General features: G+C 41.0%; 1 protein-coding gene and 1 long non-coding RNA gene across 4 annotated transcripts; one reads left to right on the forward strand and one right to left on the reverse strand.

Moving 5' to 3' along the window:
* Nucleotides 1-40,066: 40,066 nt before the first annotated feature.
* On the reverse strand, nt 40,067-79,692 carry ADTRP (androgen dependent TFPI regulating protein). The gene is made up of 6 exons (XM_067568339.1): nt 79,525-79,692; nt 71,192-71,326; nt 69,613-69,714; nt 57,293-57,408; nt 52,120-52,271; nt 40,067-40,839 (listed from the first exon to the last, which is right to left on the reverse strand). Exons 1-6 carry the CDS (start codon nt 79,675-79,677, stop codon nt 40,796-40,798), a joined length of 702 nt encoding a protein of 233 aa, XP_067424440.1. The 5' UTR covers nt 79,678-79,692; the 3' UTR covers nt 40,067-40,795.
* LOC137166567 (uncharacterized) lies at nt 46,862-121,484 on the forward strand. Of its 3 annotated transcripts, XR_010923730.1 has the most exons (6): nt 46,862-46,896; nt 63,871-63,909; nt 97,537-97,614; nt 98,187-98,255; nt 102,925-103,058; nt 121,309-121,484. It is a non-coding gene; the product is annotated as an uncharacterized lncRNA (long non-coding RNA). The 3 variants fall into 3 exon arrangements; XR_010923729.1 differs by lacking the exons at nt 102,925-103,058; nt 121,309-121,484 and adding an exon at nt 98,955-100,343; XR_010923731.1 differs by lacking the exons at nt 97,537-97,614; nt 102,925-103,058; nt 121,309-121,484 and adding an exon at nt 98,955-100,343 and having other exon boundaries at nt 46,877-46,896.
* The last annotated feature ends 412 nt before the right edge of the window (nt 121,485-121,896 follow it).

Consider the following 121,896-nt stretch of genomic DNA (forward strand, 5'->3'; position numbering starts at 1 on the left):
TCTTGGTTGAAAGACCCATCATCCTCACCTTGCAAGAGCTCTGGTCCCTTGTGTCTGTCCAGTGAATGATGCCAAGATGGCTTATTCTCTCTCCTCATATCTTCCCAAACTCACTGGTTTGTCCCCAGACTCAGGATGACCTCATGCTGTTATTCCCTTACTGTTGATGTCCCATCTCCCTGCTGATTTGTATGTAAATAGGACTTACCTTGTTTTTAGTCAGACCTTGCTTAATTTTGTTGGTAACAGGTAGATAGCTGCCTTTTCCTCCTGTCTGTGAGAGAACCTGTTTCTCATTTTTTTGGTCACATATTTTAAAGCATAATATCAGTGAGTATTCACAATTCCCCACATAGTGTTAATATATCCATTTTACAATGATATTAATCACCAGTGTGTCATTAGTGTTCCTCAAAGACCTAACTTTTACTTATACACTTTTATAATACCGTAATATTGCATACAATCAGTTGATTCAACTACTTATCATTTGAGGTTCAAATCCCTGCAAGTGGTTATCTCCCCCATGCACTAGGTTGATGACTTTGTTTACCTTTTTTGTAACTGTGCCTTCCTTGTCTCTGCCTGGTGACAAGCAAATACACATTTCTTTGTCTAGGGCAGTCTGGGCTTATGCATTGCTTGCCAAACACATTTTAAGTACATAATTCTTGCACATCTCCATAGTTCTTTGTACACACCCTCTACATACAGCACACAAGAATATTAATGATCAATGGGTTATTAGTTTTCCAGTGATATATTACATGCCACCTTCAGGGTATATATCATGAAAACACTGTATTAGGTGTAGTGAGTCTGTCGGGCCTGACAAGAGTTGCTGTCACAGAGTAGTGAACCACAAATGGGCCTCTGTGTCACAGCCTCCCAGCCTTGGCAGCTGCAGTGGGCTCCTCCTCAGCCCCTGGGGTCTGTTCCTCACCTCCTGTTGCCTCTACAGTATATTAGTTCTTCACCGCAATGGACAGGGTGAAGGGCTGGAGCACAGTCTACTGCCCAAGGTGGCCAGCAGCCAGTTTCCTCCCTATAGAAAAGCCAGTTCTCCTTCCTCCTCTGGTGCCATTTAAAGCACAGTTGCTATTCCTAACCAACTCCATGTGTGGACACTCTTATTCCAGAATAAGAGTGCCTTTTTCTCGTTTAGTTGATTTCGCTTCCCAAGTGGATTAAGCTAGTTCAGAAAAGGCAGTCTTATTCTGGAATAAAAGCATCTGTACATTGAATAACTTGTGTAGACAAGTCCTTAGATATCAAGGTGATTGATATCTTAGAAATAAGTAAGATAGATAAATATATGTTGGAATTCATTGATGGGGCTAATATGATGATGATTGATATGATCTAAAGGCCTACAGACCATACAAAGAAATGTACAATTACATGCATTGCTATTGATGAGAAACTTAAATAAAAAGCCCTATGATTCATTATTGAATTTGTTCATTATTGGGGTGCTCTCCCACAGTCTAGTCCTTCTCCTTAAAACTAAATCCTCCTATACAGAAACTGTTGTCCATTCAACTTTCTATTTATTTACTTCTTGCTGCAGGTTGTACACTATGAGAGTCTGTAGCACAGAGATTTCCATGCCCCAAGCCACACAGAACAAAACATCCTACAGCACTGCAGTCAGCAGTGGCACAGGGCTCATATGTTTGCAGCAAGGTATCCATTGGGATATTCTTTGTTACAGGCAAATAAACAATGGGTAAGGGGAAATGTCCTTTGAATAAGGTTGCTGAATGATGTATGACTGTGAAAGGAAGAAAAGATAAGGCTGGTGATTTAAATGGAGAGATATTACAGGTCAGCTCTGGCAGTGAGAAATTAGCTATTTCAAACTAATTGTCTCTGAACTGTTTGGTCTGTATTTGCTTCCTGGAAAATTGGAATCAATACAAATGTTTTCTGCTTTATGCTTGGAAAACATTTTTGAAGGCACATCACTTTAGTAACAGAATTAAGTATCTGCACTAAAGAAAGGGGAAGTTTAATAATCAGTTAATTAAAACTAGGCAATAGAACTAGACCTCATAGATAAAATCACTATCTGTCATCCTTTGATTATAAACACAGATGTCATGGCATGAAAATCAAAGAAGTTGAGAAAAAAAATTTAGGACTAAAGTATTTTTAGTTCTACATGCCAGCAGTTTGTTTCCTGGCTATTGATTTTGCGTGTTGGAGAGTGGAGTGTGAAACTTCGACAATTTGTAGTATTAGTTACACACCCCTGGGGGAGGCTGATCCTCAGCTGTTGTCAATGGTCATAGTTCCCTTGTCTTCAATCAATGGAGCTGTGACAATTTACACAAGATGATAATCTGCCAAATGGATCCTAGCAACATGGTCGAACCACTAAAGCTGGGGTTCTCAAACTTCTCCATAAATGTCTTAATAGAAAGAATACTTAGGGGCCAGCTTCATTCCCATTCATAGTGGACTGGACCATCACTCTTTGTTTTCCACCACATATCCCCTGCTGCCAACTACTGCAATTGCTGCCATAGGAAAATAATAATAGGATAGTGTATATCCGTAGCTATCTTTACTGCGACAAGTGTGCAGCATTTACATGCCTTCAGGCTTTTTACAGTGAAGACGCTGGAAGAAGGATGAGCCAGGCAGCTCTCTGTGTAGCACCAGAGGTCCACATGCCACAGTTTGGTAACTTCTGGTGCATTCTCTTTTTAATGAAGCATTTTATGCTGAACGTTGTCAAATCACTATCATGCTGTGGTATTTTGAGTTCCTGGTTTAGCTGTTTTTTTCCCATGGGTTCTTGAAACAATTGACACACATCTAGTAGAAGGTACGGGGAGAAGTGTTGTATAGGAAATAATTGTTTGTGTGGTAGGTTTTAGAATGTAGCGGAGGAGCGGTAACTGAGAATCAGGGTTACATTAGGCCTGAGATGAACATATACACTAAACGGTAAATGATATCTGACATAGGTTGATTCTTGTTTGCTTGACTTTTATCACTACTTTAATGTGAAATTCTTGTTTTTCACATCAATATTAATAATCAGGGATGGGTCTGACCTGGAACACCGCAGATCTGAACCATTCCACACATTGGGGAAATTGAGATTCAGATCCAAATCTCAGTTTGAGCTCAGGCTCTTCTCCAACATATGTGAAACTACAGGAGCGAGGGTCATTTGGAGCTTTGAGCATCTGTAGGAAATAAAAAGCAAATCTCTAATCTCATCTGTTTCAGAATTGTAGAATTACTATGAGATGGAAGAAGGAACAGGGAGATGTACTGCTAGCATGCCTGCTTTGTTGTTTCAGTATCATTCAGGCACTTGTAAGGACCATTTGTTCTCAAACAATGGAAAAAATAAAATGTCCTAGGTTCCCGGCATGTCCCAGTGCTATTAGCTAATAATTGGCTAGATATTTTTCTTAGGGAGTGTGCTAGAAAGAGCAAAATTGTTTTATTCAGGATGGAGAGAGAAGGGAACATTTTCTACCGATGTAAACAACACAAATGTTATAATTTTCTTTTACTTCTATGGATCTGCATTCCTGCAGAGATAAATAGAAAGACAGTTTAAACAGAGGAAGGATGCTTTGTCAGCATGTGGATTATAAGTGGAAGAAATCATAAATACATGCTGAAAATAGGAAAAAAAAACAAACAAACCAACGTTAATGGCAACATTCTGCCTTTCTTCAAGAGACACTAGTGCAGGAAAACAGTATCTTTTGAATATCATGTCAGATCATTTCTGGAGAAATGTCACAGTAAGAAATTAATTGCTTGCATTATTCTTGATTTTCAATGTGTGTTTACTTTTACTTTAAAAGATACAGCCCTATCTGTGGTATAAGTTCCAGTATGTACAGGTACTGCCATTAAGCTCTGTGTTAATGCTTCATTTGCAGAGGAAACAATTCCTCGGTATAATTAATTTTAATGGAAATTTAGGACTCAAAAACCCCCAGATTAAATGACAGGCTTCCAGAGTGGAATTCTTTATTTATTCAGAGGAGGTGAAACGTGGGCAATGACAGAGCAAATTTCCTCACACTACCACAGCCTAGCTCCAGAAAGGTGGAGTCTCGTAACCCATTTGGTTCTTGGTGTCTCTGCTGACACTTATAACAGAGAATTGAAGCCCTTCATTTTTGGTTTTTATTTCGTACATAATTTCCCAGAAATCCATCAGTGTTTATTGCAAAAAAAAATTGGTGCAAAAATGAACGTAACCGTTTTTTGGGTAAATATCTGTGTTAAAGTTGGCGGATGGGAGGACAGGAAAAAAGCAACCTCTGTCCTGCCCTAGAGGTGGGACACAGGCTGAGAGCCAGGAGAGACTGGGGAAAGCAGGTTGGAGGGAGAGGAAGAGCAAGAGGGTGGGCGCTGTCAAGGGGAGGGCGATGAAGGAACAGGAAATCATCGTGCCATTGCTACCCGATGCCACTCCTGCAGATCCCAGTCACTGAGGCACAGACCTGCCAGCAGCAGGAGGGCCCACAACTGGCACCCTCCCCATCTTGTGCACTTCTCAGCTCCCCTCCTCCCAAGGCTGCAAGGGGATTAGAGCAACCTCTTCCTGGCCCAGAGGCAGGGATCAGGAGGGGGCTCTGTGCCCTAGAGTTCCTCTTTGAGTGGGCATCATTTCATTCCCCAGAGCCACGCTGCAAGGACAGTACTGGTGGGGTGCAGCAGGCCATGTGGTGTGGAAGGTGTCCAGTGTGGGGGTGCTCGTGGAGTGGAGTAAGCACTTCCCAGTGTGGGCTCGGTACTCTCAGGGGAAGGAGGGGGAGGGGTGCCTGGCATTTGTGGGGGGCAGGGGTCGCTGTACTCCTTAGCGATGGCCTTGATGTCACTGCTCTGCACCACCGCAATGTAGCAGCTGACGAAGTTAGTCTAGATGATCCAGCTGGTCCCTTCGAACCCTATGATTCTATGAAGCCCAAGTTGATGCAGAACAGAGACATGGCTGTGCCTGCTGCATTCTGTTCCCTGCGGACCAGTCACTGCAGCAGTTGCAGGTAGGGGGTCTCGGCTGCCCGGTCCTGGATCCCTACTCACCCCGCTGTGAAGTAGCAGCCTCCAACAGGCAGTTACACCTCTCTCTGTTCAGGTGTGCTGTGCAAATCAATGGGGACTCTGTGAGGTGGGACCCCCAGAGTGCCATTAACAGCCATCTCTCTCTGCCCAGAGCAAGAAGCCAGGTCTGGGGAGTTCCGGCACTTCCAAAACTTGGGTGAAAATCAGTAAAAACTTTTCCAACTTCAGGATTCTGGGGTTGGGAGCGGGGCGGGGGGAATTGTTAAAAATAAAAAACAAAGGGCCTTCCAGAGAACTAATCATTGTGGTCATTTTTGTGATACAGCCACTTGTCCACTGAGCAGAATAGTCGGATGAAAACTTTCAATCCCAATTGCTGTAAATATCAGGAAACACCTGAACACTTGTAACAAACTGATCTTCATTCTATTTCCTGACCCAATCACATGATACTGTTCAGGGTTAGAAAACATTATACCCTCTGACATAGACTCCAATGGCTACTATTGCATCTAACTTGTTTAGACAGGAAAATAAAACATAATACAAATGTAAGAACAATACCCACAAACATTACAACCAAATAATAAAATGCACATGAAGAGAGGTCAAAGATGGAGGTCAGTGTGTTGGACATTTGTCAGTATCTAGAATCTCTGAATCTCAAAAGTTTATTCATCCCATCGGAGCTTTATTCTTAACCTTTTCACAACAGTTCCTTCTCTGGTGGCCTGCTGAGTGGATTCACCAACTGGAGTCTGTATTTGCGTGTGTGCGCGTGTGTGTGCGTGTGTGTGTGTGTGTGTGTGTTCTGTCAGTGCATGAATACTGTCAGTGGCATTTCTGGATGTCCTCAAGAAACAGAGAGCCAGTGTCTTCCTTGGCTTTGTTTAAATGTCATCTGGTCATCCTGTGGAACTAACTCTCAGGGTGGCTGAAACATATAACCTTGATACAGATGGTACCGTCACTTTCTGGAATGAGGGTAACTGTTCAGCATTCTTTTTGTAGTATTTCTTCTGTTCTAGTTTCCTGATAGATATTTATTTTACAACCACTTAAGAGTTAATTGGTTTTGACTTTAGATCTGACACTGACATTTTTAACCTTCTGCCCATCAATTTCTGAACTGGTGATGCTTATAAAATATAATGTGGTGCATTGAGATATTCTAATCATATGAAGTAGAGATCTTTAAGTATGCCAGAGCCTTTTAAAAATCTAGATCTTTGCTATTTACACTGATGTGTCCACTAATCCATTTGTCAATGCCTGATAAGAATTGACATGGTGTGCTTGACCCGACGTATCAAACAGAAGGGCTGAAATGAGTCGCTTGTGACGTTAAGGCTACTATCTTTAATCTTACCTTTCCCATTCCCCAGGTCGGCCCTGTGGGTTTTACTTAGCATTTCAGACCTCATGCTGTATGACATTGTTAGACAACGTCCTTTATGTAGGATCCCACTGTTAGCAGCAATTGCACCTCTAGCATCCTAGTGAGTTTTTGTGCTTGAAAGTGACTGACAATCACATGGCACAAATACTAAACACTGAAGAGCAAATACTCATTTCAACCATTTCATGAAAAATCCTAAAACTAACATTTGCTTGCAAACTATTCATTAAACAATTGCACATAATGAACAAATAGTAAATCGATGATCCATCACTGGCAATTTTGAAATCAAGATTGGATGTTTTTCTAAAAGATCTGATCTAATTCAAACCAAAATTAATTCAGGGAAGTTCTCTGGCCTGTATTATATAGGAGAGCAGATTAGATGATTACAGTGGTCCTTTCTGGCTTTATAATCTGTGACTCTGCCACAGCCTGTTCACAGTTAATTCACAAATAGCAAAGAAAATGCTATCTAGTGGTGAACTACATTGCAGTGGGTGACCGAACAGAGCATGCAATAAGACTTGATAAGTTCATTATATGTCTTCTAGAAGATGGAAGTTATTGCACTAAGAAATGTACTTATTGGTAATGTATTGTAGAACAATGTGTTTAGCATCTGTTTATTTTAGCATATTTACATCATTATTTATGTTAGAGTACATATTTACATTATGCTTGCTGTGGTGTTGTAGCAACGTTGATCCCAGGATATTAGCAAGACAAGGTGTGTGAAATATTATCTTTTAAATTTTCAGTTGGTTCAATAAAAGATACTACTTCACCGACTTTGTCTCTCTAATACTTACATTATGTTATTTTCATTGCATTATTTTCAGGCTGCTGGGTTGCCTCTTCTGGGAAGTGATGCCATTTGCGTGCTAGAACTCGAAGCTGAGTAAGTACTGCAAATATTTTCTGCCATTATTAGCTTAAATTTGTACATGAATTAACTCTGGCTGCATTTGAACCCCTTTTGGTTTGTTTTCAGCAAACGTTCAGAAATTATGAACCTTGCAAAAGCTTTTATTTTCCTTGAAAGGACAGATGTCTAAAGAAGCACTAAGTTGCAAATGCTTTTGCTGTCTTTGTTTTCGGCTGTTCTGGAATGTGACACATTGTTATTGCAGTTGCTTAAGGAAGGCTTTGGTTGCAGGTTTATCATATATTCCAGGCTCAGGAATAATTTCCCCAGAGACTATGCCGCATTCTTGATTTGCATGGCGTCTCTAGTGCTGCTGGCTGGCCAATTCAGTTCTTGTCCTCTTGGCATCCTATCTTAGAGAATGACCTTCTATTCTTCCTTATTAGCTCCAAGTCTCTATTGAAAAATGCCTGCTGCTCAGGAAGGCTCTCTGTGGCGCCTGGCAAAAGAAAACAGCACTAGTTGCTAGGAAGTTTCAGTCATATATATACACACACACACACATACGTATATACATACACACAAACACACACAAAATCATCTAAGGAAAAGTAGCGATGTTTGTGTTCCTGTCTTTGAAATGATTAAGAATGCAACAAAAATTCCAGATATGTACAGTGTGAAACAGGTGTAAAAGAGCACAGCTGTACATAATAGGCACCACACAACCTCAGCTTTCAAAACACCAGCTGCAGTCACTGTAAAGTGTAAACTTCAGGCTTTGTTTCCTCTAAGTTTTGGGCAGAAGTCACGTTTGTATATTGGGGGAAGGAAAAATAACCCAAACAAACTCCAGTTTTGAGAGGAAAAATAAAAACCCGATAAGACTATATGGTCCAAAGCCATTAGGATCTTTTAGCATTCCTGAATACTAGAGCTGTAGAAATTGACTTGACATTTGTAAAATTGACAGATTTCCTATATATAAATATTTTTATTCCAGTGTGCTCTTAAAACCTTAATTGAAGAACATAAAGTTGTCTGTTACTTTCCTGGAACTCATGCCCACCTACATGATGTATGTGGCAGAATTACCCCTTGAAAGTCACACATTGCAGTCTGTGCTTAGGGAAAGTTCTTGATTCCTTAGTCATTTCATACAATACACACCAATTCTCTTCTTTTGTCCCTTGTCCTAATCCTTAATAATGTGAATAAAACTACATTTCTTTTTGATTATCCCTCCAACCTTTCCCCTCCCACACAGACACATTTTGAAGGACAGGGAACTGATTAAATACAATACTACTTCCTGTTATCTTCTGCACCTGGGACTTGCAAATCTTATCATCCCTGATTCAGCAAGATACTTCAGCACATGCCTAGTTTTAAGTTTGTGAGTCACATTGACTTCACTGGGTTGAAGTTAAAGTTAGGTGAATGCTTAAGTACCTAATTTAAGTGGGGCCTTATTGTGCAAATCTTACCTTTGGTGTGATTTTTGTCAAAATTACATCCTAGATGTATGATACGTCATATATAAGAAATGCACGTTCAATATGTGTGAAAGGTGGGGAGGGGGGACATCTCTGGGAAGCAGGTACAATTAGAGTGTATGGTGGCTTTCAACGGATGTAAATTAACATATACTGCAGACCAAATAATAGCCAGGTAGCTAGCAGAGTGTTCTTTCTGGGGAAAGAGGGCCCAGGAGCTCTTTCCTTCCTCTACTGCATCCAGACAGGGGACACCCGTCATTTGGCTGCAGACCTGAGGGAATGGATAAAGAGAGGCTGGCTAACACTGCCAAGGATGCTAGTGGTCCTCAACAAACAACATTGCTAAGTGGAGTGCTAGCAGTGCATTCTTACCCCTCTGGCCACGTCTTTTCTAAGGTGTAGTAGGGGGAGGCTGTCACTGTGCTCTCCATCCAGTGCTTCCCAAGGTATAATGCAGTACACCACTGCCCCTTCTTATCACGGTTCAGCCTCCGAAGAGGCCGCACTAGGGACCGCAAGGCCTGAAACTCCTCAGATGGATCTTGGTTCTCGTGGGGTTTGGAGGAGGGCCACAGATGCTCTGTTGCTTTTTCCATGGCAACCTGTGAGGGTGAGGGGCAGTGGGTCTGCCAGGTATGCAGGGCCACTGACCAAACTGCCAGTGTGGGATGAGCGTAGTCCATATAACCAGCACCCAGAAAAGGACTGGAGTAGCTGCCAAGGTGCCCTGTGACTTGGGAGATTATTCCACCCCCACCGTGTAGGTCGCTGTACGAAGCTCATTTCAGGTATGTCTACATGGCGCACCGCTGGCAATAGCATGTAGGGTACACGTAGCTACACATGACAGTGAGAGGCTCTGGCAGGGGGAGGCAGCAGGACATTACTCTGCTAAAAATAACAGTGTAGATGGGGGAGATGCCACTTGGGCATGTAAAGAGTTGTGTAGGGTAAATACCCAGAGGGTTCAAGAGTGTCTTCATTTGCCTAAGCAGTGCTTCACCACCTCTACTGCTATTTATACCTGTGCTAGGGGGACATGTAAAGCAGGGGTTCTCAACCTTTTTTTCCCTGGGACCCCCTTTGAAAATATTTCAGGCTCTGATGACCCACCTTGAAAAGTGATCCTCCCTCCCCCCATGACATGCCACCATTACTTCTGTGCTGCTGCTGGGGGCAGAGGTGCCTTCAGAGCTGGGCATCGAGCCAGCAGCTGGTGCTATCCAGCCACCCAGCTCTGAAGGGCTCTGGCTTTCAACTCCATGCAACTCCAGTATGCGTGGGGGGCTGACAGCTCATGACCCCCCCCCATTATAACCTCACGACTCCTTGAGGGGTCCTGACCCCAAGTTTGAGAACCCCTGCTGTAAGGAGTGTGCGGCATAGATGTACCCATTCTGGGACTTGGCATGACATGGGTGACAAAGATTTCACCCTATATGTTTAATGTTAACTTGCATATGTAGTTGTGGTTTTGATTGTAACTCAGACTGTATTTAGTTTACACCTGCAATATGTGTATATGTAAGGATGTTACGATAGATCTGTTTGTTAGCACACTATACTTATGTACAATTATTGAGCTCTATATTAATATGTAAACACATCTTATCTGAGTGTAGCTTTGAAATACTGAGACAATCAGACCACTTTTTTAGTTTGCTCCCTTATCAGAGGTGATAGTTAGTGTTTAAAGTCAACAGTCATAACCATGGTACTATTAATGTTGGCCTTTTTGTAATAAAAAATTCTACTGTGTTTTCTAGAATTCTTCAGGCTTCTGCTAGGGAAAAGTTCCCTAGGAAATTCTGGCTCACGACCCAAACATTTTTCCTGCATGTTTCAATTTCAAAAATAGCTCTTGCTGTTAAAATTAATCTAAAGAGAAAAACAAAATGAAAAATAAGAACACCAAGACTGGGTAGAAGTTCATATCCTGATTCTTTCAAAATTGTTAACCTTTCCCCATCAGAGTTTTTACTGTAACGTGAAACATAACAAGTGACACAAAAATGCCCATGTCATTGTTATCACAGCAGGAAATTTTCTTGATTTATCATTTCACAGTAAAAAAACAGTGGAACTGAACTTTTTTTTCTTTAGATATTTGAGTTATTTGTCAGTGTTAATGTAACAGGGAAACTGATGCCAGTGGCCACAGTGTGAGATTGCCAGCCACATTTTTGTCAGTGCATCTCAATCTTAAATTGCAACATCACAGCCATTTTATTCCTGGGACTCCCTTGAGAAGTGACTGCCAGTGACCACTGTGCCTACAGACGGGTGCTGCTATGTGCTCATGGACTGACTTTTGTTTATCGTTTATTTTAACAGGATGGGCTATTGCTTTAGTTGTTTAGATGGTGAGTTTTTCAAGGGCATGACCATGTCTGCAGTGCTAAGCACATTATCACCGCTTTACTATTGAATAATATTTGCCTTTACATGACATATACAATTTTATCCTTTAAGCAAAACATTTGTTGCTTAAAAGTAGAACTGATAAAAAATGTCACTCATTTTTCACAGGAAATGTTTTAAATATTTTTCTTAAAATTTCTTGTGAAATATTTCAGTTTTTGAAAGCAAAACTAAAAAGTTTTTGTTTTGGAAAATTATTTCTGGTGTTCATTAAAAGCTTTCCATTTTCAAAACCAAAAGGTGAATTTTTTTTTTACAAAAACCAAACCGAAAACTGAAATATTTTTTTCTGAAACATTTCTGGTTTCTATTTTTAAATCAAAGAACTGGAAAATATTGATGAAACTGAATATTTTATGTGAAAATTTTCATTTAGTTTGAAACACCATTTTTCATCAAAAAATATAATGGTAAGAAAATTTCAGCCACCTCTAATTCTTAGTATAATCATCATTATTAAGGACCCACATGTTCAGTAAAAGATTAATATTATTTGAAACACACTGATTGCTTTCACAAATTAACTTTCAGACTCAGTGGCTTTTAGCTAGCAGTATTCTAAATTTTACTTTAAAATATTGTCAACTAAGATATCTGAGCTTTAAAGAAATTTTTGAAGTTTGTGAGTTTTGTGAGATTCTTGGTTAAATATGACAGAAACTCTGATTGAAATTCAGTTGCTTGGATAAAACTCGGAGGTTGAAGAAGCTGTTTTTTTGACAAGTTGGGTAAAAGAAAATTGCTTAACACAGCTAATTTTGGTACAATACTCTTTCTTGATCAGTTACAGAGGTTTCATTCAGTTCTCCATTGACCATGTCCTCATGTAAATGTTAACATTCATTCTCTCTAAAATGTTTTGGGCAAGCCTAGCTGAGGTCATAGTAATTAAAGATGGAAAAGATCTTTTAGATCATCCTGATTATTCCCCTGCCAGTGCAGGTTTGCTCTTTGTTTGTTTTTCAGGGTAGGGATGAGTATTTTCCAGAGCTTTCATCAATTTTGAAGTGACTCAAGTGAGATGAGGTGAACACTTCCTCCCTGGAGAGACCATTCCTCAGTCTAACAGACTTTATCGTTAGGAAATGTTTCCAGATATTCTACCTACATTTTCCTTTGCTCGCTTTAATTTTTACTTCAGGATACATCCCTGGAGATCACCATTAATAATCCAATCTTGAGGTTGAGTCTCATCAGCAACTTCCTACTTGTGGATTAGTTCATTCCCTGGGCAATTGTCAAGCAAAGGATGGCTCTCTTGATTCATTTCAGAACTCAGAATGTCATGTTGCCACTTTAGATTTTGTATCTTGTGGTTGTGCAACTCTTTTCCCTGACGACTATCTGGGTTTAAAGTCAGGTGTGTGGGATGGAGAAAGCATGTTGTTTCCTCCCCTTCGTAGTTATACTCTGGTTTTTGCTGAAATCACATATTTGGCCACACACCTAGTGCTCTGACTTTTTACTGGTTGAGCTTAAAATGCAAGGATTTGATTCTGTTCCCACTTATGCTGGTTCTACACCATTCCACTGGGTGAAATCTTGGCCCCAATGATTTCAATGGGAGTTAGATACCTAACATGCTTAGGCACTTTTGAAAATCTCACTAGATACCTATCTTCATCTTTAGGTACCTAAATACTTGCCCTGAGTCACTTTGCCTCTGTGTCACTTCAGAAATGGGACTTAGGTTTCTAAGTCACCCAGCTACTATTTAACCCCATAGCTTTCAAGCAGCCATGTGCATAGCTGACTAGAAAGTTACTGAAACTCCATCAGTCCTACACTCTACCAACCCAACATCAAAATCTTTGGTTCACTCCTTAAAGTCTTTCAGATGATGATTCTTTTATGTCCTACTCACTCACTTCCGAGTGCCTCCAAAAATGTGAAGTGAGTGACAAAATGGTGGATTGTAGAGATACAATACATTGTTTGTGACCCATTCTAAAAGCCCCAAAGATCAGTAGTGGAAGCTATTTAAAGAGGTGGAACTGGCTTTCCTTACTCTCTTTTGAATCACTAAGTGCCTGATCTGACTCCCAATAAAGTCAGTGGGAGAAAAACAATCCCAATACGGGACCAGATTTTCTCATCCAGCCAAGCTGTCCTCAGCAGAAAACCAGGAAAGTATGGGGGGACAAAAGTGATTTTAGGCCACCTAAATGCCACCCTGCCCCTCAATTCTGGGTGATTCTTGGTACAAGTCAGAGTATTCTGCTCTATCTTCCACTCCGCTGCCTTCTAAGGAAACAGTGTAGCCAGATTGCAGAGCCTTGTTGTAGTCAAAGGTATCATTTTAAGAACATGATGAATTATAATTTAGATGTATTACTGGTAAATAAACTTGTATAGTAAAGTACTTCAACTGTTACTCACTGGGGACAAAAGAAGCTTGAAACATACATTCCCCATCTTCAAGTATTCTGACCTTCTTGCAGTGTAGAGCTCTCTGTCAAACTAAACTATTGAGGGATAATTTCCTATGCCATTCAGAGTTAACCACAAGCAATGTGCAGCAATGGAACACTGAGTGACAGTTCTCTAGCACAAAATCTGATCTCCATCACTAATTTGTCATTTCAATATGAACTTGAGGCAGCAAAAGAGCCATTGCATGAGGGTTTATCTACACTGGAACATCTAGGAAAATTAATCTAATCTGGATTAACTATATGTGTGAATTTGAAGTGGATTAGTTAAACACCATGTGAACACCCTCATTCAGAATTAAAGGGGCCTTGATTCAGTTTATCTTAATTCACTTCTAGAGTTTTTGTTTGATCCATTACACTAAGAAGATCCAAGTACAAAATCTGGACGTGGAATCATATTCTGAATCCCCTGAAATTCTGAGAAACGGATAGATCTGAAATTTTAGTTAAAACCTGTCCCTGCAGATTCCAGTGAGCTTTTCCACTGAGAAGCTATATCAGAGGATGCTCAACAAAGGAAAGAAGTTGGCCATTCTGTTAGTCATGATACATACTGCTAACAATGGGCCAAAGTGTGGCCTCTGAACAAAGCTTGAGTAAACAGGCTTTGTAAAAGGGATCTCTGCATGGACTGAGGAGGGATGGAATCCTCTTTGAAGGACCCAACCATTATTGCGTCAACTTTTGGTGGTGGAAAGTAAAAGCTTTTGAGCTATACCTGAAGAAGAGTTCTGTATAGCTTGAAAGCTTACACCTTCCACTAACAGAAGTTGGTCCAACAAAAGGTGTTACCTCATCCATCTTGTCTCTCTCATAACCTGGGCCCAACACTACAAACATTTCATTTTGAGATTTTTCAGACTGAAATGTTTCAGTTTTTTAGTTTGAAACAACTTTTTATTCCTTTAATTTTATTTTTTTTAAGTTTAAAAATACTCAAAATCTACATGAAATATTTCAATTTTGTCAATACATTTAGTTTGACTGGAAATTTTTTTTTTTTTTTTACTTTTTAATTTGCTAAAAATTTTGTTTTCAATATTTCTGTGAACAAAAAAAAAGTTTATTCCCCCATCTTAAGTAATAATATCCTTAGTTAAACAAATACCATCTACTTAGATTTTAAGAGCTTGTCTACATGAGAAATTGTGCCAGTTTATAGTGTGATTTTTAAAGTGGTGCCAACTCCTGTGTGAACACACTTATTTGAGTTCGAACCAGGCTTATTTCAGGTTAGTTTAAGTTGGCTAGGAATTGGTATTTGCTAAACTGAAATAAAGTCATTCAACCTGACATAAGAGTAGCCACATGAGGGTTTGCATAAATTTAACTAAATCAGTTTAAAATATTTTTAGTTAAACCATTGCAATTTCATAGGTAAGCCCAAAGTAAAAAAGTAGACAGGCTTTTTTTAATGAAACAATCCCCCTAAACCCAAACACAACAGTCCCATGCTAGTCCATGAGATCCAGAAAATGATACTGATTAGAAACAAAGTAAAACTGACTAGTTTAGTTTCAGTGCCTAAACTCTTTGAAATGCAAAGTGTAAACAAACAACCACATGGCGTGACAAGTAACCTAAGCTAGAAGCACTTTCTCTGCTTTAATATACATATGGGTTAGTAGTAACAGAGGTAACAATTTTTAAAAAATGCATGGTTCCAAAGTTTGCTTTATGTTATATGCAAATATTGCTGAGGCCAAAGACATAACTAAGCAGAAATCTGGCCCACAATTTGTCCTTTCGTTTCAAATATCAAAATTTTTGTGTCTGTATTAAAACAAACAAACAAACAAACAAAAACCCTCCGGAATGCATTATATTTGAAACCTTGCCCAGGATGAAAGGGGAAAGAAGGTCCCAGTCCTTTCTATCTCTGATTATTATTCTGGCACAGCATGAATTCTCAATCCACTTTGGTATTTGAGTTTGCTGGCCAAAGAGCAGTTTTTGGATTGAACACAATGCAGGGTAGCCACAAACAAAGTACTTTGTCAGTGTCTGTGTCGTCCGTTGTGTGACATCATTTATTGCTGACAAGGGCACACCCATACCGCATTTGTGAAAATGTCAGATTAGATTGTCACAGAACTAGCACTTTATTCAACTGGGCACGGAGCACAGATTTGCTGCTCCAAGCAAAGCAAAAATAAATGGACCACACTGACAAGCTGGCAGCGGGCTTGAGTGTGGGCGTGTGCCTGTGTGTGTATATATGTGAGTCAAATAAAAACAGAGACTTAATAGCTACCAGTTTGTTTAGCTTGACCTGGTGAACCTCATGGTCAAATTTTAATAAAACAAGGGATTTAGCTGTGCAGTCTTTGCTAATTAAAAAAACAAAACACATGACGGTATGGGTCTGCACAGCTGAGTCTATGGCCAAAGTTAAAGCATAGTACAGAGGAAACTTTCTCTGAACTTTGAGCTTGAGCCAAAGCCTAGTGAAGACAATGGGATTCAAATGATGATCTTGTGCTTCAGATAAAACGTTAGGAGCCAGGAGATCTGGATTTCAGTCCTGGTTCTGTCACGAGATTCCAGTGTGATGCTGGGCAAATAATTTAGGTTAATGTTCTCAAAAGTGGATACTGATTTTGCACGTACCCATTTTGAGACGCTTAGAGTCTGATTATCAGAAGTATGGAGCACCTGCAGCTCCCGCTGACTTGAGTTGTGCTTAGCTCCAGTGAAAATCAAGCCTTACTCCTCTCAAGACGGGCATCCAAAATTATGGGATACTTCTATACGTTTGGGTCTCTGTAACTCAGTTTAACCACCTATAAAATTGGTATCATGATCCTTCTCCACATTGCAGGCTTAATTAATGCTTGTAAACCACTTGGAGTTCCTTGGATGAAAGGAGCTGCGTTATAAAGCACTATGTACTGCAGATCAGATTTCCAGTGGTATGGCATGACTCCATACTGATTTACACCAGTTGAAGCTCTGGCCTGCAGTACTTGGAGATCTCCTCACCCTTAGTATTGTTCAATACACATTTAGGTATGTTAATTTTTTTGCATACTGTTTATTAACATTATTTCGGATTTAAATTATGGTAGCACCTAAAGGCCACAAGCTGATCAGGGCAGCTTTGAGATAGTAATTCAGCAAACATATACTAAATCACAGTCCTTCCCCCAAATAGCTCGCAAGCTACTTTTATACACAATTCTTTATAAAAGTAAACTAGGGACCTCAAATCAATAGGTTAGGAATGGGATAGAACTGCAGCATAGTGAGATTCTGCGTGGGTAGGTTGACAAGAGAGTATGAGGTAAGAGAACATTGGACAGTAAGTGGCTGATAACTGCTTTGATATAGGGAGCAATGCTTTGAATGCAGAAGGAGAGAAGATGAGGCAACAGGAAAGAAGACTGAGGGCTTTTTACTGGTTGTAAAGAAGATGAATAAGCGGGACACGTAGAAGTATTGGATGGAAGGAAAAAGTAGAGCCAGTCCTAAGCTTTCTAACTTCCTCAGAGTTTGGGTTGGCCAATCAGAGAGACTGATGTCAACCACCAAGTCAGAATTTGGATCCAGATTTGAGTGTGTGGTTTTAGTTTGGGACAAATCATGGATTCATAGAAGATGAGGGTTGGAAGGGATCTCAGGAGATCATCTAGTCCAACCCCCTGCTCAAAGCAGGATCAACCCCAACTAGACTATCCCAGCCAGGGATTTGTCAAGCCGCATCTTTAAAACCTCTAAGGATGGAAATTCCACCACCTCCCTAGATAACCCATTCCAGTGCTTCACCATTCTCCTAGTGAAAAAGATTTTCCTAATATCCAACCTAGACACCCCTCACCCACTGCAACTTGAATCTGCTGCTCCTAGTTCTGTCACCGAACTACTACGGAGAACAGCCTAGCTCCATCCTCTCTGGAACCCCCTTTCAGGTAGTTAAAGGCTGCTATCAAATCCCCCCTATATCTCTTGTTTAAAAGAAAGAGGAGCTACTCATAGGGGCAGGTGATGAGATTGGCACAGATGACATTTCTTTAGATTTAAGCCATCTTTTCACGGAAGAAATGGCCATTTCTCCCATGTGGAAGTGGTGGGTGAGATACAGCAAGTGGAAAAAATAGGTGCATCAAGGAGCTTGTTGCAATATTAAGGGTAGCCATTCACTGTCACAGGAAGTGATGGTCAGTATTGGGGCCTATTTAAGAGCAGAAGGGCGGAGAGAATTGTAGGGGAACATACTCTGGGACAAGGATGAGGGAAAAGAGAAGGGAGCTGATTGAGAAAGCAGATATTTGGGCAGGATCAAGATTATGGAGAGTATGAGCAGCAGAAGGCTATTATGGAAGGAGGAGGCAAAGCCAGCAGTAAGTGCAGCCAGGAGCGGGATGGCTGCCCAACCAAATCACAAGACAATGCAGAATACTTGGATGAATTATCCAGGTGGGGGAGAAACGGACCGTCTCCCATACAGGAACAACTTCTGGCAGCCTTAGCTGTGCAGAGGCCTTACAGCAGTGAAAGAGAAATTAACCTAAAGGTAGGTCTACAGTGCAATGTAAGCCCAGGATTAGCGGCACGCTAATCAGCTGAACCATGTTAGGGAACCCTGTGGTTGAGTGTCTTCATTGTATTTTAACCCTATGTGAAGTCTTCTAACCTGTGGTCAAAACTAGGGCTCTGGGTCCAAACTGCAGTGCACATACCCAAGTCAAAGTAACCATATCCCAGGGTCCCTAGCGCCTCCCCACCAAAAATGTGGCCGCTCGAGACATAGGACGATGGTGCAATGTGGGAAAATTTTACTGCCCACCCTGCACGTTACCAGGAAGCAGTTCATTTTGCAAAAGGCGTGATCAATTCGCTATCCATTGCACACCCAGGAGGCTCTTCCAGAGTGTGCTTGGAAATCAGTGCTCAGAAAAGAATGGGTTAAGGCTGACTTGAGCTGCTGCTGTTTGCAAAGGTGGGTGGAGGGTGGCTTCCATTTTCAGCAGCGGATTGCAGATTGTTGGGATAGAGAGGAGGACTAAGGAAGTCGTCCCATACAATTGTGGGATGCTTTCAGCTGACTCCCAGGATCTGAGTCAAGTGGAGCTGCGTCTACACTGCAAAGCAATAGGGTTCAGACCCTGGGTCCTGTCTTAACTCAAGATCAGACCCTCCAGCCCTGCAGGATCCTGGGACCCTGGGTCCCAACCCTGGGTTAGCACAATTGTAGTGTAGATGCAAAGGGGTCAGGCTTGAGCTCAGGCCAGGGCTTATGTTGCAGAGTAGACATACCCTCAGAGACATCCAGAGTCAGAAAAATGCCTGGAAAAAAGATCTCTTGCAAAAGGGCTACCTGAATTTCAAGGAAAGGGATTCTCACAGACAGAGAGGAACATTGGGCCAGATCCTCAGCTAGTGTAAATCATTGCAGCTCCATTGGTGCTAATAGTTCAGAATCAGGCCCATTATTTCCTTTGTGTAACAAAATGTAGTAATGGTCTTCTGCACTTACTGTTGCTGAAATACAGTTCACAGTCACTTCTAGACCAGATGGCTGAGCTGTTTCTCTTCGGAGAAAGAGAGAACCCATAATTGGCTGGACAAAGAATCCAACACATAGTTGCATACTATTATCACTTTGGCAGGAATGCAGTGAGGTGGTTTCCCTCCCTCCACCCGACCTTGTCCCCTCCATACACAGGAATATACTAATCAGGGAAATATGCACTAGCTGCTTAGTAAAGGGGTCAAATCCATTTGGATGGAATTCCACCCTTGCTGTGATAACAATGGCAGGAAATGGGGTCCTTGAGTTGGCTGTTGCCTGCAAGTCTTTAGCAATAGATTGTTGAAAGATCTGGCCTGCCGTCTGCTGCTTTATATTTCTTTGTGTTTGGAATGCTGTGATTGTTCCAAACACAATGGAGGATCTGCAGCTCAAGACAAACAGAGCTAAATTACAGGAACCCCTCAGTTTCTTATGAAATTATTGTATCACTGTGTACTATTTGTTCAGGCCACTAATTTTCACTTCAGTCATAAGGGAGCAGGTAGATTAACTCACCTCATGGACTGTGAAAAGGGCATGTGATAAAATCCCCTCACCCACTTGAAACAAATGCCCAGTAATTAAATAGGTATCCCAGTAAATGGTAGATAAATAGAGGTATTATAACCTGGGTCTGAAATGTTTTAAATCACCTTGGTCTTCTCCTCCTCCAAGTATTGGTATGATCTATACTGCAGTGATTTGCCTCTTAAAATATAGAGGAGACACAAGAAAGAGACTACACAAGTCTGGTGAACTTGTTACTGTATTTTGATGTTAGGATTTACTTTCACTTTTTTTACTTCAGTATTGTATGCTCCATTGAAATCTGTTATCAGGTGTAGAAAAAGACCATACTTACCTCAACAAATACTAGTAACAGCTACTCTAATGAATGCAACTGTGAAAGCACTGCAGTTTGGCAAAGATTTTCCTATCTCCTTCTGACCCTGAGATGATGAGGAGGAGGACTTCAAAGGTTTATCCAAATTAAAAATAGTTTAAACACATATTTCTCAGTTAACATGTAATGCAACACTAGGTAGGATCTGTGCTTTCTTGCCTGGTAGCAAGTGTTTGGGGGAAATTCCATGTTATCAAATTATTGTCAGTCCTTTCTGAAATGTGAGTAATTGGCAGAATCCACTTGTGCAGATAAATTAAAGAATGTGGCAGTACTCTGTAAATACTCTGACAATAAACAAAAATACAAACACCACCACCAAAAAAGGCTTTAGGGAAATGTGCCATTTCCCTACTCATGGAAGGAACCCAGCGGCAATCTCATTTCAATCACAGTTCGTTTTCACAGCTGATGGCTGTGCATTCGAGGAATGACGTACAGTACATTTCCTCAAGGTCACTTGTTTTCCTTTAGGTCTGGAAGGAGCTTGTACTGTATGAATTCAGGTGGTTTGGAACTGAATCTGTGTGTGTGTTCCTTCCCACTGACTGCTCCAAACAGGAAGCAGTTGTATTTGCATATTCTGTGTGACATGTTTTTGTGATGAACATACACATTCCAGTGGAAACAGAGCTTTGGAGTTAAATTTGAATGACTCAGGGTTTTTGCTTCCCTTTAAACATTACAATATTGCCTTCCTTGTAAGGTATGATCCGATTTAAAGAGAAAACATCACCCAGTCTAGCTTTTGGGGTTTGCTTGCCTCCTGTGTTTCTCATTCTTTCATCACTATGTTGCTGATCTCCCACTCCAGCACTCGTGTGGTTATGTACTGTCAAAATCAATAAGACTTTTCTGAGGTACCTGGTGCCGTCTAGCCAACGGTACTGGTAGTGTGTTCTGTGGAACATTCCTGGTGTTTTTGACAGTAGTAAACCTGTTGCTATTAGGGATAAATAAACTGGTTTTCATTAAATGAGAACCACCTTGAGCCTTTGCCAAAACCTCAGATTGAATCTAACTAACCATTCCCCCACCCTCAACCTAAAATAGCTCCAGTTACATCTTTTCTCCTGCCCTGTTGTTTTTCATTTTTATGTACTTCTGGGGCCAGCACTGGAAATTCCAAAATGCTATACGAAAGTTTGTTATATTGCAAGATTTGCAGTTCAAAAATCTAGATAAGATTATGTGCAAATAAGACTCAGGGACATTGGAGCTTTGCCTATGACTATTTTTGTCATTTCAAGTATATAGTATTTTCCTATTTCAAGATGCCAGTAAAATCCTGATTGTATACAAAGCTAACGCTGTTTCTTTGTGAGAGAGTAAAGTTGTGGTGAAATGGGGAATTATGAAAATGTGAGCAGTATACATGAGTCTAGATGTGAACAACTTGTGAAAGTAGGTACATCTGCTTCTTTACAGATCCATAGTTAAATAGGTGGAAGGAAGAACAATGGCTCTGAGCCAGACCCTGTGTCCAAACCCTTCCCACTCCTGAATTTTGGGGAAGTTTGGATCAAGATCCTTGGGTAAAATGTTCAAGAGCACTTAAATGACTTAGGAAAGTCAATGGTATTTAGGCTCCTAAGGGTCAGGTTTAAAAAAAAACAAAAACCTATTTAGGTACCTAAAAACACAGATAGGTGCCTGCTGGGATGTTCAAATGAAGCTGAGCAGGTTAGGTGCCTAATTCCCACCAATGGGAAACCTTAAAAAAATTGGCAAAGCACCTGAATCACTTTTGAAAAAGGGTTTGGGGCGCCTGTGCTTTTGAAAATAATTACCTCCTGTCCTGAGCAAAATTCCCTGCTCAGGCTTCTCTCTACATTAGCCAGAGCTAAAACCCCAAATATGAACATGCCTGTGCTCTAGGACAATTTAGATTAAAATCTAGCTCTGAATCTGGGTTTCTCCCTCGAAGAGTGAAACAGGCAGACTGATGACAAGAAGTAGAAGTGATGGGAAGAGGAGAACTTAGAACTCAGAGTTTAAACCCCATTCCCATTACAGCATACATGTGTCACCGTTCCCAGCGACTTCCCTCTGTGTGTACAAATGTATTCCTGCTGGCAGATGCAGAATTGAGACACCTGCTCTTGAGCTCTCTCTTTCATAACAAGCCAGGCCTAATACAGACAACTGCAGTACAAGTTTCCTTCACACTGCCAAGGTGCTTCAACCCTCATCTGGAAGTACCACCAACAGCAGCAAGTTCATGCTCATGCATCACTGGAAATTACTGAGAAATAGATGTGCAATGAGTTCTGTTACTGATTAAGCATCTTAAAGCACTGCTTTCCCTCTTGTAGTTCAGTCTTCATGATGTAGCACTGTGACGTTTGAGCTGGAGCTGGCTTCTCTGGTGAGACACAGGCCATCCTAGTGGGGATTTCTCAAAGTGTACTTTGTGGTGTCTCGACTAACTGCTATGCCTCTGTTTTCTATGCACTGCTCCTTTAAACAGGACAGGGACAGACAGGCCATTTTATAAGTGTACATGATCAGAGGGAATACAATGTGCTCTCTCCCTGGCTGTTGTCTTCACCAGGAAAATAGGGACCTGCTAACATGTGAAAGCTACAAACTATCTTGTCTTCTCTCGAGTTTTACCTTGAGTTAGTCATCTTGAGTTAGCTACCTTGAGTTAAGACTACACCTTTTTTTCCCCAGTGAAGATGAGGTAATAGAGATTCTGATTTTGTTCTGTAAATATCTCAGGAGTCATTCAAATTGCATTTTATGTCTCAAAAAGAAACACATTAAAAATCATAATTAAGGTGGAAAAGGAAAATAAATACACAACTAAAAATACAAACTACCTTGTCTCTCCACGGGTTTCCCTTAGCAGCTCCTTTTTTCCCAGAAAATGACAATGGACGCGTTAAAGCAGACATGCTGTTGTTTTCATTTTAAAGTGAGCAACAGGTATATTTAGTATGTATATTAGTATGTGTGAATGCATTGCTGGGGGGTGGCTTCAATCCTTGGAGAAATGGGTTCAGTTGTCTTCTCCTTTAAACAAAACAGGATTGATTATATTATTTGTTTGGTTTGCTCTTGGTTAATATAATTTTTTTCATTTACTATAGATTTTATCCCTTTATTGGGGATTTTATCTCTATCATCTTTCATGCTTTACCTCCCTTCTCCCACCCCACCTCAATCATCCCCCACTCACCTTCAACATTTCTAACTTCAGTTTAAAATTACCTTGTCTCCTTTTGGGTTTATTTGCACAACTGGTAAATTAGCACCCTCAAGAAATAGCACAGAGCTCTGGAAACTGTTGCAGACCCAGCAGTGGGAGCACAGTAGCACAAAACACTGTTGTTGGCTAGATACCACATGAACAATGGCTATTGCTTGCTTGCTAGAACAAAGACGTTGTTTTAGATATGTAGCTGTCTAAAATCTGGAGGATGTTCTTCAAAAGGCTATGAGGCTTAAGGTAGGTCTGATTTGGAGACTGAGCTATTTGGCAACATCTCTTTAAAAAGTCTCAGAACAAGGACAAAAATAACATGTGCTGTTAACTTTGTGTCTTTTACCCTGCACATTATTTTGTTACATGTACTGATAAAACAACAAATGTGGCAGAGTTTTAATCTATTCTTTATATGACTTGGGTATAATAGTGCAACATCACTGATCTCCGAGCTGGCACAATGGGACTGATTTTGTTCCCTTTGGGCCCTGCCTTTGTTAGAATTGCAGCCAACAGAGTTAAATGCAAGTTGCTGAGTGCCCCTTCCTGTGAAGCGATAGGTGTCCTCAGTGAGCTTCTATGCCGTCTCCACCCTAAGGCACTTCAAGGGGGATTGAAGATGCTCAGAATCTCATACACAGACTTTCAGCACTTCATATGATTGGCTCCTAATGCTGTATTTAATTCTGAAACTACCAACACCAAAAATGAAAGCTTCCATGATTTCTAAACTATTCGTTTTTTACACTTAAAGGTGTATATCATCAAAAAAATATTCACGAGTCAAACCAGGACGTAACTCTAATTGTTCAGCGGCTGTGACTATGCTATTGTGTATGCCTCATGAGTCCTATGTCTGCTTCATGAAAGCTGTAGAGATGAACAATCTGTGGAGAGGCAATGTGTGAGTTTCACCAGAAGATGGCACTGAAAGGTTTCTTTTGGGCCTTTTGATTCATCTGTGTTCTACATTACCTATATGGCTGTAAAACTGAACATGCTTAAAATGTCTTTTTGGTTCATTGAACCTTTGGAGTCAATGTTCCTCTTTCAAACAGTAGCATGCTGGTATCAAATGACTCCCTTCAAATTGCAGTTTGGTTCTTTCAAAACAAAAAAAAAAGTCAATGTTTTCACCTTAACAAAAATTGTTTGAAAATAAATAGTGTGGGTTTGAATAGAAACAGGGGTTATTGGGGTTTGTTTTTGTTTTTTTTCAATCCCCTGTTTTTCATTTAGGAATTCCCCTCGTGGAAAAGAATTAAACACAAACAGTTGAGCATAACAAAGTTAAGCCTGATCCTCTAGAGATCATGTGAGACCTAGCCATAACTTTATATTAAAACTGCTCTCAGTAGGGAAGAATCCTCCCCAGCACCACGCAGTTTTCTCATTTTGCTCTTTATTTCCCAGTTAAAGCCCCTCCAGTGATTGTCCCTGCAGCTGAAAGGAGGTCCAGACACAAATGCTGTTCTGTCTTTCTGAAGAAGAGAAGGTGAGAGGGGGTTGCTGCAAAGTAACATTAGATATGTCCTTTCAGCCCCTTCCTCGCAGGGTTTGAAATTGGATCTCCTGCATGGTAACATGTTATATTACTGCCAAGCTGCTTGGGCAGCCCCTCTCCCCCAAATTTTCACCTGTTTCTGCATCCAGATTTCATGATGTAAAAGGCTCTTACATGATGAACAGTGACCTGATGCCATGGTTTACAAATAATAATAATTAATCATCAATGGTGAAAAAGAAACAAAAAATTAGCTGTATGATATAAATCAGTGGTTCCTAACCTTTTTGGCTCAAGAGCCACAGATACCATCCTTACAACCCTGAAAGGCCACCAGTCTCCGCTGCCTCCCTCCTCGCTGATCTCCCATCCCCCTGGCTGCAGCAAGGAAACCATATGCGTCCTGTAGCCCCATGCACTCCAGCTGGGTCCCTAGGCAGTGGCTCCCTTCTGCAGCTGGGGAGACAGGAGATCAGTGCTCCACTCCCTCTGGCTCCAGCAGGGACCCCAGCGCCTATGGACCCAGGCAGAGCACTTTGCCATGCTCCCTGCTACAGCCGGGTGAAGGGGAGCGCTGATCTCCGTCCCCTTGGTGGCAGTAAAGAGCCTGCACCAGTCTTGTAGCCCCACAGCAACATGCTTCGCCTGGGTTCTTAGGCAGTGGCTCTCTTCTGCAGCCAGGGGGAGGGGAGCCACAGGTCATTTTCAAATACCCCATAGGCCACGGGTTAGAAACCACTGATATAAATGATATCAACAAGAAAATTCATAGCTAAGGGTGACATACAACACTTGTCTTGTGATGGATAGCCCATACACCTACATCCTGAACTCCTTATGATCATGAAGCTGTAACTGCTGTCTTAGAAGTGTGTGCTAGGCCTGGCCTACACTACTTTGCTCAGGGGTGCGAAAAACCCAGATCCCTAGCCAACATAGCTATACCGACCTAAACTCCAGTGTAGCTACAGCTAGGTCAATGGAATAATCCTTCCATTGACCTATGTACCATCACTGCAGTGGTGCTCCCTCATCAACAGAAAAAAATGCTTCAGTCGCTATAGATAGTGTCTGTGTTATGGGATCATGCCAATTTACCTATGGCATAGTCACTAAGCTAGTATAGTCCCCATAATGTAGATGTGGTCTTAGTTCCTGTTTACAAGGGGAAGAAAGGGAAGGTTGAGAGTAATGAATACAAATCAGAAGCTAGGAATTGTTTTTAAAAAATGGATAAGGAAAGCAAAGGGACACAAGGAGAAATCTGTGCTCAGAAGAGTTAATGAAAATAAGGAGAAGTTGTATATTAAGGACAAAAAGAATCCTGACAATAATATTGGTCCATTACTAGATTGAAATAGTAGACTTATCAATAACAATTCAGGAAAGACAGATGTGTTCAATAAATATTTCTGATCTGTATTTGGGGAAAAAAAGATGGTGTAGTCATATTATATAACACTGTTTCCATTCCTCTAGTATCTCAGGAGGATGTTAAACAGCAGCTATTAGAGTTAGACATTTTTAAATCAGCAGTTCTAGATAACTTGCATCCAAGACTTTCACAAGAGTTGGCTGAGAAACTCACTGGTCTGTTAATGCTGATTTTCCATCAGCCTTGGAACACCAGGGACATTCCAGAAGAGTGGAAGAAAGTGAATAGCTGTGCTAATATTTTAAAAGAATAAACAGGATAACCTAAGTTAAGTATCAGCCTGTCAGTCTGACATTGATCTCGGGCAAGATAATAGAGCAGCTGATATGAGACTTGATTAATAAACAATTAAAGCAGGGTAATATAATGCAACTTTAGCGCCGTTGTGGCCAAGATGGAGTCTGCTCTGCAGGCAGGAAAAGGCACGCGCAGAAACTCAGCAGGAAAAATCTCTTCCACCCCAGGGGCACCTGTTTCAACCCCACCTGGAGTGAACACACACACACCGGGACAGTGCAGTGACTATAGGAAAGGGAAATATTTATATACAGAGGGATGAATGGAGTAAAACAACAGGGGGAAAGATGGGGAGCAGTAAAACGGGACTACATTTAACACAAGGCCCCACAGGCCCAGTGGCACCACAGACTGAAAGGGCAGACCCCGAGCAATGCATCTGCACTCAGAGTTCAGGAGTCCCGGGCAAAGTTCTGATTCAGTGGTGAGTCTTGGGTGCTCCTGGTTATCTTCAGCACCAGTGAACTTTCCCCAGCAAACCCCTCCAGTGCCCTCTTCTGCCGTTCTCTGCAAACCCACACAGAGCAACACCCTCCCCATTTAACTAACTACAGCCTCCCTCCTTATTCCCAGTGCAAAGTCAGGGGCCCCAGTAGTCACGGCCCCATGCAGCTCTGGGCAGCTGTGATACTGAGTCCAGCTCCGGTTTGTCCTTCTTGGGCAATTCCTCCCCGGCACGGTACTCCTCCTGGCTCCCATCCTGGGCCTCCCCGGTCAGCCGCTCTGTCTCTCCCAGGCTTCAGGCAGGTTCTAGGCTGCTCCACTTTTGTGAGGGCCTGCTTGGCTTACTGCAGCCCTTCTGTCTGGAGCTCCAGACGCACCCTGTCGCTCTCCCCTTCCCCAAACAGCACTTCCTCCTAGAACAATCAGCATTTCCCTCGCAGGGCAAAGATTTAAAGCGACCATGCACTCTAAAACCCCAAAGAGGTTACACTAATTAATTCCAATCAATCTGGGTTTATGGAAAATAGATCCTGTCAAACTAACTCAGTATTTTTTACTGATGATAAAGTTTGGTTGATAGTGTTGACATAATATACTTAGACTGCTATAAGGCATTTGACTTTGTATTGCATGCCATTTTCATTAAAAAAAACTGGAACAATATAAAATTAACATGACACATATTAAATGGATTAAAAACTGGTTAATTGATAGTTCTCAATATAATTGTAAACAGGAAATCATCATCTAATGAGTGTGTTTATAGTGGGGTCCTGCATGATCCGTTCTTGGCCCTAATCTATTTGACATTTTTATTAATGACCTGGAAGAAAACAAAAAAATATCATCACTGATAAAGTTAGTAGATGACACACTAATTGGGGGAGTGGTAAATAATGAAGAGGACAGGTCACTAATACAGAGTGATCTCGATCACTTGATAAACTGGGCACAAGCAAATAATGTGCATTTTAATATGGCTAAATGTAAAATGTATACATCTAGGGACAAAGAATGTAAGTCATGCTACCAGATGGGGGACTCTGTCCTGGAAAGCAATGACTCTGGAAAAGGTTTGCATAGTGTGGTGGATAATCAGCTGAACACGAGCTCCCAGCATGATGCTGTGGCCAAAAGGATAATGCAGTCCTTGGATGTATAAAGAGAGGAACCATACATCATGAGACTTGCAAGAGTTGGTAACTCTGCGCATGTAACACAGGGCTGTAGTACTCAGGGCCTGCAGAGACCTTGGTCAAGGCCTCTCTCCCTGCTCAGCTGAGCTCCTATTTGGCCGCACTGAGCTGGGTCTCCTCTTCTTCCCTCCCTTTCTGCCTGCAAGACCAATTACTGCCCATCCACCCTGCTAGCTGCCTCATGTACTCAGCATCTGCAGCTGGCCAGCTAGCATCCCCACCCTACTTTTCACAAGGTGAAAGGACAAAATCATACACATACACCAGGGGCAAAATTCAACTTCCCCCTCCCGCATCAACATCTGGGGATAAAATTCAACAGCTGCCTTGCCAGGAGGACTACAATTCAGCTTTTCCCCACCCTGCATCTTGGGGGTAAATCTCTGACTATGTGGCTATTTATAATATGGCCCCCTGAGCACCTGCCACCCTTCCAGGGGAAGAAAAGGAGAGGAGAGAGGAAGAGAATTAAAGCAACAACAACTTTGCCTTGGGGGATTGGAAATCGTAAGTTCTGATTTCCTAGGCAGTGAGGAGAGGGAAAATGAAATGGTCCCCACTTTCCAAGAGAATGTGTGTGGAAAGTATGGCTGTGTATCTGTAGGGAATGCCTGAGCCAGGCCCAGGGACTACTCAAGGAGTAAGATACTAGTCCACATGAGTAAGGGGAGCAGAATCTGCCCTGAAAGCAACCCCTGATGGCCGCAAACATGTTTGTTCACTTGTTTATTATTTTTTTATATAGATGTAGAAGTAAGACAAAAGAGACCTATCCAAGGCTCTAGGCACCTTGTCATTAATGACAAAATAAATACAGTGAAATCCCAGAAGCATTAGAGAAATCATTTCAACATGAACTCAGCCATACAGACACCTATGGATACTCCTTTCCACCCCTTCATCAGTATGGGAAACACAGCTTTAACCCTCTCCAAAAACCCTGTCACACAGCCGGTCCATAAGGTCACAAAATCTGGGCTATTTCAGACCAGGGAGGGCAGAAAGTTCCAGAATGTCACAGGGAACACCCTGACTCTCTCATGAAGAAGGTGGACGCAGCTCAAGCATCCCTGCCAACTGCAGCTGTGATAGTGTGGTAGGGGGGAGAGGTGTGGAGAAGGGCATCACTTATTTTTAAGCATATGTAAAGTTTTTGTTGTTTTGTTTCCAACAGGCTTTTGCTATTTCTTGGTCACATTCCAACACCTATTTTAGTGATTCACCTTGATGCAGGCTTTGTGGGTGAACAGGAGTAAGGCTCTCCATGCTGTCAATAAGCAGAAGTGTGTGGGGAAAGCTAGAGGTGAACAAACTAAATGAAAGCCTGAGGTCTGGGTAGGTGGCTTGCCCAGCTTCTCAGCTGCTGCTGCCGTCACCTTTTGCAGACAAGTGTGGGTCTCAAAATGACAAGCCACTGGAACCAAATGAGAGATGACTAATAACTTTACTGACTCAGTGGTTAATTTGCTGTTAGGCATTTTCTCCTCTTAAGCACAAGCATCTTTCTTTATCATCTATATTTATCTCAGTTTATATATCATTTTGTAAGGCAGGTATCTTAATATGGTTAACCCCCTAAGAGCCACACACAGTAGATTTTGCATATGAGAGCAAATGATTTGGGGGGTAAAATCTAGATTCCAAATAGAAGAGACAAAGGTCTGCATAAAGTTGTTGGAAGATGAGCTGCACTGAAGTGTTTCTACGAAATAGTTAGGTCAATAACAGGTGTGGTAAAGAAAGCAAGTGGAAGTATTTAACGGTTGTGCTCTCGCCCAGGGATAAATTCTGCAGTCGGTTAGACCAGTGTCAATAAGATTAGAATTTGGTCTCTAAGATTCTCTTTAGTCCATGTAAGCACTACTGTTATCTGCTGGCGAAAAAGGAGAATTAGAATGTTATTTGCATAAGAACTGACTTGAACCAAAGTGAGACTGAGCTGTTTAAAAAAAAAAAAACACTAAAAAACCAAAAAGATTTTAATCAAAGCAAAGTTACAGTAAACACCACATCGCACATTACTTATTCAGGTTAATATTCAAAGAACCTGCCTAAAGGGGACCCCTTCACCTCAGAGTAGGCTAAACAGAGTGACCAATTTTCTAAATATTTATCCTCTTTTGGTGCTCCTCTTGTGTGTGTATTTTGTGTGAAAGCTTTTCCATTACAAGGACAGTCCATATTTTATTATACACAGTTCCATAGGAGGAGGAGTCATGTTTTCCAATAATGGGCAATGCAAAGTCTGTCTGCTAATAGAAAAGAAATTAGTTTGTCATTCTGTTTAAAATGTAGATCCTTTACTGGAGCATTAAGTAAGCAGGTCAGGGAATCACTAGGATGCCGGCATTTTGTCATAAGTTGAATCTTGCTAATAATTTCCTCCCAAAGCTGTCCAATTCCTGTTTACATGTGCAAGTATGTTCTCCTTTACCTGCAACTCCTCCGATAGAGCACCTTCTTAATAGCAAAAATATGATGGATCTTGACAGAAGTCAAATATCATCTATACAGTAATTTATAGAAATTTTCATTATGAACTACACAAATTGAAGATGTCTATCCCCTTTCCCATATAGAGATTCACTCATCCAGATACATTTTTGTTCAAATTCCTCTCCTATCTTTTCATCCGGGTTCTTTTCTTATTGTTAACAGTTCTTGGGGTACCTAGGACTGTGAGTCACTTCATTTCCTCCCTCTCCCAGCAAGAGGAAGTCTTTCTTGTGGTAGCTGGGTGTCAACTCCCTGACACCATCAGCCCTTCAGCCACTCAAGCATTCTCTTCTGGGCTATGCCAGCCCTGTCTTTGCCTTGCAGGCTGACAATTGGTTCACCTCAATACCTGCGTCCCTTTGAATTATGTCCTTGTAATAGCCAGCCCCAGACACTGGCTACTTACAGAAATTCCAGATTCTCTGCATTGTACCCCAATTTATGAGTTTTCCTTAAACCACCACTCCTGTAAAGCACACATCACTTGTGAGCACTTATAATAAAACAGAAGTATTTATTTATGGTTTTGTAGGAAAGAATAAAGGTTTATGTAAGAAAGAATAAAGATATAACTAGAAGGGAGAGAAAGGGATGCAAACAACTGGTTATGGCACAAAACAAAATGTGAACTACACTTACCAGTATCTTTTCTACATAATAAAGTAGGCTCCATAAAGTTCAGCCCATTGCAGAGCTGTCTCGTTTCACAAGAACCGGGATCCAGACCTTCATGAAAGCCCCTTGTTCTTTAAGTTGTTTCCTCAGGGAATGAGTCCAGAGTGGTTTTCCCTACACTCTGTTATACTGAAACAAACTTTTGTCTTTATTCATAGGCAGGATGACCACCTATCTCCACGTGATTTAAGTCATTCTCCATTGACTGTTCTGGGACATGGTAAGAGTAGACAAATGACTCCCTCTTGCTTGACTGGACCATCACTGAGCCACATTAGCTCCTGGGGACTCATTTCTACTCCAAGTTCATAAAGCATACTTTCAATATAAATACAATATTCCTTAAATATTACCTGTACATATATCTCACATTTCATTAGGAATCTTGAAAAGTTATGAGCCATCTGTAGATATTTTACATATTGCTCTTTATGGATATATATCCTATAAGATGTGTTTGATGTAGTGAGTTTGTCAGGTCTGAGGTGAGAATTGTTTGTAAAGAATGGGGGATCCTTTGCTAAGGAGCTTGAGTCACACTTATCAACATCTGTTCAGTCAATTGTATATATTTTAGATATTAAACCTTTTGTTCTAGCATCTCTCTGAGTGAGCTTCCCAAATGAGGGTAAAGAGCTAGATAGAACCACCTTTTACCCAGATTTCACAATAAAATGTTTGACTTCTAAAAACTGAAAATACAGGCTCTTTGTATTATTTAAATTATTACAGATCTCTTGGTTTGGTTTCAGATCAGGACCTGGGAACAGCTGTCTGAATTGAGTAAGCCCAGCTCTTGTCCCTAATGAATAGGCATGTTGATATCTCCTAGGGATAAATTCCTGATTATTAATGAAAATAGCTAAGGGAGAGGGTCGTAGCAATAGAACTTGTAAAAAAAAAAAATTGTTCAAAGCTACTAAGGTAGATAAATGTGTGTTCTTTTATTTCTGGTGACCTACATTTCTTTTTATGCAACAATTACTATGAATAGCTGCAGTTGGGCTCCAGTCTGGTTTGAGTTTTACTCAGTGGCTGGATGGTCTATTTTTAATGCAGTTGATCACATCTTTTAATTGTGATGCATAATAATAAGAAGAAGAAGAAGCCAGATTATGGAAAGATAGTCCACTCCACTTTGTAGGCTTATATAGAACTTTAGAACTCACTCTGTGTCTTTTATGTTTCCATATGAATTTTAATAGCATGTCCTGCCACGTTTGTAATGTCGTATCAGGATATCTACACAGATATCCTGATCAATACTGAGGTTACCCTACCTAACCAGGAAATTTCATGGTTTTTCCATTACTCCAAGTCTTTTATTATTTTACTCTACATTTGCCTTAATTTTTTTTTCTTCACAATATTTAGTCCTAAATATTTTAAAGATTATTTTACCCATTTACTGACAACAGTTTGCTTTGATCCTTTTGAGATTATTAATTCCTCAAATTTCAGACTGAGCCTTTTTTTGAAGGTTAAAGATGTTTGGTTAGCTTTTGGTGCTGTCTCTGCACTTCCTGATTTTGGTCAGAAGCAGACATGTCAAAAGCCTAATCATCTCATCAGGAAATAGCATGCCAACATGCAACTGACGGGATAATTGTGCCCCAGGAGAAACAATTTTTGGGACAATATTTCTGGCGTAGAGTCCAGTGGAACAGAATTTCTTAAGCCAACTGCCCCTTGTCCCTGCTCCTGCAAGGGAGAAATGTCATCAACAGCTGTGTGGAGGAACAGAGCTACTTTGCTGACTCATCTAGATAATCAGACCAGGTAGGTCTCATTAACTCCCACTCAGAGATAAAGGTGGAAGTGGAAGATAGAATGAGGGAGAGAAAGACTTATCAGGGGAAGGCCTGGAATATCTTGGAGATGGGGTTAAATTTATTTTAAAGTGTTTCCTGCTTCATTCATTTGTTTGAATTTAATCATGGGAAAACTGAATAAAGGCAACCACTAGAAAAACAGTGAGTTGTATAAGAGCCTACATTTTGTTGTGGGATATAAAAATTGCCTGCTTACAGGACCATTCTTGAATTCCCATTTGAATGCTCCCAAGCAATTCTCATGAGAGTTTGGTGCAGCAGGAAGGAATTTTTGCACCACAACTCAAAATGATGGAGGTACTAGAAGATCAGTGAAGACTGACATTGTATGAAAATATCTCAATGAATTTTTGTGTCCTTGAACCTGATTTAGCCTTGCCCCTGAACTCTATCCTCACCTCAAGCTTGAAATAAATCTGAGCATGGCATGGTGCCTTTGGTCCTTCCCTTGACAGTTTAACCCTGACATTTCACGCTCTTTAAAAGGAATTCTACCCATTTTGTTCAGGCAGCAGGAGCAATATTAAAAAATAACCATTCCTGGAATAACTGAACTTGGGTTTCATCTAAACACAACCGTTTCACTCCCCTAACTAAATCACTTTTTAAAGGCATTTAGTTAAACTGGTTCAAACCCTTCCTGTGGATCCATTTAATTCTGGTTTACATCCATTTATCTTAAGCCTGTTCTGATGGGAATTTTTACCTGTAGTCTCTTCAGCGGTTACTAATCCCATCTTTTTTCCTTCAGTAAAGTGATCATATGTCCCTGTATCAGAAGAATTTCAGGGCACCTGAAATGTCCCATTTTTTCATGTCATCAATCAAACCATTTGAAGTTTTAAAAAAATAATTATAAAATGATTGTTCAAAAGGTGTTGCTGTCCTGAGTAGGATTTACTGTGTGTTTACTAAGAATAAACAGTCCAGGGGGAATGATTGTTCAGTGTGACAAGCAACATATGGAGTGGAATGTCAAATGACTGTGGATGCTATCAAAACTGTTCTTTTGCTCAAAATGACTGTTAATATCATATTGTTAATACCATAAATTCTTGTAGAGCACTAAGTCCCTGATTCAGCAAAACACTTAAGCACATGCTTAAATTCCATAGACATCAATGAAACTTAAGTACATGCTTAAAACTAAACACATGCTTAAATGCTTTGCTCAATACGGGCCTAAGTTACTAGGAAAACTCCTCCACTCTGGGAAATATGCATATAATGCTGTTGAGGTAGAAGTAACACCAGCTCATTTTTTAAAAAGTGTATTTTTGTCTTTTGTTAGAAAATTTTTAGGGTGAAAAATAATCTTCATAAAAGTTTGAAGTTTTCATGTGTGTGTGTGTGAGCACGCGCATGGATTGAGATCATGTTGAGACATGTAAACACACTACTACGGGTGACTAGCCCTCATAACTGTAGTATCTGAACAACTCAAAGACATAATGGATTGATCCTCACAATGGGCCTGGTGAGGTGGGGTGCTTCTGGTAGTAGTTTTTTATGACAGCAGAGCAGAAATTATGGGTTCAAAATTTGAGAGTAGGGAGCTGTGGCATTTTGTGGCGTATGAACTGCAAAATCAGTGAAGTGACAGGCATATCACACACCTGCTTTTTGGCTATTTCATATTCTCTGGGTGATGCCAGACCACAAACTGTCATCTAACACTGCTTAACTGAATTAGCATGTCACAGCAAAAAGCAGGTGGCTTACTTCACTAATGTGCAAACAAATTGCCCTCAGAATGCTGTAGTCCCTTTTTCCTTTTGGAACCTAGCCTTTAGTTGACAGTAAAAACAGATTGCCTTATATGTCCAGAGTAGCTAATTCTGTTTGTTTAGGTGCATAAAGGTACATTATTTTTCTTATATGAGAGATTACTTTGCCCTTTAAATGTCAGGGTATGTGGAGCAAAATGTCACTTCCCCAAAAAAGTGAATCTTAATGTTTGTAAAATGCATTGAAATCCTTGGACAGAAGCTGCTATAGAAGCGCCAAGTATTATTTATCATTGTTGTTACTGATTATTATTGGGGTCACATCCTGAAGTTTTTTACTTGCACCAATAGCGTCAAAACTGAGCCCTGGTCTACACTTACCCGGAGATTCGGCAGCAGTCGACGGGAGTTAGGCAAACTATACAGAGTAGTTTGCGTAATTCACGTCGACTGCTGTGCTTCCCTTCTGCGTGGTGTCTACACTGCGCTGCGCCGACGGGAACAGCGTTCCCATCGACGCAGTGCTACGCTACTTGAGGGGGTGGTTTGTCAACTTCCTGATCAATTGAGCGGGTCTAAACTGACCGCTCAATTGATCCAGAAAGATGGATCTGGCGGCGGCGAATTTGCTGCCGTCAGTATAGACATGGCCTGAGTGTCAAGGATTGAGGCACCTAAATGTGTGACAGGATTTTCAGAATTGTTCATTTCATTGGATGGCAAAAGCCTGGTTCTAATGAAGTCAGTGTAGACAGGATTTCGTCCTGGGAGTTTTGACAAAGATTTGAATACAGATTGTTGGATTTGGCCTATTATTATTTTAATTAACTGCTTGAATGCAAGAAACAAACACACAGAAGAGGAATGATTCCTTGCAGAAAGCAGTGGTTTCAGTTCAAGAACTGAACTTATTATGGAGGAAGATTATTAATATGAATGCCAATATGCACAGACAGTAATGTCGTTCTGTGAAGCCACTGTAAGTAGTAGATCTGGATGAATACTAATAAAAAAAGGATATGAATAAATTATTCAATGAATTTTACCATAATTCATTGAATAATTTATCTGACAAATGGTATTTGCTCAGCTCTCATCATTAATTTCAGGCATCCTCCTGAGAATATCTGGCTTCCTTGTGTTTTAAAGTATATACTTCAATACCTGTTGCTGCTTCATGAGAACATGTTAGTGACATCATATTCCACTTCCTGGATGCATGGCCACTTGAGACTGATAGCATGGTAATTAGTAGGCTTGGCAGGATTTGATTTTTTTATATATATATATAATTTTAACAGATATTGATTGATATTTTTAAGGAACTTTAAAAATTTTCTCTATTTAAATTTTCATAGTTGCTGGAAATTATTTGAGAGGTCAGAAAATAGGGAGGGTCAGACAATAATTAATTAATGGCAGTAAATGTTGAGATTCAAAAAAATAAAAGCTTTATTATAACTGTTAACTCAAATAGTCAACATCACGTCAAAATATACAAAGTAAATATTCTTAAATCAAACTCTAATAAATTCTCAAGTTGCATTTTTCCTGTTTTGACTGTATGTAAATGTCAGTTATTGATGGAAATATTTTTTCATTGGTTTGTGTGTACAGTGAAATAGATGTTTACCGACATTTACAGATAAAAATCTAATCTTTCCAAGATTGTTAAGAAATGTTCTTTTTCAAATGTTTCTGTCCTTACTTGTCTTTGTTTGTTTGTTTTTTATTTCCCCTCCTAGTTTCTTCAGTATTTATTCCATCTCAGACTTTACAAAACAGTGGTTATAAAAGATTTGGTGCAAATGAAAATAGGTGGAGAGACACCTGCCCTTGTCGATGATGGATGCTGTAGTCACACTTGTCAAGCCATTTGTGGGCAGACGCCAAGGTAGCAAGATTCAGTGGGACTGGATGCAATCCAGAGAGGAACAGGGTGCAATAGAAGGACAACCTAAAGACTGCAGGGTCCCCTACAGCAGTTTAATTTTTAAAAAATTTTCTTCTGCACGTGCCAGTCCATAATACCCCATGTACCTTATTTTATATATAATGTTACAGTGATCAGATCTGTGCAGAAACAAATAATGCAAACTTTCAAAGCCACCTCTGTTCAGTCTCTGCTTTTTGCATGCAGTTCTGCATGCCCAGTCATTTGCACTGGCTATTATGTATGCACAGTGCTTCTGGATATGCAGATGATAGAGTAAGCATTCACTCGTGGCATTTGTTTTACCTGGGCATGCAAATTTGTACAAATATGATCATTTGTGAATGTGCATTGTGATGAATGAAGAACTTCCCATGCGTAATACAAATCAATGTTTTGAATCACTAGGTCCCCTACTAATTAAGGTCTTATTCTACAAGTTGTTCCACATGATTGGACCCCAGCGCCAACATGGAAATCTATTGACTTCAATCAGGTACTGCACAGGTGCAGGTGTCAACCCACACAGAACAATTTACAGGATCAGCTCCTAAGTATCAGTGTTTCATATTATCCGTGCAACACTCAATGTCCCAACAAATTTAGTCTTGCACAGAGAGTAACAGTCGTCCTTGTCTTCTAATTCAATTAAACTGTGACATTCCAGTCGATGGAAAAAAAGTGTTGAGTGATAATGAAACCCAAAGGGGCAAGCGTTGCAAGCAAGTTCATGATCTCAAATTGAACGTTAGCCTCCAAGGACTATCTTTGTAGAGGCTTTGGTTGGTGGAATTCTTGCTTATACAGTTGCTCTGTGGGCCACATTCTGGTCTCTTATACACCAGTGTAAATCTGGAATAACTTCACAAAAGGCAGTGGAGTTATCCTGGACTTACGTTGGCGTAATTTAGTCCAGTCTCAGAGTCTGTAACTCTGTAGAAGAGCTAACTCTGATGATGCAGCTAAATTAAGAGGTTCACATGGAAAAGCACTTGCTTTCAAGTCCTGGGATTTTTCTGGCTAAACTATTGGAAAGCTGTGAGATAAGACCAACAATTTGCAGGACAGCACCTACCAATTTCTAATACTTGTTTTTAGCTATTTATTCTGGTGTGGTGGTGGCTTTTGTGGGTCTTCTTCCCTTCCTGTTTTACTTTACAAAACACAGCTTAATCTTTGGGAAAAGAATTTTCCCCTTTAATGCACTTATGCCTGTATTATGTCTCTGTACCACACATACTGGCAAAGCGAAACAATATTAGATAATTGTACCTGTCCTACGCTGCACATTGTGCTCTTGGGGGGATAATTAATTGCTGGGGTTTTTTGCCTGCAGGTTAAGCAGCGATCCCATCATTTGACTGGGAGCATGTCATTTTTCCTCCATTGCCGTACTGTGGACAGTCGAGCAGTGTGAAAGGATTCATGTACAGCTGTGCTGTGTGAGTGGGCGGGCTTCTCATTCAGTAATAACTTCTAATGTACACAGCCATGAATATGTACAGCTATAAATAACCAGTTCTGACTGGCTGTGCAAGCCTACTCAAAGTAGAGAGAAAAACATCAGCTTGGCTGTGCTCTTTTAAAATTTTCTGTAAAAGAAATTTAAGGCCAGCGCCTATTCTGGTGTAAATCAGCACAGCTCTACTGAAATCAAGGGAGCAATGTCAGTTGATATCAGTTGAGTCTGAGGCATCATGTAATTTTTCCTCCTCTTACTTGATTAAATTCGTGTTTGCATCAGAGAGAGACCCAAACCCAAGCCTAAGGGCTGAACACCCTGAACTATGGGGACAAACTTTTATTGTCCTGAACTTAACCTTACTGTGCAGGTTCCATATCTCCCTCATATAGAATTGAATAGAGAACTGGAACGTGAACAGAGAATGCTATCCTTTCTATAGGATTTTTAAAGCAACCTACAGAATTCTCCTCCACCTTCTGCAGTTTTGTACCAAGGTCATGGAAATAATAATCTGACGACAAGATGATTGCACAGGTGTAGGTGAGGGTTTGATCTGCCATGAAGAACCTCTGACTGGTGATGATGCATGAAATTGAAAGAACCAGGCTCAAATCTCAGAGCCCAGAGGGAATTTGAAGGACTGGCAGTTTGGAAGATACACCTTCTTGAATAGAGTCCTTGTGACATGGAAATCATTAAGACACAATGAATATACAACCCTATGGTGCCATTTTTACAGAGTCACTTTTCAAGGGAGAATCTCACTTTAAGAAGAGAAAATTTTGAGAGAGAAAAACGATTTAGTATTAACCGTAATGGGTCCTAATAAACATCAACAAGTGTGCACCGAAATCAGCAAAACCAGTGGGCCTCACCATATGAAACCAGATAATGTTATCTTTTCTTTAAGGATACTTTGTAGAACCAAGCCCCTGACATTTCTATCACACATTACTATAGAGTTCATTGCACTGGACTTTCAATACATTTTTTTTTTTTTTACTTTCTCCAGTAAGTCTCCTCAATTTTCTCCTCTTCTTTCTCCCTCAATTCACTGCATTTTTTTCTATCAGCCTGCCTCTCCCTTCAGGTTGTCCAATGATCATCTTTTACCCTTCTATCTAAATCTCCCTCTTGTTCTCCTCCATTCTCTCCCTCTAATTCAAGCAGAGAAGGAGGAACTACAGTCCCCTCACTAGACTTTGAAGTGAATTGTGCAGGTAACCTGATAATAGCTATGGATGCATGGATCTCCTTTCGGCTTATAGAGATAATATAAATAGAATTTAGTACTGATATGTTAAATTCCCAATCCAAAGTTTTAGCAGGTGCTTAACACGTGAGAAGAATAAAGCTTGTATGTACACTTTGTTTTTATTACTCCCAGACATCTTATCCATATATGTTTCTCTTTTATGCTTTGGTAAGCTGTAGCAGCGCTAAAATGATGCAAACAACACACTAGTGGATTGAAGGTGCTACAATGCTGAGCTATTGGCATGGCAATGAAGTAGGAGTTACTCCCTGAAGTACTGCCAACTAATTTAAAATTGTCATCTAAGTGCATCACTAACAATACAGAGATATTCTTTTATGCTGACCATTGAAGTACACTTTCACTCCAGGACATGTTTATGTTTGTTTATTTGGATTTGCAAAACACCTCTCCGGTGCTCTAGGTATTAACAACATGTTGAGGTTAATAATAGAAATCAAATACATCAAGCAAGGTTAGTAAACGTGAATGTAATATAATTTTATGGCAGGCAGTTTTATGTTAAACAGTGCTTTCAATTAATATACTGTCTGTAAAAGCAATCATGCAGTCAGTATAATTACTTAGGTTCCTTTTGCTTCAAAATTATCTGAAACCAAAAAAGAAAAAGTGCTGAGTTCTTGTTAAAAATGAAGAAGAAAAAGTTATGCATATTAATATTTCAGAATGTTTCCCATTGCAGAACTGTTGGCTTCATGGTGAACTTTCTGAGCAGACATTCCTGATAAGTCTTCAGTAGCCCAATTTATTATCTTTCTAGTTTTGGAAGTCGTGGCAGTGTTAAAAATATTACTCTCTTATTTTTCCATCTGGACTTTTAGAAAAACATTGGGCGATCCAAACAAGTACTGAGGAAAGAGTGCTTGCTTTCACAGTGCATTTAAAGATGTGAAGTGAGTCCCATTGCAAGATCATGAGGTAATTTATTTGCCAGTTACAAGTTTACCCCAGACATATACTCATGTATATTGTGCAACGGATGAGAAATCTTGTGCACAGATGCATGCATGTCCTTATTTGTAGCAGTTACTGTTATTCATAGCCATCCCGTAAAATACTGTCATTTAATATTTTCCACCAGTTTCCATGGTTGTGATGACCGAATGAACTCACCAGAAGACACAGTATATTGGAGAAGGAGTTTATCACAGTGGCATTTCTTTTCCTCTACTTCATGGCTTCAGAATTCATGAAGGGAGCACTCCGTTGAAAAGAAAGATTCATTTGCCCTTCCTCTTGTATTCCAGTATTACTATTGTATCTCCTGTTCAGAGACAGAGGAGAACAAATTGCTAATCAAAGGCACAAATGGAAAAGTTCATTCATACGTGAAGCATGTTAGGATAGTGATAGACCTGAGCCAACCTCTGGGGTCTCCACACCCCTGACGTTGAGTGGGGTTGGAATAGGGGTGACATCTGAACTGTGCAGTTTGGACCAATCTTTATTCTCAAGTTAGGAGGGAAGACAAATTTGCCTGGCTTGTGCCTGGCTCATGTTAGATTATTAGACACTGGAAGAGGAATTTGAAATGCATCATGGGCCAAGTCCTAGTGCCATTGAAAATAATGAGTGTTATAAAAACAACAAAAAGAAAGTAAAAAAAAAGAAAAGAAAAGAAAAGAATGAGTGTTTTACCATGGACTCCAATGAGGAAAGGATCTGTCTCTGTATTAACTTGATAAAAAAGAATATTTAAAATTATTTAAAATAAAATACAGCTGCGAGGACATGGAGTCCAGACATTATCTCCTGTCCCCTCCATTCTCTATGTCCCAGCCTGACATTTGCTGTTAGCCAGTTGGCAAATCACTTCTGTTTGCCTTCTAGTTGCACTGTACGTCCAGTACCCGGTAATGATTAATGTTGGTCTTGGCAAGCTTTTTCAGCCTACTTATAGTATGGCAAAAGGCCCTGAAACTTTGCAGATGGAGAAGAAGTGAATGCATCACATTATGGTGAGAAAGGAAGAGAAACTGTATACACCTCATTCTGGCTATTTCACCCGGCATGTCATTAAATCAAACTATCTGATGCCATGTAGAAAATTAATGACCGATTTATACTTATTTATCGCTGAAAAAATTAGCTTTGTTCCACTAAACATGTTCTGCCAAATGGACAGAAACAAAGAACAATACAATATAACTCTCATGGTAAAACAGTGACTGTGGAAGAGGTTTTTTTCCTTTAGTGAAGTGAGAGACATGAGAATGATGGGTAAACCACGAAAGGCATTTGACACTTAAGCTGGTTGTCTGAACTGACCAAATCTTTAGAGACCTCACCCATCTTCCCACTGTCCCTGCCTCCTACCTTTTGCTGTTAGCAATCTTCCTCCTGCTTACTGAGACCATCTTTTAGAGGAGACTTAGTGGCCCACTGTCTTCACCTCCCAGAGTTTGCTTTGGGAGAGGTTCTGAAGCTCTTCCTCCAGCAATAGAACTGGGTTTCACTGCTGCCCTTTTTGAGTTTCCCTGGTAGAATTATTCCGGATTGTACAGCGTGCAGGAATCAGCCTGATATGCAGCAAAATTTCTTGCACAAATATTAAATCGCTTACCAGAAGAACCATTTTATACTGCCCAGTGCAAATGGGTATCTCATGCATAGGAAAATACAGGAGATACTTTTACTACAGTGGTAATGTACACTTCCCATGGGCAGTCACTTGTCAGGGATGGTATGGGTTTATTTGGACCTGCCACAGTACAGAGTGCTGGAGTTGATGATTTCTTGAAGTCTGTTCTACCTCTACATTGCTATGATTCTACTTGCTGGCTGGTATGTATTTATATGATTGGCCTTTGGTAATGGAATCATGCTTGTTTGCTCAACTGTTTGTGATCATATCTCTCTCTAGTGGATGGCAGATAATAAGGTGATTAGCCCGCTTAGGACTGACAGGTGATGAAAATTCTCATTAGCTCTAGAGATACAGGTTTGTCTTTTGAGAACAGAACATCCAGAATCCTGAATCCCATTGGTCATTTGTGGATTGACTGACAAACATGAAGCATTAGAGCCACAGACTAGTTATACAACTATGGCTGATAGAGGAGACAAAGACATACTAGGATGAGTGCCATGACATTAATAAACCCTTTTAATTTATGAAACTGGAGTCCCTTCCCCTACCGCAGATGTATAGAACTTGTGGAAATAAACAAAGTTATTATTTTACTAAAGTACTGTGGATACCTTTCTCATTTACTCTTCAAATGTAAAGGGAGCAGCAGTGAAGGTATTTTCTAGAAAAAAGGATCTGTTTTTTTTTTAAAGAAATCTCTGAACTATAAAAGCAGACACATGGAGGAAATCTGGACTCTTATAAAAAAGAGTGGAACTTGGATCTAGAGTGTTAGTTTCTCAGAGAATACATCCATATTATAGTTTACGTAAAATTTGACTTTCTGCGTGAAGTCCACAGCAATATAATGCTAGAATTTGTTACCAATCTACCTCCAGGGAAGTTCACATTCTTATAGCTTATAATTATAGATATTGCATTCACAATTCAGCAGCAGTTCAAGGGAAAAAGCAGCCACTAGAAAGCTTCAAGCTTGCACCTGTAGGTTACAATACCAGTTTTTAATTGCACTGAGGTATGCTTTGCCACAGTGACTGGGCTTCCTAATAGCTCACCACATTGTACTAAGGCAGTCTGGGTTTACAAGCTGAGGAGTACAAAAAGAGCACCCATAAAATGTTCAGTCCCTAAACATTTTATAAATTTATGTAAAATAGCATGCGTACCATACAAAAACTACTACACCAAAAGAACAGTTAGATTACGTCAAGGACTCCAAAGGCACGAAATGCCAAAGTGAAGGTTGCCTGTGCAACCATGACTCTGCCCCTGTGTGTGAATGCATTACAATACTGTCTTTAATTATATGAGCACATACTATTCCCCTCCACCCCCACAGGTCTTGTGTCATTTAGTGCATAAACATCAAGGAGGCAGAGTTAAAAATGGTGATGATGACCTTAATTTTCTCTGTTCCTAACTTTTGAGTGTTTACTCTGCAACCATCATTATTTTAATATAACTTTTTGTATTATTTTTTCTAGGTTTTTTTTTTTTTTTTTTAAGAAAAATGAACAGAGCAATTCCATCTGTCCAACTACTTGTTATAAAGAAGTAGAAAACTCTATACTCCATAACATACAATCAGTGAGGCAGGAGCCCTTGCTTTATTCAACATTTGCCTTCTTCCATATAATGCAGAAAAGTATGACTTCTTCAGAGCTCTATTCCTCTCCAAACATACCCTGACTTATCATTCCCATTCTCTGTCATGGATCATATTCCATAAGCCCTTGCCTCTTAAAATTTATTGGTAACTTTCTTTTTTCATGTACTAATCATATTTCAGTTAAAAATTCCACTCAGTTTCTAAAGGCATGAATGTGTGCTGCCAATGGAATGCTGGGAGGCCTTTGGTTCTGTAGCTTAACAAAAACTCCTGGATGTGCAGAAAGAAGGAATTTTTAAGCACTTATAATTTCTCCAAATCAAATCCGATTTTCACTTGACCAATGGAAGACAGATCTGCAGCCAAGGGCCTATGACCCTGCTAAGTTTCAAACACTAATCACTGCTCCAGAGCTCTTCAAAACAAAAGAGTTGCAAAAATCGTTTTCTACCAACATGAAGGTGTTATTATACTCCAAAAATATTGCTCAAAAACGCCCCCCCTCTTTCTGTAAAGATTTTTTTGTCCAACTGACAATAACCATGCCACAGATCAGCCAAAATAGTAACATTTGAAAAAATTATAAGCATCTGAAAGTGATGGTTTAGAATAAAAAATCATTAGCATGTTTAACTATAGGAATCACGTTGTGCCCTGCCTGTAATAAAAACTGTGTGAAGATTTGGCATAATATAATTGGCCTACAGATGGGATCACACAAACAATGTGTATGCAGTAGCCCTGAACCTGCAAATTGCTTTGTGTGGGTAGATGCTTGCCCCCCATGGACATTAGTGGGGCTCTGTACAGCACAGGGGTCCTCACATGCTACAGCTTGCAGGACTGGGATCAGTATTTGCTCTATCAGCTTGGACTGTTGGTCCTTTAACTCAATATTCTGCCTTTGGCACTGAATAATACCAGCAATTGCAGAGGAAATTTTTAAAAATTGCTTAATGCACCTGAGCCAGTTTTTCTGTGTTGTACGTTATGGGGAAGCGATGCCCTTCCTGAAATTTGGTCGCTGGCCTCCATCTCAAAGTTTGACATCTGACTACTGGAGACATGAAAAACTCCTGAATCTGATTCACAGTGATCAATGTTTGACAGACTTTCTTGAGAGTTCCAGAGCTTTCACAATCGCAGACCATACGTTGTGTATGTTTCATTGTGACCTGGGAGTGTGTGGGAACTTCCTCAAACCATCCGTAAGTCTTACAAGAGTGTTCTTCATCTGTACTTATGTCAATAGTCAGTTAATAGATAAAGTGCCAGTAGATGGCATGCAAGTTTATGTAGCCTGGGTTTTGATGGATCAATGCAGGCCCACCAATTGGAGAGGGACGGATGACAAGGGGAGCAATTGCCCAGGGGCCCAGCGATTTAAAAGGACCCTGTCGGTTGGGAGGATAGATACGTATCCTCCTAGCCTCCACATCCCCTTTCCCCCAAGGTCCCCACTGCTTGTGCTCCCGCCCCTCCTTTGAGCCAAGCTTAAATTTATTATGCACCATGCAGGTTCTCGGGTGGCTGAGGAAGTGGTATCTGCTACTCAGCTTCCCAGGTTCAACAGTAATCTCCCAGGGGAGTCTAGACACCACCTCCTCAGCCACCCAGGAAGCTGCATGGCACATAATAAATAAGTATAAACTTCTGGTGGAAGCACACTTGGACCTCAGCCATCCCTTTTAAGGGGGGCCATTGACTGTTCTGCCCTGGGGCCTGGAATTGCTGTTGGTGGGCCCGGACCAATGAAATTACTGGTTGTTCTGCATTGCAATTGGTTTCCGTGATGCAAAGAGTTTCACAAGTTTGTAACATGGTGTGAGAGTGGGATCTGAACCCATGCCTCCATGCAGAGGCCAGAAAATGTCTTTCTTTGTGCAGCTCTTTGCATCAGTTCTTACCAGTGGGGAAATCTTGTGAAGAGAATAGCCAAGTTGTTAGGAAACACAGGCTGGAGGTTTGGTTATAGAAAGAAAACAATACATTTATACTGTGACACACACATCATGGTGTGTGCGTGGTGGGATTCTTTGAGTTGCTTTATACGGTATGATTACTTCTAGAGTGGATCTCCTATATGTTTAACTATGGTATTTCTGTGCTGTACTATAGTCTCAGTTTAGAAGAGATGGTGGATGTGGCTGAGGAGGGAAACTGAGGACTGAGGGGTAGACGCAATAAACCAAAGAAAGGTGTGGAGTGGACCAGGAGGAGGAAGAAGAATGGGACAGCAGTGTCACCAAGGAGATCTATCTGCCAACTCTAGGACCATCTGGGAGTACTAGCTGGTTTGTCAGCTACCTGTGCAAACTGTGATGTAGGAAAGAATAAAATGGGTACCACAGTCTGGAAGACAACTTAATACCCACTACATGAAGAGTCTGAAGAGACTAGTGGGTAGCAGGAACTTGCTCGGCACTGAACACACCCTCTGAATAAAAATGCATTGACCACTAACAATCAAATATATATCCTATGTATGTTAGAGAGACAATTTTTTTTGTCCAATCCACGCCCCAGGTACTTTATTCCAGGTCCTCAACCCTCATGTAGTTAGCAGTTCAGTCCCTTGCCTCAGGGTAAACCACAGCTGTGAGCTTGCATGTTGGGTGATCACAGCTAACTCTCTTAGTCCTTGTCTACATGGGGAGGTTGCACCAATATAACTTTCCTTTTTCTAGAGACAAAGTGCGTGAGGTAATATCTTTTATTGGACCGACTTCTGTTGGTGAGAGAGACAGGCTTACAAGTTACACAGAGCTTTTCTTCAGCTCTGGAAAGCTACTCAGAGTGTCACAGCTAAATACACAGGTGGAACTGATTGTTAAAAAGAAGGAGCTGACATATATTCCTTTTTTCTGGCAGAAATGGCCGTGTCCACATACAAATTAGCTTATATCATTTTAGTCTCATGCCCTAAACCAAGAAAATTAAGCCACTTTGGAAACAATTTTAGTTCTCGCTTTACTTCTTTGGTTATATGGCTACTTTCCCAGCAAGTTCCCCATCTAGCAGCTGGGCCCTTTAAATTCTAGAGAAACAGTTAGCTACAGCCCTAAGGAGGCCATTTTACATGCAACTACTGCTACAGGCTCCAGCTTTTTCTTCTGAAACCAGTGAGTGTTTGATTCTTCTTGCCTTACTGTTTGTTTGCTAAGTTAATTTTGTCTCATTTCTTTCAGGGTAGCCGTAAGTCACTTGTCTGTTTTCTATGAACTTACCAGACACTTTGTGGATTTAAAACCCCAATCTTTTTGCATGGGTTCTCCCTAATACATACATTTAAATCTCTTGCAAAGTAGCTATCTGGTGATAGCCAGTAAGGCAACAGGTATCCCAGGTAGGTCCTACTCATATCCAGCTCAAAGTAATGAAGTAAAGATGTTAGAAAAGGGTTTGCAGGTCTGCTAGAGGAAAAAGAAAAGAATCAGCTGTATTTTCAAATGTTCACATTTACACTAGAGCAGGGACCACACCAGAACCTCAAATCATAGCCCCTTCCTCACTACATTTTTGGGAGGTTTGGATTCAAGGACTTTGATCTGAACCGCTCCTCGTGGTCTTGTGTTCTGGGGAGAACCATTTTGCCTTTTTGGGGGTTCCTCTTTCAGTTTGACTGGTGGAAATGTTGCAAAACCTGTTGTTCTTGTGACATTTTCTACCCATCAGAAATGTCTCATGCTTCACTTTTGGACGCACAGACTCGGTGGCCAAGTTCTCAGCTGGTGTAAATGGTTACCCCATTTGGGATGTCCATGTTACCCAACAATATTAGAAACTTTTAGCATTTTTAAAAAAAATTATTAGTACTATTTTCTATATCTCTCCGCCTGTACATTTGGATTGTCTTGGCTACCTTGAGTCCAATGGTGTAAGTGGAGGAAAAGCAAAAATGGAAAATAATGTATTTTTTTTATCCTCATATGCTACATAAGAGTTGATTTAAAAAAAAAATTAAGATCTGCTATCTCCTGGCTGTCCAGATGTAGAAAAACGTATTATATTATTAGAAAGAGTTGGGAATGCAGGTTCAGAAACTCTATAGTGCCGCTTTCTCTGCTGTAACACAGAAGGAATTGAACCTTAAAAATATTACTTGTTCAGGGCTGAACAGTCCTGAACTTTGGAATTATTTGGGGGAGGAAACATGCATGCTGTATGAGGAAAGAGGAAATATTTTGTGGCCAGTGCTTTTTATTTTAAGAAAAGTTGTGGTTGGTTAAAGCTGCTCAGATGTTAGAACTGTAAGTAGTTCTGGGGTAGATGGATGAGTGTGTACAGTACAGGTCACATTATAAAAGGTCCATAATAGATGCAGTTCATCACATGCTGTGGGCATCATGAGTAGGAACGATCAAAATTTTACATTGCAACATTTTTTGACAGAAAATTGGGTTGTTCACAAAATGAAATTTCTTATGGAGAATGTTTCTTTCTTTTTTTTTTTTTTTTAAATCCATCATAAAATGAAATGTTTTCGGTTTGTTGACAAAAAGTCAAAATTTTCACAAAGAAAATGCCATTTTATGGCCAGGTGTAATCATGGCCACATATATGGTGAATGCATATACTTAATTTCAATGGATTAATTAAGTGTCCAAGATAAACCATATTTGACAGAGAAATTGATAAGCAATTTCAGGAAGTATTATAACTATATATTTTATGTTTATATTGGCTAGTCAAACAGCTTAACTCAGTCTCTGCACAGGTGAGAGTTATTACTGACATACTAATCTACTGTTTTGAACAAAAGATCAGCCCAGCGCAACCAGTAGTTGTTAAGATAATGGCTGAGAAGGTCTGTTTAAAAGAAAAGAGAGAAAATGGACTGTGATGGGACGTTTGATAGGATGGGTTCTGAATTACTACAGAGAATTCTTTCTGGGTGTCTGGCTTGTAAGTCTTGCCCACCAGCTCAGTGTTTTGCTGATCGTCATATTTGGGGTCAGGAAGGAATTTTTCCCCCAGGGTAGATTGGCAGAGGCCCTTGGGGTTTTTCCTCTGCAGCATGGGGCATGGGTCACTTGCTGGTGGAGTCTCTGTACCTCGAAGTCTTTAAACCATGATTTGAGGACTTCAATAACTCAGTCATAGGTTGGGGTCTATTACAGGAGTGGGTGGGTGAGGTTCTGTGGCCTGTGTTGTGCAGGAGTTCAGACTAGATGATCATAATGGTCCCTTCTGACCTTAAAGCCTATAAAATAAAGAGTTGAGGTTTAATGGCCAATGCTGGAGGGGGTTGGTAAGGAGACTGCAAACCAAGATGGACCAGGGTAACTTGATTGGGAAGGGACAGAAACCTATTGTCACTGGCACGAAGGTTGGATATGATTGTTAAAGAAGGAGCGGGAGAGGGAGAGAGAGCGATTGTACTCTGGGAAGTAGACATGCTAACTAAGAGACCAGAGACACTGGCAGCCTGCAGGACAAACACGTCTAAGGACACAAGCATACATAGTATTCTGTTTTCACTCAGTAGCACTCACCAGGCTTAAAGGGTGGGTGCAGTCTTGGACCTAACAATTTTATTCTGTTTATCTTTGAATTACTTTGGTTTTCTTGATCTTCTAATCAGCTTTGCCGTAGTTCAATTACAATGGTCTGAAGGAAACCATTTCTAATCACTGATGAGAAGCAAGAGGGAGAAAAAGGTACCTCGCCTGGAGCCCTCGGTCCAGTCCTATAGAGTGCCCTCTAGTAAGGACCATGGGAGAAGCTTGGTGAATTTCAGTGTGACAGGAATAAGCAATTAAAGGATACAATCATTATAAATAGTTAATAGTAATTAATAATAATGATTCATTATAATTAAAATTATTTCTATATCTGTCAATAGGAGTCTAGACATACCATTATATTTTTCTATAACATTATGAAGGCTCAGCAAACTGATTTAGGGCCAAATCCAGCAGTCTTTTTACATTAGCAAAATTCCCTCAGAATTTAGTAGGATTTTTGTTCCAGAAAAAAGTGAGCAAGGATGGAGGAAGACATGACTCTTGAATATTATATTCTGCCACAGAAATAGCTTCCCTCAGCCACTATAATGTAACCCAGCAACCATTTAACAATGCATGGCAAGACTAGACAATATTGTAGGCTTTGGATGCAAAGAACTGAACATGCATTTAAAATTACAAGAGGTGGGAAGAATGTAATTACATAAACACAAGGAATATTAACCCAGGACTAACAGCCTGTACTTGCGTGAAAAATGCCATAGGATCAGTAATTATCACAAGAGGCCATGATTTTATGTCTGCTTTGGAGAATATAAACTATACAGTGTGGGTCAGATCCTCAGCGGGTGTAATTCAGTGTAGTTCTGGTCCTTTCAATAGTGCTGCATCAGTTGACATCAGCTGAGGATCTGGCTGTGCATGTAAAGTACATTTATATGTGTCCTCTGAAACACCTACCAGCACCTTTAAAATATGCATATACTGAATTTGCCCATAGATCAGGCTATAGTAAGGGGTTGGACCTGGTGTTCTGGACTGGGTTTATCTCTGACAGACAGATCTTTGGGAAATTGATTTCTCCTTTTAGCTGATTGTATTCAACCATCAATTCCAAACACAGTGACTTGCATTTAATTTGATCACTGGTTGGCATGTTCCTTTTCTTCGGTTAGTTATCATCTTGGGCATCAAATCATTTACATTCCACTTGTGTTGCTTATTCTGATAATCTCCAGTTGTTGTAACTGGCTGTGAGGGTTAGAAAATGATGGAGAAACATCCATGAATTACTGAAGCTTATTCATATGATATGAAAAATAAATCTGTCTTGCATTTGCTTCTCTGAACAGCAAACGATCACAATAGACAAATGAAGCAAAAGACTGTATTAGAGCGAGAGCAAGTGAGTGCGAGAGCAGGGGCAATTGTTCTGCATGCTACTTCAGAAGAGATTCCCTGGGGAGACCTTGTAACTTGTAGTACAGGGCAGGGCACAGTTCACTGTTTGTATACCTTTCTGAGGAACAGAGGCATGCTTGTTTACAAACATATATCTAGCTACTGTGTTTGCTATGCTATACAGAACAATCTATAGTCCTGATAGCAGAGATATTGTGACCTTTGATCAGAGATTTGGGACCAAATTCTTTCCTCAGTTACAACTATGCAGTCCCTCTTAAATCAATGGAAATTCACAGGTGTGTTTGAATGCAGGATCTGGCCCCTCATCTTTTTTGTGTCTAGACCTCTCTATGGCTACCAGCACCAGTCTTCATCTGGTGAGTTTAAGCAAGAAAAGGCTATAGCCAAATTTTCAAACCTGGGAGCCTATGGCAGTCATCCTATTTGCAAAGGTATGGAGCACCTGCAGCTCTTCAATGGGATCTGGAGTTACTCAGCACCTGTGAAATTCAGTCCATGTCTATTTTGGTGGCTAAATATGGATATTGAGAGCCTAATTTTAGGCACTCTGGTTTAAAACTTTTGGCCTGAGATTTTCATGAGTCTTCACAAATTTGGTCAAGGATAAAATACTTCCAGTGAACAGATTCCCCCCACACCCCTACCCCAAACTTGCAAAATTCCATCCTGGAAGAAATCACAAATTTTCACACATTTGTCGTGAGTAAAACGTATACATTTTCCCTCAACAGAAACATTTTCACCTCAGAAGATATTTTTGGGGAGTTAGGGGAAGGAGATGCAAAACCAAAAGACAAAAAATTACCCTGCTTTTTTTCTCACTGTGTAACATAACTACATAAATTAATATTTTTTTTCAGTTAGCTGGTTTTCTAAATGGAGTGATTTTTTTCTTTTTTTCTTTTTTCTTCTTTTTTTAATTAAGAAATATCTTTATTCATGCCACCAACTCATGGCTGCAGAAGCAGAAAAGAGACATTGTGAATGGTTGGTTAAAGCCCATCAACACGCCATTTATCATATTTCCTTGACAGAAGCTCTAATGCTTGCACTTGGGTCCATCAATGTCAGTTTTTTCATCTGTAAACCCTTCATAAACAGCAGCAGTCCATAGTTCAATAAATTCTACAGATAGGTACAAAAAGCTGAGGCAAGGGAGAATCCTGTTTCTGTGCATCACGGTGTGAGAAGGAATCAAATTCCAATTATTGTGCTGGCAACAGACCCTCCTCCAGCTACATTAGGGAAAATGATGTATTCTCTCATTTTTGTGAGGGGTTTATTACTAAAAAAACTGGGGAGCTTTACTGGAGACCAAACACCTAATTTGTGCATGGACCCCCCGTTAGGCAGGCACACAAAGCACCACTCCATTATTTGATCAGCTTCCATTCTCAAAGCACATTTCAATTTTTCATTTGATTACATGTGAAAAACAAAAAGTGAACTGACCCCAAATCATACGGTTGAGAAACTCTCCAATGTTGTAGATCCAGGCAATCAGGATAAGACTACTGCAGAAAAAGGCCGCTAGACCCACTGGGCTGAAAAAAGTGAAGAGCGGATATACCCACTCTCCAGTTACAGAGTAAATCCACAGGACCCTAGACAAGGAGAGAAATTATTTTTGGTTAGGACCATTTAGTTAGAAAAAGAATTTAAAGATTGCCCATCTGGGAAGGATTATGTTATCAAAACTATCATGGTAAAGAGAAAAACGGATCAGCTAACATTTAGCTACTGGTGCAACATGTCCACTGGGCAATTAGAAACTCTTTTCTGTGAAGTACACATGCCATATGAAATGTTCTACCATGACCAGTTTGGTTCTACTGTGACCCAACTTCAGTGAGCATAAGAGCATTTAAGTAGCATAAGTAACTCTCCACAGCTGAGAAATATGGATATTTAACTATATTGTATAACCGCAAATAAGCTTTTCGACAGATCTTTTTTCGACTGGTTGCCTTGGCTTTTCAGCACCCACCTAGACAACAGACACTGGGAAGAGGGAAATGCTGTTGCTCACCTATCTGTCCCTTCAGTAATGACTAGGCCATAAGGGAGTGGCTGATGACCTTGGTTCCACCTGAGGGGGGCAAAGATTCCCCAGCACCTCTTCCCTTTGCCTGATAGAGAAGGGGAAGGAGGAACAGCTGTAGGTAGGTAGCGGGGGATGTTGTGGTGTTGTCCATCCCTTCCCCTTCCTGGGCTGTTTGTGGGGCTTTATATCTTTCATTCTGTCCTGCTTCCACTCCCCTCTTTCTTCCCTCAAACCCAAACTATATCTTGCTGTGGCTACCAGTTAACTTCAGCTATTTGCATACGGTGACCCTATTGATCAAAAGAACCTTAAAAGTTAATTTTTTTGATTGATGAATCTTTGTTCTGAACTTTGTAGATAAGTGTAATTCGAATGGGACCTCACTCATCCGAATTGGATTAGAACTGCAAACTAGTTCACCAAAAAGGCCGGTAACTTAAAATGAGGATATTTGCATTATATGAGGCCAAGAGGCTGGGCTGAGGCCACATTTAGCTGCTTTGCAATAGTGGGAGGAACTCCTCCTTCTAATACATTCTGACAATGGAATTCTGTGCATTTGGATCACAAACTCCTGAGTTCTGTTCCTCAAAGGCTTGTCTATGTGGTAGAGCAACGTCCCCTATAGGGATGTGGTTTTTAAAGCAGACTAATGTGTTGCACATGAATTGGTCTGTATACACCCTGCTGGTGGGCACAAAAGGTTCTCAGGTGCACTTTAAGTTAGTGCAGTTTCAAACAGTTAAACAAGCCCCAGGCCCAGTATGATTTAACTGGCAAGCATGATATTCATTTTTTGTGGCCATAATTATAATTCTGTTGGGAAGCTGAGCCATGTCTGTTGTCTCCCTAAAGCTGTTCCTTAGACTTTTCCCAGCACTGCGAATAGGGAGAAATCCTGATGATTTTTCCCCACTGCCAGTGTTTTCATGGAAGAATGCGTCACCCTATGAGAAAACATTACCCTGCCATTTGGCTGCGTGAGTTATGCCTCAAGATATGTGTGTCACATAGACACGCCACCAAAATTAAGATATGTCACAAAACTGAGAAACAGGTAAGTGCTAGAGAAAACAGCAGAAATGTCCTTACTGATCTTAAAGCGGGAAAACAGATCAATAGTAGTTAGAGAAGGTCCCAGAAGGGCATAAAAGGAGAGGCATGTGAAAAAAGATTTGTTAGCCCTCAAATAAAAGAGTTGAAGGGAGAAACTGGAATTGCTGGTAATGGAATTTTATTAGGCTGAGCTTTGAAACATTAAGAGTAGAAACTAGTTTTATAGATACATCATAGGTCTGCTTATCAAAAGAAACAACTGGGGTGTGAAATGACTGAGGAAATAAAAAAGCATATAAAATGGGCTCAATAATGATAATAGGAAATATTAGCTACCAGCCTTTAATTGGAGCCACAGTAGGGAAAATGATGGAGTGGGCTTGCTTATTTTATTTATTTATATATATATATTTATTTATTTATTATGTAGGGCCTATATGTATTTTTTTCAATATGATACATATGTCTCAGCCAATAAAAAAGACAGTGATCCTAGTCTTCAGTAGTAGGAGACTAGATTGTGTGCATCTGATTTTTCAAACTTGAGTATCTTAGGTCAGGCACCTAAATCAATTTTTTATGAACTTAAATAAGAGGCCTGATTTTTCAGAGACACCAAGCCCCATTAGTTCTAACTTGAGTTGATGGAATTTATGAGTAATCTGGCCGGCTGCTTACGTGCATAAATATATATTTAAGTGCCTGTCTTTAGGTACCAAAGTCTGAAACTTTTGGGGACAGTGAACAGAAACAATGGATAGAGAGGACCAAATTTTTAGCAGACATCTAAAAATGCACTATCAAAATTTCCATCCATTGTACAATTGCACATTTTGCGTATGTGATTATCAGTTCAACTTGCATACAATATTCAGGTGCCTATTATTTTGAACATTTAGGTATCAACTTAGAAATGGAATAAAAATAGTTTTGTGATAAGAACTACAATGCAGCATCAAGTGACAACGAATAGTTCAGCGTAATCTTGAAGTATTGTGTGCACTTCTGAGCAGTTATAGGAAGGGTACAACTTAGATGATGGCACAGGGGTAGCAAAGATACCAAATGCAATAGAATTTGGGGACAGCATGTATAAATCAGTAAGACCTGATGTACCACAATAATCTAAAAGGAAAAAGACTTAGGGTTTCATCTGTCCTCTCATTCCATGCGTGTCATTGCCACTAATGATAATGGGAGCCACACTCTCATTGAAGGAAGAAAAGTAGTCTCCGAGGAGGCATTCAATGAGATATGTCAGATCTGGAAAGGCAAAGGAAGGTATTGGTGCAAATGAGGTATTTGAGATAGTGTTGTTTCAAAATGAAAAGGTCATGAACTGAAGCTGAGCCCAGGTATATAGCACATACTAGAACTGAAATGTTTTAATTCATCATCAAGCTGAAGTGGGCACCTTACTAGAAAGTGATGGAGCAGAGACACTAAATTTACTTACTTGTATTTATTTATGCTTAAGATGAAGTACACGGTATATGATTATTTTTGTTTCCAGAGCTTAGAAAGGTGGCATGATCTCTTCTTCTTTATAGCCTAAGATACATTTCTGATGATCAGTGCCTATATTGCTGTGCTCTTTGCTGTCATATTGATTTTACAATTGAAATGGAAAAGGGCAGGCTGTTTTAAGGTCTAAAATTTGATAACACAAGAGTTCAGAGATACAGCTTTGGTATTCTAAGACAGGGAAGAAGATTACAAACCAGGTTTTTGATATTTTTAAATTGATTTCAAGAGGACTTCTTGTAGAGTAACGTATTACTAAGCGTGAGAATGAGTATCAAAATCCATCACTGCAGGAATTCACTAACATGTCTGCCAGGTTTCTTACCACAAATGGTGGTCTCCGGTGGTTTAAAACCACCTCCCACTTTTGAGTACAGCAAAAATCAATTTCCACAATTAATCCTCCATTTGGAAGCCAGACCTTGAAGGAAGGCACATGAAGTGGGAGGTCATTCTGGCTGCCCTGCTTGACTTGTCACTTGCTTTCCTGGCTAATCCACTACCTTACGTGGCAAATGGACCAAATGAATTCATAGATATGGAGGCAAGGGGAGTGTTAAAGATGCTGCTTATGATGCGTAAGGGCCACATGATTGGACTATTGACAGTTCTGCAGCATCAGTGAAAGCAACAACAACAAATTGTGAGCGCATATGGGGACTGGATGCAGAAATTTAAACTTTGGGGCTGAATGCTCAAAAAGGGATTAGGCTCCTAACTTCTGTTTAGACTCCTAACTTCCATTGATTTCAAAGGAAATTAGGAGCCTAAATAGCAGTTTGGAGCCTAACTCCAGTTGATCATTCAGTTCATTATGTTGCTGGAAACCAAAGTGAAGAGAGTAAAATGAAAGGTTCTGTGCTGCCTCCAGAAGGCAGAAAGTACCCACAGGGAGATTGGCAAGAATGCACATGCAACAGCAGGGAACTGGAGTACCAGGGACAGGACCCTAGGAAGATGACACGAGGGATGGCTAACAGATATCCTGGCTGTTGGGCCCCCACGCAAATGGCTACGGAGCACTATGATGTACTAGAAACTGAAGACAACAGCAGCTCAAAGGAGACTTTGGGAGAGACCGCTAGTGTATGATGTGACTAGAACTAGGTCTGGCCATAGTTGGCCTGGTTGTGACTGCATTTTATCTGTTCAGTTTATACTATATTCTGGGTTTTATTTTAGTGGGATTGAGGCAAATAATTTAACGACGAAAGCAAGTTCATTCAAACTAATGTGTTCACTGCCATAGATAAGAACTACTAGAAACAAAGAATTTCTTAGTGTTTCCTCCTTTTCAGAAAGATGCCACATCTGCATGAGAAACAAGCTTATTCTCCACTTTATCCTCATCTTTTCTTCTCTTCTGAATCTTCTACTCCAGAGGCCGGACACTTGAATCAGGCCCTTCTGCATTCAGCAGCTCAGGAAGGTATTTTTATCACCCCACCACCAGTAAATCCTGAAGTCATCAGATGCCAGTCCAGGGCTGAGATTCAAGTTAGAGCACCTTCAAAGCTGTTCTAAATTTTGACAGCTGCCCATAGTCCTAAGGAGCTGTTCCAGCAGCCAGAGTTCTCTCTGACCGGGCCCCCTTTCCCATGGGCACACCCCCTATACTGGAAGAGAGAGGCCAGGGACATCCCAAGCCACCTTATGGTTTGTTACAATTCAATACAGCTTGTCTTTCAAGAGAGACTCTGGCATAGCAGGTGATATGGTGGATGGGTTCAGGTGCATTGTTTGTTTTTGAAAAGATGTGCTGAACTCATAGCTGGAAACAGTCCTCTTGGCCTCTCGTTTTCAGGGGAAATCATGGGATTCTTTTTATTTATTTATTTTTTAAAAAAGGTTCCCCTATGGCTTTTCCATACAGGTCATAATATGATTATTCCACTTACTTTCTTCTAGGGGAAAAGAATCCTCTAAATACAGAATTTTGCCTCCTTTTCCAGAGTAGGCCACTAAGAGAAAATCCAAGGGGTTATAATACATAATTCTTACCAACTGAGATAGGCAACAGAAACAAATCCTAGTACGACCAGTCCTCTCTTCTTCGATGGATAACGGTGAGGGGTAGCAAAGATCTCCAGCAGAGCAAGTGGCAATACAATAGTATGCTGGGAAGAAAACAGAATATGTCACAGAGTGGCAATAGTGTATTGTGTTAACCAAATTAACCAAAACACTTAGGGAAATATGTGCATACTTGCAAACAAATTATTGATTAACACTATACAATGCCACAGAGATGCACGCCATTTTGCCAGTGAGTAAATTCCCATGATCGAGCAAGCACTGAAAGTTTTTTTTTATGCAGTAAAAAGTATGGTAATGAGGTGCTACTATAGAACTCTGTACTGCTATGGATACAGTAGGGATTTACTGCATTATCAGATGTACGGGGACAGTTGTAGTGATCCCTATGTACACAGTAGTACAAAGATTTTGTGACCTCTATCATTGTTTACTTTGAGATGGGAAGGAAAGTCTCGTTGGCATTTTCAGAAAGACTCTCCATGTTTTATTTAAGCCCAGAGAGGATTTTTTTTTTCTTTTGGTAAATTGAGTGTAAATATCTTTAGTCATTTCTGAGTCATTGGAGAGTGCAGGAAAATACTTTAAACTCATTATTAAATAAAAACCAATTTGGGGGAAAATGTTATGGGATGGAATGTAAAGCACTGTTGTGAGTTCAAAAGCTACAAAGAGACACACATGCAGGAAGAGAAGTAAAGAATCTGTTTCCAACACTGCACATGGTATCCCAAAGTTCCATTTCCAGACAGGTGATGGTTAAATATATTTATCAATGATCTGGAACATGGTGTGGATGTTGAGGTGACAACACTTGCAGAGTACACAAAATGTATTTAGGTTAATAATGATTAGAGAAGACGGAGCATCTTCAGAGAGATGTAACAAAGCTAGGTGAATGGGCAGCATGAGGGAAGGTGACATTCAATGCTGACTAATGCAAATTGGAAGAGATCTTTGAACTGGTTGCACCTTGCTGTGTTGTAAGGGCCTTTCAGATCATAAATACATCCTCGTATCTACCCATGGATCTCCACTTGTCTGTACAGAAAGGGACTTTGAGCACCCGAATGGCTGTGTTCCCACAACCAGGCCCTGTGTATAGTGTAGAGTTGAGGCAGACTGGGGAAGGAGTGGGTAGGCTGAGGGCAGAGCTTTGCGGGAGATGTATCTTACTACATCCAGAGCCACAGAAATTAACCAAAAAAGCTGATGCAACCTCATATCATATGAATAGTTTTGTGAGTTGCCATAGGGAGCTGCCACAAGTAGATCGCAAATCCTTCGTGGCACGCTCTAGGGAGTTGGGGATGCAGTGGGCTGCTGGAGTACAGGGTCTCCACTTGGGTGATACTGGCCTCTCACAGAGGGTCCTGAGGTCCTCCCGGTTTCAAGGCATTTTCTTCCCCTCCCCTCATACAGGCCAGCTTTGGGTCAGTCTCAGAGAGGAATTTCCTGTGGGGATTTCCATGTTCTGGCTCTAAGTTAAGTGTAACTACTCAGGAAAAAGCTCTGCGTGTTACTGTCAACAGCTCAGTGAAAACAGTTGTTCAATGCACAGCAGCAGGCAACCACAGCAAGGCCTGCTCAGTTGGGCTCCTAGTAACTAAAACAATTGGTTTTATGGATAGAATATGTGGAAAAACCGCAGCAGCAAACACGGTGCGTTAATCTTTTTTTTTTTTGTGTTCTATAGTATATGGCATTTAAGGCCTGACCAAAGTCCATTGAAATCAAGGGGAATCTTTCCATTAATATCAGTGGATTTTGGATCAGGCCCATATAGAGTACATGATGGCATGGTATGATATATATGTTTTACTGGCACATATTTGGGAGTTATATATGTATGCTTTTTAAGAGGTAAAGACAATTATGGCTGCATCCTGCAAGGGAACACTTAGTTGAAAAGTGGTTCTCGGCACCCTCTCAAATACCCCTAGCACACCAGGTCTCAGCAGCCATTATTCAGCCCCACATGTCTTGTTGCTAAATATCCTTCAGTCTCACTTACTGTGTTCTAGAAGGTAGAGATAACAAAGTTCATCTCCCTGTCAGTGCTGAGACTTTTCTCTGTTTTATCTCATACTCTAGAGTCCTGCAACCTCCTCAGTTAATAGCAGAGGTCCAGCTGTGTTCTAGGATAAACTTAGGTGGAAAAAGGTCTTCAGTGTGTACGATTTCATTTCCTCACAGTCCTTATAATTATGTCTCTTACTCAGAAATGTGCTAGGTATGTTAGACTGCTCCGAAGTGTTCATTAAAAATATATATTTGATTTTGACGCCCTCTTCTGCTTTGGTTTCCCACTACTGCATTCCTTGATATGGCTAATTAGCCTAGAAAGCAGCAGACTGTCACCCAAATGCTGCATTATGTATGGAATAAGTTCAAATGTCTCATTTATCTGGTACAGGGGCTAGTAGCTTTGCTACAGAGTTAGTGACATCTCCTATTTGAGGTTGTCATGGTCATGTAACTCTGTGTTAGCCAATGACTAGGTACATGATCAATAGTTTGTCTTAAAACAATATACTTCCCAGAGAGGAATGTAATGATGGTAAACTGTTATTTAGTCCTTATTATTCTGTTTCAGCCAATCAATGGTCATATGTCCTAGTAATTCACATAACCCCCAGTGTCCCAGGAAATTCCTTTGCGGTACACACAATGTCCTAGCTTTACATTTCATCCTTGGAAACATTTGTTTTTTCAATAACAATTGTTTGTTCAAGCTATATTACTGTACTGAGGAAAACATATTCTGTATTTTTTAGGACCCATTCATTGGCATAACCATTCAGTGGGAAGAGCAGTGTTCAAAGTCAAGAGAAAATCAAATGAATTTAGGACACTATCAAAGCTGGTTAAAATGAATGTGAACACTTTGAGTAGTTCATGATCAGTTCATTCAGAGCACCAAGTTACTGGGGGAAGAAGTCTTTCACTCTAAAAAACACATGGAGTCAGGAGCCGGAAGCAGTGGCACCAACGCATGTTTTATTAAAAAGTATACTCTGTGCTCTGTGAATAATTCATGACCCTAAAAACATTTTGCCACAGAAGACAGGTGTTTTTTTAAATTTTGAAAACATGATCCCCTTAATCATGGACAGATAAAGAGAGATCATTATGTATGTTACAGGAATGCTCTATGTAGGACCAGTGAAACTTGTTGGTGTGCAAATGGCTTCTTCTTTTACAGTGGTGTCTAAATCTGGGTGGGTGGGGGTATGTACATTTTTGTTTTCTTGTCTTCCTCATTCCTGAACTTGAATACACATTGTATATGTCCTAGTCATACCGAACATGTGTGCACATCACTATGATGCACAAGAAAGGCAAGAAAATGATTCTCAGTCAAAAAGCCAGACAGAGAGCCTTTCATCACAATACTGTTATCATAAAGCGTGCTGGTGTTTGCACACGTTTTATGAACCCCATCAAAAGTTTGTCTCCATTAATAGCAATTTACAATGGAATTCACAAGGAATAATGGAGCACATTCACAAGAGTAAATTAGTTCACTTTGATTCATTTTTATACAGCGAATACCAAAGGCAGGCATGATTGGTCCCTTATTGCAAAGAGTGTCCTTGTCAATGACATTCAATTAGCTTTCCAAATGAATTCCCTTGCATGGCTGATAGAAAGCTAACTTCAGTGATGACATTAGTGATGGCCCATATACCATGGTTGCTAATACTAGATGTAAGGTCTCTAAAGACTTTTCATTTTCATGTGGAAAATGTGTGCTCTCATTCTAGCTATTTTTAATATTAGTCTTTAGTCACTAAACACCACAATTCATGAAAGACAATTATAAACCCAATTTTAACCCAACGGTGTTGTTAATCTGACATTTATTTTAATCAGTGCAATCTTTGTTTGGAAGCAAATTTAAAAATATATGTGTTGTGCTTCTTGATTTGAAAAGATATCTAATAATTACGTTTGAATTGACACAAATCATAATGTTCGCAAAAATGGGTGGAAGCAGTTATTCATTCTGTGTTTCAATTAACAGTTTCTCAGTTTCACTTGTAAACAGGGAAACTGACAAAATAATTATCACAGAGGGAAAGAAATTATTTCATTCTGAGGTTAAAAATCCCCAAGTCACTGGCTAAAACAATGATGGTGTGTACTAATCTGTCTATCAATGAACTGAATGAATGAATGAGTTTATTCATCCCTTTTCAGAAAACTTCACTATTTGTTGTTTTTGTTTTAATTTAATTTAATTCCTATTTTAAATAATACCCCTGCATGTTTGTTAGTTTACCCCTTTTGTTAGGACAGCAGAATTTTAAGTGGAAAAACTAAAGTTTCTGCAATTTTTGCAGAATGGCGAATGGAATGCTAAAATCTATAGAATTCATGAAGTTCTCTCAGCTGTTTTATCCGATGGTCAGGTGTTTGGAAACACAGCTCAGGTTATAAAGGCAATAAGATATTAAGTTTTCCATAACCTTTTTGCCTTTTATTATACTATGACTCGTCTGTTTAGAGTAAGTTGGATTTGACTTTTACACGACAAATGTACAAGAATTAAATCATTTTAAAAACTCTGATAATATCATGAAGGAATCATAAGTTATAGTAAAAATAACCATCTTGACATTACACATGAAGACTGAATTATTAATACAGGGAAACTTCCTCCTGAGTATGACTCAAATTTCATTTGAAATATTGGCATACTGACTGGTCTCCATCGCATAAGAATTAAACTGGGACATTTTCATATTCTATTAAAACAAGAAATGATGACTTTTGTCTTTTTCCCTCTGAATTCTCTGTCGTTCTCTGGGATGCATTTACTGTGCATGAACTGAACTATGGTAAATTGTCTCTTCTGCACATACAATTAAGAACTTGCAGTGCTTTTACTTCCTAAATATATTACATAATTTCAAATAATGTCTGTTTTATCTGATATTTTCTTTTATCATCATTATTATTATTTATTTAGTTTTGTTTTTCTTTTTGAACATACATGCTTATAGAGCCAGGTGAATGGTAGTGAGTGGGAATTTAGGCCTCAGTCCAACAAACTACTAAAGCACATGCTCAGCTTCCAGCACATAAGTAGTTCAATTGAAATCACTGGGATTACACATATACTTAAAATGAAGCATGTGTTTCCTTTTCCTGCTTGATCAGAGCCCCAGATTTGAGCAGATAGTGGGATGGCTGTCTATGGATATTTGTTTCCTAAAGGGAATTTCCATTTAACCATATTTACTCACCCTTCATGTTTGTTTTCCATGAATATTTGAGAACTGAGGGTTTGTCTGCTTATGGAGACTATATCACCATAGCTAGGTTGCTAGGGCTATGCCATCTTAACTCCAAAATGTAGATACAGTTTATACCAAGAGAAGGGGTTTTTCCACTGGTGTAGGAACACCACCTCTCCAAGCAATAGTGGTGACGCTGACAAAAGCATTCTTCCACTGACATAGCTGGGCCTACACTGGGGTTATGTCTGCATAACTATGTCGGTTAGGGCTATAGATTTTCATACCCCTGACCAATGCAGCTATGTCAACTTAACTTTTAAGTGTAGACCAAGCCTTAAGGTGTGATTTTCACATGCACTTAGTATTGGTCTAACTTGACTTCAATGGGAGCAGAGTTAGGCCAATTGTAAGTGTTTTCGAAAATCCCTCCTGATTTCTCTTCTTTCCAATCAAATCCTAAGAACAGATTGTCTGCTTAACAGCTCTGTATCACTTGTAGATACTCATATTTGTGTCTTCTGCATCAATATGTTACAGAAAGCAAAGGGTGAGCCTCAATTTCAGTGTTGGCTTGGGGGACAAAAAACAATTGCCCAAAGACTAATATTCATAGGCCAAATTATGAGGTGTTTACCTAGTTTTTAACTCAGTTCGTACACAGGCAAAGTCCCATGGTCTGAAGGATTTTACCAGTGTGTGTGGCTTTCAAAAAGAGTTTTACCCCTTAATATCCTTGCGTGATGGTACCAAACAGTCCCCCAACCACCATCATTGTTGTGTAGTTTTACTATTCCCTGTGCTTTTCTCCATCCCTGCTTTCTCTCTCTTTTCTTGGCCCCATGGTGGCACAGACTCCCTCATTTGATTTATTCCGCTATATTTTTGTCTTCTCTCAAATTTCACCTTTGCTATTCTACTCTGTAATCTGTCCATATTTATTTTTTCCCCTTACTTTCCATTCTCTTTTTATTAGTATTAAACTGCACAGTTCATTTATTGTTTTACATTTCTTAATGGTAAAATGCCTTGATTAAAAGACTTTGTTAAATAAACGGTTTTGCTCTCAGAATTACTATTTAGGTTTTTACAATCTGGAGCAGCAATGCACTGCCAGGAAACCAAAAGATTAGATAAAATAGATTAGATATTCAATCTATACAGGAGATACAAAAAGCTCTGCTATTTTAGCCAGTCATGAATACAGTTGGGTAGCTATTGCTTGAGTTTAAGCTGATCAGCAGTCAAATTTCATCAAAGCTTTAACATGTCGGAAAACAAACTTGTTTCTTCCCTTTCCAGGTCCAGTGATGCTCACTATGAAAGAGTGAAGGGAGCTAGGTGAGTCCCACATTTTCAGAAACACATGTACGTATTTCACACCATGTTACCATGCGTGCATCATTGCAGTTGTTGTATGTGCAAATGTCAAGTGAGTGAATTTGTAGCAATAGTGCACACAGTTTTGCACATGTGCATTTCTGAAAACATGGACCTCATTTAATATTTGAATGTTTGTTATGAAATGGTTTTAGTGAGTTTTGGAGCCAAAATTGTCATTAACATTTGCTCTGAAATTAAATACACAAGTAAGTTGGTAAAGCTCGTATTGCAGTTTGAAGCTGACAGGAGACTGAAATGATATGATCTTCCAATGTGGAATTTTGTCTCCAGCTGTCCAGTCGGATGTGGGGGTGGCGGGGTTAAGGGAGCTTGTACTTGTGCATTCTGGAATAGCAGAAGTCAAGTAGGATTCAATGTCTTAACATTCATCAGTGAAATAACCCCATTTACTCAGAGAGAAAGTATTTATGTCAACAAAAATGGAAACATTTGAAAACTATAAAGCATTGTGGGAAAACCAAGCATCTTAGCAACTAAATGTGTGTGGTCATTAGTTTAATGCACCATTACCCTCACACTGGCATTCTTCTTTTCTGCTAACAAATGAATATAAGGGGAAGCATATAAATGTCCATAGCTGCCAGAGGGTTTAAAACCAGGATAGTTGGAAATGCAAGCAAATGGAAACGTTTATCTCTTTGCCTATTTAAATGAAATATTAAGTGTTTAATGCAGGAGAAATAGCTTAAGATGTCAGAGATGCAGCTGAAAATGCCCAGGTCTATATCCTATGGGTAAATATATTCTTTTGAAAAATAATAGTCCCAGATGGAGTGCACTGAATGAAGACCGGTGTACACACAGACTTTGCAACAGTTTTATAATTGTTGGTTAGGAGTGTGATATTTTACTGATAAAGTTATACCCCTAGTGTGGATATCATCTGTGTAAAGATGCCTTATACCAGAATTTCATAGTTCTTCTTCCCTTATTCCCCAGGAATAAGCTATACCAGTATAAATCATCCTTATGCTAGAATAACTGTGTCCCCCCTAGGGTGGGGTTGTACTGCTTTAACTATACAGTGTAGTTAAAGCAAGAGCTATGTAGACAAGCCCTTAGATGAGGAGAAGCATGGGAAGCCTCGCTGGTATTGTGAATCCTTCTAGCTGTCTACATTGGTAATGCTGCCAAAGCAACGATGGCTCACTTAGGTGAGGCCTCTTTTGGTCCTGTGTTCTTCTCCCTTGCTTTCTGTATTACCCTCAGTCCGCCCAAATACTCCTCAGCTGTCATTCATTGAGGCAGCTTGCTCCAACAGACAACGTATTCAGAGACATAGTTCAATTGCTAGCTCTACCATTTAACCTGCTGTGTGACCCATGGGCAAGTCACTTCTCCTCTGTGCCTCTGTTCCCTCCCACCACCCCGATGTCTTAATTGATTGTAAGCTCTTCAGCTCTTGTTTCTTACTGTGTGTCTGTAAAGTGCCTAGCACGAGGGGATCCTGATCTCTGTCGAGGCTTGTAAGAGTTACTGTAATACAAATAATTAATCATTTAGGCAAGTGTATTGTTAAACCAAAACTTGCCTATAGTCTAAGAAAGTAAAATATGAAATAAAACTGAAAAGGATAATGTTTTGCAGACCAAAAGAAAAATAATCTATTTTATTAAAGAAGAAAAACATATACTTATGGTTGTTGTGAATGCAACTGAATGGATAGTTGCATATTTTCTTTCTTTTTCTATAAACTAATGATTCTGAATGACCCATAATTCTCCTTTTTGTCAGCCCCTTAAAAATCCAGTGTTCTCCTCGACTGCCATTACAATTAACATATGCATGTGATTCAATTTAAACGGTATGTAGCAAGTAATGGCTTTTTGGGTAGGATCCAGATATAGCTTGAAAACAGAACATCATGACAGAAAGAAACCATTTCAATGAGAGAATGGGCCAAAATGGGCTTTATCTGAGCCACCTTCCACCTAAAAACTTTTGTTTAGATGAAATAACACTACTTATGTAGTGGTTTTCATCCATAAATCTCAAAGCTCTTTATAAAGATGGGCAAGCATAATTATCCCCATTTTACAGATTGGGAAACTGAGACACAGATGTCAAATGAATTGCATAAGACTCAATAGGAGAGCCAAGGCTAGAACCCTGATCTCCTGGCTCCCCACGTAGCACCTTCTCCACTTCTACTTTTCTAATATGTCCTTAAAGGTTGAATTTGTGTCAATTAGCCTGCTAATTGCTTAACACTTTCTGGATCAGTGTCACACATAATGTATGCTTTTCCTATTTACGTAGTTAGGGAGCTCTCTGGTCTAGATCCACAACAGTACTTAGATCCCAAAGTTCCAGTTTTAAGTGACTAAATCCTGAGGGTCTGGCACCCCTGCTATAAATAACTAAAAGAGTCATTAGCCCAGGGGGACTGGACCCTCAGTCTCCCACCTCCCTGGTGGGGACCTGAAACACCAGGCAACAGAGTCGTGCTCTTTCTTTCTGCTCCTGTAACTCTTAAAGTATTTATGCATAGTGGAACAGCATCAACAGGAAAGACCCAGAGAGCCCCACCTCAGAATGTCCCAGAGGATAGTGGTTAGAGCACTCTTCTGAGAGGCAGGAGACCCCTGTTTAAATCCTTTCTTCCCCTCTGGCAGAGGGGGACTTGAACCTGTATTTTCCACATCCTAGGTGAGTGCGCTAATAACCGGGCTAAAAGTTTTACAGGGAGCAGCTCATCCACCTCCTCCAGCCATTTTATGTGGAGTGAGGCAAGTGCCAAATCCATTTTCACATGAAATGATTTGGGCATTTAGGCCACCTGACTCCAGGAAAGAGGTTCTTGGTTGTGGATGACAAGTAGAGATAAATACCTCCTGCAGCCTGGATTTAGGCACGTAACTCTAATTCTCAGAGAGGAGCGGGGCTTAGTTTACACTATCTCTGATTGTCCTCTTCCATTGTCTTGTCTAGGCAGCTCCCTACCTAGAGTATTCGCTTTTGTGGATCTCATTCTTAAGTACCTCTCTCTTCCCATGCATTGTATAGGTAACATGCATCCCTAACTCCAGCTTTGTGGATTGCAGTGTTGTTCCTGTGATTTTTTTTTCTAGGTATCCCAAGTCCCTTTGTGGATCTGGGTGTCTGCCACTCTTCTATTGATTTTGTTTAAAATACTCAGATTGTAAATGATATATCCTTTATATATAACTGATGTATCCAAGAACCATCGCTAGCTAACAAAACTAATATCTTTCCCCCATAACCAGCTAGATATTGCACTAGAGTCTATATGAAATTTTGCTAACCTTAGACCTGTGAAATATAGCAGCGTTCATGTGGAAGGGAAAAAAAAACAAAACCTCATCAGATCTTTTCCCTGCCAATTGATGTTTAGTGTGCTGTCCCGTTAAATATCTGGCAGCTCCCCAGATCCCCACAGTATTTACAGTGGACATCTTGAATCAAAAGGAAGAAACATGGCTTGTTTATGAAGCCTTAAAAGCCTTATTTACATGCTGGTAGCATTTATAATGCTCACATAGGCTCTCTCTCCCCCACTTCACCCATGCTTCAGTGACCATGATCTTTTCAGAGCTCTTAATTCACTTCTGGCAGACATCTTGGATTCTAGAATTACTGGAAGGAAACTTCCCCCCACACCCCTCCCACAACTTGGCAGCACTGCTAGTAATATTAATCATTTATATAGTGCTGTAAGGTGAGCATGGCCGGTTATTACATTACATGACAGGCAGCTGGTGTGTAGTCAGTCACCGAGAGGCTGGGTGACCACTGTGCAGTGGCTGGAATGCTTCCTAAAATGTGTATTTTGGGGAACTCCTTAAATGAAGATCGGGAGGAAGCTTGTCATAGATGCACTAGAAGATGACATCTATTGCAGACTCAACAACCAGATTCAGTGCAGTTCTGCCCTGACAAAGTGAAAACGTGGTTATGTTTTGTAGTTTAGTTGGGACCGAAACATGCCCCTGACTGTAGCATGATTTGGAAACATAAGTTAAATGGCAGTTACATCCCAGTTACACTCACAAGATTGGATCATTTTTTAACTGAGTCTGGGATGCTGCATATAGGTTTCCCAGCACGCTATTTGCAGGGGGGTGAGCCAAGTCATCCAATTTTGTTATGCAGATTTTGAGTTACGCAGATCATCCTACATCATGTGAATAAAATCTTATCACCACCTCAGACTGTCAGGTATTCTGTATATGCTGAATATTTACAGAAGGGGGGAAACGTAGATAACTTGTAGAGCTTAAAAACATTTCACTGTTACTATTTTTGTACCCCTCCAACTGTAAAAGCTAGGCTCCCTTAGTATTGTTTGTCCATCTGTATAGGCCTGGGAAGGAGAGAGAAATTATATAACAAATACATTTTAGAGACTTCTGCATGTAGTTTCCCCACATGTAATAATGTCACCAGTGTAAACCCCAGCACCTCTCAATCTGCCTAGACCATTACAAAAAGTTGCCTTATGGAGAAGGGTAAATTCCCAGCTATGCACTGAGATTTAAAAAACCCCAAAATCTAGCACTGAACTAGATACTAAACTAGACTATTGCTGGTCCAAAATCCTGGACCTGAGACCAGGGTAATTTTGAGGAGAAAAAGAATAATTTTCCATAATGGATAGTTGAAAAAACCATAGTGCCTGTTCGTATCTGCTCAGAGGTTTGGAATGTCAGCAGTAGTCCCAGTGGAGCTGGATTAGTGGGCAGAGAGCAGGTGATAGGGTCAAAAGTGTATCATGGCTGCCATTTATCACATGGATGTCACTAATGTGCACGTGGCATATATGTTCATTCTGCACAAAAAAACTAACAAATATTCTCTGTCAGAAATATCTGGAAAGTTCCATTTAGCTTGAAAGGCCTCAGGAACTGCAGTGTGTCGCAAAGTTATCAAGTTGGAAAAATCTTTAAAAACTGGAATCTTGAGAGAAACAAGGTTGGGACGTCTGTATGCTTATTTTATATTTTTGGGCTCCTCTGATTCAGTTTGGCAGTGAACCTCTCCCCTTCTTCCCTCCCTTTAGCCCCAGGAGGCTGCCATGACCTTACTAACCACCCACGGTTTCCATGTTACTGTCAGCATCCTTACACTTGACTGATGAGAAGTATGTGATTATTCAACACATCATAAAAACAGCTATGGCAATTGAAGGCGGATTCTGGAATATATTTATAGAAATCTGTAAACAATCATTTCAGTTCAGCTATTCAGAGCTGTGCATGCATTAGCTTATGAGCTGTCAGATTTTCTTTGATTCTTTCACCTCTTTTAAAAATTACCAAGTGCTTAGCTGTATTCCCAACCATTCTGTATTTCAGAGCATTCTGTTTACAGAGACAATTTCTTTTTTGAACTGCAATAACCTAGAAGGTTTTCTTTTTGTGATTACATATCTTTTTATTGACTTAAGAGGCTTGACAAACAATGATTCACTGACATTCCCTGTGTGCTAAAAGGCTTCTTTAGGCAATTATAGTGTATGCATCCGTTCATTACATACAGCTCAATATGGGCTTTAAATAGACAACGGGGGGAGGGAGGGGGGCAGTTGTGAAACCCTTTTGGAAAGATAAACAATGCAACAGTGGAACATTCATTGCAAAAGTCTGTGTGTTCTAGGCGCTAGTCAGGCTTTTTACTCACCATAGCATGATTTAACCACATTGGAATGATTCCATCAAGGCTCTTGGGGTAAACCAGTTCTCGATTGTACGTATACAATACCCAAAAGGACATAAACACAAACTGAAATAAAAAAAAAAATTTGTTTTAAAAGGAAAAACAGCGTGTATGAAAAATGTGAGTTTGCTAGATAAAACAATCAATATATCACACAGATTACAAAGTAAGGAAGGGAAGTTACTGCAAAACAAAATATTCTGCAGTTGTTGCAGTCATGTCAGGCCCACCTTGTCTCTTTCAGTATTCTGGAGCATATGTCTATAAGAAACCCCTCCTCTACTGTATAACTGCTGACATTGAAATTTCCAGGGAACACATGCCTATCCTTGTACCTTTCTTATTTTGCCACTGGGATCTTGAATGGTCCAAGGTTCCTCTCTAGGACTTGGTTGTCATGCCAAAAGATTTGTTCTGCTCAATAACAAAGTAAAAACCGATAGTGGCAAGATTGTCTAAACAGTGGTATGCTGGTAAAGTCTGTAAACTTCATTCCTAAGCTGTAGGTACAGAAGTAGGCTGTATCTTGGGCCCATCTTATCCAATAGGGGAGGATTTACAGTGGGAGGATTTAAGTGTAAGAAATGAATCCCAGTATCAGCTATTGATATCCGAAAGCTGATTTGTACTTTCTTGGCCTGGTTTTATTTTTAAGGACAAGTTGTCCATATTATCGAAACCGAGGGCATCAGAGGTGGAAGGATTGTCGATACTAAATATAGTGCACACAGGTTACAGACAGATACATGCTGGTGTTCAACCTTTTCCGTATGTCCAGAAGCATGCATGGGAGATATGATAGCAGTGTTGCAAGAAACTGGTATGCAAAGAATGACTAAGAGCTGAGATGCTTAGTTTCAATCACAGGAATGGCCTCTTTTGATTCACCTGGCTGAAATGTGGATCTGCTTTAAGATGAGTCTCAGCTCTCCTGAGGCCAGCTTCTGCAACTCCCTCTCACACTGAGTTGTGCTTACTCATGTCAGAATTGCATTGATTTCAGTTTGGCCCATTCTATGCAGAACCATTTGGCAGACACAATTGTCTGCATGTGAGCAGACAGTCCAAAATCAATCTGTTGTACATTAGTCTAAATGATGTCATTTAAGTCTGTTTCTCTTCTGTGTTTGTTTAAATTCATTTTGTAGTCAGGTAAGACAACATGAGGATTTGTTGCATTTTAAGGACCCCTAGAATCTTAAAGCACATATTGCCCTGTAGGTGAAACTACTTAAGTAAATAATTTCAGTGAATCTGTGGGTATAAGGGTAGCAGAATGTCTACTTTCTGCCCTTTTGATTTTGGTGGATCTCTGTTTGCCTATGGCTGGGTTATAGAGGGGACATGCAGACCACTGTGTCAGAGCAACACACACAACATTAAACCATTAGCTAGCCTCACGTCTGGAGCTACATTTAAGCATTGATTCATCATATAAATGGACTTGTTCTGTTTTCAAAGGACAAAATGAAGCTCTCTAGTAATATCCATATCTGTTCTGTATGTATGTATATGATTATTATTGCATACATTGGTTACTTACCGTAGCCACAGGGAAAGCCAGGACACTGAAGAGAAGATCTCTGCAGGAAATTACGTACTTAACACTTCGCATTTTCTTAATTAGTCTCAACACATCAGCCAGGAAGGAGACCCCATAGAAAACAGCCTGCAAAACCTAAATTAATTACAGATAATGAGGGAATCTTCATCCACCTTTAATTAGCATGTTCCTTCATGAACTCAGTACTTGCTCTTTAGGGAGCTATTTTGTTGGTGAACTACAAGTCAGCACCGGGGAAATAGCTTTTGGCTAAAGCTTCCTTATTAACTGAAAGTGATTAAATAAAGTAGTTCAGGAGATTACTTTACCAGTACCTTGTTTAATGGACCAAATAGAACAGTGTGGTGTGTGAAGAATGAGCTTTATTCTGACTACAAGTGGAAGGATGTGTTGAAAGATAGGCTTTTTACAATTCATATGTTAATTGTTAAATTCAAGGTAACATAGTAGTGATAAGAGGGGACAAATCTGTGGCTATTCGGAGTTCTAATGTTTCCTGCAAAGCAACCACTGTAGGCTTTCTCACAAGTTAGGCAAAAAAGTGCATCCTGGCTGGTGATGTGTTAGAGTTCATGCCAAGATTGTACCATTTAACCAATACAAAACACCCTAGAAGGATTGTGTTAGGTTGAGAAGCCACTAGAAAAAGAGTTGCCCAGTACTGGGTCCTGAACCTATTTCTGCTGAATTCAGCGGGATGCAAGAGTGGGACTTCAGGTCCAGATCCTCAAAGATATTTAGGTGGGAATTAGTCACCTAAAGACCTTTTGGGGATCTGGACCTTGGTAACTAGAAATAAGACCTCTTTACACTAGAACTGAGAGAGTTGGTTGAACTATTTTTTGCAAATAATGTAACCAGTGAACTCTGGCTCCTTTTTTTTTTACTTAACTAACTTCATAGATAGTCCAATAATATTATGCAAATAACTTATTTTCTGTATTTTCTTCTGCTGATCATCAAATAATTGCATTTGAAAATAACTTTTCTCATTGTTCAGCTACCTCTGCTGGTGCTACACCATGGACCGTAGTGCACCAAACATGGCAAGAAGTAAAAGTGAAGCCTATTGAGAGCTTGCTGCTCTTTAACTGTCAATCTGTGACCAGCTCTGAACCCGAGTTCAACTCCCTTAATGACTGATACTATTTTGAAGGCTATATTGTTCCACTGTTGTGCTGGGAAACTCAGTCTATTGCAAATGCTGGCACTGCAAATGGAAAGATACTGTATCGCATTCAGAATGACATCTCTTTTGCCATGATCTTACCCTTAATCAGATTTTTATTTGGAGTTTGTGTGATCTCGGAGGTGGGACCGATTGATTCATCAGGAGCCTGGAGAGGGGAAAGCTTGGGAGGGGACAGCATAAGACCAGCACTTGAGCATCAAAAAGTGCTACATTATCAAATATCTGACTGAAGAAAAAGAGTGGTGCGGTTGCAGGCCAGCAGTCGTCGGTTTTGGACTTCAGTGAGCTTTTTCCTAAGAAAGTTTTAGACAGAGAATAGAGGAGGGGGAGCAGGAGGGCTTTAGTGCTGCCTCCCCGGTCCACCCCCCAAATATTTCAAAATACAATCCTTTGTGCTTTCATAGTGTCTCTCCACTGAGGGTGTCAAAGTGCTTTCAAATATTAATGAAGTACGCCTCACAACACCCCTGAGAGGTAGGTAATTAACTTCAAAAAAAAAAAAAAAAGATCAGGAAACTGATGCACAGAGGTACTAAGTGACTTGCCCATGGTCACAGAGGAAGTACGTGGCAGATGTGGGAGTAGAATGCAGGTCACCTGACACACAGTGCTGTGGCTCACCCCAAAGAGGACAAGAGGCTTATGAACCAAATAACACAATTTTCAATAAAAATAACCCCCCAGAACCACAAATATTTTCAGTTCAAGTTCATTCCAGTTTGAGAGACACAAGACACTAAGCTGGGAGGAGTGGTAGATATGCTGGAGGGTAGGGATAGGATACAGCGTGAACTAGATAAATTGGAGGATTGGTCCAAAAGAAATCTGATGAGGTTCAACAGAACAAGTGCAGAGTCCTGCACTTTGGATGGAAGAATCCCATGCACGGGTACAGACTGGGGACCGACTGGCTAGGCAGCAGTTCTGCAGAAAAGGACCTGGGAGTTACAGTGGACAAGAAGCTGGAAGTGAGTCAACACTGTGCCCTTGTTGCCAAGAAGACTAACATCATATTGGGCTGCATTAATAGGAGAATTGCCACCAGATCGAGGGAAGTGATTATTCTCCTCTATTTGGCAATGGTGAGGCCGCATTTGGAGTATTGTGTCTAGTTTTGGGCCCCACACTGCGGAAAGGATGTGAACAAATTGGAGAGAGTCCATCAGAGGGCAACGAAAATAATTAGGGGGCTGAGGCACGTGACTTATGAGGAGAGACTGAGGGAACTGTGCTTATTTAGTCTGCAGAAGAGAAGAGTGAGGGGTGATTTGATAGCAGCCTTCAACTACCTGAAGGGGAAAGTGGGGAGAGGATTTCAGGAAAGATGGAGCTAGGCTGTTCTCAGTGGTGGCAGATAACAGAACTAGGAGCAATGATCTCAAGTTAAAGTGGGGGAGGTCTAGGTTGGATAATAGGAAAAACTTTTTCTCTAGGAGGGTGGTGAAGCACTGGAATGGGTTACCTAGGGGGCTGATGAAATCTCTATACTTAGTGGTTTTTAAGGCCCAGCTTGACAAATCCCTGGCTGGGATGATTTAGTTGGGGTTGGTCCTGCTTTGAACAGGGGGTTGGACTAGATCACTTCCTGAGGTCCCTTCCAACCCTAATCTTCTATGATTCTATGAAAACAGCGCTTTAAATGTGTGTGTCTTTCTCCATTGACTTTAAGATCTTCCTTATTAAGATTGGCCCCTGTAACTGTGGGTACAGTTTTGGACTCTAGGACCTCAATCCTGCAAGATGATGGGCCCAAAGCACTTAAGCACATGCTTAACTTCAGCAGGACTCCCCGTATTCTTAAAGTTAAGCAAGTGTTTAAGTGCTTTGTTGGACCAGGGCCAGGAGCCCCATTCCTTGAGGAGCACATGTCGGAGAGGGGTGCTAAAGAATTGCTCTTGTTCCTGTATGCTGTTGGCTGTAACTACTGCAGGCTGTAGAACCAACAACAATATGCTATTCAATTTCTCCCTGTACTTTAAACAGCATGAGAAATGGCTATGAAGTGACTTGTGTGACACAAGGATGGTGAAAGTCTGGTGATGCATGGTGACTAATCATTAATAAAGCATCTCATAGGCTTTCCCCATTTGAGAGATGCATGGTTCCCAGAATATGAAGCTACGATTATTGCTTTCATGGTGAGCCCTACATTAATCATGAAACAGAAATAAACTTCATTTTTTCTCCCTTAAAATCAATTAAAACAAACATTTGGATGGAAAAGAAACAGATGGTCCCAAAGTATCCAACTTGTCAGTCTAGCAATTTTTCTGTAACTTACAGAAGAGGTCAGGAATATTTTCCATACTGAAAACTTTCCATTCATTTTTCTTTACTTTGGTTGCTCTGTGTGTGCATGTGCTCACACATACTGTCTATTCCTAAATAAAAAGCCTTGAATTTAATCTCGGGTGTTTACCTTTTAAAACACCTAAAATTCTACCTCAGCTACACTAATAGAAATCCAAAGTAACTGCATTGAATTCAGTGGACTTACATTGGTATAACGGCAAGCAGAACTTGGCCCCAGGTTGTTATAACTATACTTCTTTTTTTAAAGAAGTCAAAAGAGAGGAAATTAACAGTATAAGGAGATTAACTATGTAATTGAAATAACATACCTTCCATATCATATGAGGTTTAACAGAAATAGAGAAGTGCTAACACTTTAATTATCAGCTGCAAGAGCCACTATAGACTTTGGAAAGTTAACTAGCACCCCAGCCAGTGTCAAGAAAGGAATTCGGGTACTACGACTCACTTTAGGTGAAACTCACTTCTGTGCAGAGGGTCTGCCTAAGGTTTATAAACACTTCAATCTCTCAAGTTTTATTTGGAGAGCGTAAGTGGGACTAATTAGCACACAGGTGAATTTCACCCCTTAAGGATACATCTACACTTCAAACTGGATGCATGATTTCTGGCTCAAGGAAACATACCCATGCTAGCTTTCATCAAACTAGTACTCTAAAAATAGAACTGTAGCCTCAATGGAAATGAATGACGGAGGGGCTAGCCCCACCGAGTATGATCCAGGCCAAGAAATTAGGTATGTACTTGGGATGGCTAGCCTATCCTGCCACTCGCGCTGCTTCAGCTACATTTCTATTTTCAGTGCTCTAGAGTGGTCAAAGTTAGCACAGGTATGTTTCCTCAAGCTGGAAATTATGCCTCCAGCTTGAAGTTTAGACATCCCTTTAGAGGAGCATGGGAGTGAAGCCCTGATACCACAAGGTATGTTTACGCTGCAGTTAGACACCCATGGCTGGGTGACTGGGGCTCACAAGGTTCAGGTGAAGGGTCTGTTTAACTGCAACGTAGATATTATGGCTCAGGCGGCAACCTAAGAGCCTCCCACCTCCCGGGGCCCCAGAGCCCAGGCTCCCGCCTGAGCCCGAATGTCTACACTGCAGTTAAACAGCCTCACGGACTGAGCCCTGCAAGCCTGAGTCAGCTGGCGTGGGCCAGCCATGAGATTTTAATTGTAGTGTAGACATACCCACAGATATCCTGTAAACCCTGAGAGGAGCTCTGCTACTGTGGGCCTCCATAGGCTCCTGTTATTAAGTGTTTTCATTTGGATTATATGGAGTCTATGTTTTCCGGTGTTAACAGGAGAATTTAAACCCCACTTTACAACGGGAAACCTGAACACGGCCTTAACTATGGAGTCATCACAAGTGCTTCCATAATATCTAATAGTGCCATTAACAGTGGTTCTCAACTTTCCAGACTACTGTACCCCTTTCAGGAATCTGATTTGTCTTATGTACCCCAGGTTTCACCTCACTTAAAAATGATTTGCTTACAAAATCAGACCTAAAAACACAAAAGTGTCACAGCACGCTATTACTGAGAAATGGCTTCCTTTCTCATTTTTACCATATAATTATAAAGTACATTGATTGGAATATAAATATTGTACTTACATTTCAGTGTGATACTTGAGTCAGTTTTTTTACTCGTGAACCGTGTTTGAAGCCTGAGCCCCCGGCAGTGGGGCTGAAGCATGTAACGTAGCTTCGTGGGGCCCCAGGCAGTTGTCCTGCCTGCCATCCCCTAATGCTGACTCTGTGCTTGCGCCCCTCCTAAATCTGTCCTGTGATGTCTGAAACCCCCCAGTTGAGAAACACTGATCTAGATGAGTTGATGTACACCCTGAAAGACCTCTGAGTACCCCCAGTGGTATATGTACCCCTGGTTGAGAACCGCTGCCATAGAACACAGCTGGACTTGGACTTGAACATCAGATCTGAACCCTCACAAACTGAGGAAAATTCATACCTGGACATGAATCCACACTTTTGCAATTATGGCTTATCTCTAGTAACGGTAAATTTAAATATAATAGAAAATATACAGAAGGATGGAATTATTTCAGATGTCCCTATGACTTTCCAAGCAGCAACATTGGCACTTGCAAATATGCTGCAGCTGTTCTCAGCATATTAATCTGCCAGATGTAGTTCAAAATCTTCCCCCCGGAACAAGAACAGAAATAGGCACAGAAACATTCTGAAAGGGAGAGGCCAGTGATTAACCCACAAAGAAGGATAAGGAATTGACTGGCCCTTCGGGACAAACGTCAGTGTTTTCTACAAACTATTTTTAGTGTCACAGTGATAGGTGCTTTAGAAATGCTTACAGATGGACAGAGAGGATGTATTTAGTTAACTACACCTATTTAATTTGGTCTAAAACTAAATGATGAACTAAGAGGCATGAGTGGCAAAAATCAAATCTCACCTGATTTAATCAAAGCAAGTATTTCCATTAATTTATTCCTGTAGTTCGTTTTCAAAGATAGCATGTGGCTACCTGAATATACCAAATTCCCATGCTGACAGTCAAAAACAGTGCCCACAGCATTTTGTTTAATGGGCTATAAATCTGATATTCCATGTAGACTGTTAGATATGGCAATCAAATTTTACTGCAGTCATATATAGTCACACTGTTGAAATATGGAAAATATGTGCAATAAATATTGGCCCTATTTGAAAACAAATGGAAAACAGGACCTTTCGTATAATCAAAATCATTTTAATAATGAGAGATTAAAGTGTAATGAACAAAATTTGGGAGAGAGGAGTGTGGATGCAGATGTTTGTTTTCAGATGTCCAGGGAGGGTCTTTATCCAGTTCTCTATTTGTTTATATGCAATAAACCATTTTATGTGATAGAAAGAGAGATTTCGGGAAATAACTTATTCTGGATGCTGCATTAGGAGTTGTATTGCAGTAGCACTAAAGAGGTCTAGTCATGGATCTATTGTGCTAGGTCCTGTACAAACACAGAACAAAAAGAAAATCCCTGCTCCAAAGAGCTTGCAATCTAAATGTTTCCTATCACACAAAAATAGATGTAAAACTGTTCTTATTTGTTCAATAGTCCCTTCTATCTGTGACTGGAGTGTGATTTCTTCAGCCCAATGGGCGCTGCCGTTGGCTGACAGCTACATTTTGGTCTAGTCTGATCTGCTTCTGAAGAGATGAGGTGGAAAAGCAGCACAACCATGCTACCAGCAGGACATGGGAAAACCAGTGTCACTCCTCTGGTTGACCAAGTATTTTGCGCAGCAGGGTCATGGGGAAGGCTGATTGTGGATATGCCGGAGGGGCACCATTTTGCCTCAGAATTTCTTCACTGTTTGCATGGCACAAAGCCATTCCAAGGGCCAGAGATGTAGGTGGGCCTGGCAGCCACACAGCATCAGGCTTATGTTTCAGCCCTCGTCAGCTTGGGTGGTGGTGGGTACCGCCCAAGGAAAGGAATTTAGACACTACTTAGATTACTGCCCTACGTTTCCCATTTTGGCATTTGTTTTCATTCATAGTTATTAAAAATACAGCATAAGAATGCCCAAAGGCATAGCCCCAAGCCCTGCCCCACACTCTGTGGGTGTGGAGGGCCCAGCCTATGACTGGACAACGCCACAACGGTGGTTCAGTTAAGCTCAGACAGGATGTCAGGAGCCCATGGGGTGGCTCCTGCTGCTGCCTGTTAGTAGCAGCATTAGTAAATATTTATAGTGACTACTACTGTATGTGCTACGTAGACACAGAAGGGCTTAGATTCAAAAAGTGCTTTAATGTGTGCCACCATGCCCCCTACTGTGGGGTGACTCCCAGTGTGGCCATCTAGGGATAAGAATGGGCTTGGGCAGGGCAGGGCCAGAAGTTTCACTGTTATGCCAATCCAAATACCACAGACTGGGTCACGTGGGGAAAGCAAGGGCTGTGGATGCTTCTCTTGTCAGCCTCAAGGCTAACTAGTATCCCTGAAGTGGCTCCATTGCCAAAACAAGAACTCAGCAGGAATCCTCTCCACACACCTTGTTTCTACCCTGGAAATCCCCAATGCACAGCCCAGCTACTTGTGCTAGTTCCACGATCAGCATGTCTTGTACCTTTCCATTTTGATTTGTGATGGGAGTGATATTAGTAATAATGTGTGATGCAGAAATGTATTATTATCAGTATATCACTGTGTAATTCTAAGGAACACAGAAAAACCCTGATCACACTTCTTGAAATGCATGAGATAATATTGCACATATTTCTACATTTCTTTTTGCACATTATGACTAAAAATGTTTTTCCCCCTAAACAATGTTTTTAATTAAGTACATGTAATGATTGGCTATTACCTTACCATCTTTTGTTTTACTGCTTGTATATCTTGTAATAGGTAAAATCATATCCAAAGAACTATAATTAGTACTGCAGGCATGCTACTGAGTGCTGAATATGCATATACTAATATTGCTCGTTTTTAATGGGTAACTATTCTTCTCCTAGAACTAGATAACATGCTTCAAAGATGTACATCCTTCCTGTACACATTCTACATTTCTTTCCTTCTCATAGTTAACTTGTCTCTTAATAATAAGGCAAGTAGCTACAGTATATATACATTTTTTAAAGTATTCCTACTAGTTGTCAGATATTCTTTATGCATAAACAACACAAATGTGGATACTTATTTAGTTTCCTTTGGGGCTATAAACCACGAAGGAAAGCAGTATAACAGCAGCAAATACACCAGCTGCATATGTTTGGAGGCACAGATGGTAGACAGAAATAGACAGACTGGTATCACTGTATACTACATGCTTACCAGATTGAGAACTGTCAAATATTTCCACTGTCTACCGTAAAGGAATACTTCAGACGGCCGGTCTTCTGCTCTTACGAGTGAGATTGAATAGGTTACAAAAATATACCAGACAAAAACAAGGGAATGGTACACAGCAAGTGTAGCGATTGCCATGGTTCAGCAGTGAGTGTTATTCAAACCCTAAAGCAGCTTTTCTTCTAATTTTCAGTAGCCATGCACAGAAAATTGCACTGTAGGAACGTTTGTTGTCAGAAGAAAATCAGGACACTTTGCTCACATGAAACAAGTAGTACAACACTGGCTGGACTTTGCTTCTTTTTCTTCTCTTTTTTGTTCTACTGATAAGCTTGGAAAAAATAGGCTTATTCCCTGGATTTAAATGCCTCACTCAAGATTACTGAAGATTAGTTGCAGAGTTACATAAGTTTTGGTGTTTTTGCAACATGGGGGGAGGTGGTTGCTGGTTTTGCATAACTGAGTTTCACATTCTTTTTGGACACGTAGGGAAAAAAAACCCTCGTTTTCCTTCTGGTGAGAGATTGGTGTTGCCATGAGCATGGGTCAGTTTTGGGAAATCTTTGTGACTTTTGCTTTGGACAAAGACAAAAGATGGGGGGGAAAGGGGACTTTCAAATTTGTGCTAAAAGAGGGAGGGCCGCTAAGAGGTTAATACAGTAATCTTCTTTGGTTTGATAAATATTGTAAGTTTTGAAATCATTTTTGACATGCTATGCAGAAAGTCTTCCTGAAGTTTGTTATTCTGTCAATCCACATAACTTAAGTGTTTATAAAAGTGTACAGCAGATCTGACAAAATTCAAGTCACTTTAAATGTTTGGGAGGGGATAGAGGGAAGGAGGGCAAAGACCTCGGGTAATGTAGTTTAAGTAGTTTCTTTACTGAGTGACTACTTACCTGCTTGTTTACTTAATCACATTAACTTCCAGATAATGGTGCTTCCCTGGTATGACACTGCAGCGTAATATATTGCGATTGCACCTACATATATGATCAAGTCAAGCATATTAGTCTAAGGGTATGTCTATACTGACGGCAGCAAAGTCGCCGCCGCCAGATCGATCTTTCTGGATCGATTGAGCAGTCAGTGTAGACCCGCTCAGTCGATCAGGAAGTTGACTGAGTAAAACCACCCCCTCAAGTGGCGTAGCGCTGCGTGGATGGGAACACGGTTCTCGTCAGCGCAGTGCAGTGAAGACGGCACGCAGAAGGGAAGCACAGCAGTCGACGGGAGTTATGCAAGCCACTCTGCGTAGTTTGCGTAACTCCCATCGACTGCTGCTGAATCTCTAGGTAAGTTTAGACCAGGGCTAAGTGTCTTAACCATTCAATAGCCTTGGGAAGGTTATGCAACTCCATGAGGGAACCAGGCAACCCTTGCTGATGGGTGCAGCCTGTAAATATATGGCCTGCATCGTCTAACTGTCCAAAGTGGCAAAGGGGAGTCTCAGGGGCCCCACTTATAACCATTAGCAGTTATCTGATCACTCCATGTTTAAGCAATTGAGCTTTACTCAGAGATGGCATGGAAGATCAAAACTAGGGGGCTGGATTGTTGGCTCTGTCACAAGATAGGCATTGGCTGTGTTTGAAGTTTGTTCTTGCCATCTAATATGCCATCTGGAAATGATTTCGTGGTTGCTTAGGGGAACTGTCCAATCAGGGCACTTTGCACTGACATGGTGGCTTGGTGGATTAAACACATCTTTAAACAAGGATAGATGTAGCATGTCTTGCACCTTAAGGAGCAGATTCTGCAAGATGACTTGTCACCTGATGTCAGGAGGGACAATATTGGACAGGACCAGCAGCCAGGCCAGGTTGATGGGTGCCATGGTACCTGTTATTAAACATGTAGTTTCAATCAGCTGAGCGTCTATTTGTGCTGTGTGAAAACAGCTGAGCCATGCTAGGAAGCAATGCTCTGCTACAGATAACACAGGGCAAGCCCAGAATTTTTTAGGCTATGTCTATGCTATATCTTATGTCCGCAGAACTTGTGTGTCTCAGGAGTGTAAATAAGCCACCCCACCCCCTGAGCGACATAAGTTACGCCAACCGAGGAGCCAGCGTGGACAGCACCATGTCGGCAGGAGAGCTCCTCCCTCTGACATAGCTTCTGCTGCTTGCGGAGGTGGTTTTGTTATGCCGACGGGAGAGCTCTCTCCCATCAGCAATAGAGCGTCTTTACCAAATGTGCTGCAGCGGCGCAACTCAGCCACAGCGCTGTATGTGTAGACATGCACTCAGTGTCTGTGCATTGACTCCACAGATAGAACCAGCTAATTTGCTTCTTCTCTTTATTTGCAGTGAGATCTTAATCAAGGATTCCTTGAAAGTCAAGGTACAGTCCAATGTAACACCTATATACACAGGCTTTGGGTCATGCTCTATGTCCGCAGTAATGGCCATCTGATTGCTTTACGATAATTTAGGCTTTGAGTTGGTGGTCTATGTTAATCTGCACCACCACTGCCCTTCATCACAACTGGCCATCATAACAGAGAAGCCAGAGACTAAAGCCTACCGACTGTTCCGGTAGAGACAGTCCCTCCAGGACAGGATTGACTCTCTGTTGAGCAGATTATGCTAAGACTACTCTTCTTTTTTTTGCATTTGCAGTGGTCTACAGGGATACTTGAGCAATCTGCTCTTTTGCCCAATGCAGGGCTCAAGACTCAGTGTGGAATGATTTCATATAAAATCAGAAAGAAAATTCACAGGCATGTTAGGAAATAGTCCTGACCTTGAAATGCTTTAAAATTATCTTCTGTTTCCTTGACTTCTCTCCTAATTTAGGTTATCCACAGACATAATTCAAAATGACTCTCTCTCTCTCTTTTAAATGTCCATATTTCTCAGATTTCTCATTGTGTCTTACTCCAGTTTGAAATGTATTAGGAGACCTTCCTGGGATTGCCTGAGATCAGAGAATAAAAATCTTTTGCAGGAAAAAAAAAATCCATTGTTTTGGCTCCTAAAGATATCATTACACATTCTGTGAAGAACCCCGATGGAAAATTGTTTTAAATGGCCTGGCTTTTTGTATTTACCTTTGACATTTTGGAGGCTCATTGATAATAAAGCTTGCAGGAACACCTCCTCCTTCTCTGTCTTTCTAGAACTTGTTACTACAAACAAGTATAGGAACAAGAATGGAAATATGGCATAAAAGAGCTTTTATTATTTATTTATTTATTTATTTATTTATTTATACATTGGATGGCTACAATGTACAACACCTATCAAACACTCTCGGTTCTATAAAATGCATCTTTCCAAGTAGAGGTTCCTTACAGCATAAGTTTAAAGTAGCATGGCATGTGCTTGTGATGGTTTGCACCTGAATTTATGCAAATGAATGTAAATCTATGCACATTTACACTGTACTTTTATTTTTCCCTCTCAGAAGATTTTTGGCTGATATGGCTGAGACTTCCAGCAAGGATGTCGTATGTGGTGACAGTTTTGTGATGTTGACACCTGTCCCATAGACTGAGACCATCTGTTTTGTTTTCCCACGTACAAAGAGCAAAATATCTATCTTTCAGTCTAGCTGATTTTTAGTTCAGCTGGGGGGGGAAGAGAAAGAGAGAGAGAATATACATAGGATCACACATTCAGTGCCCTGCATTTTGCAGTGTCTTTACACCAATGCAAAGTGAGTGGAAAAGGCTACTAAAACAGAATGGTGGCATTTTCCACCCACTTTGTACAGGTCTAGGGCATCAGAAATCTTCATGGGGGAAAGAGAGAGAATTCAGTGATACTTATAAATAGAAGGTGTATTTCTTCATGTTGCTGAGTACCCTTAAATCCAATTGAAGTTGATGGAAACTGATGGTGATTAGCGTTCCCCTAAGGGGTTCTTGGCATCTTACAGGATCAGGGCCAAACTGTCTATTGCTGTCAGTTTGTTTTATCTTTCTTTGTACTGGAGGCAGAAAATAAACATGTGGCCATTCGGTGGTTCTGCAGATCTCTATGAAGGGAGTGAAGGTGGGATCCAGTGTTCAACATGAAACACTCCATGTCCCACTGGAAATGTATTATTATTCTTTGTATTACTCTAGTCATGGACTAGGACTCCATTGTGTTAGGCTCTGTACAAACACAGAACGAAAAGACAGTCCCTTCCCTCAAGATCTTACAGTCTAAGGAAGTAAAGCCTAGTGAAACACAGCCCCAAGATATGCTAGATATCTGAGGTCAGGAAAGTGGCCACTTTTAGATTGGTCTCTCCTCACTGATCCTGTTAGGTAAGATAAGAGATGCATTATAGGCCCCCTCCCCATCTGTCCTTCAAGAGGAGAGGAGATGATATGTGATGATATGTGACCAAAGTTCAGTTGTTCATGAAAAGGGAAAAAAAGACCAAAAAAAAAAGTAAATACTATAACTATCTTGCATTTAGATAGCACCTTTTATCCCAAAGTGTTTTACAAACTATACAGGAGTCACTACACCTCCCTTTGAAACGCAGCCATCTCTAGTGTGGAACACAACACCTGTTTAATGGTGCACAGCAACCCTATACAAAAGTTTGACAGGAATGAACTCTATCCAGCTCAAACTCTAGAGGGAACTTTAAGTAACAAAACTTGATTACCCAAACTGGAATCCAGCTAGGACACCACTTTAATGAGTACAAAAAGACAAGACCTCAGTGTTTTCATCTCATTTAGAAAGATAGTGGGCGTAATTCTCTGCTGCCTGGCAGCTTGTGTAGTCATTTACACCTGTGTAAAGTAAATGTACCATGCTACTGCCAGTGTAAGGGAGTGGTGAATTCTGATTTGGTGGCATATTTTACACTCTTTGTAGAGATATAACTGACTTAAAAAATGTACACGGTAATAGAGAATCAGGCCTAGTATCTCTAACAGCACAATGAGCATGATTCTCCTTTCACTTACACTGATGTAAACCTGGAGTGACTCCTCTAACACTAACAGATTACAAGTGGTTGAGTGAGATCAGAAGCAAGGCCCTCATGTTTTGAGTATCTTATATACCCTCCATTACCATAGATTCTGAGCACCTCACAATTTTAATGCATTTATCCTCACATCACCCCTGTGAGAGAACCCTTCTGTATCTCATTTTACAGATGGGGAACTAAGGCATAGAGAGACTGCCCAAAGTCGGACTGAAAGTCTGTGATGGAGGAGGAAATTCATCTTCAGTCTCCTGTTGCCTGGGCTAGCCCCCACACCACTAGCCCAACCTTCCTTCCTGTTTGAAGTTCTGGTTCAGTTCTTACTCAGAATGAAGAGACCCACCTATCAATTTCTGCAGCACCCTGGGATTCCCTTAGTGTCTACCATTTAAATACTGACCATACCACACTTGCTTACTTTACAAAACTGACATGGTCCCATGGTAGGCTTTAAACAACAAGAGAAAAAAAATAATTAAAAGTAAGTTATCTTTTTTTTGTGTTTTTTCCTCCCAACTTTTATTTATTTGTCTTGGTAAACATACAAGAAGGTCACCTATCCATGTGTTTGACATAACCTGAAAAGACATTTTAAATGCAACAATTTAAGATAACCCACTGCACATACCCCTCACCTCTGTTTACAATCCCTCTGCCCATTTTCAAATATCTGGGATTGACTGATGAGCCTTGCAACCTGAAGATCATTGGATGATCATGTGACTTTCCCTATCCACACACTTCCCTTTCTAAATGTGAATTCTTCTAACTAAATAGGCATGATTCATACATCAATCCATATTTTATTCCTTTAGCTTTAGTTATTCTCTCACTATGAAATGAAACTTACACTTGTGCTAACAGGTAAAGTCATCCTAATATGCCCCAAGTTTGGGGAGGAAAAACACAGAGGTAATCATTTTTACATCCTTTTATTAACAAAACTGGCATGAGGGTTCATTTAATCAGTGTTACTGTATGAAAAATGCTTTGCACGCTTCCCTTCAGGAAGTAATTGCTTCTTTACATTCCATTTCAGTGTCTAAGAAAAAACATTCAGGCATTTGCAACACTTATAATTGCTGGCAATATAATTAGCTATATTTGTGAAATATTTAATGTTGGAATTAGGCTATTACACAAAGAGTTGCTGTTCCATTTTTTTACAAATATGATGTTTCTCACACTCTAAGTACTACACAGCATTCAAGGATTCTGAGCTTTCTTGGTCACATGCTTTAGCTTCTTAGCAGAAAATGCAGACTGTTCATATAGATTTTTATTCCTTGAATTAATCATCAAAGGCGGAAGCATGTTCATTGAGATCCAATCAATATTCTCCTATTTCAAAATGCTGAATTCTCTTCTGCACTTCTGTTGTTCTGACGAAAACTGCCTTAGCAAAATTCGACTTAAGCTTCTTGCATCGGCTTATTCCATTGTTTACTACTCACATGAATAAACAACAGTCTGTACGTGGCAGCAAGCTTAATTACCCACAAACTTTTGGGACAGAATGGCTTGCTTGTTTTCACATTGAACTTAAATAAAAGAAATAAACAGTAATACTTAGCACTTATACACAGTAAGGCTTTTCATCTATAGACCTCAAAATGCTTTACAAAGAAGAGTATTGTTCTCTCTGTTTTACAGTGGAGAAACCAAGATTCAGATAGGTTGTAATGTGAGGCTTAGGTTCTGATCCATTCCACTGAAGTCAGTGGAAAGACTCCCATTGACTTCAGTGGACTTTGGAAGGGAACAACCTCCCCCTAGTTTGTGACTAAGCCAAAATCCTTTTGGTTTCTATTTGTGGTTCATGGTAGTGGCTTTAGCATACTCATCTACACTGGCTATTGGCCCCTTTCCTATGATAGGCTGCAGGGCAGGACATCATTTCAGAAAAATGTGGGGGGCAAAGTTGTGCCAACATATAGAATATTGTGTGTGATTTATGTTATATCCTGTAAAGTCTGGTGTGGGGAAGAGGGGCAAAACGTGGAAGACATAATGGAGCATATAGACTTGTGAAAAGTCTGGGTGTGGGAGCAAACCAAAGTTGGGGAGTGGGCAATTGTCCTCTTGCCCCATAGCAAATGACACCCTGACTGTAAGGGAGTTGACCACTCATGTAACTCCTTTAGACATTGGCAGTCAGTCAGGGAAATACACTGGCAAATAGCCGGGGTCAATAGAAAAGATACTATGCTCCCAGTTTGGTAGAGTGAAGAGAAATTAATAACTCAAGCTAATGCTCCCACTAAAGCAAAATGTACCATGGGCTCTATAATGACAGCACCTCTGGCAGCACAGTTCTGAGTTAGGGGGAAGAGTTCCAGTCCCACCTCATGAATTACCAACACTGCTACTTGCGGTGCCCTGCATTTTCAAGAAAGTAAGTTGGGTTCTGGGTAGTTAGGGACTAATTTATTCTGGTGAGTTAGTCTTTGATCCCTTCTCTCTGCAAAACTACACAGTGGGTGGTAAATTAATCCTGTCAGTTCAACCTAGCACACATGCAAGAAGAGAAGATAAAAAGTAGCTGATCCTCTGATCCTACATTGAAATTATACTTTGGGCCTGACACTGCTCCCACTTACACATGTAACTCCATTGACTTCAGTGGAATTGTTCTTGATTTACACAGGTGTACATAAGCATGGATTTAGGCCTTTAATTGTGAATTCCTCACAATAAACTTAACTAAATAAACATATAAAACAATAAACGTAACTAAAAATACTACCTGCAGCTAATTAAATGTATGATCATGTAAATAAACACAGATGGCTTGATCCTTCATTGCCTCAATCTTTGTGGAGTCATTATCAGCTTTGCAAAGTGGGTGTAAAACATTACAGAAAGGGGTAGCATTTTATACCCATCTCCAACAGGTATCAATTATGAAGCAAGGTGCAAAATAGTGGAGAATTGGGCCCATCTTTATTTATTTTAATAGGACTGACTGGGGATAACACACCTAACATGCACCTGGAGAAGGAAAACTATTTACTTAATGTGTACACAATATTATTTTATTTGTCCCACTTAGTGGCAGCAATTTCTATAGTTAAGGTTGCATTAACATTTCCATTCTCACTTATCATTTCCCCAAGCTTTCTCCTGTAAGGCTGAAAATTTCCAGGCTCAGTCCCTGCCCCAAAGTAACTTTAAAAAAGAAAAAAAATCTGTGAAGAAAAAGAGTTCTGTTGTGTATTAATACAAGGAGGGAGACAAAAATATACTTTTCACATCATAACAATATGTTGCGGCCTTAATTTAAATAGCTTTAACACCAAACCAGCTAGGGCTAAAAAGAGGAAATTTTAGTTGGAAATAGTCCTCACTGATGCCAAGCGCCTTTGAGTGACCCAATAAACACTGGTTTTGATTCGACCAAGTTAAGATCTGTTGAAAATTTAACTCTGAACATGAACACCTTGCACGGAGTTTTTTGTTTTTTGTTTTGCTCTGCTTGTAAAGTGTATGGTTAGGGAAGGTTAGATTGCACATTTGAGTGTGGCTAACTTAACAGTACAATGAAGGACTATAGTGAATGAGATAGGCCTCGTGTGCACTTGCAAATCTTTTAACATTGCTTTTAAAATAGAATCTCTTTATTTTTGGTCACTGTTTTTCTAACCTAACAAATGCCTGTTCCTCTTCAACGAGAAGTTTGTATCTTTTTTTTAAAAATTGTTTTCCAGTTATTCAAGTTCAAAAATAAGTCTGCACAATTTTCTGAATGTATGATACTATGCAGAAAAGTGACTTTAAACATGGGACTGAGAGGTTTTTGATTCAGAATAAAATGTTCTTTGTGTGGCTGTGATAGGATAGCCGATTTCGTTGGTGGGTTATCATTTTGTTTGTGGTTGCTATTTTTATATATCTGTCTTCATAATGTCTGTTGGGGAATACCTGACTATGTTCGGGTCTTATAGTTATAGTCCTCTTTTTAAAATAAAAAAAAAAAAAATAGAGTGCAACTTACCACTGGCAAGTTACTCTACTGATGAGCGGCTGTGCTGGTTCTCAGGGCACCCAGCACTATGAATTATCTTGTTGCCCCTTGCCTCCAGCATAAGGGAGTCTTGCCTGTGCCTGGGTGGGTGTCAGCTCCCTGATGCCACCAACCAGCCTGTCAGCCACTCAAGCAAGCTTCTTTGGCCTGTCTTCATCTTGCAGTTAACAATAGGTCCCTGAGTCCCTTTGAATGGTTTCCCTGTGATATCCAGTCATTGACACTGGTTGTTCACAGAACTGCCAGATTCTCTGCCCCCAAAGGAGCTGTGTGCCCCAGTTTACTAGTTTTATCTGGGGGGGAGAGGGTGCAAATGCAGCCATTGGCCCCCAGGTGCTGGAGATCCACAGTACACCACTGCCTTTGTGACACACTGCACCCCATGGACACCCTTATGGTGTGATTGTGTCTCATTCGTGTTCACCTTATAGTGTAACTGTCTATTATTTAATGTAAAGTGTCATGTAAGGTGTTTTTGGAAAGCTCATGACATACTAAACATTATTGTTATAGTAGTACGTTACTTGCAGTGTCATATGTGTATGGTTATGAAGCTCTGCTATGTAATATTCCCAAATGTGTGTCTCACATGGCTTGAGGCAGATTTAGGCAAAACCCTCCAAAAGCAGAGAGGTAGTTCACACCTCACTAAGGCATGCATAAAACAACCCAGCTCTTCCAAGAACAATGGACTAGCCTAAGCATCCATAATGGATTATTCACTGACTCAAATGGAGGGGGCCATATAGGACATTGTTCGTCACCTGACCCTGAAGAGGAGGGTGAAGGGACATGTTGAAAAGGGGAGACATTTTGCTCACGCTCTCTCTTCCACTTCCATGTACAAAACATCAAGCAACTGAAAGACTGGCCGCAGGGGGAGGGCCTGGCTGAAGGAGTCAGTCAGTGCTCAGTGGTGAGCATTATCTAACTTTGTAAGGTTACTGAAAGTATTAAGCTTAGTTTAGAATGTGATTTGCTTTATTTCATACTGATCAAATCTGATTTATAATCACTTAAAATCTTTCTGTACTTAAAACAAACGTTTATTATCTAAAGCAGTGCATGTGGTTTGGGTGTGTGTAGAGACTTCATTTAAAGTGACAAAGCTGGTGCATATCAATTTTTTTGATAATTGATAAACTCATATAAGCTTTCAAGGTTCAGTAATCAGCACTGAACATTGCAAGACAGAAGTTCCTATGGTTGCATCTGAGACTGGGGGTGTTTGCTGGGGTCATTCTATTGCATAATCCCATGAATGACTGGCCAGAAGCACTCACTCACTAAGTTAAGAGCTGCTTTCTTGCAGGAGACTGTGCGTGGGCTGATTCAGGAATGGGGATTCACACAGCGGAGCAAGTGCAAGACAGGCCCCAGGAGTGAAGGATTGGGGTGACACAGCTATATACTACTCCAGATTGCAGAGAGGAGTGTCACAGTCTTAAACCACACAGCACTTTTAATAAAACAAAAGAAGTTTCATTACAAGAAAAAAATGGAGAGTTAAGTAGAAACAAGAGAGAGTTGAGGAAACAGTTACAATACAAAACATGATAATAAAATGCAAACTTGGGTCTATGCTTATTAATGGTTATCTTTCCTATCTAATAAGGTATGTTCTCCACACCCGCCCCCAAAAGTTCAATCTGTTGCAGAGCTGACTGACTTCACTGGAACCAATTTTTCATGAAAAAACCTTGTTCCTCCAGATGTCTCCTCATTGAAAGGATCCAGAGGACCTCTTCCTCCTCCATGTTATACAGGAGCGGTCTTTTGTTTCTATTCAGAGACCCTGTCTTGTTGTAATGTTCCATTTATTTATTTATTTATTTACCATCAAGTGGTTCTGATTGTTTGCAGTTGCCTTTGATGGTTTTCCATTGAAAGTCTTGGGATTGAGCAAGACTAAATTCAGCTTTTCATTGCTTCACTGTCTAAACAGGATGGGGTGACAATTCCCGCCTGCCTGCGTGGACATCACCGAGACATATTGTCCTCTGGTGATCAAGTTTTATTCCAAGTCCATAGAGCATACTTTCAATATAAACACACTATTCCTTAAATATTACCTGTATGTATATCTCACGATTATGAATCTTGACAAGTTACGAGCTTGCTGTAGATATTTTACATGTTACTCTTTATGGCTATATAACCTGTAAGACACGTTTGGTGTAGTGAGTTTGTCCGGTCTGAAGTGAAAGGAGTTTGCAAAGAACTGGAAGCCAAGGGAGCTCTGTGTCAAGTATCTGGGAAACCCACATCACTCTTAATTTCCTTTCTACTGGTTTGTCCTTTACAGTTCTTTAACATGGTTGTACCCCCTGCCTAAATGTGATGGCATGCGGTGATTCATTTTGATCGCACCATATTTATGCTGAGAACTGTGGTATCTTTGGACTGTGCCTCACTATGGAAAATGAGGGCCACAAGGCTCTACTTAGTAGAACTGTGGGGGTCCCTTTTCGCTCATCGGATCCTCCTTCTGTGACTAAGCATCTATCTGAAGGGGGTAGAAATGGGTGTGGGAGGAACACTGCTTAATTAACTACTGAACATTTCCAGCACATTGAATGGTTAACTGTTTGGTTGTTCATGTACACAGTAATTATAATCATTCACATAAACATACATACAGTGTCCATTAGGCATGCCCCATGTCCCAGCCCTGGCGAAAGAACAAAACAAAACTCATTCTGCTCAGCTATTGGAAGTTAAGACATTTTGTTCAGTGAGAAAAGAAAGAATCCAAGAGGACTGGATCACAACGCAACTTGAATTTTTGTTTTTGTTTCTATTTGATTCATACAAAGCCAGCTGAAAATTATTCTGATGAGCCAAAAGTTTCTTCTCCTCTAGGTGTGATGTTAATTAAATGTGATAGTTAAAAATACAGACTTCTTTCTCTGGGTGGAATACACAGAGTTCCCGGTAAATTGCTCTCTGCTAGTTGATCCTCTCAGGCCGCTATGGTTTGTTTCCTTGTTCCTTTATATTCCCCTGATGAACTACAATTCCAACAGCAGTAAGTATATGCTAGAATTTCTTCTCTGTAAAGACATCAGTTCTGATTCAGAATTGTGCAGCTCAGGAGAGGCAGCCATGGTGGATAGGGGTGAGGAGCAAATGTGTCTTTAAGCCGCTGTTGCATGTCTAGAGTTCTGTGCCCTGTTCCTGGCATGCATTAGAGCAGACCCGAGAGGTGATCTCATATACAGTAGTGTGTAGAAGAACTCTCTGGGGGCTGCTCCACGGGCCCAGAATACCGGAGTGCCAAGAGCTCTAGCCATCCACTCCTTCCCCTGCCGTACCACATCCCTCTCCTAGCACCACATCCTTGTGTTAGGGACCTCATGGGGGTGGGGTACAGCCAGTTAGCCAGCTGTATGTCACACCTGCAGTTGCAGTAGGCTAGGGACATTCCCCAGGGTTGGTTAAGCCAGCTTTGTGCAGCCACGTGACACCAGCTGAGCTGCTTTAAAGCAGCTGTATTGGAGCCCAGATCATGGCCCTTGCTTTCTTTCAAGAAAAAGACTGTGGTTTTCCTCTCTCCTTTTTTAAATATCTTGTTCAAAAATATGCTTAGCAAACACACGTCCATTTGAGAGTTGTTGTTTTTCTGTTTTTTTTTTTGTTTTAAACTTTGCTTTTGATAAGCAGGAACAGGAATGTTTGTCATTTATTTCAGCTTAGTTGCTACATTTGTAGATTTGCTTTCTGTGGTTCTGTAATACTTATGGGAACTATGTTAAGCCCTAAGGAACTTGACTAACTTCACAAGATAAGTTTCCACAAGTGCATAGCACATTCTTTGCAACGGGCATCTGACTGTTTCCTTTCTGACCATCTCCGGTACAGAGTTTCCTTTAAGTTTTGTGGAAGATCAAGAAGAAGGAGCAGCCTCTAAAGCTGACAGTGGTTTCGGGGGGGGGGGGGGGGGGGGGAGGGAGGAATATGCCCAATGCAGTGATATTTGTGATTCAGTTGGAGCTTCAAAGGGGAGAAAATGGACTTTGGACTTTTATTGTTGCTTTGTTATATATGACAAAGGCCTAAAGGATTGTGATTTCCCCTGTCTCAGTAAAGGTTGATTTCTGTTTGTTCTCTGAAATCAAGTATGTAAAGTGTGCTCTTCCCTGGTTTTTAAGGAGGCTTGTTGGGAGCCTAAAATGTGAATTATAAGCTTTCTCAGACTTTAAATGAAGGGGTAGGAGGATAGTGAATCCTAAACAATGATGTCTTGTTTTTCAGTTATTTAAGTTAAATAGGCATTGAAAGCTCTTTGTTGTTAACAGTCTGAATACAAATCACTTCCCCTCTCAGTAAATCAGGTTTCACTTCCTTGCTACTTGCTATGCCATAATTAAACTTTACTCCACTTGCTACAGAATCTTTCAGGATAGGCAAGACCTGAATTTCTTGGAGGGGGAACAAGCAGAAAATATTTTTCCCGCCTCCATTTTGTTGTTGTTTGTTTGTTTTTTTTGTACAATGTCTTTCTATATCAGCAAAAGGTCACAAGCCTGGTATTTTTTTCTCTGGAGGATACCTTTCCCATTAAACTAGAGTGATCCACCTTATTTAATAGTCATTTCTTTTTGTTTTAAAAAAACGGTGCAACTGATCCACAAATCCCAAAGGATGTTTTGATGACAGTTTTTACACAAGGTTGCAGAGGGGCACATGTGCAATGAGCAAAATACCATCAGAGACTGAATAAAATGAAAGTGACCCTGGCGGTCATTTCCAGCTTCAGTAAGAGGATATAACAATCTTGGTAGGCTTCCTGTTAGTGTAGTACATGAGTACCTCCCAGGTATTTATCCCCAACACCTCCATAGGGAAGGAAATATTATTTTCATTTTATAGGGGGAACTCAACCAACAGAGAGATTAAGTAACTTGCCAAAGACCCCATAAGTAGCCTGTGGCAGCAATGGGATTTGAATGTAGAATTCCTAACCCTCAGATTAGTGTCTTAACCACAATTACTATTCTTCTTTCCATTGGGTTGCTCAAACTTTCTCACTCTTAACCTCCAGATCACTAGTTTTCTTGAATTCCAGAATTTTTTGTCGCATTCAAACCAAAAAGAATGCTACAAATATATACTTCATTAATTTTCTAAAGTTTAAAGATAGCATTTGTATTCAGTATATCTGAACGACAGTTTCACATTTAAAAATATATTGAAAGCAAGTATGATTTATACGTTCTGTTGCAATATTTCATTAATTGCACATTCCACAATGCTGTATATTCAGTACACCAAATAACTGTAGCTGTTACATTTTGGAAAGTGATCGTTGCAACCAGAAAGGGTAGAAGCAGCTTTTCCTTTGTCTTAGAAAAAAGCAAAGAAATCTTAGATTATGAAAAATATCAGCTTGGACCAGTCACCTGGATTGATATATATTTTAACAAGCTATCACTTCTTGAAGGGCTTCTATGCAACTACTTGTCTCTCTAATTTTCTTGTTTCTTGTTCCTTTTTGGGTATGTCTGTGCTTGGAGCTGGGGGGTGTGGTTTCCAATTCAAGGAGAGATATACCCACCATAGCTCTCATCGAGCTATAGCACTAAAAATAGCATAGCCACAACTATGCAAGTGGCGGGAGATGCTAGCTTCTCTGAGTGCATGCAGGACAGGTATTTGGGGCAGTTAGCCCCTCCTACTGCTGGCACTGCCATAGCTACATTCTATTTTTAGCGTGCTTTCTCGACCAGAGCTAGCATGGGTATGTCTCTTTGAGTGGGAAATTACACCCCGAGTTTCACGTATAGACATACCCTGAGTCTCATTTTCCCCTTTTTCTGTTCCCCCTCTCATGGAAATAGCATTGCAACCCACCTGGATTGAGAAATACTGAGATAGAGCAATGGGCAAGTGTTAAATTAACACCTTCTATATGGAAGATATATGCATCCACCCTTTCTTAGCATGCCACACAGATTTTGGGGGGGGAGAGGCCAGCATTTGGTTCCTGGCCTACTTCTGGAACCACCCAATGATGCACAGTTCTTTGTTCAGGATTTGTTGCAAAGTCCCAGCTGGGTCCTAAAACACTCTTGTTTCACACCATTTGTCACTGAGGAAAAAAACAGGTTGGAATCCCCTAATGTAAAATAACAAAGGTGGTGTTTTATTTCAATATGGGAAATACAAGCTATGTACAATTGTTTTGGGGTTTGTTTGTTTTTTTTAGAGTGGGAGAGAATCCACAGACCAAATAATAAATAACCACATTTGCATTCTTTGCATGTTAACACATATGTCATTATTTGGAGTTTCCTGGAGCTCTAAAATAGATACTCTTGAATGTACATAATGTGAAGAAAGTCAACAATAACTGGATTAATGTGGCTGTTAAAAATTCTTAGAGCTTAGTTTTGCCCAGTGGTATCCTTGGTTTCTTTTTCCTCCCCCCAGCTAGCAGAAGTAGGTGATGCCTGCAGAAGACAAGGTGTCTGGTATTACAGCTGCAAATCATGCTGTAAGTCTGTCAGACATGATCTGAATGAATAGCAGTTCTCTTAAAAACAAAACTAAGAGAGACATTTTCAAAGCATTACGTAGTCTGGGGAGTTTTGGCCGACGCACAAAATCAAGGTCCTGACCAGTTGTGGGGGTTAAAGATATCCGTGATACATTTCGCAACACTAGAGGTGTTAAGCTCTACGTGCTGCTATATGCCAAGTTGGGTAACTACATTCTGCAGAGCTACAGTAAATGCAGTTGGATGTGGTATTTCTTCTCCTAACCTGTGTTGAGTGGTGTTAAAGAGCTGCCACATCCAAGCCCAAATGTGGCAGCATTTAAGTTCTAGTCTTATAAACTTTCAGAAAAGGTGCAGGAATTGCCTAGAGGGCACCTGTTTGTTTTTACTCCCTTCTACCTATCTCCCATGGCATTTTACGAGCCTCTTGCTGCTCACCCTTCGCTCACAACATTCCCGCTGCTCCCATCCCTAACAACTTCTTTTAAAAATAAAGAAATGCTCCTGTGTGCCTTGGCTCCCGAAGGGCTGCCCCTGACAGAGAAGAGAGGGGGAGTTCCCAAGCGTGACTTCAGTGTTTGCATGTTCCTTAGCACTGGCTCTGCTGCATTCTATTGTAGTGGATGAAGTGAAGTTTGTTTATTTGGTATGTTTGTAAGTCAGGAAAGAGCTCTGTGATCCTTCAGATGTAAGATGTTATTATTTAGCAGCACAAACGCCCATTAGTCAATGGAAGCTGTACGTTTTATAGCCCCGAGGAGCTATTTGATATCTTGCTCCTAATTTGCAAGTATGTGAAGCAAATCCCCATTCTTGGTGAACAGTTCTTTTAACAAGAATCCCCTGCCACGAAAATAGATGCAATAACATGTGATAGACCGTACAGTGGATTACATCCATGACAAGGACTTTGAGTGAGTGCTATGATTCACAGGTCAAAAATAATGTGCTGCATTTAAACAATGTTTTGCTCTGTGATACAAACTGACAAAAGCCAGTAAAATTTAAAGGGACCCTGTCAAAGCGGGACTAAAATTAAACCTACCAGCTGTGTTTTGGTGAGTGGGTGTGCATGGTCATGTGATGTGGCCCCTCTGCTCTGCTTGCCTGCTTTGTTTCTTGTGAACAGTCAGGTTATGGTAATATTTAAGCATTCTGCTGTCTCGTCAAGTAATATATGGGAGTAGGATTCTCCTATTTAAATATCCTGCCTGGTTTTGAGAAAGGAACAGAAACCAAGTGGAGGAAAGCATCATGCTCACAAACTCATGACCTTTATTTATTATGTGCATTAAAGTGGTGCCTAGATGTCCCAGGTGTGAGTAGGGTCCGACTATGCTAGGCACTGCCCAAAGACTGCCCATGTCCCAAAGGGCTTGCAGTCTAAATAGACAAAAAGGTGGGAGGGGAAACCGGCACAGAGAGAGAGGGCGTGACTTGCCCAAGGTCATCGAGCAGGTGAATGGCAGGGCTGGTAAAGAAATCCAGGTCTCCTGTGTCTTAATCCAGTGCCCTGTCCATAGTACTGTACTGCCTCTTTGAGGTGTGGAGGATCATGTAGAAAATTCATACTTTGGGTTTGTCTCTGCTGTTGTTGGGTCACCATGATGCGTAATTTCAACAAAGACTGTGTGTTAGCCCCCTTTGGTGGAACAGGCAGGTTTAGTCAAGGACCCGGAGGGCAGTATGACAGAAAATATGTATGCGTTTAAAAGAGAGGGTAAATGTTCGGGCCTGTCCACTGAAAAAATGTACCTGGCACCATCAGATCCATAATGGCACCCACATTTCAAAAGTGATTTAAGCTGGGTGTTCCAACGCCTGCTCTGTTACACTTATGTAGTTATACAAGCAGAGATGCTCCACATTTATATTGGGCAAAACTGAGAGCAGAATTTGGCCTATTATGCTTTTGTGCTTCCGTGGTATTAACCGGGGTTCTTCACCGACACAAACGATGGGTAAGTGGGTTCCAATGGTCTCTTCTGTTCCTGTGAGCGCAGGGCTTGCTGCAGCCAAATCAGGGGAAAATCAGATGTGAGAAGGGGAGGTGTCCTGGGCAGAGAGGAAAGAGGGAAAGAGTACCCTTTGCTAGCTGGGGACCTGCAGGATGCAACCTCTGTATTTCAGCAAGAGACAAAGGATTTCTGCACAGAAAGATGATTGCCACACACTCCCTGATGTAGCAAAAGCAGACTATACCCCACCCAACACCCTGCTTTTTACACAAACACAAGAGGCTTCTCTTAGTGCATCCAGTTATTTAGGAAATACATATTGCACGAGATTATAGGCCTGATCCCAGGCTTGCCTACACTGGTGTAAATGACAGGTAACTCCAATGAAGTTGCATCAGCGTTAGAGAAGAATCAAGACCAATCAGCGCAGCCTTTTATTTAGGAAAAATCCACTGATTTGGTGACTCATCCTGCTAAAAAACAGTATATATTTATTCATCATACCATACCTGAGGGACTCTTGGGGCTGCCCAGGATGGTATTTAAACAGTTCTTCATATCATACATTCTTACAGACCTATATTGCAGCAATATTGTGTACAGAAATTCATTGGCAAGCCTGAGGATGGAGTTGATCCCACCAGCTGTATCAGGTATATATTCCTTTTCCTTATAGTGCATTTCTACACTGTTTTCCTTACATTTCTATGCTGTATTCCCGTTTGTAATAGAGGCTTACATTGAAGCTGTGTTTCCATCAAACCTCCATACCTTAGCCAAATTCATGTCTGGTATAAGCACCTACAATTGTGCCAACTTATATCTGGGCTGAATTTGGCTCCTTGTCGCCTTGAAGCAAATATGGACTTTATCCTTTTGTAATAAGAGACTTCTTCTGGCCCTGTGCCCCTGCTACCTGTGCGTGGAGGGATATTTATGCGTATATACTGTTGTTGCCCCTTTGCTGAGCAGTTTCACAATTCAGGTCCTTCCAGGTCTGCTTCCCCATGTGGACCGAAATCGGTGAAGCGGAGTCACACATTTCCTTAGTGTAATTTGTTCATTTAGAAAATGTAAACGATTCCTGTTTCCTCAAACATATAACAAAGAGGAAACTCCCTCTTGCAGAAAACTCAGGTAAGGCACCTCTGCCCTGTCCCTAGAAGTAAATGTCTTGTGCCTCTGTCTCTTTCACTGTTTCACAATGTTTCTCTTCTCACCCCAGGCCTCTGAGTTTTACACCTTGGAAACCCTTAGTCCAAGATTGCTCATGGGGACCACTTGGCTTAAAAAGGTGAGCTTGGGCTTCCACCTGCCCTTCGTGCAGCTGCTCTATGACACAAAGGAACCTCAGAGCTTCACCTACTAGGCCAAAGGAGAGAGCTTTCACTCCCATAATACCCTGAACAGCTGTGTCCACTTACTGCTAGAGCTGTGCAGAGAATGGAAATTCTGTTCTGTGAAGGATTTCAAAGTTTCAGAATTTGTTTTTGTTCTGATTTGGAACAAAAGCCCAAAATTTAGAAATTCTCCACACAAGAAAACTCAGGAAAAAATAAATCTTTCGGCTCAATTGAAACATTTCAATTTTGACCTTTTAAAAATTGTATATTGCATTATAATACAAAATCAAAAGAATTTGAAAGAAAAAAGTGTTTCAAAATCAAAAATCAAAATCTTTGTTCCAATTTTTTTTCTATATGAAATTTCAGCAAAATCTACACAATTACACAAACTATTTCAATTTTGACAAAACCATATACTGTGACAGAAAATAGCTCATCTCAATTTTTTTGATCAGCTTTAATTATTTGCATGATATCTTTAGTCTTCTTTTTGTGACATTTCACTGTGGGTGCTTATCCATCAACTCTTCATGAACAAACCATTTCTACTTTTACCATAACAATGTAAATAAACATATTTGAAATATGCTGCTTATAATGGAAGATTTACAGTGTTGCTTGCTATCTAGGATCTGATTTTTTTCCAGAATATTCTTCTACATGGATTTAGGCATGTGCGAGGATTTAGAAGACAATGATGACCCAAGGCTGAAGAGACCATGTAGAATTAAGAGGAAACAAACAAAAAGTCATCCAGGCATCTCTGCTGTCCAGCACTAGAGAATATTCTCCTTCCCTTACGTGCACCACATTGGTTGCGCTTATATGACAGTGCTGCCCAAAGACATGTTGCATTAGCCAGAATAAACAAGGCAGTTTCCAAGACATCTTTTTTAAAAATCGCAAGCATTGCATACACATGCCCCATGTGATCTTATTCCAGGCAACTAAGACATAGCCAGAGGCAAAAAATAATTCCATAACGTTTCCATCAGCAATTGCAGCAGCTTGTCCACTACTGATCAGCCTTAATTGGTTGTGCCACCAGAGAAAACAGAGCTAAGCAAATGTTGCAAAATAATGGTTGGTGAAAATAAATGCCAATTTTTACCTGAATTTGTTGAACTGTTTCACCTGCTGCTTCTGTTTGCGTTCTGCAAATGGGTTGACTGGCAGACAAGTCATGGAATCAGAAAACTTCAAGCAAATGTTAGAGAATAATCATAAAAAGCAAATTTTGAATTCATAATAAACAAGTATTTTCACTAGAAACCTGAGTCAGTCATCCAATCAAGGAACAGAAAGATACCGACACAGCTTGAATTTTGAATATTAAATACTTGCAATGAACTGCTCATGCACAATCTACAGACCAAGACTTATGCACAGAAATTATTTGATGAATTATTTGAAACAATGCTTCTGAGAAGGCTGTGATTTGCTAATAGACAATCTGCAAACAGAGAAAGGGACAAATATGACAATTTATTCAATCAGTTATAAATTATTCACCTAGTTCTAGTTTGAATAGTAAGAGATATAGTCTTTATCTCTAACAACTAATAGATCAGCATGCACCTCCGAACTTTTAGCGCACAGCAGCAGAGTCCATACAGACAGTTGATACGCAGCACAACAGCATGGGGTAAATTTACACTCCAGCTTGCCAGACAGTGAGTGTTCATTTAGATAAGCTTTAGGATAAAAAGTGCATATTTAAAATGTGCTAGCTAACATGATTCAAACCCCCTAGTGCCGACAGGGCAAGTTGTATTTTAATATGTGTTAGATGATCATGGTGAATCATACAGAGGAACCTAGACAAGCCCATACATGGCTCTAAAGTTACTTACTTTTTCTTTTGGTGTCACAGACCACTATAATTCATGGGGGAACATTCTCTACATGATACCAACACATACCAGCCTAGTTCCATCTGTGATGTCAATAATACTAAATGTAGCTAATCTAAAAATATTTTAAAAGCACCTTAATTAGAGAGCTAAGTAAATAAATGTTAGTGTGTTTATACTTATTGTGGACTTTTATTACTTGCAGCATTAACTGCGTGGTTAAGTGAGAAATGCATATTTTGGCACACAGCACTTGTGAAAATGCTTGTTAATACCGCTTTATGCCACCATCTCATAAATAGCGTAGTAATAACAGTATATACAATACATGTGCCAAAACATGCATTTAAGGGGGACTCCTAGCAAGTTAACTTTGACACCATATTTGTATTTAAAAATCAAACTTTCATAAAATCTAAACCCCGTAGAAATGTTTCTACAAAGGGACAGTTGGACCTTCCTCTCCCATCATCATCATCCCTCATTGCCAGACTGGTATGATTGTTGATATGAATTTTTATAATCTTCTTCCTTAGCAGTTTGTATTTTGTTATGAATTGTCATAACAAATTATGAAATGCAAAATGAAAACAAACTGTGTCCACAATTTGTTTTAAATTCAAATGTAAACAGCTGTTTCAAAATACATTCCCCTGTAATGTTGGGAGTAGAACCCCACATTGAAACTGACTAAAAACAAAAGTGAAATTGGCTTCCTAGCCCAAGCTGAAAGAGATGCTCAAAGTAAACAAAGAGCATAAATGTGACAAGACAAATGGATTAAAAAATTCTTTCCCTTGTACTGATAGAAACTCAGACCCTTAAAATGAGTATACCCTTGTTTAAACCATATGATTTTAAAAGGTACATTGTTCCTTTAATCAAGTAATATATATTATAACAGCAGGGGTATCTGAAGGAATGAGGCAAGACCCCATTTATCTAAAAATTAAACACACTTTAATGCTGTCAAAGCCGTAACAAAGCAGTGCCAATAGAGCTGGGAACCGTGACATTGGGGAGGCTGGGGCCCAGGAGTCCAGACTGGAGCATGTCAGTCTGGGCCACTGTGGGGAGCCCCAGACCCTCCACCTGCCCTGGGCGGCGTACCCCGGAGGGCAGGGACATGGGCCAGGGGCCGCTGTCAGGTATCCCAGCCCCCCGCCCAGGCTTACTTCTCTGCTGCTGGAGTTGGGTGACCAGCCAGCAGCTGCCACTCTCTCTGCCCTGCCTTCAGATCAGAGCTGGGTGGCTGAAGAGCAACAGCTGCTATGGGGTGACTACAGGGGTAGGGGGGAGGCAAATTTTGAGCCCTTACAAGTCCCCCCACCCAGCACTGCCTCTGCTGTCAGAGACAGGATATTGGACTAGATGGACATTGGGTCTGCTCCAGATTGACCATTTCTGTGTTCCTCTGTTGAATTAGAGCCAGTCACCCTGGCAGCAGGAACACAAGGTAAGAACAAGAGGGCGCCTAAAGTGGTTTGAGAATGCCCCATAATTGTGCCCTATGGAATTCTGTGAAATGGGCAGGGCCCTACCCCACTGTTGTTTATGAAAAGGAATGGTGAAACATTAGTCTGCTGACTGTGAGCTATTGTCCTTTCTCCTCTTGATGGAGGAGAGAATCCTAACCTGGCTAAAATAATGCTTAGCTTCAACCACTGTTTTGGAAATAACCATGATGACCTATCCAGCTATTATCCAGACTCATAATCCTCCTTTTTTAGACAAAGTGATCAAGAAGGTGGCTGAGCAATTCTAGGAGTTTCTGAGAATAAAAGCATCTCCTGCCCCCCCATAATTTTCAATCCAGTGTCAAGGCCCCATGCAGCAGGCAAGTGGCTCTGGTGCATGTGCGATATATGATCCTGTCCAAGTAATAACTGTCAATACTGACCATGACAGAGATATTTGCAGCTGTTTTAAAATCTGCTGACCGTGAGTTATTGCTGTCTTGACCGTGTGATGCATCTGAACTCTCCTCTGCTATGTCCTGCAAAGACAGTGAGATGGGCCCAGTAGTCTAACAGGTCGTTTCCATCTCTAATTGTGTGATCCTGCTAACATTTAATGTCATTCCACTCACGCGTTAGGTGGATCCTGCACAGATTTCTGTGGAGTTTTGCCCAACTTCTTTACCTGCGTAAGGGTTGCAGGAGTTGTTCGTTCTTTCCGCACAGTGGGACCTTGCCCAACTCCCATAACAGCTGGTGGGATTCTTTCCAGCGACGTAAGTGTGAGAATTGAAGAAGCCTGATTTAGACCTTGCCTACACACGCAGTCGCGGGTAGGGGATGTGTAGCTACATGTCACAGTGAAAGGCAGGCTGCATCCACACTCACTGCACAGTGTAGGTACAAGTGGCAGTGAAAGGCTCTGGCACAGAGGAGAGAACTGAACTCGCTTCTGTCAGAGCCTTCCCTGGCTGCCTCCCTCCTGCCAGAGCCTTTCCCTGCTGCTGGCGTCTTTCCCTGCGGTGGGGAAAGGCTCCAGCAGCAGATAGTCAGGAGGACACTACACTGCTAAAAATAGAAGTGTTTGCATGGGAGACACGGCTTAGGCATGTAGAAAGCAGTGTAGGGTACATATCCTAGGGTTCAGCTACGTAGTGCATTCTACGGTATTCGCCTAAGCCATGCTCACCATCCACACTGTTCTTTATATCTGAATGAGCAGGGCATGCAGTGGCTGTATTCTACCTGCCACCATAAGTGTGGACGTCCTCTTAGAGTAAACGAAACCTCTCTTTGAACTTGCACAGGAAAACAAGGCTTCCAAAGTGAATACTGGAGTTATCTTTATACCGGAGAGGAAGGCTTGTCCAGTGGTTAGAGCACCAGCCTGGGACTTGGGAGATCTGGGTTTCTCAACCACAGACTTCCTGTGGGACCTGGGGTAAGTCAGTCTCTCTCTACCCCCATTTCCCATCTCATGATTACAGCCTCACAGGGGCGTTGTGAGGAGAATACATTAAAGTCTGGAAGGTGCTCAGATACTGTGACATGGAGGGTCATATACCTTTATAAGTCATATAATGGGGGGGTCATACATTTCCCCAAGATACTTAAAGCCTCTGGTCCTTATTATGAAGCTGTGGTCACCAGTATTTCAGTTTTAAAAAGCAAAGTTTATTCTGGAGTTTTGAGAAACCAAAGAAAAAGATTATTTAACCAGGAATCTTTATTATTTGCCCAGCTCTGTAGCTTTACATCAGCCCCACTGATTTAATTGAAAACTTATGAATGAAATATTTGTTCCCATGGTGATTTCTTGAATGCCAGCTAGAAACAAGTTAATAGGGTGGACAGAGATACTTCTGAAAAATGGGCATCTATAAAGGAAATAATGACAGAGCCTTAATGACTAAATGGGCCAGGATAATAAAAGATGTGTTGTGAACTCCTCTTTGTTTTGGGCCACATTACAGTAGGGTTTTTTTCACTGATAGAAATGCCTCATTATCTATAGTTGGAATTTTACATAACCACAGTACTGGGGGGTGGGAGGGAAGGTTGACTATACATCTAGCAGCATAGCTAAACTGTATTGAAATGTCCAGAAAAAAATAATGCAACATTTTCCAAAGCATAATCTCTTCCATCTCCTTCTAAAGTACCAGCTGGAGCCAAAAGAAAAATAAAATGGAACTATCCTCGTTTCCTCAAACACTCTCTTTTCTCCTCCCCCCACCTTCTCTTCCTGAGCAAGTACCAGGAGAATAGGGAATTAGCTTTTCTCGGTCTCAAACACAGGTGTCAGTCCAGGGCGTAAGTTTTTTCTTCTGTACATTTTGTTCTCTGGGTTAAAAAGCAGGATGTGAAGTTGGTCCCCTGGAGGTCTGCGATGAGCAGAGGTGGAAGTAGGTGATTAATAATTACTTGCTGGTTTCAGCTGTTTTTTGTATTTTTGCTTCTGAATGAATTACTGGAGACCTGAGAGATGTTATAATACTGGAGACCTGCTGAAGAGAGTACAGGGTTGGCACTTGATTTAGGAGAGAATTGACACTGTATTCCAAGGCCTAGTTGAATGAGCCTTTCGAAGCCAGTTGGATCCTTTCTAAATGCAGAGTGTTCTTTGTTCTCATAAGTTTTAATTTAACGTATTTTATATAAATGTAAACCTGAAAATGCTTTTTATACCCCAAACTCCTCTGTAGCTCAATAGAACAGTCAATTGCCTCATACAAAAATGTATCCAAGCTGTCAATTAAGAGCAGATAGGAGTTCAATGGCATCCTCATTTTCTCAGCAGAAGAGCATGATGCATGGACAATGGGGAGGGATGTGGTATAATGACTAATGAGAGGAAGAGCTGCAATTCTGGATCTCCTATTTGGTTCATAGAGAACCGTGTCTGCTAACTGCTTGAAAGAAGAAAATGTCTTTTTGGTCTCATTATTGTTAAGGATCTCAGTTCAGCAATAAATTTTGCGTTGGCATTGGTTTTCTCCCTCTTCTCTAGTTTTAACCTGCACTATGAAAAAAATCCATTTAAACTAGAGATGGGTCTGAACTAAAACATTGGATCAGAACACCTGTGAACTTTGGAATAGTTTGGATGTGTGATTTAAAAAAAAAAATCATCTGACTTTAACATAGCCTCAGTTTGTGCTTGTGAAATAGTGTGTGTGTGTGTGTGGGGGGGTGGTTTTTGGAGCACTATCACGTGTGCGCATAGAACTTACCCCAGTATTTGCAACACCAGTGACAGCGCTCCAAAACTTTGTGCACAAGTGACTGCCTCTGTAAAGCTGGGAAACATTGGATGTGTGCAGGCCTCAGGGAAAAAAAAAATCAAAGAATCAATCATCCTTGTGATTGTTCTTGCTTTAAAACCATTTACAATGATCATGAGATTATAAATAAGAGTCGATGTGGTGTTTCATTAATTGAAGAAAACAAAATTATCCAAATACCAATACCTGGCTGTTAATTTCCCTTGGAAGTGAAATGTGAAGTTTTCTACCTGGAAAGACAGTAATGCTTTTATTTTGTAGTTGTTGTTTTACATTCTCCTGGCACCATGGACCTTTCCAGACCAACACACATGGCTGTCTAAGCATCTGCACACTAGTTGTGTCTGCAGCAGTTACAGCATGAGAGATCAGGACCTCATTGTCTGAGGTAGTTGTGACATTTCGCAGGGCACCATGGGCTGTGAGGCATCTCACTACCACCAGCTCTTAGAATGAGGGAGCCTTGTCCGTGTCTGCCAGGAGTCAGCTCCCTGACACTCCCGGCCACAGGCAACGCAAGCACTGCTCTCTGAGCCTACACGAGCTCCACCGTCCCTTTGCAGGTTGCTGATAGGTACACTCCAACCTCCGAGCATCTCCCTTGAGTGTCCAACCCCTGATCCACTGGACATTCACAGCATTGACAGATTTGCTGCTCCCCAAGGAGTGGTAGCTCGCAACAGACCAGACACACCTAAGCTCACAGCTTTGCTTTAAGGCACAGCACTTTGATCTGTTTACAGTGAAAACAAGCAAAAGTTGACTTAACACAGAGTAGCGTTTCAAATGAGAGCAAGTAGAAATATTGGAAACACATGGTGACATAAAATAAAATCATAACTCGCACTCTGGAACCTAGACTTACTTAACTAGATGCTTTCATGTTTTATAGAGCAATGCTGACCTAAAGTCCTGCCAGCATTTTACAGCCAGACTCAGCTGTGATCTACTGTCAAGTCATGCTGTCAGCTTGCTTCCTCAATGGAAAAGGTCTGGGGTGTCTCTCTGTGCCTCCTGTGTCTTTATCCATAAACAGGATGCCCCCTGTTGGTTGGGTTTGTTCCTGTGTGCCTCTTCCCTGCCAATTTCTCAATCTCTCGATTAGCATTCGACTTGATTGTAGATAGGCCTCCATTGTGAAGTGGACAATACAGAATACACACAGGACCAGCTGGAGAGAGAGATAAGTGCCTCTTCCCTCCTATTTGGCAGGAGCATGTTTATCACTTTCTGGTGACGTACCTTAACTCACATACCTTAAGAACATTATTTTCAGTACTGATACATAATTCCTTAAACGTCATCCCTATGTGTATTTTGCAACCGTTATGACCAGTGGGCTCTTGGCTCTTAGTAGAGACCTCACAAGCCACCCCTTGGAAACTTAATGTGCATACATCTGATACAGGGGATTCCTGTAAAACTCTATACACCTTCTGTGCCCTCTGCCATTTGGATCAAGAAGTTCCTGGGTCACAGCAGTAAATAGATTTTTAAAGCAAAAACTCTAGTCCTTGCACCAGAGAATGTATATGTCAAGACACAACAGTGAGATGAAACAAACAAAAAAGGAGGAATGAAGTGGAGAATATTGGGGTCAAAAGCAAGTGGCTTGTGATTTTCAAGCGACTTGTGATTTCAAACATGCAACATGAGGCTGATTGTTCTGTAATCTTTGCATTCCTTAGCATTATTCTTTTGGGGGAATTTGGATACACACTGAGGTTCTAAAGTCTTCTCGCAATTCTCCTATCTTAAACATATTCTTCATTGTCTCAGACAGGGCTTTAAAACTTTCATCTCCTGTGCTTTTTTAACAATTCAGTCTGTATTCTATTACAACCTAGTGTTTTCCCATTCGGAAGTCTTTTTATTGCCACCATGATTTCTTCATCCATTATTGGCAGGTTTACTTGATTAATCTCTTTTTCAGGCCTATCATCACCATATAATTCCTTGATAAATTACCGCCACCTTTCATTCTTGTCTTTAGAGTGTGTCAGATATTGTCCATAAGGGTCGTATTGGTCACCTTTCTTCTGTAATTTAAGGGTCTTATCTTTTGATACATCTCACTTTGCTCTCTTTATCCAGTTGTTCAATTTCTTTGCATTTCTCATGCAGTCATTCAGACTTTACTAATCTGCATTTATTCTTATAATTGTATTTAGTCTTCTCTATTCCTCTTTTTCTGTTGTCAATCTTTTTACTTTTACTTTCCTTTGTTACCTGTCAGCTCCATGTTCTTGGGGACCTCCCCCTCCTTCTCCTCCCCCCCCCCCCCCCGCGTGCGCAGCCTCTGCTTGAACCATAACTGAGCTGAAGAAAGACTTACAAAAAGCAATGAAAATACAGTGGGAGACACACCTAAACCCCTCCAGACAAGGGTGGCAGGATTAAGGTAACTCCCTTAGCCTCATCTGTAACGAAGATGTGAGAAGGAGGCATCTCCATTAGCACACCGAATGCAAAACAGAGAGCCTCATTTGCATCAAAGATGGAACAAGGAAAAAATCTCTATTAGCATGGAGAACCAAGCTTAAAGGCAGGGATTGCACTGAACTCTGGAATCAGCAAAGCAGGGAAGCATGGCATCGTGGGAGATCTCTGCTCCAGATGTTAATGAACCCACGCCTGCACACAACCAGCTCAGCAGTTATCAGACCAATTCTAGTCATAGATCCTTGTCATTGATATCCAAAATACTGAATCTGCCTGATTGCATTATGAGCTCCTTCGAAGGAACATTGCCCATAGCTAGGAATGATCAGTTCCTATTGTCCAGCCCAAACAAAACAACTCTGGCATACTCCCTTGAGTCATCGTTTACTCATAAATAAACCTAGTGTTCTCCCGTCAACCATTGTTTCTTCCCTACAAAAACCCCTACCCAAGTTGAAAACTCTGTTCTGATGCCTGGATCCAAAAGCTGCATCAGTTCCACTGGGACTTCACCTCTTCCTGATTGATCGTGTTGTGGGCTCTGCCAGTCTCAAGCCCTCCGGACCCTAAGCTGAACAGCCTGCTCCTGGGAACCTTTGTCCGGTTCAAATTGCTCTGAGGGCAAGACCCCCAACTCTCTCTCTCTCTCTCTCTCTCTCTCTCTCTCTTCTCTGGCTAAGTCCACTTTTTCCCTCAGACCTAATTTAATCGCTCTCTTTCTCACTCCAGGCATAACTTTCTAAACCTGACTTGTAATCAAACTTGGTTTAGATTTCCTCAATACCCCAGTTGAAACCGTGTAATATTGTAATTGTTTTGTTTATTGATCTCTCCTCGTATGGCTATTACTCTATATACCTGGCAATAAAATAACTTTTATAATCAAGCTGGTTGTCAGACTCTCTCCAAACTTCATTTACTCCTTCGTGTTCTCAGCTTCCCTATCTTGCTCTGCAGCAACACTTTTACCTAAGCCAAAAATCCCTGTAATGCCCAAAAATCCTGTGGGGTTTGCTCATTAAGGGGGTTACTACTAGAATAATTGTAGAGTGAAAGTGGGGATAGCGACGTGTTGAACCTATGGCATATAAGGATGTCAGTTTAAAAGTGCTGTTTTGACCCAGTCCGCTCAGACACCCTCTGTTAATCTGTGAATGTGTGTGTGTGAATTTGGGTGTTTGTTTGAGTCTGGGCCTATGTCTTCACTGACAGCAGCAAATTCGCTGCCGTCAGATCAATTTCTCTGGATCGACTGAGCAGTCAGTGAAGACCCGCTCAGTCGATTCAGAAATCAACATATTAAGACCACCTCCACAAATAGTGTAGCGCTATGTCGACGGGAACACGGTTCCCGTCGGCGCAGTGCAGTGAAGATGGCACGCAGAAGAGAAGCAGAGAAGTCAACCGAAGTTACGCAAGTTTTTTGCGTAGTTGTGTAACTCTGGTCGACTGCCACTGAATCTCCGAGGTAAGTGAAGACAAGCCCTGGGCTTGGAGGAACCCAGCCCTGGGAAACTTAGGTCCTGCAGCGTAACTCCATTGGGAGGGGACTTGCAGAAGGGAGAAGTAAAAGCTCCATATGAAAACACAAGTGATACAAGCAGTACATTAATAGAATTATAACCCCCCGCCCCCAAGGAAAGTAACCCTAATAAATGAGCATACCCCAAGGTGACTGGCAAATCGCATAACACCTTCTTTCATATCAGAACAATGATTTCAAAGCTCTTAACTTCTTGCCTTCCCTTCATGTTTATGTTCTTTGATAGCTGCTTTCAGATGTTCCCAAATCACTTGGTCTGCTTTTCATTAATAATCCACAACACTTCTTGGTAGTGATTTTGTACCTCATGATTCTTCAGTGCTTCAAGATTCCATCTTAGATAACGTTTGACTTTTGGTAACTTCTCTGGTATTGATGAAACTGAATATCAAACTAATCTATGATCTGTAAAGACTTCAAAGCAATCAGCCTAATACTGCATGCCTCTATGATACTTCTGCAAGTTGTTCAAGACCAAATACATGGAAATCTTGATAAGGAAGTAAATAACAATATGGCTTTAAAAGTGGAAAGGGCATGATAAATGCCTTTATGAATTTAAAGTTCATATGGGAAAGATCAGCTGAAATGGGAAAAACAGTGTATTTGTGTTTTATTGATTTCCAAAAGCATTTGAAAAAAATTACAGATAAAAATTGTTCAATGTATTAAGAACTGTAGGGATTGATGGATATGAACTCCAAGCAATAAAACAATTATACAGGAATCAGAAGGCCATTGTAATGGCAGATGAAAAGGAAAATCTAATAGAGATCAAGAGAAGAATGAAACAAGATTGTATAATGTCACTGACTTTGTTCAACATTTATAGCAAGTGTTTGATTAAATTAATTGAAGAAACAGAAGAAAGTATTAAGATGAATGGAAAAATGGGTGAATAATATTCACCATCCAGATGTCACAGTATTGCTGACTGATTCAGAAGACGGTCTGATGAAGTTAATGGAGATTATATATGAATATGCCAAAAAATATTATCTAAACTTGAATTTGGCTTAGCCAAAGCTATGGTATGCATGGGAAAACATGCAAGGTTCCAGTGAATGATACACACATACAGTAAATGAAAATGATTGCTACTTCAGAAGCATCATTACAGAAGATGAAGATTGGATACAGAACTCCAAGACCAGAATAGCAAGAATGAAAGACACGTTCTGGAAGAATAAACATCTGATGGAAAAGGGACCTAAATCTGCAGACTGAATTCAAACTCTTAATTTAACACCGACCAAATGCAAGTTTATGGCTGAGAAACATGGACATTCAAACAATCTTTAATAAGAAACTACAATCCTTCAAATTATGATTAGTGAAGAATTCTGAAAAATTCCTAGGTGGACTGCGTAACCAATGAAAAAGTATTGGAGATGACTGGAACTCAGCAAATGCTAGTCAGAGATCCTATATAAAGAGAGATTAAATTTGCAGGGCATGTTTTTAAAGGGTTCAGCAGTCAATTCATGTTTACAGCCAGTGGAAGGGAAAATTGATGACAGAAGAACACAAGACAGAAGATGATCTGGGACTGACAATGTGGTATCCTAGATGGATCAAAAGGACTATTCATCCACAAAGAGATCTGTAAAAGATTGTACAGAATGGTCTACCATGGCTGCAAACCTCCAGTAGTGGAGATGCCTCAGAAGAAGAAGAGTGATTTTGGGGTACCTCCAGTTTTTGGGTGCCCAACTTCAGGCAGCTTAAAGAGGCTTGATTTTCAGAAAGTGCTGGACCATTTAAGGTGTCTCAAGTTGGGCATCCAAAAACTTGAAGCACCCAGAACCACTAGTCTTTTTGAAAACCGTGGCTACATTGTAGTCTTGAGAGTGTCTTGCCTTTTTGCAGGGCATGTTACCTTTTCAGCAGTGTTTTTCAATGTATTTTTTTAACGCAAATTAACTTGTTTTATGGTACAGTCATGGAAAAGAGAGAGAGATTTTTAAGAGCTTTTCATGGCAGTATTTTAAATGAGTGTTTGTGAGATACACAGTAACAGCTCATCAGAGCAGATGCAGTCTATCAGTTTAAAACATAGTTGGACTCAGAAAACAGTACTGCATTTAGGCTTTTTAAAAATGTATTTCCATGTTAGTGTGTACAGCAGACAGTCATAAATCTTTAGAAGCCATAATTGTCTTTCGGTTAAGTATAATATGGCTTTCACTGCATGTATTACTGATGTAGTAGGGGATAAGGGAGCCTGCAGAGCCAGGTGGTCTATTGTACATATCTGGGTGCTCTCTAAAATAAAGGGGTTTTGACCCTCAGATGGGCCAAAGAAGGCGGCAGTTTCCAGGACAGAAATCCCATCCATGTGGTGCTTGGGTGCCCCACAATGTATGGGAGCAGCCCATAGTAGTCAGCAGCAGTCCAGCGTCTTGGCTCCAGAGCCTTGTTTGTCAGCTGTTGCTGCTACGCGTGTGAGTGTGCCAAACGGTGTGCGGCAGGCACAACTAGTAGAGAACGGGAGAGGAGGCAGCTGTCTGGTTTGGCGAATTCAAACCCCTCAGTTGGGGCCAAATCCTCTCCCCTACTCAAAGCCCACGCAAACAGACTTTTTGCAGAGAGGTTCCGTGGTGGTCAGGGGCAACGCTTAATTTGTAATGAAAGAGGGGCCGGGGCTCAAGCATCCTTTTTACATTCACAACTGATGCAGCAAGCCCAGAGGTGCTGGGGCTATGAACTGCCGAGCCGAGAGGTGCCAGGGCTCAGCCCTGGCAAACCCTGGCACACATCAAGCACTGATCAGGGGAATGAAAATCCTCCCACGCAGAACCCAGGCCACACGGAGAAGGAATGAAGCCAGCCCACTGCATGGCTGCGCAGCTATGTGGCTGCTGTGCATAGGACAGGAGATGAGCTGGTGGATCCACGATCATTCTGAATCCACTGGCAATGCACTGGTGCTCCCAGGCCGCTCCTGAATGCTCCGTCTGGCACACACAGCCTTTGTAGAGTATAATTTCAAGATGTCTCTTTATCTTCTTTCATTCTGCGCAGCAAAATAAGACCAGATCCTCTGTGTTCAGGGCCTTCCTCTGTCTTAATTTGGGCCAGAGGCTTTGGTCCTAAATGAATTAGCAGTGAATGGCTTGCAAAGCAGTACTTAAGTCTGCACACCTCATCATAGTCTTCATAGCTCCCTCACACCATCATGCTATATGTTGATGCACCATGAGTATCCAAAGAAGGCTATCAGCTCACAACCCTCTGAGGATGGAAAAATCCAGTCAATATAAACAATCAGGCCATTTAATTCAGAGAGATGACCTTGCTTACCAGCATGGGCTGGAATATGATTCTAGATGGTTTAGCTACCTGTCACTGATCAACTGCAAAATGCGTTTGTATTTGCTTCCCATCCCTTGCCGGAATTCAGGTTTCTTTGAACTTTTCAAATGAAGCCCATCAATCTTTTTCAGTACCAGTATTCAGTAAGGAACAGGGCCCTGCGTATCGTCTTGTCACCCGCTTTGTAATCATGTTGCACTGGAGTAAATGGCTGCACAAGGTGCAGGGTTGAGCTAGTCAATATATTTTGAAGTTCAAAAATTCAATGCCTTTTTTTGGGGGGGGAATGGACCAAATTTTGATGGGGCAGGGAATGGACCAAATGTTTGACAAAAATTATATCCCATTTTTGACCCACTGTGGAACTGGTCAAAAATTTCAGAATTCAGAGCTTTAATGACATTTTTAATCAACACTTAGACAAAAAAGGGAACAAATTGTTGCAGAAGTTTGGACCCATTTGTCAACTAGCATTCTAATGTAGGGCAACAATGGATTGGGCCTAGAGATCTGAATCTCGGTTGCCAAGTCATTCTAGAGCCAAGTCATGAGCAATAGAGCACTCCATGGTTTGTCTAAACAGCATATTTACCAGTTCCGCTAGTAAACTCATTTTCTAGAACAAAAATAGAAAGCAAACTCCTTTAAAAATATGAAGAACTTTTTCCAGAATTTTTTTTGGTTCTGTCTTGGAGCCCTTCCTCCAGTCTAGCACTGTGCTCTGAGTTAGCTGTGTCACACCCATGGATGTCCTCCATATATCATTCTGTTCCTCTGCAGGACTTTGCTCTCTGGCACTGAAAAATCCCTGCAGGGCTGGTTAAAACTTACCTGTAACATGGTGGCTTCCCATTTAGGGTATGTCTACACAAACTCGGGCAGCAAGCCTTGCCTGGCTCTACAGACGCTGGCTAGCGGGGCTCATGTTAGCGCTCTCCAAATAGCTGTGTAAACGGAGCTTGAAGCTGAGGCTCTGGCTGACGCCTGGGCTCTGAAGCCAACTCCTTCCCTTGGCTTCAGAGCCTGAGCTCCAGCCAGATCCACAACTGCAAAGTGCTGTCTGCACAGCTATCTGAAAGGGCTAAGATGAGTTCTGCCAACTTGTGTACTCTGGCTCTCCTGTTGTTGCTATGACTGGTTGAGCTAAAACTGCAATACCAGCAGTGCCAAACTGTGACAAAAATGTCTTGTTGCATTCAAGGCCCCCCCAGTGATAACATGTAAAATCTGTTTACCCGTTTATAATTGGCATGATAAGAATTACTGACCTACATCATGTGGGTATTGTGGGGATTACTTAGTTAATGTTTAAAGCCTGCGTGATAGAATGCTAAGCATTTTTATTATTACCCTAGTTCAAGCTTGAAGTTAATTCTTCTTTGCCTCTGCTCTTGTCCTTTTCCTCCTTTTTGTAATGGAATTGAAATGGGTGTGACTTTATTTCTCGCTTACTTTCCTCCATGTGTAAAGTGGATAGAGCACTGGCTTCGAGCTCAAAAGAACTGGGGTTCTCTTCCTGGCTCTGCCATTGTGTTTCTGGGAGACCTTAGACAAGCCACTGTGCTGCTCTGTGCCTCAGTTTGCCTTTCTATAAAATGGGGATAATGAGGCTTAACCCCCTTTGTAAAGTGCCTTGCGCTCTACTGACCAAAAATGCTATATAAGAGCTAGTTGGTATCATTATTATTGTAATTAATCTTGGCACCATTCTAAGGCTATGTCTACTGCTAAGGCAAATGTCTAAGGCAAAGTCGTCGTTGTCAGATCGACTTATCTGGATTGACTGAGCAGTCAGTGAAGACCCGCTCAGTCGATTTGAAGTCGACATTATTAATCCACCACCGAAAGTGGTGTAGCACTGAGTCAACGGGAACATGGTTCCCATCGGTGCAGTGCAGTGAAGATGGCGCACAGAAGAGAAGCATAGCAGTTGACAGGAGTTACGCAAGTTCTTTGCGTACTTTGTATAACTCCCATCGACTGAATCGCAGAGGTAAGTGTAGATCAAGCCTAAGAATTGTGTATTTGACAAAGAAGGCCTAATTCATTCAGAGTTGTTGTAGGACTATGCCAACATTAACACTGGCAGAGGCTGTGCTGTAGGACGAGGTTAGGGCAACACAAAGCATCTACAGCCTCATTTCTGGGGGGACTGTTAGGTGATGATGCAGCCCCCAAAAGTGGGTTAGGAGTCCAGTGTGTGTTATTTTAGTATTGGGGTGAGGTTTAATTCATCAGGCACTGATTTGAGAGGTATAAGACCTGGGTTCTTTCCCCAGTTCTGCTGCAGATCTGCTGTGTAATCTTGAGCAAGTCTCTTCACCAGTCTGAGCTTCTGATTCCTCTCCCACCGTGCATATATTTAGCCTGTGAGCCCTGAATGCACAAACGGAAGTAGGTGCCTAGAAAATCATTGCAATTCACAGACCCTGACTTAGGCGCCTGCAGTCTCTATGTGGTGAAAGGGGAGAAAAAGGCCCCTGAGGGAATGTCAACACTGTGATTTCAGCCTCCCCTTAGGTGGCCCATGCCAGCTGACTCAGGCTCAGGGAGCTCGGGCGAAGGAGCTGTTTAGTTGTGGCGTAGATTTCCGAGCTCCGGCTGCAGCTTGGGCTGTAGGACCTCGTGAGATGGGAGGATCCCAGAGGTTGGGCTGCAGCCCAAACCTGAATTAAACAGCCCCTTAGCCTGAGACCCATGAGACTGAGTCAGCTGGCACAGGCCACCCGGGGGTGTCTAATTGCGGTGTAGACATACCCTTAGGCTGCGATTCATAGAAGCCAGTGTGCTAGGCAGGGAGCCACCCAAGTTAGCTAATGGGAGATGCTGACCAGAAGGGTGTATACTAAGCCCTCCACCCCCTTGGAGATAAGCACCTAAGTCCAGGCTACCGGAGGCACTTATTTCTGCTAGCAATTCTCAGCTGTGAAGCCATTCCTGGAGGTAGGTACCTTGCCATTGTAGTAAGAAGATGGGGAGAGGAAAAGGACAAGGACCCCCGTCATTGCTTTTTAGCCCAGTGGTTCAGGTACTCACCTGGGATAGGGGAGACCCCCAGTTTAAGTCGCCCCTGAACCTGAGGGGGAGAACAGGGCTCTGCCATCTCTCAAGTGAGGCCTCTAACCATTCAGCCGTATGAGAGCTCCACAGCGGAGTATCCCAGTCTTTCTTGTTGAAGCTGTTCTGCTGTGAATAAATGGAGACATTGGAGCAGGAGGGCTGGACCCTGCGTCTCCCCCCTCCCAAAGGAGTGCTCCAACCACCAGGCGACACAGGCATTCTCTGTCTCATTCTGGCCCAAATGACTCTTTGAATGAGAGGGGACCCAAGCATGAGAATGGTTCTGTAGCCTGGTGGTTAGAGCACTCATTCAGGAGGCGGAAGGCCCTGCATCCAATCCCCCTCCTCTAATGACTCTTTAATTATTTTTCCACAGTGGTACAGTTTCAACTGAAGAGACTGAGAGAGCCCCACCTCGGAATATCCCATAGCTCAGTGGTTAGAGCCCTCTCCTGAGAGGGACAGATCCCTGTTCAAATCTCTTCTCACTCTCAGATGGAGCGGGGACTTAACCCAGAGGTCTTCCACATCCCAGGTGAGTACCCTAACCACTGGGCTAAAAGTTATTGGGGCGGGGAAAGGGTCTTCCTCCTCCCCCACTTGTCTTGTGTGGACTTTCCTGAGGGGCCTACTCAGAAGGCACCTACCAGATCGGGCCCTTCACGCAACTTAGACTATGTCTGCACTCTAAGCTAGGGGAGTGATTCCCCTGCCGGTATACATAAGAACGGCCTAAATGGGTCAGACCAATGGTCCACCTAGCCCAGTATCCTGTCTTCCGACAGTGGCCAGTGCCAGGTGCTTCAGCGGGAATGAACAAAACAGGTAACCCTCAAGTGATCCATCCCGTCACATACTTGCACTAGCTCCTTGAGAGCTAGCATGAGTATAAATAGCAGGTTAGCCGTGGTAGCACACGTAGCGGCAGCAGCGGCACAGCTGAGCCGTGCAGAGTACAAATCCGCCTAAAAACAATAGATACATACTCAGCACGGCTCAGCTACCCATGCTACACTGCTGCTTATACTCACTGGTACATGGCTACACTGCTCATGCTGGCTCTGATCGAGCTAGCACAAATGTGTGCGCAAGGAAGAGAATCACAGTCCTAGCTTTTTGTTTAGACATGGTCTTAGGCGGTTGAGTGCCTATCTCTCTTCTCTGCTTTGTGAATTGCTCTGAGGCTCAGATGGGAGGTAGGTGACAACACGCCTAGAGGGAGACAGCTGTGGTGCATGCTCAGAGGCCTAAACATAGGCGCCTATGGAATTTTTACTGCAAAAACTTAGTCACCAAGTGAGTGTAGGTGCCTACGGGATTCAGCAACAGTTTCTGCATTGTACTGGTCCTTAAACTGGGATTTAGGCACCTAACTCCTTTTGTGAACCCAGGCCTAAACTCCTGGAGGCAAGAATGTGTCTTGTACTATATATTTCTTCAGTGCCTAACACAATGGGGCCTCAATCTCTGTTCCAGCATCTAGGCATTATTGTAATGCATATAATAATCATCAATCATAATGGTGAGTCTCCTAGTGGCCCCTATACAGCCCTGATGGGAGTTAAAGTGGTGTCCTTGGATTAGAAGTAGGAGTTGAAAAATATTTCAGCTCTCCTTTTAATGCCACTACCATTTTTAATGAAATGGGTACACACTGCCATTTAGAAACAAAATCTAAACATTGGGCAGCATGAGAGAGAACCTGAATGTTCACGTTTTTATAGCCATTTTTTGGTGTGTTTCTTCAAATGTAATAATGGTATAGTGTCTTAAGAAGTGGGAGCTAAGAAACCCATTTGGAAAAGACTTCTCAGGGTTTAGATTTCTTCTATTGACATAAAAAAGAAGACAGATCTTTGAGGTATGACATCCATAGCTTTTCACTGTTTATTTTTAGAGGAAGGAAGTTGAAAGGCCCTTCCCTCAAGGGGCTTCGGGGTCTTGATCTGCTATGCACCTTGTTGTGTCCATAGAAGACCAAGTTACTGTATATAAAATATCATTAAAGATATTAGGACATTAATGTTGCTACTGAAAAGCCAAGACTTGTGTAACACCTTGGTTACAAACCCTTTGACTATGGAAGATGAAATTATATCCTTGAAATGACCAAACAAAACTCTTGCCAAAGCTAAGGGTTAATATTATGTTCGGAAAATGTAAGGATAAGTTAACAGGTGTGGGAAGAATGAAAAATTCTTTTTACAGGAAACCCAGTATATTTTATAAACTCCATCAGAAATACAGCAAACATGAGTCAGAATAAAAACAAAGCAAAACAAATCCAAATAGTTTTTTCAGGAAATGTTTCTATTTTTAGAGTCTTCCAGAATCTTCCTTTGTTATTCACTTTTGAAAAGCCCCCCTAATAATCTCGATTATTTTCTAGCGTTTAACCTAAAACCATTCAACAAGTTTATATATGACACATTAGCCCTTGCAAAGTTAATGGTTTAACACATTTGAAGATTACGTTTTTCAAGGAGAGCACTTTTGAAATGCCAGCTGGAATGGCCTGCTGAGTCACCATTGAGCAAACAGGTTCTCCGCTGTCAAGATGGGAAAATACTTATCTCAATAACATTTAGACCTTCTGTAGTACCCACAACGCATAACAGTGATGTTAACAGTGATGGTGGTGGCTCTATTCAATAAAGTAAAGCTAAGATTAGTACTCAATAAAGTAGCATGCTTACTGCAGCAGATTTACATTTATTATTTCAAATATGTCCAGCATTTGTTATCTGCCACTCTCTGGGGTTTGTTATTGTCATGCATCTGTCCTTTAGGGGTTCACGTGGGAGTCCATTACTCCAATCCCAGCAGGCACTGCAGGCGGGGTGTTTTTCTAGTGGACTGGTGGTCAACCCAGCCAAGGCCAGTTGGCTGTTTCTTCTCCTCTTGGGGTCCTGGGTGAAACATCAAAACAGCCCACAATCAGCAGATGACTTTAAATAAAGGCATGAAAGAAAAAAGAAATGGGTGGTGGATGCTGTAGGCAGCACCTCTGAGGATACGGGCCTCTCTTACCTCAGAAGGCTCTGGGAATATCGCAGTCCACTTCTGAGTGCACTGGGTCTCCAGCGCATGTCTGTCTCTTTCCCCTTTTTAGCTCAGGGGATCCACAGCCTCCTTCTGTGAGGCCGGAGGATCTGCTGGCAGTTCAACAGCCTGTTCCATTCCTAGGTAATCTAGGTCAGCGGCTGCATAGTGCCCATGCTATTGATGTAGACAGTCTATTAGCCTCTGGAAAAGTTTCCACTGCTCTGTGGAGATCAGAAGGCATGCTTCTGAACTGATACAAGCTGAAGGGCACGCAAAAGATTATCTTCTCCTAGGAGTCTGGCATCAGTGGTATTTTCCAGTAACCGTTCGTGAGGTCTTAAGTGGATATATATATATCTGGCAGCTCCCAACCATTTTAATAGTTCACTCTCAGCATCAGATAGGCATTGAATTTCCATGTTGCCTTGATCTTTTGGAAATCAGTGCAGAAATGGATCATGCTGCCCTTCTGTGGCACTAAGACAATGGGATATCTCAATTCACCATGTGATTTCTTCAACCACCCTCAGGACCAACGTGGCTTGGAGTTCATCCCATACAATATCCCATGTTTTACAAGGAAGCAAACTGACCTGCTGTCCTGTGGCTGATTTGATATGGTGGTATGTTAGGTAGGTCTGCCCTGGTAGGAGTGGAAAATTAATCAACAAGTTCCTGGGTCCTTTGTGCAGTGTGCAGGCCTAATCCCATCTATATGGGTCCAGCCTAATACAGGCTCCAAAGGATGTGGGGTTATGAAGAGCCCTTCCTGGTCTTTTCAAGGCTTTTAATAGATTCAGGTGATAGATTTGGCCTCTTTTTTTTTTTCTTCTCCTAGTGCCGGACCTCATAGCTGATGGGGCCCGCCTGCCTGACTACCTCAAAGGATCCCTGCCATCAGGCCAGTAATTTGGAGTCTGAGCTTGGTAGTAATAACCACACCTGATCACCTGGTTTGAACACTTGAAGCTGGATCCACTTGTTATAGGTCTTCTCTCGTACCCATTGTGTGTTTATCCGGTTTTCTTTAGCAAACGCTCCCAAAGTCTTAATTAGAACCTTTTTGCTGTCGAAAGTTATGCAGGGGAACTTTTCCAACACACGAGGTTTCAACATCAGGCAAAGTTTTCTGAGAGGTTACTCCTGAAATGACTTGCTAAGAAAAGAAAAGTGCTGAATTGAGGAAGAGTGCAGGTTTCTGTATACAGATGTGTATAACCTATGCGTTTGACAGAGACCATTTTTTAAAGTAAGAAAGGGCTATGAGGAAGTCTGTATAACCTGAAAAACATTGAGATGCATTTACTCAGGAAGATGTATCCATAGCAAAATTACTTTTGCAGAACTGCATCTCTTGAAATGTTCATTTGTAACTTGTATTATTTTTTGTATGTGTACAGCTCAGAAGAGCAAGTATTACAGATCGTGTCCATTGAAAGTGAGTCTAACTGCCCCTCAAGGCTCCTCAAGTCATTTAATATAGGAATCAAACTTTAATAGACAGTGTAAGGAGCAGAAATATGCATCGAGGACCAAATCCTAATCTTCCTAAAGTTAATGGCAAAATCCCTATGAGTTCATTGGGACTAGATTTGGCCTTAAATGAACAACTATAAGCAAATTGGAGAGATGGAGGTTTTTTTAAAAAATCCTGCATTTTTCCCTGATTAACTTTCCCCAAATGTTTCAAATATTTGCTGTTTTATTAATGCATATAGACTTTGCACCCTAAGAAGGCTTGTCCAGTCATGCAGAAATCCACTTTACATACCTTGTCTTTGCCTCTCTGTGATTAGTTTGCTTCAAATTACAAGTTTGATAGGATTACTAATTAAAAGGCAAAAGGCTTTCTATTGCATGATTATTTCAAAGGCTTAATTTCCTCAGAGGTCTAACAACACTATTGACATAACCCAACCCTAGCATCTCAACCATACTGAAAAACCTGCAAATAGGTTAATGGACCTCAGTGGTAAGATTCCAGCCCCTTACGCAGCTCTAGCAGCAGACAGATGGAGTATGCCTCAGGGTAGTTACCCCAGCACAGGTATGTGTCAGAGATGGCAGAGAAAACACCAGACCATTCTGTATTTAAGCAACTCCAATCAGTGGGGGAGTGGGAAAGTTGCAGAAATTCAGAATAGGGCCCAGAGCTGCTCCAACTTATGCTATGAATTCCACTGGCTCCCAGAGTGGCCCAGCACTACAGTGGCCCACACATTTGCCCCATGGCTGCGTCTTTTGTGCTATTTCTGTCATGAAATGCAGCACAGAAAATGACCCTGAGTGAATAACGTAATCTCCTATTAGCTACTTTGATTTACCTCTTTGGGGCCTGCTTTTAAAAGTCATTCTGAGTGCTCTCAACTCTCATTAACTTCAGTGTGAAGTCTGGGGAATTTATGTATTGGTTACTTCCTAAATAGATAGCAGCAGGAGGAGTGTTCTCAAAACACAAACGCCCACACTGAAATGCTTGCCCATCCCTGTCCCAGTGTTCAGCATTCTGTAATGTTGTGTGACACATAATGATACAAAATGATTGATGAGCGTGGAACAGCTATGCAGATGAATGAAATTAAGGCCTTTGGGAAATCTATTGCATTCTAATGTTGTGCTTTGTCACAATATAATGCACTCACATTAGATTGTGTCACACAACCGGGCATAATGTTAAACATTGGGGAGGTGGTGGGGAAGCACCATATGGTAATAGCCCCAGTTGGTAGTCTTCTGATGGATGTTTTGATGTTGAGCTAACTTCAGGGAGATACCAGGAAAGGTGGTGAGGTCATGCTGGATTACAAGTTTCCCAGAGAATATACCAGCAGATATGAGGTCAGAGTGCTGGAAATATCACATAAACCTAGCATAAAGGCCTGCCTGTTGCATTTGTTCAATCTCTGTTTTGAAGCACATTAGCAAGTTAATATGTCTGTGCCTTTTTGCCTAGTTTGGTTCTCAATAAGTAGTATATGATAATATTTTACTGTCTTCATCAGGGAACTCAGGAGTATGACAATGCCAGTTCCTGTGCCCACATTTCAGACAAAGAAAAAAACACAGGCAACCACAAACAGAAAGGAGAGAGTTTGTTTCAGAGGTTACAGAAACCATCCGGATGGACAGTGGTGGGAGGATGCAAGGGAATAAGGTGAAACTCACCAAAGGAAGAGAATCTCAGGTAAAGGCTCAGGATGTTATCTGTGATGTGTGCCCCAAAGCCCCTCTCTTGTAAATCAGCTCTTCTGACTGTTCTGACATTGCTGTTTCCCTGCCAATCTGTGGGAACCCAAGAGGGAGTAAGGTAGGATTTTAGCTGGATTTTCCTGAGCCAGTAGGAAATTCCTAGCAAATGGAAACCAAAATGTCATTCTCTTCCCTGCCCCCTTTCTTCCTTTCCTTTCCTTTTTTTTTTTTTTTTTTTTCTGTGCTTTTTGTCGTCGTCCGTCCGTCGTCCCCGTCGTCGTCCCCCCCCCCCTCGTTCTTCCCTTATTTTTAGGAATGGGGAAGAGGGAAATAAAATGTACATATTTTTTAAAAAAGGAGGCTCATGCGCTCCTTCACAGGGAAGCCAGAGAAAGGCGTGA

Source organism: Emydura macquarii, unplaced genomic scaffold (genome assembly GCF_026122565.2).
Source record: "Emydura macquarii macquarii isolate MOO-44397 ecotype Brisbane River unplaced genomic scaffold, CSIRO-AGI_Emac_v2 contig_2890, whole genome shotgun sequence".
Classification (NCBI taxonomy): domain Eukaryota; kingdom Metazoa; phylum Chordata; order Testudines; family Chelidae; genus Emydura; species Emydura macquarii.

Coding starts and splice junctions, on each gene's coding strand:
- ADTRP (XM_067568339.1), bottom strand. CDS start 79,677: ATGGCAATCGCTACACTTGCTGTGTACCATTCCCTTGTTTTTGTCTGG. Junction 69,715..71,191: donor TGGCTTTCCCTGTGGCTACG/GTAAGTAACCAA, acceptor TTTTTATTTCAG/TTTGTGTTTATGTCCTTTTG. Junction 40,840..52,119: donor TCTCAACCGTATGATTTGGG/GTCAGTTCACTT, acceptor GTCTCTGAACAG/GAGATACAATAGTAATACTG.